At 35.2% G+C, this 144,179-nt stretch overlaps 1 protein-coding gene and 1 long non-coding RNA gene across 4 annotated transcripts; one reads left to right on the top strand and one right to left on the bottom strand.

Annotated features, from left to right (window-relative positions):
- Window positions 1–23,732: 23,732 nt before the first annotated feature.
- LOC149796175 (uncharacterized) lies at window positions 23,733–123,757 on the top strand. Of its 2 annotated transcripts, none has more exons than XM_089966121.1 (5): window positions 23,733–24,062; window positions 70,414–70,615; window positions 88,410–88,732; window positions 111,242–111,415; window positions 115,229–123,757. In XM_089966121.1, the coding sequence occupies exons 1-5, from the start codon at window positions 23,996–23,998 to the stop codon at window positions 115,540–115,542; spliced, it is 1,080 nt and encodes a 359-aa protein (XP_089822247.1). In that variant the 5' UTR covers window positions 23,733–23,995; the 3' UTR covers window positions 115,543–123,757. The 2 variants fall into 2 exon arrangements, with proteins under 2 accessions (XP_089822247.1, XP_089822246.1); XM_089966120.1 differs by lacking the exon at window positions 23,733–24,062 and adding an exon at window positions 53,330–53,731.
- Window positions 43,289–82,396, bottom strand: LOC149796176 (uncharacterized). 2 transcript variants are annotated; one of them, XR_016422498.1, is made up of 3 exons: window positions 82,284–82,396; window positions 53,197–53,336; window positions 43,289–44,021 (listed from the first exon to the last, which is right to left on the bottom strand). It is a non-coding gene; the product is annotated as an uncharacterized LOC149796176 (long non-coding RNA). The 2 variants fall into 2 exon arrangements; XR_016422497.1 differs by lacking the exon at window positions 43,289–44,021 and having other exon boundaries at window positions 53,164–53,336.
- Window positions 123,758–144,179: the final 20,422 nt, after the last annotated feature.

Here is a 144,179-nt window from a genome sequence, read left to right as displayed (position 1 = left end):
ATATATATATATATATATATATATATATATATATATATATATATATATATTACCATAAATATCACAAACCCAATAGCCACATCATCAAGACTACCCAGATGGAGATTGCATAAATCCGATAGCAAATTTACAAAATGAGGAAATCGACACATATAATAACAACATCCTGGAAGCGATAAATGCAGCAGCCGCAAAAAGCATCCCAGAAACAGGAACAGGTATCAACCCAACTGCAAAACCACCCATCCCAAGGTGGAATGATGACTGCAAAAATATAATTTAGGAGAAGAAGAAAGCCCTAAACAAATTCCGCCACACGGGGCAATCATCAGACTATCTGGAGTGTAAAAAAAAGGAAAATCATACAAAGGTTGTCATCCGAAGAGTAAAGGAAACATGATGGAAAATATATTGCTCCTCCCTTGAGATTAGGCAATGCAATTCCATACAGGTTTGCGGACAAATAAAACCATGAGAGGCAACAATAGAAACAACATATCAAATATCAAGAGAAATACTAATAATAAAGATAAAGCTGACCAACTGGCAACTTATTTTGCCGGAAAGAGCAGCAATAACAACCATTCAGCACAATTTCAGGCACATCGAGCAACAGTAGAGAATACGTATCCTCATCTTTTCACTGACCTGAACCCCAAAACATCCCCCTAAATGTTGTTTTTACTTTTGAAGAATGGAAACTAGCTATCAGAAACAAGAAATCCACCTCTCCAGGAGAAGACAGCTTAGGATGTGAAATTTATATAATAATAAAAATATTTCACCCAATATCGAAGATGTCCTGCTAGATATGATAAATCAATCTCGGAAGACAGGACAAATACCCCAGAAATGGAAACAAGCTATAGTTATCACAATAGCAAAAGCCGGTAATGACCCAACCGAACTATCATCACACAGACCGATCTCACTCACTGACAGTATATGCGAGGTGATATAGACAATGATCAACAACAGGCCAAAACATCACATTGAAAGTAATAACCATATCTCAAAGAACCAAAGTTGCTTCCGTAATAAAAGATTCACCCTGGACCAACTGTTAAGGCTCGAGCCGCACATCAAATCAGCATATAACGCTAACCGAAAATGCGATCGACATCTCATAACAATTTTTCTGGACCTTGAAAAAGCCTTTGATCTGGTTTGGACAGATGGCATTATCTCTAAGCTAAACCACTATGGGATCAATGGACACATGCATAGATAGATTAAAACGTTCCTAAAAGGAAGACAAATCAGAATAAGAATAGGAGACCAATATTCAGAAGATCACGAATTAGAAAACGAAACCCCTCAAAGAAGTGTGTTAAGCCCAACCCTTTTCAATATTATGATCAATGACCTAGAACGCGCTGTCGACCTTAGAAAAATCTATCTATCGCAATTTGCTGAGGACTGTGGCATATGCAAAGCGGGCAACCCATATAGCCAACACTTAATCGCTGATCTGAAAACTAATCTAGCAAGCATTGGCAAATGGGCTGACAAATGGGAGTTCAAACTATCAAAACGGAAAACAACTGGAATCTTATTCTCTCCTAATACCAGATGCAAAATAGAACCACCAAACCCTGTACATACAAGGCGAACCCATCTTATTCGAGAAAAGAGTCGATTCTGTATGTATTTCAATCAACATCTCACATGGAAACACCACATCACGGAATTAATGCGCAAATGTAATGGTAATCTAAATCTCCTCAAAACATTAAAGGTTTAAAGCGGGAAGCCGACCAAAACACGCTTGTAACGCTTTATAGAGCCTTAATAAGGTCAAAACTGAACTATGGATCCCATATCTACGCCTCAGACAAGCCCTCCCTCCTTAAACGGCTTGATGTAGTCCAAGCCAAAGCATTATGTAGATGTAAAGGTTCCCTCAACAACACTTTCAAAGAATAACTACATATTCTCACAGGCGAAACATCACTGACATTGAGAATAGAAGAACTGGCCCTAAGATACGAATCCAGAATCTAAGACCATGACCCAGCTACCAAACAAGAGACATCATCAGCAGATGCAACATCCCATTTAGCCGGAGACTCGTTCCCATCCCACCATCAGGAAAAAAAACATTCATTAATGAAAGAACTCAAAATTGATAGCCTACAAGCAGACCCCATCCAACAACCGGATCCCATACCATGGGTAGGCAAAAAGCCAAATATAAAATTTCTGGCAACAACCTTTGGCTCCAAATAAGACCAACCACTGGAAATAAGATCCAAAATCCTTACAATAATTCACAACTCCTATAAGGAATTTGTAAAAGTCTACACAGATGGATCAAAATCAAAGGACCCAGACATAACTGCTGCAGCCCTTACTATACCGGAATTAGACAAGGAATTAGGAAGTAAACTCACGAATAGCTGTTCTATATACACAACAAAATTCTGGGCTATATTTGAAGCGCTAAAATTGGTTAACAACCAAAAACTTTATAAAATACTAATAATCAGCAACTCAAGTAGTGTTTTAAAATCCTTAGAAAACGGGCATTCAAAAGGACGAGAAAACCCCCTTAAGGAAACAAAACTACTATTTAGAAACATGATGAAACAAGATCAAATTGTGGAATTCATATGGGTGCCATCCCATATTGACATTCTCGGTAATGACAACGCCGACTTGGCGGCAGAAACCAAAATCAACAACCCAAACACTGCCCACATTGGGTATAGCATCACAGAGTTAAACAGCATGATATCAACAAAAAATCACATCAAAATGGCAAAGTGAGTGGGACTCTTGACTCAAACGTCGCGCGCTGTATTCATTTCAAAAAACAGTGCGTCGCAAAATCAAAGCCCAATAACAACTAACAGGCACAACCAACGAGTCATAAATACGATCAAAACTGGAAAAAATAGCAGAAAGTATGGGGAAATATATACAAATCAGTAAAGAAAGAGGAGCAAACCGTCCCTATTGCTCTACCACTGAGGATCTTCGGCACGTATTCAATATCTGCCCTAGATACAAAATACCAGTGGAAAAACTTATCAGTTCTCTTAAGAACATTGGCTCCACTTATAACTATCCTGTGTTATTATTCCAGAACAACCCTAACCCCAAGCTAACCAACGACACCATGCTAATCTTCCCCAAAGAGATACATAAAACAGAAAAAATCTAAGATATCTTATCAACCAAATAAGTATGACAAGCCCAAATTTAAAACCTCACCTATAACGAATCATATAACTGATGCCGCTGCTATGCGGATAGCTACAAATTTAATATACACCTTTCAGAATTCTGCCTGAGTGGGGAAGCGGGAGCGGAAGTGAATATACGGTTCGCCACCCAAGTAAGGGTGGTACCAGCCTGCGCGCAGGCCGGCGCCACACCTGCACCCATCACCCACTTCGACAATGTAGGCGGCGTTGGAAGTGGGATTCGTTAAGCAATGCCATTCGGTTGCAAGTACTCAAAAGAAGAAAGTCTCAGTAATCAAATTAGTATGACATCACAACAAGCAATGCATTAAACAAGAATTTGAAAGTAACTAAGCAATGCATTGTAATTATTCTCATTCCATTAAATTTATTATATACATTTCACCTTTTTTTCACCCTTACCAACCCCGACGCCTCCCTCTTTGGTACAGTCAAAACTCTAAAATAAAAACAAAACCCCACCCAAAACGGGTCACGTAACTGATTCAGACTCCATACAGACGGCTACAAATTTGCTAGACGTCTTTATGAATTTTGCCTGGGTGGAGAAGTATGTGCGGAGGTAGCCTACGGTTCATCACCGAAATAGGGGTGGTACCAGCTAAACCCGCACTTATCACCTACTACGTCAATGCAGGCAGAGTTGGAAATGTGACTCACTAAGCAATGCAATACAAGGGCAGATACAAAAAAGTGGTCGGCAGCCAAACCATCCCAATCTCTCCCAAATACAATTACTAACAATGCCTTCATTCTTTCTCCTACATCTTAGGACATGGTGGATCATTAAAAATATCAGCAATAAAAACTGGACGTTAAAATAAGTTACTATAAGGTGGCTTAAACCACAGCCATCAGGACCAGCTGCACAATGCAGCAAGTATTGTACCAATTAAATCATTAAGTATAGCGTAAGACCCCAAATTATCTTTATAAGGTGGCTAAAACCCCAAAACCATCAGGCCCAGCCGCACAAAGTGGCAAAAAGTTTAGTCATTAAGATATAGAACACCAAATTTAGACATATAAAGTGGCTAAAACCCAGCCATCAGGTCCCCCGCACAATGCGAGAAACTATACATAGTAAGTATGGTTTCCTAAGTATTAACTTTTCAAATACATTCCCCATAAAATATCTTAGGTAGACCCGCTATGCCACCTCTACCACTACAAACAGCACAAATAATGTATACCAAATTATAATTACGGCAAGACGACATCATTTACCTTTCGAAACAATTGGGAACATAAACAAATGATCCCGGATGTAAGGCTCCTTCCTCCTATTCAGTCCGACAATCCCAACCTCCGCCAGACATCTTGTACACAAGTGAGTGCGTGTCGCTCGATTCCCACTCACCATATGTCCCGTGAGACAACAATGTCTCAAAAACGAACAATTCAACCAGCACACGGTGTGTGCATTAAAGCATTGGGCGACGCGGCACTATTCCGTCCCCTTCGAAATAATTAATCAGCTCCCTGTGTGGACATTAAACGGTCGCGCATGCCTTAATAGGCGAATGCGACCTTAATCCAACGGACGAACGAACCATGCGCGCCATTCATCATTGAATAATGTAACCATGGCGACAAACCATATGGACAAGATGCTTAAATTGCAGGAAGTAGTAGATGATATTGGACTGGTAGAAGAGATGCTCGTCAGATGAGAGGATGGGTGTTATAGCCCACACTGTGTAAAGATGGGCATTAACCGATTTAAGGAAAGATTGAGAGAAATGATAAATGAGGAAAAAGAAGAAAATGAGGACAATGAGAAAAAAGAACAGATAGGAACTTATAACTAAAGTTGATAAAAGAAGAAGAAAACGAAAGATGAAAAAAGAGGAGGAAAAGGAGGAGGATGAGAAGGACCAAAAATGTGATGGAGAAGATGCAGAGTTGGTGGAGAAGAAGAAGAAGAGAGAAGAGAAAATAGTATTTAAAAGGCCCGTTTCAGGGCCACTGCATTGCCTCGAAAAGATTTACTCTCTTGCCTAATTTTTTTAGTCTATTGTATAGTTGTTTTTGTGTGATAGATTTATGTTTATAAATCTATGTATGTGTAATATGTCTGTCTCTGTGTCTCTAACCCTATCTTTAACCACGTCTCTGTGTTTATGTCTTTATGTCTATATCTCTATTTGTCCCTAGAGTAAAGCGTATCCAGGTCAACCCCTGGCCGCCCGATTGAGGTCAGCCACTTGCAACATTGCTGCCAGTGTCCAGTACTGTGACGTCACCCCTGTTCAATTCCTATTGTCCCAAGACAGACAAACAGGATAGACCTGAATGAATGCTTGGATCAAATGACAACACAACACGATATAATGAGAGACGGAAGTTTATGATATGAATTAATAAAAATATGTTTATGCTCTATAAATACAGTGTGATTCTTTCAAGCTCTAAAGACACGACTGATTCAGTTGCTTGACACAAACATTAACAAAGGGAAAAGCAAAATTGTGATTCATATATTCTCATGTATGAAGGTAAGATTCATACAATCTCATGTAATGAAAGTAAGATGAAAATAATCACATAATGAAAGTGAGATTAAAATAATCTCATGTACTGAAAGTGAGATTAAAATGATCTCATGTAATGAATGTAAGATTCAAATAATCTCATGTAATGAAAATGACTCAGTTGTAGTCAGTTGAAAGAACATAATCAGTAGAAACAATCACATGACTCGTGATTCAGTCATTTGTACAGCCCGCATGACCACGTACGACTCAGAATACATTTTGACCTGGTTTACTTGTCCATTGTCAAACCACACAGTTCTCCTGAATTCTTGGGTTGGCCCACATTTGTATTGGTCACAGACATCCTTCATGGATCTACCATGCGCACAAGTTTACAAATCAGCGGTTCCGTCCTTGTATGGCCTTGATGGTCACACCTGCTTCCATCCCCATATAGACATACAGATGGCCAGACCAACAACCTAATATACCTTCACACACACGCGCATAGACAGCTACAATAAAACCAAACTGATTATAATGACAGGTACGGAATTAAAATCTGTAGATACATGCTACTAAATTAAATTCTTAATAGCAACTTGTAACAATTCAAAAGTTCATAACGTTTCAAATCCGCGTATTGGTAAAGGCAACATTTCATGCTTCGGCATTAAAAACTGAATATGCTTCACATATCAAATTTAAAAAATGTAATACTTACCCCTATGGCAATAGAACGAAAATGGAGAACGTACATTCCTTGACAAGATCCAAAAGACCAGTGTGTCACAAAAGAAAACTTGCTTTAAATCTTCAGGAGAATGATGGCCGAGTGGTCTAAAGTGCTCACCGTCAAGGATCACTGCCATCTCACCTCTCTCTGCGTGGGTTCGAGTCTCGGGTTCGGCCAATGTGGGTATGTAAGAAAGCTTGCCAGAAGCTTCTCGTGGGTCGGTGGTTCTTTCCGGGGTTTTCCCCGGTTGTTCCTCCATCATTAATACTGGCCGCCATGTATAGCCTATCTTGTGCTGAAAATGGCGTTAAACCCCACAACAACAACAACAACAGGAGAATGAGTATTAGTAAGGGTATAATACCCATGCATACCATGCTTTTTGTGTCTCTTGCCGCAAGCGATCTACGAAGAGATACATGCTAGTTCAGTCGCATACCTAGAAAAACAATTATCCACCTAAAGTAACGTTGAACGCATGTACGACGAAATAATCAAATCGTTCTAAGGCGAAACCAAGTTATTTCTTGCCTTATTCGGTGACACAGACCCAATATATTGCCCCTAGACAGGCCCAATATTTTGTTGCTATACAGTCCTTATGTTAAATTCCCCATGTTAAATTTCCATTGTCCCCCAAGGTCCGCGGCACGTTTTTAACATGAAAGTCAAATTGTCCCCCGTTCGCCCCCCTTCACTACTGACTTAAAGGCGCTCTGGCGAAACCACAGCATCTAATGGATTGGTTGTATATGCATACCCAATGGCAGATATAACTACAAATTACGATCGTGTAATACATAGTTGCTCTTTGTCACGAAGTTCGGAACAAGCTTGACGCATTCTGTAAACTTGCGTCTAGAATCATCGACGATTGTACACTGATACGGAGAAAGCCACTCGCAGGGCACCGACAACACTTCTGGAAAATCACTATGACCATTTCAAGCTTGTCTGGATTCTCCATGTCAGCTTCATAAAAGTACCAGATATCACTATTATTATACCATCGTATATATTTTCCCAGTTGTATGTGCGCAGGATTAATATAATCTATCGTGGGGTTTGCACCGAGACAAGGAAATCCCAGTCAAGGGGCTATATTATTTTTCTCTTCATGAGGATTTACCGCGTGGGGAGTCAAATAAAGTAACCCCGCGACTGGACTTTCCTTGTCTCAGTGTAAATCCCAAGGTTGATTATTTTTCTCAGCCAATATTCAAGTTAAAAGAACTTTTCATATTTGCAATATAGTTTAGCACATTCAACACATACATTATTTATCACTCACTGTTATTTCTTCACATTTATCTGTAGGTCTTTTTCATGCTTTATGAAAATCAGAATAATCATCTCAGTAGAATCCAACTATATTTACAGCTTATACACCCTCATCCACAAACAAGAACACGTACCATTTAAAATTGTTAAGTTTTGTAAGTATTGCACGAAGAGATCGAAAACCGCGTTCAAATGTTGTTTACATACGGTGCATTAATACAAATAAGTTAATGACGGCTGTGGCGTGACTTGTCTATCCGAAGTACGCACTTTTTAAGCGTGAGAAAATAATATAAAACGTTTGAAAGTACTGAGGTAGTATGACACTTAATAGATGGATGTTATATGAAATTAACAATATATAATATTTATTACAAGCGAAGAACTCCATGAGGCCAAGCAGAAGACAACATCGGTTAAGTCCCTTGATAAAGTAATTACAAACGCCCGGACACACAGACGGAGACGATTCGGCTGAGGTAAGAAAAGCAAGGTTAGCAAAAAAGCAAGTTATTTTTGTCGCATGGGGAAGAAAAATTAATTCAAACCCTCCAATAGGCCTAGGCTGCATCATCTCCCGTCCATGTTAGTTGTATATTTAAAGATACATGACGTAACTGTTATTACAGCGGGGTTGTATCCATCCACAATTGAATTGTTGACTCTAGCATAGCGATGGCTCGCCATTGAGATCCCGTCACGGATTCCTCTTTCAATAAATAAGTGCTGATCTTTGTCAGTGAGTAGTTCCAACTTAACCTAGGTTTTATACAACACTGCGTCTGGAGCTATTCCATGTCACGAGAGGTGATGTGCTAGATTAGGTTTATAAACGTGCATGGTTGTATCAAAGTAGTTTCAAAGACATCCGTGAGCAGGAGCACATCAGTTCTCAAATACAGACCATGATAGACGCCAAGGTTTTGACCACCAATCCGGAACCAGACATTGTTTTCATATGTGTAGCGATTGGTGGAAACACCTTCGCAAGACAACGATGAATGGAATTACTCCACCAGTGGCAACCTAGTTTCGACAAACTTGTTCAAAATGTTCATGTACTTGTAATGATAGATTCCTTTACGGGTAAGGTAAACGTCCCATTGTTTGCATCACCGTATCGACGAATGATTGAAAAAATCGTTATTATTTGCCGCAAGAATGCTTGCGAACTGCATCTTACTCAACCTCAGCTTCCTATATTTTTCCATGTTGTTGGGGGTTACGTTTATTGGCGCATTTGATACTGCTCAAATTCGTGCATAAGCATGTGAATGTCATACCCACGCAAATTACGAAGCACCACGGGTAATTTTGTTTCACTTGGGTAAAGTCGCAACTGTAGATTGCATATGCTATCTGCGGCTTCTCTGTATGTACCAGTAATGTGACAGTTATCACACAATTTGGTATCAGTCCCAAACAGACCATCACAGATCCAGCAAAGAGTGGTCCCATGTGTTATCACGGCTTATAAACATGTCTGCTGGCGAGGAGAGCTGTCCTCGGACCCATATCGTGTAGCTTGGGAAATTTAAGAATCACATTATCTAAGCCCTGACCACGATACAACAATGGTGGCTAAGTCACTCTATCACATCTGACTTGCGTGTAGCAAGCCAGCACGGGACTTGTTCAGCTACTTGCGTCGTATTTGACTGAACCTCGAGGGTGTCCTCGGGAACAGTCAAACAGTCAAAGTGCATGTAAGCTTTCACCCTCCGTTGCACCACGATGAATTTTATAATATTTGTGCTTGGTTTTGGCATACATGTACATTGCAATTTTTCACTGATTCCACCACAATAAATGCCATGGTTGTCAAACGGCTGTTCAGTGCTCCATATATGCATACAACGTCAGCATGGAAATTCCCTATCCTACTGAGCCCTTATACCATACGTAGAAAGTCTTTTTTTCCCACTCGTAATAATGTTGCACCTCTTGACCTTGCAGCAATGACAAATCTATGTTGTATCACTCTCTTCTTGCCGTGGATGCCTGACTTTCTTCCAGAGCAACATATAAACCGCGATCTCAGGATGGAGTTGCTTAAACATTCTGATGTCGGTAACTTCTTCAGGAAACTCGATGTTACCGAACCCAAGTTCGTCCAGGTATTATTATATTTTCTCAGATGGTCTTTAGTAGAGCTCGCTTTGTCGATTTCGTCGTTAATGGTATCAGTGTCTCTTCGGTTCAGGATCGCAGGAGCACCACAATGAATCCACGGTCTTGTTATTTTAAACGCAGCATCATTGTCACGGTTAAGCGGAATAGTCAAAATCACGTGCAAAACAATCTCAAAGTTTATCTCCGTAGTGCCCATGTGCGTTACATTGATATTATCCAGTGACGTATCTTTCACCACATCACTACCTGCTTGAATAATTCATACCAACACAACAACCAAATTTCATTTGTCTACTTCAAATTGTTTTTGTTTACTTGTGCTAACAAGGTTTGCATGAAAAGGTCCAAGTCTAAAATCTGAAGAAACAAATGTGTAAACGGTTGAAAACATTGTTGTAATACACTGACAATCTAAGATGTCACCTGCATATGCATACAAACAAGCCTACATTTGTTTACTTTATGTTTTTTTTTTTGCGCTGTATCATGCTAGCATGAAATTCAGAATGTTCAATATGTATGATATTTTTTAAAAAGAATTTTTAATGGCCTGAAAATCTAAACTAGTCGTATTCGATCAGGATAATTATCCGGTGATGTTGTAAATGGCTTCGACATTTGTGTAACTGAAACCTGAGGCTGCATTTGTTGTGTTTTTGCGGCAACCTCGGTGGCGACAACAGTTGCGATGCGGCCTAGACTCTCATGTTCATCGCCGACCTTCTGTACTATTTCCTGCAGGACCTGGCTCTTAAAAAAGTGTTACTATTCGTTCCCTTGTAAAATGAGATCCTAATGATGAAGCTAAAAGAGAAACAAAAGCCAAATCCCCAAATAAACATCAGACCAAAAATAATAGGGGTGCGGGAAGATCACAAACTCACAAAAAGGAAAAGAAAGTCCCCAAGAAGAAATGTCCCAAGAAACAAACATCTCCTGCCAGAAAGAGAGATTCTGCCATTAGGACGCGAACGTACTCCAGAAAACAACACGACTCGGTAGCCTTGTCTCCGGGCACTTCGTCTTCTCGCCGTTCAAAATAATGCCTACCAAAACTTGATTTAAGGCGAGTATTTCCTAATCTGATGAAAAAAAGTTAACCTATTCCAAAATTAGCTTCTACATCTCTGGTAACGTCGTTGTCTTCTAATACTGTTGTAACGACTAATGTTGCTGTTTAAAAGTGGCTCTCCTAAGACAAAATTACAAGAGAGAACAGGTGTGTTACAAAGTTTAGTAAAATTATAGAAGCAAAAACTGCGAAATTTTGTCTCTGATGAAGTTGGCATGATATGCCGCCTATCAGTGGGGACAAACTCCAGTATGAAAAAGAAGTATGCGATTAACATAATCTTTGTTAATGTTTGCACCGAGACAAAGAAATTGCAGTCCAAGGGGAGACAAATAATGTAACCCCCCGGCAGGTTTTTCTTTGTCCTTGTGAAAACACTGACAAAGATTACATTTCTCACCCATTTTTCCAATTAAAATATATAGTTAGCAGGTCCAACACACACAGTATTAATCACCTACTTTTACTGCCTTTCATTTTATATTAAGGTTATCAAGTGTTGTAATCTTTTATGAAAACCAGAATAATCATCTAAGTAGAATTTTTAGCAATATATTTCGCTCTTACAATAGTAGAAAGAAATATAAAAAATTTAAAATTGTTATGTGTTGGAAGTATTTCACAATCAACTTTTCGAGCCACGTACTATTGTTCCTTATAAATAACAAGCATTATTACGAATATGTTAATAAGGTCAAATGAGTGACCAATCGGCCCCAAGTATACAAGTTCTACACATGAGAATGTGGAAACATAAAAACATTTGATATTATTACTGTATTATCACATTTAATCGATGGACATCATATAACAATAATTACTTAATATCTTTTATGCGGATTCATTTTACTTTCGTCAGTTCTAATTTGGAACTTATATAGTAGGCAATGGTATGATACGTATACTACTGGTTCTCAGTTCAAACTGAGTGTGCAGTGAGTGAGGAAACTTCTAATTGATGATTTTCTTGGGATATTTTCTGTCTGGAAATATGGAAAGCACTATTAATAATGCAGTGTTAAGCTACATGAAAATCTTCTCGTAGAATAGCGTGTGAACAGATAAATTAATCGCAGAAGTTTTCATTTACAATTACATTACAATGTCGGAATCAACGTGGACTGCGTGGGGTGTTTGACAAATTTCAAAGAACGCAGGTCAGACATATCACATTTCTGGTTGTTGCCGTCTTTGCGGTAGGTCCTGAGAGAGTTTGGATTTTTGTAGCCGATGATATGTATAGCCTCTGTGTCTGGAACAGTTTTTTTGTGTTGTTGTTGAAGTTCGTTTCACAAAGCATTGAGAATTTTATCCTATCTGTAGCACAGGCAATTTTCAGATCGGTGTCATTAAATGTAGCTAAAAGTACCTAATTTGTTTTAAATACTTCGTGTGTGTGAAACGAATTAGGTACTTTTTGCTACAATTAATGACGCTGACCTGAAAATGTATTGAGTGTTACAGATGGGATGAAATTCGGCATGCTGTGTAGAACGAACTATAGTTTCTAGCATAATACCAAAATAGTTCGGTTTCGTGTGTGTGTGTGTATGTGTGTGTGTGTGTCAAAATGTTTTGTATGGTGTGTTATCTGAATTCCAACCAGCCTTATTGGCGTCACAGGTGTGTCGCTTTTGTGCACCATCAGATTTTTTCTTCAATTTTTGGGTGGGATTGCGTACGCGACCACCTTGGCTCCGTTTTACAAGAAGTATCGCCTGAAGACAAAACTCCTTCACGATCAGGATTACAGGCGATCCTCTTCTGTAAACGCTTGAACCTGGGTGAACATTCTTTACCTGTACGCGGACGGAGCCACAGGTGAGCGGACAGTTGCTACGGCTATATTACGAGGCACCCTCCAACACCGCGACAATTTCTACCCAAACTCATCGACGGCTCACTTTGTGTATTTAACCTTCTCAAGGGTTTCTTAGCCGGCTTTCGTGGCAGTCTTAACGGAGTCGATGACTGGTGAGAACTCTGTTCCAACTTCGAAAAATTTCTTTTGGTGCACGAACTGCTTAGTTGCAAGATTGTCTCGCAACGCTCTACGGGAGACAATATGCTCCTCCATGAAACGTATCTCTTTATCAGCGCTCAACAGTTTCGTCAATGGCACTGTATCAAGTTGCAAGCAGTTTTCTGTAATTTACTGGCATGTTGCTTTCAACATTGTCATCAACAGGCACATCCAACGTACATATCGAAGCGCGGTCCAGGATAGCACGGAACTTCGCAGGACCGGTGATACTCTATCGCGGAATTGTGTGTACTTAATGTATATCAATTATATCCGAACTAAAATCTGCTCGGGTTTCGTTTCCGTGTACAGTGTTGCCCGGGAGTGGATTATTTACGTCTTAAATTATTTCAAAATACTTAGTTCGGTTCTCCCCATGCTGCACAAGCGAAGTGCTGCGAAAACCGATAACCTTAAGCTCTATGATCGTATATTGCACCATAACCAGGGTAGTTATAGAATCATGATAGACAGTAACGTCACAACACAAGTGTTGGCAATAAGTTGTCCACTTTACGGGAGCAATTTTCAGCTGTTGAGGTATGTGGACTATAAAGTTGCATTGTTTTCGCTATCCGCATTGTGTAATAGAATTGCTTCATATATTGTATGTTCCAATATTTATTCTAAATAGAGTCCTTGCACATTATTAGCTCCTCTTAGAGCTCTACAATACTGAATAGTGAAAATAGTCTATAATTGCAATCGAGCGGGGCAAGCTGCTTTCTGTTATGCTGCATACGTGTTGACATATGGTAAATAGTGTATTCCATAGCTAAATTTGGATTTTCTACTTCACATATCGCAACAACTATGGGCTGATAGATGAAACATAAACAATATTCATTTTATTGCAGAAAACCAGTAACATTTTGAGTTTGTATAACTTCTGGTGATGTAATGGAGTAAGTATCCCGAGGAAGAGCACCTACTACGATGCCACTACTGGGGGCGTGAGACGCGGATAAACACTGGGCTAGATGCCGGGTGAGGCGCCAATAAGCCGTGTGGACACCTCGTGCTAACTATACGACTTAGAAGTCGCGCATCAATCCAAAGACATCTGTATAGGCTGGAGCAATGGAGGGCCGCCTAAACAATTACTATAGTACCGGGAGTTTCTGGAAGGAGGTGGAGGCGGATAAATTTCAGACAGCGGCCACCATGGTCCTGAGAGAAAATGGTCGGGTGTGGCTGAGAAAACAGGCTGCATAGCAGATCTACATGCCAGAACCGAGCAAAGTCATTCGCCCGGATTTTAACGTGTCACCCCCGAACTAAATGCACTAGGCTGACGTCTTGTTCCTGTGGAACGAAACTTTTGGGTGGCACTTATACAATCTGAATGTGGTAGATGTCGACAGCCACTAGAAGGCAGCCGATCCCTTATCCAGGAAGAAGACTGCCGAAAATCTACAAACAGGGACCACCTAAGTGGCCGAATTTTTAGACGGTAGACCCCGCACGTGACTTATGGCTATCTGATGCAACGTTTTAGGCAACCGCCCGGAATAAAGCTTGAGAAGCTGATATGGTGCGCTACTTGCACGCACATGGTTGCGTCAGGGCGGGCGCATGAGCGCTACGGAACCGGTTTGGTCTTTAGACACGTACAGACAAGCCAAGGAGAGGGACGTTCTTGGTCAGCCGTTGTTTAACTATTTGACTGGTAACGGGGCACAACCAAAGCCAATTAGAAATAGCGCTTGTCTTCATTTATCACGTTTACGACAATCCGCTTGAGAACCTCGGGTGGGGTAGTGATATTACAGATTCTTTGAAATGGTGGATACTGGGAGATCAGAAACTTCATCAACTTTGACTTCGCCATCTGGCAGCCTAAACTCTTTCACTTAAACGTTTCGAGTCTTGCTTCGATATCGACGATGGTTGTGGCAATCAAACTCCAGATGTTGTTGGCCTCTGTCACTACCACGGCTCGATTGCTATGCAGGTACACAGTGTTGGTAACGGTGTTCTGTTATAGGTTTTACAATCAGCACCTAAAGAATCACGTTAAACACTAAACCTTTTTTGTCAATCTCTCGTCTGAGGATCTCTATAACGCCAAGAATCATGGCTTGTATCAGCTGGTATGAGTAAGTTTCCAGAAGATAGCCGACTGGTATAGTGGCTACATAATCATCTACCATGGTACTGACCATGGCCTTACCAGCTGGTCGCTCGCGCTGCACGAGAACGTGCAGACTTGCGTCAACTGTGGATATACGTTTGGCTGGGGCGGGCGTATTCTTCTGGGTTAGCTCTTTGGCAGCTCTGGCCTTGGCACATCGTTTGACAGACTTCAACAGCTTGGCTGGCCCTTGAGGTGGCCACGGGCCAGCTTGGATGCTTAGCGTCTCGCTGAACTTCCCGCGTACTTTGAGAACTTGGCTACTACCGTAGGAGTTACGGGGAATATCATTGGTGATTGATTTGGCACCATGGTTGGCTACAGCCTTTGTCCCATCGGGGCTGCATTGGCGGACCAGTCTAAACTACTGGGAACTGTTCACCCCTACATGGCTGATTCTACCAACTCAAGCATTTCATCCAACTGCTTTTGTGTAAATTTGCCTTTATCGGATCATATCGTTGATTTCACTGATGCTTGACATTTTGCTACCATTCCTCATTCGTGTATGTGTTGTAGTATATTGTATGAACTAGCGTACAGTTTTGTCTAAATTAATGATTTTGCTGGACATTATCACACAATACACTGCGTGCTAGTCTGCAGGTTTTCTATGGACGCGTGCGATGTCCCACGTATGTATGTGAGGTGGTGCCACAGGGTTCAAACCTGCTCAATATCTCCCAAGAGCATGTGATTTTAAACAAAATTCTTAATTCTGTTTCCAGCATAGGAAAGATACATATTTACATAACATCGTTGAATCCACTTTAAATGAAGTATTTACCTTCAGCATATATTTTAGGATTCCCCCTACTCCATCGCCTTTATTTAAAAACTCCAAACCTGTATGTGTTAGATAGCTCACAAGTCATCTGTTTGCACCAGTGTCACGTGATGTTCATTAGGGAATTACCAACATATGCTACAAACGTAAAGGTGCTACTGATGCATTCCCAAATCGGAGATAGCCACGCTTACTAGATAATATAGCATTTTGTTTAAAATGAAATATTTTCATTCGAAAATTCGACAACTTTATTAGAGATTAATTTGGCTGTATGCAAACAAATTAGTTACACCAGTTTGATTATATATAGTATATAGTAAAGCTAGCAGAGATACCAGACCATGTACGAATCACGTAAAAAGAATTACACTTATCCTTGGAATGCCGAATAAGCAAAGAGTTAATGCTGATGGTTAATTCGGTGGAGTTTGGAATATTTGTGAATTTCCTACGATATTCATTATTTTGACTGCATCATGCACTGTCTCTTTGCACCAACAATGGGAGGAAAAACAACAGTTAGTTCAGCAGTTTTATAGAAGACGTCATTCATGTGCTAATATTGATGGACGCACGACGGACGACAGATGAAAGATCACATCATACGCTTTCATGGTCTTCAGCCAAATCAACGAAAATCTCTCTTTTAAAATAAAAGCCCAGACGATTGGGTAATATTTTCTACCAAATGTAGACATGTCCAGCAGAGCTGAATATTCTTCAGTAAGTACCGTTTACGTTATCTGTTTCTTCTTAGAATGTACAAATGTATACCAACATCACCTAGTATGAAAACCATCTATAAAAGGATATCGGCTCTGTAATATAGCTTCCATTACAATAAAACATGTTAACTATGCATGAATTGAATGCTATTTAATGAGGATTTTCCGTGAAGCTGTTCCCACTAGGCCCGCCGCGTTGGTTTTTTGTGTGTTTATTTTGTTATTCCTTATCAAAAATCCTATAAACATTCAAATACAATGCAGTTTTCCTCCATGACTCATGCGATATTTGGAGGTTTGTCTATTGAGATATTGGCTACGGGTGAATGGGCTCAGAGAATGTTACAACTGATCCAGCTACATGATTTAAACGGGTGTACTGCAGAGTGGTGTGAACATATAGAGAGTATATTCTTGTGTTAAGATGTCTATGAACAAAGTAACAAATCTTAGAGTATTTAATGAAAATACATGGAATTTCGTTAACGATTTCTTTTTTCTTTTCTTTATTTATACATTATGTGTTTTCTGCTTAATACGAAAGAAACTCCATTTCACACAGGTAATATTAATAACATATCACTAAGTGTTTTAGATTCACACCATGACCCACACACACACACACACACATATCAACCAGATGTATTTGCTTCAATGAGTTTACGTTTCTTACAACTTGTAGCAAATTCAATTTCCACTCAGTATTTGGGATGTTCACATTACCAATTATAAAGAGAGGCGATGAAAGCTATTGGGAAATCAATTTATTTATCCATGTGTGTATATATGCGTGTACGTGTACATGTATCTGGCGGGCAGGGCGGAGTGGTGACATAAAGAGGAAATTCCTCTCGTTCCTTATATGTATTATATTTCCAAATTCCATAAGCTACCTGCATTCAATTATTTGCAAAGAAATGGGGGGGGGGGGGGCTTTCTTTCGATCGTATGTTTTCGGACTCGTTATTTTATACTATATGTACCCATTGTTCACTGTTCTCCGGCGGAAAGTAAAGTCGAACAGTTCAGAAGACGAAATTATACGGTGCAATTAGGCCTTTTGAGTAAAAAAATAATGAAAAGATGTTCAGTGGTTTCATTACGAATGAAAGTGTTCCGCTCAGTTCTGTTATGGCAGAAAGCAACAATAGTGCGTGTGTGTGTGTGTGTGTGTGTGTGTGTGTTGGATTAAATCCTACTCATCCAAATGACCAGTCTTAGGATAGCATATATTGGTAATTTCAGAAATGTTTCCATTAGTAGCATACATTATGAACAATCTGGACGAGTTATTGAAAAATTCAATTAAATGTGTTAGTTACCACCAGAACAATGACTCCGGCCCATTTTTTGGGCCCCGAGTGGCCGAGTGGTCTAAAGCGATCACCGTTCCGGATCACTGCCATCTCACCTCTGTCTGCGTGGGTTCGAGTCCAAGGCTCGGCTAAGGTGGTTACGTGGGAAAGCCTACCAGTAGCTTTTCGTGGGTCGGTGGTTCTTCCCTGGGTTTTCCAGGGTTCTTCCTCCACCAGTTATACTGGCCGCCATGTATAGCCTATCTTGTGCTGAAAAATGGCGTTAAGAGGTGGGCAAACATTCCAGTGCAAGTGCCGCATACACAAATTTACACCTTGTCGCGGGCCGCATAGTTTATTAAGTAAAATAATTAATATTTGAAATAGCAAAAACAAAAGGTTTTTCTAAATAACATCATAATTAATTTTCAGTTGTTAATATGTTGTTAATATTTGAAAACTTAAACTTCAAAAGAAGCACATTTATTTGATAAACAGAGTAACATAAACACAGTGTGAATGATGACTTGTTCCTAAGCCGCATGAAAACCCTTGGCGGGCCGCATGCGGCCCGCGGGCCGTAGTTTGCCCACCCCTGCCCTAGAACAACAACAACTGGCCCATTTTGTCTACAACAACATTAGTCGAAATGTACACTGCTCTAATATTCCTTGGAAAGTCGGATTGAACGGTTGTGCATCACAAATTACAACATCAATAGACCAATCTGCCAGAGGTGACGAGCGAATCTGCTTGGCACTGGGCAAATCGCACACGGTAAAAGGGGTGAGGTGAACATGCAAGCAAATATCGTCTGCTGTAGCACAGGGTTTAAAGACGAGCTGTCGAATCTTACCGTAAATATCATAAAAATAATGAGATACATGCTGTGCCAATACTAAAACAAAAAAGGAACGACACATACAATAACGAATAGCTCTTTTGAAAAATACTTTAAACATAAGCTTACTAATTTATGCCTACATTGGTAGGAACTGAACCTATTTGATCTAGGCTAACCACGTCGAATTCCTGATTGAAAGGTCTGTGGTTCGGTTGCTGCCAGACGTTGAGATTTGTTCTGTATAAAAGTATGACAGTGTTATTTGGATTGCTTGAATCAAATGGTGTATGACACAAACTTAGCAACAAACCGACGAGTTGATATTATTTCACATTACAGGGTAAGTGAAACTGCTGTACACCTTAAATCTCTAGAGACAGTTTTCACTATGCCCACACCATGAATTACTTAAGGAGCTCCTTACATTTCGTCTCGAAGCAGGGTTAAAATGGGGGCTAAATTCAACCATGTAATTACAATTATTCAGCTCAGTCCTGAATCACTTTTAGGTAAGACAACCCTCGCAATTCAATTATAAATAAGACAAAGAGATGAATCCTGTCAACGAGGGCGGTCTGGTACACTCATAACTTGTAAGAGGCTGTAGCACAGGGTTTACAGACGAACTGTCGAATCTTACGATAAATATCATAAAAAATAATGAGATACATGCTGTGCCAATACTAAAGCAATAAGAAACAACACAGACAACAACGAAGAGCACGTTTGAAAAATACTTTAAACATAACCATAACAATATGATTTAGATTCCTTTAATCTTAATGTAAATGAGCATAGCGTTTACTGTTTAAAGTAGACATATAAGCACATTCAGTAGAGGTGCAGGGGGTCACACACACACACACACACACACACACACACACACTGCTGCTAGAGGCTAAATGGAAAATGTCACTGAACGTATTTTCAACATTTTACAAACCAAATTTTTTACACGAAAACGGCGAAAGTTCAATAGGGATGTTTTCCATGACAAAATATTAAATATTGCAAATAAACAGGTATCACTCTCTCAAAGGAAACACGCGCATATGCCTAAATGAAGTCCGTCACGCTAAGCACGGATCCAAGTGGCATCTGCCGCCATTAAGGCACTCAAGAGAATGGGTCTGTCCTGCTACATATCCTTTGTCGAGTATATTACGATTTGAATTTGAATTGTAAAAGTACCCAGAATACAAAGCATATTTTATTCTTAACTGGTCCAGATATGATATTAATCTGTTCGTCAAGAAATTCATTAAAAATTATATATCATAAAGTGAAGATCGTGTTAAAATAATTAGAAAATCTTAACGGTGAACAATTTACAAAAACGCAGAAACAGTTTGTGAATATGATCTATAAATATTTGAGGAAAACCATTAACCAATATGAATACATCGACAGTTTTAAACAATTGAGTCAAACAACTAAACGACCCAAAGGAATGTATTAAGTATAAATGATTCAACGTCTCAAATAACGATTATGATGGAATAGGTCATTTTAACCTGAGATTTATTCGACTACTATGACAAGTAAGATAGTTTAATGCCGTTTGAAATGCCGAAGAGTTTAGCAACGTGTGTGTCAAACAAACTTACAGTCTATTCCCTCCTCATTAGTATGGCACTCATTGATTAGTACAATTTGCACGATTACAGATGTCAGGTGGGGAATTTGAACCTTGAACATAATATGGCATGTTCTTGACGATTGAGGATGCAATTGGTGGAAGAGTTCCGATGACTCAACATACAGATATTGAGCACAAAATAGTACCAAAGGAAGACCTGAGTACTAATTGGATAGAAATTGATAACATAATAATCAAAGACCAAAATTATTCATTATGTACCTGGATATCAACAACCGATATGGTTGGGGGATGATTCAATGTCTGCTGGTAGATATTAAGTATTTGAGAAGCTGATAACACATTAGACGGACAGAGGAAACTATTTTCGAATATCAGAGGAATATGATACTGACTGCATGCTAGAAGTGGTTTAAAAGTATGTATTAAACTGAATACAAAACGGATGTGTGATACTATGAATGACTTTAAGAAAGCCTTTTTTTTATAATTGCTGTCAAATGCTGTTTTCAGTAAACGAATGGAAAATCCTTGGAGAAACACAAAAACAGTTAAAGAAATGCATTTTGTTTAAAAATTGTGTTAAGTATAAGAAAAGGAGAACACTATTTGACGAAGACTACGGGTTTTCTAAACGTTGAATTTGAGTAAAATAGGATCATATTATTCATGACCATTTTACCAAGGCTTTACAATGATATACTCATCAATGTGGCTAATGAACAACTATTAATACAAGCTCAAGCAGAAATAGTGCGATAGAATGAGCCTGCTCATGACTGATTTCTATAGTGCGATAGAATGAGCCTGCTCATGACTGATTTCTATAGTGCGATAGAATGAGCCTGCTCATGACTGATTTCTATGTGTTATGCATTGAGGTTAAGACACACAATTGTTTTGAGCCACGCCAAGGATACCATCAAGGTCTTGGTCACTTATGACTATCCAAAGGAAAACATTTAGAATTGCACATAAAAATGTATAACCAGAAAGAATTTCAAATTCGAAAGGTAGAAAGGCTGCCCATTAAACAACATAAAAATTACTTGGAAATGAATTTACCCATATTTCTTTCAGCATATAATTTACTTTATCAAAATTAATAAAATATCTTTGTTTATCTGTGATGTTGACAAGCGTTTTTTAGTTGACAATATAACGGATACATAATCATTGTGTCTGTGTTACACGCTGCTTACAATGATTAGAGGACGAAAGCTATAAGCGAATTAAAATTGTTTCATTTGCTCTGTTTCAAAATGTACAATGTCTTAGTTCATTTCACCGGAAAAAATCATGGGTTTCTTCAAACATATATCACATTGTTGGGGGGGGGGGGTCCTTGCTATAAACAGCAGCAACTCCCTCCTTCAAGTGAAGAAACAAACAAAACCCGACAAGAAACAAACAAATGTGTATTATCTCTGATATAGCTTATAACAGAGATGAACTTTTATGCAATCTTCCATTCAGGTGTTTAAAAATGGCTGCCACTGACAGCTACTTTGGTTAGGTTAGTTGCTTTATTAAATCATCAATGTTTCCACAGTCGTCAGTGAGAAATAAGGTATTTGTAGCTTGGTAAACATCAACAGCAAATTCTGATGACTTACTTGGTTTATCTTCAGGATCTATTGCAATCTCACTTTCTTTCTTTAATAACCACATTCTTTTTTAACTTTCTTCCTTGAATAACCCCTTTCTATTTTAAATCTTGTTGAAGAGAACCGTCGAACACATGATAACAACATAATCAAGCATGCCACAGTCGGTATCTAACATATTTAATGCACTCATAGCTTTTGCAATAATTAGGCACTCAGATGTTTTGAGGCTTTATTGGACACATCCATGATAACGATATTTCTTTCCGTACATCAATGCTAAGGCAAATTTATTACGACAAAAACACGCATGCTTAATATGATTCACTAATAAAACATTACTGAATGCACTTGATTGCTTTAAACGTTTGCCTGAGTAACGAACACAAAAAGATTTTGTGGGGACGAACATGATCTTTCTGTTGATTTGTCGATGATTCTCCCCATTGTCATATAAAAGCTATTCCGTTTATGTATTTGGCATCATTTTCCAGTTAAGCAACTGATACCAAAGCAATTGGATCTTACTGGAAACAAATGCCCTCCAGTTAGTAGTCTTGGTTTCACATTCTGTAACTTCAGAGGTTTTTGAACAATGATATTTACATGTTACGGCATTTGTATTGGAAGATATGAATGAGTTTATGTTTTCTTACATAAATATAGTAACCATTTGTATGGAAAGATATGAATGAATTTATGTTTTCCTATACAAATGTAGTAACCATTTGTATGGGAAGATATGAATGAATTTATGTTTTCCTATACAAATGTAGTAACCATTTGTATGGGAAGATATGAATGAGTTTTTGTTTTCCTATACAAATGTAGAACCATTTGGATGGGAAGATATGAATGAGTTTTTGTTTTCCTATACAAATGTAGAACCATTTGTATCATATATACTCATTTTGCTACCTAAGACTGAGTAATAGAAAAAAACACTACAAGAAACAAAGGTTTTAAAATATGAGATCAGGTTTCAAATCTGGATAAGAAGAAATCATTTCACTCTTTCAAATAAATCCTAAAATGAAATTGTAATAGTTCAGAATCACATCATTTTGTTTGACATAAATTTAAATCAATTGTAAGAATTTAATTTAGAATGGGAGTTGTAGACGATCTATATAGCTAATAGATTGGACTTGGGGCGAAAAATTTGGACCAACCCTTAGAGCCGGAATCCAACGTCATGTCCGCCATCCTTTAAAATATTCCTTTGAAGAAAAAAATGAAGAAGAAAAAAAAAGATTTAAAAAAAAGTCATTTTGATAGAATGGCTCGTCCGGCACTATATACTTCCTTCTGCAGGACAATGGTACGGATAACTACATCCTTCAACCTCGGTAACTAAAGCTGGGATTTATAGTCCGAGGGCACAGTAACCTTTATCACTTTTATTTTAGGGTGGAACAGATAACTAACAACATCATGTGCGTATCAAAAGTGGGAATTGCTGATAACTCCGAGCTGAGTGGAGTTTCAGACCCCATTCCCCAAGGTTGCAATTACATTCCACTTTCTGAATATAAAAGCCCCACTAGCTTGTATGTATTGCTATGGGAAATTATTGATACTTTATTTACTTGTGTTTTGAATTTTAATTAGTTTGTCAGTAAGCGTTAATACAAACATTATCTAGTTACTTTCTTTATGTTATAGTCTTCACTTGATAACGGGCTTCCCATCCGCAGGCATGTTCTAAATATAGTGTAACCTCGTTTGGAGGCTATCGATTAGTCACATGACCTAAAGCATGCAAGTCATGTGATTAAGAAAGAATTCCAAACATTCTTACCCATGTCGCGGTAGGTTAGGAGTACGAGTAGTAAAGTTTAACATAAAATTCAGTGAAGGAAATCTGTAATCACTATGGGCTGCGGAAAATCTAAACCAAAATATTAACCATTTTCATAAACTGTAGTGCCGGCTATATTTACATTTTCCCGCTAATGTTGACCAACCAATTCGCTTGACCAATTGATTGACATAGAGTGAAAGAAGTGGGCTGTTGTGTGTCAATCTTAGACGTCATCTGCTACGAAGCTTTATTACACTGAAAACAAATGGAGTCGCCTTTGGACGTCTTATCTCGCGCTGCTTCGCTTGTGGAGACTTCGAACACATCAGAAGGTAAGGATATACTTGACAAAGTCAATAGAGTTTACGCTATTGGCTTTCTTTTCTTTGATCACTGAGAATGGTCTTTGTGTTATTGAATTGTCGTGCAACCGAATCACGACACGTTACAGCAGCGGAAACGGGAAGCTGGTACTTGAACCACGCGGTTAATTGTCATTAATGACCGAATGTATCACATTTATTAAAACAAGCGCGTATATATTACACAATAGTAACATAGGAGTATAATCCAATCACTTAAAATTACATTTATCTTTTGTACAGACTATACAAGGTAGTAGACGACTTGTTTACAGGGTAACATTCCTCGAATTCCATTTACCAGAAAACCGTTATTCCGTTTTTAAGTTTTAAGGTTACTTGCTGTATTATTTTTCAGGAAATTGTGCATGTTTAGCGACATTTTCGATTAAGTCAACTCAAACTGTTGTGTTCCATTTATCGTTAGTATGTTAGGAATGCAAAGTATTTGGAAGCAGGTGGTTGCGTGTTTTACTTGATCCGTTAGAGGGCGCTTATTGCAGTGGCAAATTCTTTTTATTGATAACCTTCATTATCAATTTAAGAGTATTTATAGGCTGGAGACAAATAATGTTTCCTTGACTCACAGTTCTTTACGTTTGTTCACACTAGCAAGACATGAGTGTGCTATTTCCGACTTTTTTCATTATATCATATTTAAAGTGTAATATTTGGGCATAGATTATTAATTGTATTTTTTATTAGTAGTAGTAATAGTTAAATAAATTGCTGTGTTTATAAAGAAGTGGAAAAGTGATGTTGCAGTTTCTATTATTTTGATAATTTAAATTACTTGTAATCTGATTTTCTTTTTAACTATATTACTTATGTATTTACATTACAATATACTTTTAAAATGTTGAACAAATTATTCATTTTTTTAGAGTATAGGGTGGAAGTAATCCTAATACATTCCAGTAAAATTGTCAGACTTGCCCACAATTTTGTGAATTTAAAAAAAGTATTTTATAGGAAGGGCTCCAATATTTGGCCCTCAGAATAGCAGGATATATTATGCAATATAGAAAAAAAATATTCAGTTATTGAAGTTAGTGTCTGGAGAGTCATGTAACGAAAGTGGTTAGTTGTAAAAGTTTCGGTAAGGATGGCATATCAGATCTTCTCACAATTATAGAAAATATTGTCATGAAGCTTAATTAATCTGTTTATTTTTTACATTACAAATTAAATAATCATTTAAATATATGCTAAGACAGGGCTGAGCAAATATTTATTTGATTACTAAAAATCAAATGCTATATTTAATGTAAGATATCAGTGTTATACATTATCATTGTGCAGTGAAAAGTCTGTATGCAATGTTACAGTTTTTAATTCAATATAAATCTTGTTGATTAAACATTAAATAAATTTTCCCTTTTAATTTATTACTTTGGAAAGATCTTAAGTTGATCAAATTTACTAGCTGATTGTTTTCCAAAAGTTTTATATTGTCTGTCTGATGTAGCTGAGTTGGTTAGAGTGCAAGTAACATTGTGTCTATGTGTCAGAGATGAAATATACATTATTTGGTTTGTCATTTAAACTATAGTTGAATGAATTCATTCCTGGTCACTTTAGGAAATTATGTTAGGACCACTTCATGTCCCCGTGTGCTTTTAACAGATTTTCATTGCAAAGCTTTCTAAAAAAAAATTTCACCAATCCACTTTAGAAGGCATGAATTCTTAATCTGTCATATTGGGAGATGAATATTCTTATGGTTTGCTTAGGCTAGAGATTTGAGTTCTTTTCTCTTGGAGTAACTTGCTATTATCATGCACTCAATATTTTTGTGTCAGTAATGTGATACGTTGCCGATATGTCACAGATTCACAGTATTCATGTTTTATGCAGATGACCTTTTGTGACACTTTCTCAGTTACACACACAAACACACTCAGAGGTCTGATAGAATGATCTAATTCTGTATACTGGTAGGTTTTAGTACTTGGAATTGCTGGGGGATTTAAATTTTGCCCCACAGACTAGGCCTGTATCAAATGGGGCAATGGTGTCATCAGATGGAAATTACTTGAGTGAGAAGCATATGTAAGTTATTCGGGCTTGAATTTAAATCATTTGATGTCTAGTTGGTACTAAATGAAAATCATTTGATGTCTAGTTGGTACTAAATGAAAATTATTTGATGTCTAGTTGGTACTAAATGAAAATCATTTGATGTCTAGTTGGTACTAAATGAAAATCATTTGATGTCTAGTTGGTACTAAATGAAAATTATTTGATGTCTAGTTGGTACTAAATCAAATCATTTGATGTCTAATTGGTACTAAATGAAAATTATTTTGATGTCTAGTTGGTACTAAATGAAATTCATTTGATGTCTAGTTGGTACTAAATCAAATCATTTGATGTCTAGTTGGTACTAAATGAAAATTATTTTGATGTCTAGTTGGTACTAAATGAAATTCATTTGATGTCTAGTTGGTACTAAATGAAAATCATGCCAATTTTATGACCATAGTGAGAACAATCGTACAAATTTTATTGCTACTTTTCCTGAATGGATTGTCATATACACATTAGGTTTTCAGCAGAACACATCCTGTGACATCTAGTTGCTGCTAATCTCATGAGTAATATGGCCACCAAGGTGGTCATTTTGAAAATCTTGTTATTTTTACCAGAGTTCTCTGGAACACTGAAGTCCACGTAATAGTATGCATACTTTTGACTATTGGATGCATAAACATTCTGCTGGCAGGGGCCTTGGTAAAGAAGCTTAATTGTTGGCAAAATTCATTAATTATTTTCATTTCTACAAAGTGAGAATATGTCATATCTTAGCAGACAGTGAGATTTAGAACCAGTCATCGTGTTAATCCATACATGAGATTTTAAACAACTTGTGTGTTGTTGTATTCTGTATTCAAAAAATAGTGCCAAAATTAATTATCTGTTTAATATGTCTGAGGGACTGCAACTTATTGAAGAAACCGGTCCTGAGGCAGCTTTAAAAATTTTGTGGAGACCCTGGCTACTCCTCCTGAATGGATGGTCACTTCAGCATGGGGTATTCACAAGAAGTATTCTTATGACTACTAGGTGGTCATAAATGAATATGGTGCTGATCTGATGGCCAATATGATTGCAACTGAGGCCATGTTGAAATATTGCCATGGCGTTTCACCAGAAGTCTTCTTATAATGTCTAGTTGGTCCAGAATGAACATTAAGTCATTCACTACACCTTCTTTCAGTTGCCATCTTGAAAATTTTATCAGCATTTCTCATGACTGAATGTTCATATCAGCATGAGGTTTTTCACTGAAAGACATATGATATTTAGTTTGCCACTCTGACTTCTAATATAGCTGCTAAATGGCCATCTTAAAAATATGTTATAACTACTTCTCCTAGATGGCTGGTTATTGTGCTTGCACCAAAATACTTCTTAGGATGTCTGGCTGATACTAAATGGAAATTCTGATATCCAGTATGGCCACAATGGCAGCCATCTTGAAAATCTTGTTATAGTTAGTCCTCCAGAATGGAAAGGCATAGCACCATGGGATTTGTTTCAACCAGAAGACTTCTTATGATGCCTTGTTGGTCCATGAATGGTACAATTTGAAATCCAGTATGTCCACCATAGCAGCCATCTTCTTATCACTGAAGAATATCAGAGATAGTCTCAACAGTCAGAAGAATTTAGAACTGATCTTATATTGACGTCAATGTACTTATTATCAGCTTGTAAAGCATCCGTCCATTGCATGACTCGTGTTTATACAGTCCTTTATGCATGGCTGGATTCGGAGTTTTTGTTTAATATTGGCATACCAAACATGACATCGTAGGTGTCACAAGGTAATCTTTACTGTGATCTATTATTACTTTAATGGGGTCAGGTAGCTTCTCTTCGTTGCATTGAAATTTCCAATCAACAAATAAGAGATAGACAAAAGTGGGTTTGTTGTTGAAATGTTATGTTCATCCTCAAACTTTGTAATCAGAATGATACTTGGTCACTTTAAAAAAATGTTTTTATACTTTGTCATATAGTTACTGTAAACTGAGGTAATTGATTTTTCAGTCCAGTGACTGTAAATTGCATCATACTATGAATCTTCTTACGTTGTAGAGCAATATGATTACAATTATCACCCCTTTAGATAGAAGAAAAGGAATAATTTGTCAGATCATTTTATGGTCTTCTTTATGCTTGTGACTGCCTCCACTATGTATCATTCTTTGGAAGAAGTCTTGAGATGTGAAAAGAGATTATAGTTCGGTAAAGAGAAAACAAGTTGAGACAAACTTTAGCTGGAGCTAGTCATCCTCAGATTTATACAATGAACTTGGAATGTAGGTAATAAGCCACTAATCTCCTAATTAGATGACTTGAGTCAAAGCAGTTCTTAATTTTATTTAATCTGCCACAGCTGTTTATTTTATTTCTGTCTTTCTTGCAATTTAAAATTATCAAAAGAAGTCATACATGTGGATTTGATTTAATCAGAATTAGTCTATTTAAAGCATTAAACTGTTTAGAATAAACTTTGTTGACTACTACTGGTATTGCTACATGCTATTGCCAGTACAATGCTTGGATGGAACAACAGTTGGCATAGAGTTTTTCACTTTGTTGACTACTACTGGTATTGCTACATGCTATTGCCAGTACAATGCTTGGATGGAACAACAGTTGGCATAGAGTTTTTCACTTTGTTGACTACTACTGGTATTGCTACACGCTATTGCCAGTACAATGCTTGGATGGAACAACAGTTGGCATAGAGTTTTTCACTTTGTTGACTACTACTGGTATTGCTACACGCTATTGCCAGTACAATGCTTGGATGGAACAACAGTTGGCATAGAGTTTTTCACTTTGTTTACTACTGGTATTGCTACACGCTATTGCCAGTACAATGCTTGGATGGAACAACAGTTGGCATAGAGTTTTTCACTTTGTTGACTACTACTGGTATTGCTACACGCTATTGCCAGTACAATGCTTGGATGGAACAACAGTTGGCATAGAGTTTTTCATGCTAAATTAATGAAAAAACTGTATATTGATACTTTAAATTAGAAAAGATAAAGTTTTTAGAAACAGGTTCAAAATGTAGGGGTAAAATTACATGTCAGATTTAAAGTATTTCAAATTGTTGTTTTCTCATCATAATTGATGTTTGAAAAGTAAATTGACATTAAGCTATCAATTTTATATGTTTAGTAAGCTACCGTTAATGGTATTTCATACTGTAGCAAAATTAACTTCCTAAAAGATTGATTAGACTTACTGTATTTACTCTTAAATTGAATCAAACTGCAAAAACAAAGATCAGATCTCGGTCTTGGTGCTAAGGCAACCTTTTTTATATGTTGGGATATATTTTGTTTAATTTATGTAGTTCGAATTTTACTAATGATTTGCCTTACATCACTAATAAATTGATGTAAAAAGGACACAGCTGCTGTAAATCTCAACTTGCATTTTCCACAACTTGCTGGCAGTTTGAGACTATGTAAGCATTAAATCAGAGGCCTGGTTATGAAGATATTGTCTTTTGGTGTGTTCTACAGTAAACCATGAGAGGTATTGTGCATGCTTTATATTGTGATGTATAGTAGAAGTGCTGTCAGCAGGCCCACAACTCCAAATTTTTAGAATCTGTCTTCTTTTGGTTCACGTACTTGTCCATTTTGTCTTGGTGTGATAAAATGTGATTGCATTACACATAACAGATAGCAACAAGTTACACTAAATCCATATAAGCAGGGCCGGCGCTGCCATATAGGCAAACTAAGCAGCCGCCTAGGGCGCTGATTTCGGGGGGGGGGGGCGCATTTTTAATTTTTATTGTTTATAAATTTGGAAATTGATATTTTCCGGGGGGGGGGGGGTGTGCCAAAATCTAACCTTGCCTAGGGCGCCAGATAGTCTGGCCGGGTCTGGCACCAGCCCTGCATATAAGTGTAAGTAGGTTTGAAGCCAACTGAGACTGCTGGAAGGATTTAAAAGAGAAAGAAAAAGGGATGAATATTAGGGTTGCCACTAGAAAAGTTGTAGTTGATATTACATCAGTCAGTATAAAGAGTTGGGGGGTAATTGCAACACATCTGTTGTTATAAATAATGGACAAAGAAAGAAACAGCAGGAGACAGTAGATTGTATAGATTATTTCATAACATTTATTAGCCAGCTTTGAAATTCAATTGCAAATGGCTATTTTTAGCTACAAGTAATGGGAACATAAATATCTGCCATTGATCTTAAGCTTATCTGGGACATGATAAAATAGCATCTACCAAGTTCATAGGGTAAGATCAAAGCAACACCTAACCATTAAAACTACACCATCATTCCATAACTAAGTCTGTATTTGTAAGCCAGTCTCCAGGTTTACCTGTTTGAGCTCCACCTTCAATTTCAGCTAAGTCCCTGGAGATTAAGGAACCAACCATTTAATTTTCAATTATGTCTGGAATTTTCTTTCACACCTGGTTTGTTTTATTTTCTCAAGCTAATTTAATTTTTATTAACTGGATATAATGGTACTTTTTCTTAAAACTTCTGATCAAGAATATTTTTTTGGAGCCCTTTTACGGCAGGAATTTATTTCTTCAGGAACATTTCAGACTCTGTCCAGAAAATTAAATGGTCTGTCCATTAGAATATTAAAGGACATAACTGTTAACTACATTGTTCTCATGTCCAGTAGGTAAGCTAATGCTGTGATATTTTTTCAACTATTAACCCATGGGCTGAGTCCCAAGGGATAATGATAGACTAATCTGTGTTAGGTGTATTGCTGCCTTGTAAATTCTAGTGTTCTGAGATATTAGGTGGGCAATTTATATAGCTTTTTTTTAAAGTAAGTAAAAGATTATTATATAAATTGCAATTGCAGTAAGTTCTTAGACATTTTGGTGGATTTCATTCTGAGACTGGCCATATAATAATAATAATAATAATAATAATACTTAGAGGGTGATTCAGTTAGTCAATAACTATTTGCCTTTGGGACTTCTTAAGAAGCAACAATTTGGGACAGTAATTACTGTATATTTTAACATGTCTTTATAGATGCTAAATTCTTTTATTATCTAATAGTAACACATCTACACAGTATATTTCATTTGTATTATGTACTTTTGTCCATGATTGAGGGTTGCAGATAGATTTTTTTGGTCATAATTTTGAGTAGTAAACAGGATGTTTACTAGCATTTTAGTTTCAAAATTAGTGGAGCTTTCCATTAAAGTGATTATTTTTCCATTACATTCTATTGTTGATTAGGTCAGGTGAACTGTGTATAGAGGTTTGGTAAACTATAAAGATGCCAATGGGTACTTGGGTATATGCTCATTGGTAATAAAATGATCCATAGTGTACACATTTACCATATACAAATTTTCTGTCAATGATTGTAAAGACAGCACTCACTTTCTTTTCAAGTTGACAGTCCCTTTGAATTAACTGCAAATACATGTAATTTTTAGTGCCAAGCAGAGGTCAGCCTCTTAGTAAATGATTGATCTTAATTTCCATAGATTGTTTGCCCACCTGACAACTCTTTGATTGTGCCCCACGTATGGTACAGTGGCAAGTAACTGAAGGTGGCTATTTGTTCTTGCCACACAACTGACATGTTCAGTTGCAACCTTAAATATATTTCACAAATTGTATAATGGTGTTATTTACAAGTCTGAAGCTCCATCTCTAAATTATCATCCACATATGACAATGAAGCTAAGGAAAGGGAGTTGGATGATGCGACTAGACCACGATGATTATTTAGACAACAAGGGATGATTTCAAAACTTTATTAGACAATGAGGATGAATTCTTGGACTTGTACCAGAAGACACTATGTAGTGAAATTTAAATTGTGAATTATTAAAAATATGGACTTATCTTTAGATAATACAATATTCCTTTGATTAGGTACCTGATTATCAGATTGTTAGGATCACCTTTTGTCTGGTAGAAGTTTTCATTTTTTTTTACATCTTTCGTAAACTATTTCCTGCTTTAACTGCAGTCTCTGAAATCATTTACAGTTATGTTCATTCTGGATTGTATCATTGTGGCACACCAGGACATTCAAGACTATTGGAATTCATTCTGAACATTCTGTACTTTTGGATTTGTGAAAGGACATTTGTGATTATTTCGGATTTAATTCACAATATTGTGTCTATTTATTGATTTTACTAAACTTGTTTGTTTTGCTTCTTTCTGTTGCATAGTTTAATATCTAGATTCATAAGATTACTCACAATATCTCTTTTTAAATACAGCCATGTTCTCTGCAGATTTTACATGCTTGTTCAACAAATTGTACCAGAATAATGGAAGATATTCTTAAATTGCTCCGATCTGGTTTTGGTTGATGAAGTTTTGTATATGTGATCCAGATCTCAGCTGGTGATGTGTTGAATAAATCCAGAAAGATATTCTGGTGCAGCTCCATTTAGACATTTATATGCTTTAACTGCCTCATGAAAATAAGTCTTTTAATATATTGAAAGCCATTTTAATTCTGAAACAATGCTTTTGATGAATAATGTGGCATCTACATTAATGCATTCTGCCCTTTTCTGAAGTTAAGTTGAGATTTGGCAGTTTCCACAGTCCAGCTGAAATTTAATCCATTGATGGCAGAATGTACACAGTTTAGAATGCTTGTTTTTGCAGGTAAACATTTGTTGATTGTGCTGTTTCTTTTATGACTGCTTAGCAAAGCACGTCAATTTACTTATCCTATTGTGAATTATTATCAGTTACCATCCTATTTTGTTGTAAAATCTGCTGGGAAAGGGGGGGGGGACCTCAAAATGAATGTCAGTTTGTGGGCTAATGTTGCCAATGGTTACTTCTTGAGATCTTTTAGATTAGGTATGATCCATGCCAGTTTGTGGGCTAATATTGCCAATGGTTAGTTCTTGAGATCCTTTAGATTAAGTATGATCCATGCCAGTTTGTGGGCTAATATTGCCAATGGTTACTTCCTGAGATCCTTTAGATTAGGTATGATCCATGCCAGTTTATGGGCTAATATTGCCAATGGTTACTTCCTGAGATCCTTTAGATTAGGTATGATCCATGCCAGTTTATGGGCTAATATTGACCAGTGCTTCCCTTTACGCACATTTGTGCGTCAGGGACACACGCTGGAGAAAATTGACACACACATTTTGTTGCCGTGTGTTTTTTCGACGCAAAGGATTTTCATAATATGATCAGGATTTATTTAATACCCAATGCATTGGACGATGGATGGCATCGTATATATTTCGAGTATATGCATTGACTGGTTCCCTGCTTTGTTTGCTCCCTGCCTTGTGCTCTTCTATTTGTATAATAAAGTGCAACGCAGGGAACATATAAAACAATGAACAAGACTAGCATAGGCAATGTTATGACGGAGTAGCTTCCCCTAATCTTGCGAGCTTCTTGTGATTTCCATTGAGCTCAGCAAGATGTCATCTAGATGTTTAACCTCAAGGCTTGTTGCACTAGAAAGTGATCTCCAGATTAAAACGTCATGCACTAAAAAGCATTAGTGAAGAAAGTGAAAGAAGAAGAACACAAAAGAGTAACTGTGGATCTAACTTTAATGAAAAATGGAGAAAATAATTCCCTTGACTGGAATATGGCACATTCATTATGATTACTGGTGTGACTTCTGATTGCATGATTGCAAATACTGCAAAAGTTAATAATCCTTTCGTGACAGGAGTTTAGAATTTTTAAAAATCTGCCTTCGTTCGCCATAAGATATCAGGAGAACACATTATAACCTAAGACATTATTTCACAACAAAGAAATCAGTAAACTTGCAGAGACAAGTGCGTTATTTGGATTACAAAGTCAGTGGGTCAGTGCAGATTTTGTTGGTTTTTAACTTTTGCTGCAATAAAAGAAAGATCTTAAAGTTCAAGTGTAACTTATTAGAAAGAAGATGAATCATTATCCTCCTTGATATTTGGATAAATGTTTTCTAGGACGAAGTACAATGAAACCTATGCTAGTACACATTTTATGAAAGGCAGTAAATTAAATCCCATTTGGTTAAAAAGATTTTTTTGGCTTTTTGTATTGGCTTATATGTAATGTGTTGGGAAATAATACTGCTTGAGGAGACTGTTAAAAGTATGACTTTAAAAGAAAAATGAACTAATAAAATTATTCTTTGAATGGACAATGCATTTGTTTGTTAATTGTGCATGTTGGTGTATTTGTATGTTTGGAGAGAGAGAGAGAGAGAGAGAATGTTGTGCGTTGTTCAAACTGTTTGTGGGCTAATATCGACAATGGCTACTTCCTGAGATCCTTTAGATTAGGTATGATCCATGCCAGTTTGTGGGCTAATATTGACAATGGCTACTTCCTGAGATCCTTTAGATTAGGTATGATCCATGCCAGTTTGTGGGCTAATATTGACAATGGTTACTTCATGAGATCCGTTAGATTAGGCATGATCCATGCCAGTTTGTGGACTAATATTGACAATGGTTACTTCTTGAGATCCGTTAGATTAGGTATGATCCATGCCAGTTTATGGGCTAATATTGACAATGGCTACTTCCTGAGATCCTTTAGATTAGGTATGATCCATGCCAGTTTAAAGAATTGTCAAACATGTAACAGTTCAACTTTTGCAGAAGAATTTCATTATCAACTAGATCAAAGACTTTTTTGAAGTTAAGGAATACAATACCCGTCAAAACCATTCTAAATTTCATGTAGCCAAAGATCTATTAATTTGGGGAGTTCTGTTTGGCATGAGTGATATTTTCTTAATCATGAATGCGCATTATGAAATAGAAAGTAAGTTTTAAAAAATTCATTGACATGCATGACTATTTGCTTTTCAAATAATTTTGATAATATAGGTTGAATGGATATTGATCTGTAGTTCCAGTATCCTTTTTTTTCCAAATGTATAACTGGGGGGGGGGGGCAGGGCATTTATTGAAAACAATTTCTAGCCACTGTAAAGCTTTAGAAACAAATTCTTGTTTTTTTTTATTATTATTAAAACAAGAATTTTGTTAAAATATATAATTTGAAAAAATCATTTAGCTTCAGCTTTAAAAAAAAAACTAATATGCTGGTAGCCCCTTGAATTATTAATGGATAAATTGTAAAAGAAAGCTGTGAATTGTTACGTTTTTGGCTGTTTTATACATACAAAGTAGCATGACCTGCAGATCTGATACTTCAGTAATATGTAAGGGGAAGTAACTGGTCAGAGCTTGTACAGTAAAACATGCAGTGGAAATATTTCTCAAATGCTGTAATCTATGGGAGGTAACTCTTGTGAGCTTTTGAGATATGTAGAGAGGGAGATAATATATGCTTTCATGTGCCATCCACATTAAATGATTGATGGATTAGTATTTGGTTAATTTATTCTGCTTTGTAAATTCCTAAAAGCTGACCTTCATCAAAAAAAAAAAATATATATGTCAAAATGACTGTTGGATTTGGTGAAAAATGAACAAGACCATTTGAGAAGTCTTTTTTTCTATCTCATAAGCAACATTGAATCGCCAGCAAAATATACAAAGGTCAAATTAGTTAAATTAGTGATACTGATAGTCATATAGAATATTCCATCAGCCAAGTTTGATTGTAATTAAAATGCCTCACTAATGCCAGGGTGCTATCGAAAATCTAACAAATGAACACTTAGTTCCTTGTTTGATCTGAATTCATGCCATTGCTCTGAAGGAGCAGCTGGAAATAGTTATACACCTTGCTTCTACGGAAGCTACACTGTAGTTAAGGAAGTACGCAACCCAGATACAATTGTGCATGTATATGTCCTAAGGAACATTCCTACCAAATCTGATTAAAATTGTCTTAACTGTTCTTTAGAATAGGTTGTCATGGAAAATGAGTTTCATCAAATTTCATAAAACTTAAGTGTTATTGAATGTCACTGTGTATAAGAAAAGTGAGGGACATAGAATTAATGCTTTAGTCTGTTTATCACTGTGCAATGCAACTTTAAAGTCACTTGAGAGTAAGGGATACAATTTGGGATAATTGTAGATCACCATCAGAAGAAGTGAAGGTGTTTTATATACCACATTGGGGTGCTACTTTCAAGGTCAAGGTGACATGTTTTGTAAAGCTCTACTGGTCATATCAACATGGGATTTCCTTTATAAGATTTGATGTCTGGTTAGTCTTAATTGAAAATCGTGCCAATATTATATCCCATATGGCCACTGCAGTGGTCATCTTGAAAATCGTATCACTACTCCTCTTAAATGGATGGGCATATCAATATCACTTAAAGACTTCTTATGATGTTTAAATTCTTGTTATTGCTACTCCTTCTGAATGCTAAATGGATAGTCATATCAGCATTAAAAATTTTATGATGTCTAGCTGGTCCTAGATAAAAAATGGTGCAGACCTGACATTTAACATGGCTGCCATGGCAGCCATGTTACAAATATTGTGATCTACTTCTCTTTAATGGAGTCATATTGACGTGGGCTTTTCACCAGATGACTGCTTGTGATGTCCAGTTGAGCTTAAATGAAAATGGCCTCGGGTCTGATTCCTCTGTGTCTGCTGCAGAACCATGTTGAAAATATTTTTATTGCTACGCCTCCTTAATAGAAAGCCATTTTTTGAAAACAGTGTGATCTCTACTCCTTTCCATATGGATGGCTGTATCAACAGGGGTTTTCACCAATGGACTTCTTATGATACCTAGCTGGTCCTGAATGAATGTGATACCAGTCATGCATCCAATATGGTTGCCATGACAACTGTCTTTAAAATTTGTTGCTTCTACTCCACCTTGTAGGTTATCATTATGATGGTGTTTTCGCCACACCTAAATGAAAATGTTGCCAGTTGTACAACCAATATGGTTGCCATAATGACTTCGTAAAAGTATTGTAGTTACTACTCGCCCTGAATAGATGATCTTTCTGACATGGAATTTTCACCAAAAATCTTATGATGATGTCTGTTTTGTCCTAAATGAAATTAGTGCCTTGCTGACTAACAGTATGTGTACCACTGCTGTTAATTTAAAAATTGCTGAAGAATATTAGAGTTACTTTGACACTCAACAGTTAAAAGGAAGAAATGATCTTATCTTGAATTCCTGGAAAATCTTTTATCCCAGTGGGTCAGTAGAGCATCAGACCCTTTGAGGGAGTTCTGTTATGTTTGCCTTCACACTTTGACTTCCACTCAGTAACTTTAAACTTGCAGATGTAAAAATGAAACTTTATATATTTATACAGTGTTAGAAGGTGTGTAGCATACCACATTGGTTTTCATGTCTTCAGGGTCATGGCTCAGTATTTTACATTTTCCATCACTTTCCATTCCATTAATTAACTTTAAAGCGGGGCCCCGAGTTGTCTAAAGTGCTTTCCATTACAGATCGCTGCCATCTCACCTTTGTCTGCGTGGGTTCGAGTCTCGGATTCAGCCAATGTGGGTGTGTGAGAAAGCTTGTGCGGTAGCTTCTCATGAGTCGGTGGTTCTTTCTGGGGTTTTCCCGGGTTCTTCCTCCACCATTAATACTGGCCACCATGTATAGCTTATCGTGTGCTGAAAAATGGCATGAAACCCTACAACAATAACATAACTTGAAAGCCTTTTGAGCTTAAGGGAATAAACTTACTATACCTATACATCATCACTAGAAGGTGTCATATAGCACAGTTTGGGTCCTGTCATCAGGGTCATGGTCATTGCTCTACTTTTTGATGTTTTTCATCACACTTTCCCACCTAATACATTTATAGTATCTGTTTGAGAATAAGAAATGAAGAACGGTTTTGTCATTATTAGGTGTGTTGTGTATTGGGGACCTAATCTTTAAGGACAGTGTCATAGTGTTTTATATTGAATCTTCTATTTTCCTTTTCCTTTCTATATTAATTTTAGAGCCATTTGAGATGAAGTAATGAAACTTGGCATTACTATATATCATTACAAAAATGTGTTTTGTGTACCCCATTCGGAATGAGATCTTCAAGGTCAATGCAATAGGTCAGTATTTTTAAGTTTAAGGCCATTTGCCTCTCTCTAACTTGACAGCTGTTGAAAATGAATGATGTTATGTATAATCACTAGAATATATGTTGCATTGCACATTGAATGGTTTATGCTCAAGGCAATGGTCATCGGTCAGTATTTGCATCTATTTATATCATAACAGCTGTTTGACGTAGAGGGATAAGCCATGGTTAACCTTATGCTTCACATTTTGAGGACATCACATATCAGAGTCAAGGTTTCATCTTCATTGCCAGGGTCACTTGTACATTTTTTTAAACCCTTTTTCTGCAGATTTCCTCTAATGCCTTTTGAGATTGGGCTATGAAACTTGGGTAATTTCCATGTCTGCCCAGTAATTGTACAGGTCTGTCTTAAAGGCTGTTGTTGTTGAGTTTAACGCCATTTTTCAACACAAGATAGGCTATATATGGCAGCCAGTCTAAATAGTGGAGGAAGAACCATTGAAAACCCCAGAAAGAACCACTGACCCACGAGAAGCTACTGGCAAGCTTTCTCACACACCCACATTGGCCAAATCTTGGACTTGAATACACGCAGACAGAGGTGAGATGGCAATGATCCATAATGGTGAGTGCTTTAGACCATTCGGCCACTTAAAGGCAGTACATTTGCTTGTTATTGCATTCTGTACTTACTTCTGTGTAGTGTTTTCTATCTCACTTGCCCAAATTCATGTTTGGCACATCTTTTGTGTGTCATCTATTCGTTAGGGTTGATATACAGTCACTTTTTCAGTCCTTAAATCTCTGTACAGATCCTGATACAGATACACCAAATCTTGGGACTCTGTATCCTCATTTTGGAAAGTACAAATACGGTAACCCAACAATTCCAAATTTTCTGCCAACATCTGAAGTTTATTGCTTGTTCTCAAAAATCACTTGTCGTGTTAGGATGATTTTTTCAGAGTGCAGGTGATTAAAAATCTGTGTTAAAAACCTTTCAGAGACTTTTTCAGATGTTGACCAAATTTAATGAAAAGCATCATGACATTAAGGCCTTTCAAATTCGTACAAGTAATGTCAATCCACCGTCAAATATAGTTGTCATAAGTAAGCAGAGAAATCTCTGAACAACTTCTCAAAAATCACCCCACAGAACTGAAGTCCCTTGACAACATCATTGTATTAAATAAAGCTTCTCAAAATTATTTAAATAATGTTGATTAGCCATCGTGTGTGTCCTCCATTATTTACAACAAAAATAATGCATTTAAATGCTTACTCAGATACACCCAAATTGTGATTACCAGATATGATGGAATATATTCCTGCATCAGTTTTTATCAATTATTTATGTCAATCCACTATCAGGTACGAATATTGTAACTAATAAATATTAAACCTTTAAAAAAACTTTTAACAACGATGGCTTTTCACAATTGAATTCCATCTATCCAAAAGCAACAATTTTGTGTTAAGGCCTTTAAAAATTTTGTAAAGATAATCTGCCTTGTATTGTAAGGTATTTTACAGGTGTGCACATATATGTTTATTATGTATCATAATTTATCTGTTTTTAAAACAGATGGATTAGGATAAGGGGCTATAAAGAAATTTATATGACTGCCCAAATGAATCTAATTCTATAAATGGTAGTCAAAATTGTCACTCAAGAAATTTGACATTGAGAACATGACATTGTGGTCCACAGGGATATCTAGTGTCATGTGATTATCTTTTGGCACCAAGTTTTCCTGTGGCTGCTTTGTTTTGCAGCTGAGACATCACATTTCATCCAATACTTCTTATACATTGATAACTTGTATATCTGATTAATCAGGAATTTAATGAATTCTCCTGTCTTCACTCGAATATAATTCAGTTTTCTTTTATCTGATGAGCCAGCTTCTTTTGATAGTCTTTCCAGAGATAGAATTTGGGGAATTTCTTTGTTACATCTTTTGATTTCCTGATAATGGAGTTACTTACGTAGATACAGCACCAACCATGTAATAGATGCAAGTCTTGTCAGGCATCATCACCTGTTTTTGTAGCAGCTGTTCGGCACCATGGTGATCATTGATGCTCATCCTGTCAGTTAGGGTTCTTGATCTTTGTATGAGATACAGTTTTCATTCTCATTTGTTTCATTATAACTAATAATAAGATCAAATAAATTTGATTACAGACATTGGTAAGGTTAAATGATACTTTGAATTCCAGGAATTCCTTCCTGGGAAATTGGTTTTCTTGTGAGTACTTGCAGCTTTCTTCACTTAGCAATGCAGTTGGCAAATAATCACTTGCATAGAGTAGCAGTAAACACTTGTTTTAAGTACTTTCTCACAAGAGTGGCAACATTGTTGGTACTATTACATAAGTAGACTTCTAGGAGAAGGAACCAAAAGAATGCTGGGAAAGTTTATACTAACCATTCATTATAACAGATCCAGACCTTCAACTGTACAGTGGTTTGAATTAAGTGTCTTACTCTTGGGTGAGAAAGTAGATGTGTAAAGTTTGTATCTCACAAAATGTACTATGCAGTCCCAAATAGGCCCTTCTCCATGACCACCTTCCATTAAAGAAGCACTACCCATATTTTTCAGCTACTAAGGCAACAGTTGAGTTGTCTTTCCCTAGTTCATTGAAGTCATGACCTTTGGGCATTTTTAGACAAACAGTCTGCTGTTCATTTGAGTTAGAATGTAAAAATAAAATATTTTAAATTAGGTTGCACCAAAATACTTTGTTCTTATGATGCTAGCTTCTTATGGTGCTTACACTTTCTGATGCCTTGTACATACATGGAAACAAAGAAAGTGGAAAAGAGATAGAAGTTGATCTGCACTTGTACAGCTCTTGAGAAGAAAAAGAAGGAAGCAGAGAGGAAAAGCTGATTCAGGATATTTTTAGGCAACTAGTTCTTTGTGTGGGAAGCACTTGAGTTAGGTGATTGGGGCCAAATCTCACAGTGAATTGTGACACTTTAATATATATATACCTTTAAACTGTTTTACATGACTCCTCAAAATGAGGAATGCATATCTACTTGATGTGGGTTTACTACTATGTTCATTTTCATTCCTGTACTTTTTCTATAAAAGGATGTTGTGATATGCTCTGTTTCTTCATCTGTCAGTTGATCCATCCATCTGTCTGTCCAGAACCATCAGTAGGGATGAGGTACTCATTGCAAGAATTAGAATCGATCATATTTATATAACTCACTCATACATGCTAAAAGGCGAAGACCCACCAGTGTGTTTCTTGCTATGAACCATTCACTGTAAAGCTCTTTATGATAGATTGTTTCGATCTCCAACCTGCACGTGATTGTTACTACAGTGTTCATCTCATGAAGGAAGTTTTTGATACAATAAACTCCTAACTCATGGGTGGAAATTTAATAAACTTTGTTATGTTGCCCTATGATGACCATCTGCAAGAAGGATGATATTAATTGCTTCAGTGCCTGTGGTCACTTACAGATGCATAAAGAATATTAATTATAGTACTGTGACATTTGCTAACATTTTCTGATATATGCAAAAAGTGCAGACAAGGCAGCAACATGCATGGTAGGTGTGACTGATTTCTAATTATCACCCCTGGATCATGGGTGGAGGGGTATTTTAGAATATTAGTTGAAAACATTAAGGTTTCGGCTGGCTCTGCAGTTCTAGGTTGTCTTCGTTAATTTGTATGTTCCTGCTGCTAAGTTAGAAATAAAAGTACGAAGGGTACCATATGGGGTAAGATTTCATAAAATATAGTTTTTGTGTCTGAAAGTAACTTTTATATGTGTGTTATATATTACTGATAATAAACTTTGAATTTTGAGAAGAGTATTCTTTATATTTACAACAAGTGTAATTAACTTAGGTCTTTGTGTATAAATTCTGATAAATTTGATTCAGAGGGGCTGACTGTTTATATTGGGTGCTAGAGGCTGGGAGTTTTTTACCTAAAATTTTTTAAAATGCAAATAGATCTTGTTCTGGTTTGTAAAAAAACGAACTGATTCTTTTATTATATTAGTTGAAACAAATTAATTATGTTGAAATAATAATAAAACATTCCCATTTAGTCCAATGTAAATGATTTTTCACAAAATCTTGACCGAAATGAACAGTATTTTAACAGGATGGCTATTAACACTATAATTTGGCATTATTTTAAATTTGAACTTTATGCTATAAGATAACCAGAGTAATGAAGAAATTATAAATACCAGATTAGGAAAGATCTCAAAAACAAAATATTCCGATGTTCTTTGATCTTATTTTGCCTATTTAACACACATTACTGTATACAAGTGTATTCTGCCATCTGACTAAAGATCATTGAAGCATTGTGGGGGGGGGTATTTTGTATTTTTTGCTCATGTCCGGTTTGCCTATGTGGAAATACAGCTTTCAGAAATTTTAAAGTGAATCAGAATGAATATGCTTCACCAGAATCAGGATAAGATAATTTATAGTCATTCAGGTTTATAAACTCTTACATTGCAATTTTAATTTTCAGTGTATTTTGGCACTAAAAATTAACGCTAAAGTTGCTGTTTGTGCACAGATCTACAAGTTAATAGCATTGTGGTAAACATCAGTTATATGAAAAATCTGATTGGTTTTTGTATGACGTGGAGTTCTTGTGGTTTGGATTGGGATTGGCTGTCTGCCATTTGCTTTATGAGTTGGCTTACTTCATTCATGATATTGAGTAAACATTACGCACATGCAAAAAAATAATCCACATTTCATATGAATCAAGTTTTGAGTTGCCACTTTATGTTCATCCTCAAGTCTTGCTTAATTCTGTTGAACTATACTGTATATCCTCTCATTCAAGTCAGATCCAACTGTAAGCAGCACAGGCAAAGGCAGGTCTGGGTCTATAAAGTTTGTTAGAAGTAATCAGTAGAACAAACAACAGTGACCCTAATTCTAATCTGCTTGCATGGTATGCACTGGCAAATCAGGGTCTATGTTGTTTGCAGTTGGATTTTACTTGTACATCAGTATAGGTGTATGCTTGTTTGAGAAGACTTGCTGGATGACTGAAGAGCACCTGCTTTAATGTGTCATACATTTGTTTTTGAATTTTAATATGTTACAGGTGTGGGTACGCAACAAAACACACAATAAGAAATATTTCATATAAATTCATTTATTTTGTGGGGTTGGGTGGGGTTACATGGTTGGGCAGAAACATACTTTCATGCTTTGTACTTAAATTGTGGCTATACTTCTCATGGGGAAGATGGTATGGCTGTTGTCTTCACAGACGAGTTTTTTATTTCTTGGCTTATTTGAAATTTGTTGTTCGCAGCCATCATGAAATCAGTGAATATTGGAATACCACAAATAAAACCAAATTTACTGTAATTTGAATTTATTCAGGTGTCAGTGAATCACAGATAAATCATGATCACTTCCTGTGCAAGTCTAAGTGGCCATATAATGCTAGAAGTGTTGAGTTATTTCATTAGCAAAACGTAATAGGTGCTTGTCTTTTGTAAAGAAATGATTCACCTTTTTCATGGCTATCAAATATGGTACACCAGAGCTGTGAATCTAAATTACACACAATTTCTTGATATGAAATTTTAGTGATGTTGTCTTCAGTTACATGTTTTTGGCCAGAGAGATCATATGAGGTGAAATTAGCAATGTTTTTGTCACCCTTTTTCCTATTTAGAAAAAATTTCAAAGTGACAAGACACATAATACAATAAATGTTGTATCTGTATAGGTTGGGCAAATGGGTAAGAAAAGAACCCATCAATTTTTGGGTAAAAATGTCATAATTAAAAGATTTTGGATGAATAATGTAAACCATTCTTCACAAAATGTTCAGTTCTTGACCAAAGTTTGTGGATGGCTCATACTTTCGGTTAAGAAAAAAAATCTTTTGATTTTGGCGTCAGAGGTCAGGATTACTGTGGCTGAAAGAGAAAAAAAAGTGTTTTTGTATAACAACTTTAGTTTTAGATCATATATCATGACCAGTGGTTGTGAAGGGTTTTGTAATTAAGATCAGGGAAAGGTCTTTAATTTGGACTATAAAGTTTACAGGCCAGGGTCATTGTGGTTCAAAGAAAAATTGATTTTGCACAATGACTTCTGTTTTTAGAGTATATCTACATTCTATTACTTTAGCATTGTGAGTGGCTTGCATTTATGATAAGAAAGAAACCAATCTGTAGTCGAAAGATCAGTGGTTATAGTCATGGCAAGTGTTGAAGGAGAATAATGGTTTCTTCTCAGTAGTTTAGTTCAAAACCATACACATACCTTGATCAGAGGTCAAGGTTATTGAGACCTGATGGTATGTAATCTCCAGTCTTCCTTATCAGACTGTTCCTACATGGAGAACTGTAATGTACTGCTTACATTGGTCATGTTTTTCTAAAACAAGTTTGTGCAAGTTTCTGAAGGTAGCTCAGGTTTACACTTTTCAAGCCAAGTCGAAGTGTAGGTGGTAGTCATGTCTTGTTCGAAACGTTCATATGGTACACACCCACCATTTTACAGAACAGCTCAAATGTGCTTTCTGTTGATAACAAACATTTTGATATCCCATCTTAAATCACCTCATGAAGATATTACAGGTGTGAAAATTAGTATAGTCCTTATTAAATGGTGGCATTGTCAGCAATTAAGCTATTTTGAAATGCAGTATAATTTTTAATCATCCTTCTTACTCCAGTTTTATTTTAAGGATCTGAAAGTAAGATGAGTATTGCTATCTGCTACAAATGTATTATCAAAGACTGGACATAGTATAGCTGCCTTTTCTAAATTTGTAAGTTCTCTGTTGGAAGATGGCTAAAAGTTTAACATGCTGGACTTGAGACTAGAAGGGGGTGGATCAGCTGTATTGTCATGTCCCTAGACACTTTAATCCAATTGCCTTTGCAGGATTTATGTATTGATGCACAATTAAATTTCAATTGGTCACTCAGTCTGTTCTTGATAAATACAAATTTCTGTCAGATATAATTTATTTGTGATGAAATATTTGTATTCCAAATAAATATTTTGAGAGTTTCTGCTGTGTAACTTTCAGTTTTCTTTAAGTAGCTTGCAACTAATCTGGATTATGAATGATCCAAAAATAATGCATATATTGAAAATACACTGATTGTCGGCTAGAAGAGTGTGTGCATGGGATGGTCTGTCAACTGTGTGCCATTAGTACACATTTGTTGTAGTATGTATCCAAAACTACTTGGAGGATTGCTGTGAAACTTATGCATGGCAGATCTGAGTCTCTGCAGTTTGTTGTTAGACTCATCTTATAAGTGAGTATATATGGTACATGCACAAATATTGGAAGAGATACAAACCACATTTTACATTAATGTCTTCCAGGGTGAATTATGCTTCATTAGATTACCAGAACCATGTCTGCTTAATGCAGTTGTCTAAAGCAAATACAATCAAGCAAGGTACATATAGGAAACACCTGCATTGCAATAAAACCACCATTTTCCAGTCTCCTCAAAATTTCCTTATAATTTACCTGTATATAGCAACACCTGCTCAGTGCAACTAGCTGCATGTACTGCATGTAGTGACCAATGATACAGGATGCATGTCAGCTGTATTCCTCATTTGAAGAATCACCTGGACATTCAAGGGCATAATCAACATTAATCCAACTGGTAATTTCTTTTTTCTTTCTTTTCAGCTCTTTTTGTTATCTAGCTACATTGTCTTTATTTAACTGTCTGTACATCATCATTTCTTTATATCCACTTTCATGATTCTGGCCAGAATATAAAATGGGGTTAGGTATCGCCAGAATTTTCAGATTGTGATACAGAATATTGTATTGTATATTGTCAAAATCTAAATAAAAAGGGGGAAAATTTCTTTATCAGAAAGTGAACAGGAAGTCAGAATTTTATACAGTTTGTTTTCAATTTCTTTAAGTAAACAATGATTGAAAGACATCCTTACATATAATTGTGAGTGAGTCCAAGCTACATGAGACAAGTTCTTGTTGAATTTGCATCTTGTAAGCTCAGTTTGTATTGGTGGCTATAATGGGATGATGTCAGCAAATGTGGGCTGTCATTTGTTGTCACTGCTGTGAAATTTCATCTCTTTATAATACATTTCCAAGAAATGGCAAGATTATTGAATAGTTTTCCACCAAAAATGTTACCAGACAACTGATTTGGCCTCGGTTTTATTGAGCACCTGCTCATGCAAGACTCCTGGTTCCATGTCTGCCATTTTGGGTCATTGCAATGCAACAAGCAGGATATAACCTGCAGTTATATCATTTCAATAACAGGAACTTCTCTCATGCATCTTTTGAATATCTTTTGGGGTTTTAGAACAGATATTTATGGGACAAAAACTTAAATGAAACAAATCTAAAGTATACATTTTAATTGTTTTTATAAAAATATAGCATAAATTGATTCATTGGCAGTGTACTTTGGTCCACATACCAGCATCTCCACAACACCAAATCAATATACAACTGCATAAACCTTACATAATACAACCTGTCTGTAAAATATGCTTTGGTTTTATCCCAGGATCTGCTTTCTACATATGCAGATTGCATCATGTTAACATAGCAAATATCAGCTTGGATTGAATGGTTAACAGACAGGGTCATTACTTTTATATCTGGATGATCTACATAAAAGTTTGGTTCAACCATACCTTTAACCAAAATAACTTGTACAGTTAGAGAGATTAATTAAATTTGCTAATTTAGAGTTTGGAAACCACAAATCCACACTCTGGTAAGGGGCCCCGAGTGACCGAGTGGTCTAAAGCGCACACCATTATAGGTCACTGCCATTTCACCACTGTCTGTGTAGGTTCGAGTCTTGGATTTGGCCAATGTGGTTATGTGGGAAAGCTTGCCAGTAGCTTCTTGTGGGTCGGTGGTTCTTTCCGGGGTTTTCCCAGGTTCTTCCTCCACCATTTATACTGGCCACCATGTATAGCCTCTCTTGTGCTGAAAAACGGCGTTAAACCATACACCAACAACAACAACACTCTGGTAAAAGTTATTCAGATGGAACAAGAGAGTACACACACTCTGGTTAAAGTTATTCAGATGGAACAAGAGAGTACACACACTCTGGTGAAAGTAATTTAAATATAACATGAGTATACTCACTCTGGAATGAGAGTGTAAAGTGTCAAATTTGGAATAGTACTGGACCTTAAAGTTGAATGCATTGAGCATTAAAATGTTATCACATTTAAGCCAGAAAAGTCTTTGTGAAGGGTCACTGTGACCTTCCCTCCCTCCCCCCCCCCCCCCCCCCCCGTGTCATTGTTAAAACTTGAAAGGCTAGCATGTTATGACTCAGTGAGATTTGACTAGGGCATTGCTTCGCTGTCCTGAGAAAGTTAACATTTGAGCTACCAACCATAACTGCTTGATAGGAACCCATGTTGAATTATCATTTTCAAAGGGAAATTAATATGCACCGTAGTTCACAGATTCTGTACTGTCTAAATCTGATGAAAGAAATGATTATCTTGGGATAATTTAGGAACTGCTGTTTACGATTGGGCAGAGTAAATTAAGGTGTAAACTTTATAAGTAATGTGAATTTAAAGTAACGACCTTGGTTGAAATTCTTTAGTCTTAAATACCTTAGAGAGAAGAAGTCTGACACCAGGGAAGCCTAAAAAGAATAATGCTTTAATTCCTCATTAAACAAGAAAAGGAGACCAGGTGGCTGTCTTGTAAGAGAAGACAGGTTTTAGTGCTAGGAAGCATAATTTCTGAAAGAGAACAGCATTATGGTACGCAGTTTTAATTACCCACATAATTTTCTATTTTTGATTGTTTTATGTGACTAGGATCTGTATTATTTATCATTTATTTAGTTTTGTGGCAATCTGTTTTAATGCTAGAGTTGTTATGCAATTTATCTCTTTAATTTTACACTTACTAGTTTATTGATAGAATTGACGATTGTATGCTATCCAAGTTTTCATATGTGTATTATTTCATAGGATTATATGAAATAATATCCTTTGTCTATTAGGATGATGTTGATTGTTGTGAGTTAATGATAATCGCATATTTATATCTGATTTTGTAATGTTTAAATAATCTTGTAAGTTAGGGATTGCTGTGAGCTATAATTTTTTTAATTTTATGCAGTAGTAATCGAGCATGTGGTAGCATAGGTAAAGAGATACGGTAATGTTAGATATACCACTAACATGTTAATTATGGCTGAAAGCTGTGAGGCGAGGGTGATGTTCTATAGGATTAGTTCAGAATTTATGCATTGTGGATAGCTTGTATGATTCTGAGTAACGTGAGTGAGGGATTTTATGTATATGTAGAAAGTGGTACATACAGAGATTTAGGGGTAATTTTGCCCTTTAAAGAACAGCTTTCTTGGGGGGGGGGGAGACTGGACAGTCTGAAGATTGAAGTCTGAAAAAAGGAGTGACAAGTTCATTATAAAGGACTAGGAAGTCCAGGGAGGGCTGAAGCGTAGAGAATAGGAAGGCTCAAGGAAATAGGAAGACGTTGATACACAGTCAAGGGAGGACGGTGATGCAATCAGTCGTGGACATTGCGCTCTTTTCACCACTTGTTGTTATGATGAAATCCAAATTAGACACTGCTATTAAATTCTGTTGACATAACTTAGATTGAATTGGAGTTGCTGCTATTGATTATTATTTTTCTTGTCTTAGGGGGCTCGTATTGCATTATTTCTTCCCAATAGTCTTGCTCATTTCTATGTTGAAATTGTATCATTCCACTCCCACCAGGCTATTACTATCGAGTGAGGTCATCCTCTAGATAATGCCAGCCAAATCCAATTAACCACCCCTCTTTACTAAGAGAGCAACATCATCGAGAGTATACACACTCTGGTGAAAGTCATTTAAATAGAGCCAGAGAGTATACACTCAATTGAAAGTCATTCAGATGGAACAAGAGAGTATATACCCTCTGGTAAAAGTTGTTCAGGTGGAATGAGAGAGTATACACATTCTGCTGAAAGTCATTTCAGTGGAATGAGAGTATACACACTCTGGTGAAAGTCATTTAGATGGAACAAGAGAGCATACACTGTTGAAAATCATTCTGGTGAAAGTAATTTAGATGGAACAAGAGAGTATACACACTTTGGTGAAAGTCACACTCAGGTGAAAGTCATTTAGATAGAACAAGAGAGTATACACACTGGTGAAAGTCTTTTAAATGAAAGAAGAGAGTATACACACTCTGGTGAAAGTCTTTTGATGGAACAAGAGAGTATACAAACTGGTGACAGTAATTTAATGGAACAAGAGAGTATACACACTGGTGAAAGTCACTCTTGTGAAAGTAATTTAGATGGCACAAGAGAGTATACACACTATGCGAGACATTGTTATAGGTGCAGAAAACATGTATTTATTATACAGTAAATTTCTCCTTCCCAAATAAAATAAAATCTAGTTACATTCAGAAACTGTTTATTTTATTTCTTTTTTAAAATGAAGGCATGCAGGGAAAAAACATCTTCAAAGAATTAAATGCAAATACATGATCTGTTATGTCCTGAGGCACTTTTTCAAGGTATATTAGGTGTTAGATTTATGGTTCATTTTCTCATGATGTGTGTGATCTTAAGTGATCTACTGTGATATAGATTACATTGACTTTTATTTCTCTTGGTTTAATCAAATTTACAGATATACTATCTTTCTGTCATAGAAATGTCTGAAAAATGTTATCCTAAGGGATGATTACATTATTTTTACTAGACCATTGTGGCTATTACTGTATTTGACTATATCATATCAAAGTAGGTTACTAGGTTTCAGAAATATCAGGTAGTAGTAGTTGTTGTTGTTGTAGGGTTTAACACCATTTTCAGCACATGATAGGCTATACATGGCGGCCAATATTAATGGTGGATGAAGTACCCGGGAAAACCCCGGAAATAACCACCGACCCATGGGAAGCTACTGGCAAGCTTTCTCACATACCCATATTGGCCAAATCCGAGACGCGAACCCACGTAGACAGGTGAGATGGCAGTGATCCATAACGGAGAGTGCTTTAGACCATTTGGCCACTTGGGGCCCAGTAGTAGTAGTAGTGGAAATGAGTTGTCTTGATGTTAACTCATATGTTAATACTAAAGATGATGATGTCTGTGGAAAGGTTTAGTTTGAGGAATGAGTAAATAATGGTGATATTTTGGACATGTATGGTTGACAAAGTGAGGGATTAAATGTGACTGTCTGTACTGATAGTACCATGGGGGGGTACATCTTTTTTAAATGTCATAGAAATCAATAATTGTTGTTATCTACTAAAAGATTCCATAATCAATTCCATAATCACAGTACAATATGACACAACTGGCTAATTTGTATGCCATTTTAGTGAGTGTATTGTCTTTGACATGCAGACGTGCATTTTAAGTTCCATCTATTCTGGTTCAAAGTTTAATGGAGTTATTGCATATCCCCAATAGCAAATCCTTGTAACCTACAAAGTTCACGAACCCTTCAGTCTGTTTTGATGCTGGTTGGTATATATATTGCCTAACAGACTTATAAGGTCCATTTACGGTTTTTATAGCATTAACTCCATTTTGGATAGAGTTTTGGCACTTGACAATTAACTTCATATCTCCACATAGGATGTTCCTTTAACCAACATACATTCATGAACCTTTATCATTGTCTGATGCAATACCCCTTGAAGCCCCCCCCCCCACATTACTATTGTCACACAAGAAAATAATGATCAGCTGATTTATTGTATGACCTCTGTTTTATTTCCTATTTCTATCCAGTTTAAAAAAATATTATTGTCCTTTTTTCACATGACCTGTTTCCCTCAAGCACCTCATTCCTTACCATCCTGGTTTCTTTTATCTTTTTTTAAACAAATAAAATTTTGCGCCATCTATCCAGAAAAAATGTTGCCAATCATTTTCAACAGTGCATGTGATCATACTCCTATCTTTTCCAATTGTCTCATTAACATATGATGTGTACATGTACTTGATCATGGCTGATAGAGAGACATCATTTTACCACACCTTCTGGGCCATGTTTAAGACAGACCATGAAGCCAAAACATTATCTAGGCCTTTACAATATGTACTCATTTGTAAGACAAGTCAAACTGCAAACAACAAAAATCCTGATCTACCATAGCATAATGTGCCTGCATATCAGGGTCTTTGGGGTTTGTTAATAGTGATTACTCCTAACAAACTGCACAGAACCAACTCTGCTGACGCATTATGCGATGGTGGGTCTGGGTCTATGCAGTTTGCAGTTGGACTCAACTTATAAGTGAGTAAATATGGCAGGTTAGAATCTTATTAAGATGGAAATGTTACTGCTTCTTGACAAGGTTATGCAGCTGAAAGAAAACTGCCATTATTTCATCAGCTGAAGGAAAATGACTGGAAAGTGCAAAACTTTCTGAACTGTCCAACTTAAATTTATCTGAAAATATGACATTGGTTCTTTTGCCTAGAACATATCCTTATTGTTTTTAAATGAATTTGGTGATATTTATAACTGCAAAATATTGCCAGTTATGTCTATGTGAATGTACAGATGACATTATTATGGTATATTTCTGGATTTATTTCATGAGGCAATGGTTAAGAATGTTTGATGGGGGCATTTTATGTTTTTTTTCTCGTTGATTCAAAGGGGTTCATATTGTTACTTTTACTGACCTATAAATACTAGACTATTTTCTATTATTATATATGACACATATATTATTTTTAGGTAGATTGAAATTAACAATATGTGTTGATTCATGTTTGTCATTTGCAATTTGATGTTTCTTCATTGTTGGTTGACAGGATGGCACAGTAAGTTTTCAGTAGCCATTTACTAAATGCATTTAAAAAATTTAGTCACATTCCACCACTCCACCACCTTCTCATTGTAATCTTGAATTTCCTTTTTGAATCTCTGTGTTTTCTTTCATTGTTCATATATAGGATGGCATGATAAATAATGTCTGTCTTTGATGTTACCTCTTGAATTATTCAACTTTGACAATTGTCTATCTCAGATTGTGACACAGATCTATTAGACTGCGGTGTCAGGAATCAGGTTAGAACATGGTAATGCCAATCCATGGAATACTAGTTACTGGTCCCTCATTCCATCCATAGGTTACCAGAATTTAGAACACTGAAATATCTGATGAGAAAGCTCTTTTACTATAATGATTTGCAATATAGCTTCATTATACACTTGTATTTTATTTAACTAAATAAATGCCCTCGTTATCTAAGCTGGAGTAGGGTTTGATATGCAGTCCATGGTGGGCTTCTTATTTGCTTTTATTTACACAAACACACTGAAAATACTGTATGTATTGAATTACTAGTTGGTGGGAATTGCAAACTGAATGTTAACAGCTGTATTTTTATTTTTTCATAATTACATGTATTTCAAGAACAGCACTAATTGGTTATTTACTCTTATAAGTGTTAATGTCACCTGGATACATTAACTAACTTTTTATTTTGAAAGGAAATCTGCGTGTGTGTGTGTGTGTGTGTGTAAATATAGGTTTTAATAGTACATCAGCACAATCATGGATATATAGTGCCAATTTAAAGCCCTTTTTTTTAAAACAAATGTTACGCTGTGAAGAAGTTTAATCTGACCCACTTAAAGTAAAGTATTTTGTATGTTTAAGCCTTATCTGAGCTTGTATGGGGGGATCTTGCTGTAATTACCTGCAGACATAATAGCAGCAGGAACATCCTCTGACTTATCAAAAGTCGACCTTAGGTGTTCCCGCCTTGTAGAGCTAGATAACTCACCTTGTCAGGGAAATATAGGTAGAGAAATGAGAAGAAGTCAGATCATTCATGTCTAAAGGGCAAACACTTTGTGTACTGTAGTCTACCTTGCTTCTTTGATGTCATGTTACAAAGCTCTTATCCAATCAGAACGGGGACTTGACAATTTTAAAGGTGAAAGGTCAACTTCAGCCAATGGGGTTGTTTTGAACATACAAATTCTCACAGTGTCTGTCCCAGTGAGTGGTGTGATTTCCACTAGGTGAGATTCACATTGACTGTGTGCCTACTAGAGGGGTTGTACTGATACACGCATACTTACATAGGTAGATAGGTAGACAAACTTGTACTGTTGGCTGGCTGGCTGGCTGGCACACTGTGCTGTCAGTGGTAGGGCTTGTGTACAACAGGCTTTCATTAGAATTGCTCTTTCATTTCGTAACTGAAGATCTACAGTGGGATCTATTTGTGAGAAGAAAAAAAAAACAACATTCAGGGAAAGACTGGGATTATTTAAATTGCTTCACACAAGTCCAATTCTTTCCTATATGCTAAAACTTGGAAATTATTAAGCATGTCAGTGTTAGGTGAAGCAGCCCATTTGACAGCACCCAGATCTGGTCTGGGCTATGGTGGGTTTCCAGGGTATGGACTAGGGTATAGCCACCCAACAGAGACAGTTCTACCATTGTGGAGACCATATGCCACCCCACCTCCAAGTCTGTATTGCTTGTCACCATCCTGCCCCTGTTCCTTGGCAAACTCCCTCTCAAGTCGGCCATACATGATGGCTGATTGTTATGATTATTATGCAGCAAGTTTAGTTCATACCTGGCCTTCCTGGTACCTGAAAGCAAGTAAGTATTATATTTACTTTTATTGATGTTGAACACAGTACTATTTCTATCTTGATTCAGCAATCTTTCTTTAATGAAATCTGTGCATATTTTGTTTTTATGGTTAATTATTGGTGAGATTTACTTTAATAGGTAAAAAGTGGTTCTCTCTTTGTTTGCATCAATCTCCTTGTCAGTGATTACTGTAAATATTATTATTATTATTACTATTATTTGTTTTAGTATCTTGAGATGTTTACATTTTGGGTTGATTCATCATGTTTATAACACTTTCTAGAATTCTCCTTATGATTCACAAACCACTCTGGTTAGAGCATCCACCTCAGATACAGAAGGTCGTGTGTTTGAAGTCCGGTCAAATCATACCAAAGCCTTATTAAAATGGTACTAGCAACTGCCTCGCTTGGCACTCACCATTACAAGGTTAGTGTTAGGACTGGTCAGCCTGGTGTCAGGGTAATGTGACTGGGTGGGACATAATGCTAAATGTCTGCAGCATGATTTCCCAGTGCTGGACATCACATTAAACTGCTACACTTCAGACATCATGCGTAGCAATATGACTGAAAAATTATTAAAGCTTTATTACAAATCTAAACCACACAAACTCCTAATGATTCATGTGGCATCATTAACTATTTTGTTAATCAAATTATATTTTATTTTAATTTAACTTTGTGAAAGTATTATTTTTATTTATTTATTTATTTATTCATAGGAGATATGAAAGCAATTTTGTATTTGTTAGCAACTCAGAATTAGCAGTCCCTCACTTTATATGTACAAGCCTGGATTAAACTATTCTCACATTATAATATTGTGTCATTTCTTGTTGAACACAAACACTTGCCAAGAAGTAGTTGTTGTTGATGTAGGGTTTAACACCATTTTTCAGCACACGATAGGCTATACATGGCGGCCTGTATTAATGGTGGAGGAAGAACTCTGGAAAAACCGGGAAAGAACCACCGACTCACGAGCAGCTACTGGCAAGCTTTCTCACATACCCACATTGGCCAAATCCGAGACTCAAACCCATGCCAATATAGGTGAGATGGTAGTGATCCATAACGTGGAGCGCTTTATACCACTAGGCCAGTCAGGCCCCCGCCAAAAAGTAGTACCCATATTTAGTTGATACCATATTAGTTGAAAGGTCAGACATAGCAGTGACTTTTGGCATTTTGTTAAGATTTTGATTAATATTCTGTATTTGCATATCCTAACCCCTTGTTTATCACTATCATTATAAAGCCAACACAAATTATTCTGTGGCATGTATGTTTGCTTCGTTGATATTAGGGATCAATTTCACAATCTCAGAAATGGTGTGTTAAGGTATTGATTAGAGTTTTTCATCTGCATACATACATGTTTCCTTAGCCCCATAATGGATTTTGTTCATACATGTACTTGGAATGAATCATTATAATTCTGCAACATATTTGCTTGCCCGTTTGACCTTTGGGTCAAGGCCACAGTCATAGAAAATGTAAAGTTGAGGTTTATTTTAAGATTTTCATTTGCTTATATTTTGTGATGCTGATGATGAATTTTGTTCACACAATTTATTGTGACATGCTGAATGAACCTCCTAAACAACATCACATGTTTTACAAAAGTACTTCTGTCAATGGCTTGGCATGCAGGCAGTGACCTTCAATTTTTTAAGTTCTTTCCAAGTATAACTGTAAACGTCAAATGCATTAGGTTTATATATTTTTGTTTATCTTTAAATATTATAGACTTAAAGAAAGGATTTGTATGAATTGGCTAATTGGATGCTTTCCCATATGAATACTTGTGAAGTTCAGGTGTTGTTTGGCCCTCAACTAGACAAACTTAAGTTGTTGTGGTGGGGTTTTTCAAAGTGATATATCTGTGTGTGTGTGCTAGGTGTATTTTTTCAAATTTAATTAAGAAAATCAGATGCATGTGACATAGCAAAGTTCACTGCACAATTTTTCGTCTAGTTTGTACCACTGGCATCATATATTTGGTAAATGTAGTGCATTTCAAGGTTATCCATGGCTGATTCTATGCTTATGTAATTTCTGTGGTGAGTGTAGATTAAAGTGTCAATTTATAAAGCCAAATAGAAACAGTTTACATCGTGATGATTATTAGAACTTATGGTACACTGTATGTTCGTGAGTCTGTTTTAATAGTATACTATATGCAAATAATTTGTTGTTGTATGAGATATGGTGGATCAGTGCTATCATGTTGGACTTGCAACAGAAAGGGTGCAAGTTTGAATCCTGCCATTAGATCAGCCTGGGTCAGCTACAGTGGTGTGTCCCTGGGCAAGGCTCTTCAATATCCATGGCACTAGATAACCTACTTGTATTTCTGTGCCATAAAACACCAAATCAACAACATCGGTAACATCAACAACTGTATATACTTGCCTATAAGTCGAGACCATTATGCTACAGCAGATCAGGATGTATTGTTTGCAATTTGTTTGATGTCTTGTAATGCTTCACTATATGTAGGTAGATAGAGAATACTTATTTTAAGCTTTTTTGCTCTTTAGGCACATTTTAAGCAAGTAATAGAGGGTTGTAGTACCTTCTTTACTTGCTTATAAGCTGAGACAAACTGCAAAAAAAAGCAAAGATCCTGATCTGCCATAGCAAACTGTGCCTGAAGACTGGGTATGTGTTATTTATTCTACTGATTACTACTAACAAACTGCACAGACACAGATCTACTAGTGCATTATACAACGGCAGATCTGGATCTGTGAAGTATGCAGTTGGACTCGTCTTATAAGTGAGTATATACTGTACTACTTGACTGGAGAAACCTTTCTGTTAGATACTTCAGGATCTTCAAACACAGTTTCATTGATAAACTGCTGACTGGGGAACATTGGGTCATTCATAGTGTTTGGTAAACTGCCAAGTCAGAATGGGGCCAAAAAATACAAGTTCCTTTGTCAGATGTACACTTGTCTCTGACACTCTTTGATTTTAAGCACTGTATTTATTTGATAGATGGAAATTATGTTGACAAGCTTGAAGTATATATTTAAACTCCTTGCATTTCAATCAAAAAGGTGCTTCTGGAGTCCAAGGACATTTTAAAAACAATATTCTTAAACCAAAAAATACAGATCTACCAATTTTTTGATTTGCTGGTTTTCAAGAAAATTTTAAAAAGTATTGAGTAGTTTAGAGAGCAAGTACCACTCTGTTTACAATGGTTATATATATATCATAAAAGACTGAATTCTATATCCGTTTGCATCTGTTTGTTAATTTCTTCCATTTTAGGGCATTTTACAAATACAATTTAAACAAAGATAAAACCCAAATGACTCCAAAGATGACCAGTGTAGTCTTTTGTGTACTTTTATTAGGGTGAGCAAGTTCAGTACTTATTCTTACTGGGCAGTCGAGTATGGTTTTTTTTAGTGTTTTTTTTTTTAAAGAGCAACATTTTTGTAAATACATAGAAAAATTCTCATAAGAATGGCACCATCTTGGTCATTCAGACTTTAATAAGCCACACTGATTATATACTCAGTTATGAGACAAGTCCAACTGCAAACTGCATAGACCCAGATCTGTCATTGCATAATGTGCTGGAAGATCAGGGTCTGTGCAGTTTGTTTGGAGTAATCATAGAATGAAACAACACTGAGCCTAATTAGCAGATGCATTATGCTATGGCAGATCAGGATCTTTGTTCTTTGCTGTTTGATTAGACTTATAAGCAAGTACATGTGGTAGATTGATTTATAATTTGGACTTGATTGAAGTTTTAAAAGGTGTTTTTTTAATGATATAATGTTGATGATGATGATTATTTTTATTATAATTATTATTATTATTCATTTCGTGAAATTGTTTTAGTTGCAGAGCTCTTCATATACTGATAAATTAGTTTAATAATTTTAATGTCATTAGGACCGCATGTTTTCCATGGACATTTAGTTTTGTGATTTGCATTTTGTGTATGGAGGGTGATACTTGGATCACTGTCAGGAATCCCAAATAATCTTTAAAGTATTTTTAACAAAAATTAATTGATGTTTTAAATAATACTTCAAGCAAAATTGGCATTTTATTAACATCTGTTTTTCACTAAAGTCATAAAGTCTATGTGAAAAAGTTGTCATTTTGTACTCAGATAATTTGAATTGCAAATGGAAAAATAATCAGAATTCACTTAGCAGCTAAAGTTCTATATCTTTTTCAATATCTTAGATAAAAGACTAATTGAATGTAAGTATTCTTGATATTTGAAACAGAATCATCATTATGTAATTAAAAATAACAATCTTTTCATTAACATAAGGCAATCTTAAACTGCATGTGTATGTTGCAATGCAGGCTATGAAGGGATCACATTGAAAGTGCCCTTAGGATGTGTTCATTTTACACCTAAACAGGAAGACTTTAATATAGAGATAATTGTTTGTGAAGAATGAAGAGTTGTCACTCCACCCACCCCCACCCCCACCCCACCCCTGTAAGTTTCCTGCCCTTTATTTAAATGTTATTTTTAACAGTTTTGCCAAGATTGTTTTTCTGAGAAAATATGGTAAATTCCTCACTTCTACCATTGAAACTGAACTTAATGGAATAAAGAGAAGAAATTAAGTTGTCCAATTGGTAACACTGAATTTATGAGGCATCTGAGCTTAAATATTTATCAGTAACAAATTGAAACTTTGACTAAGGACATTGAAGGGATTACCAAATATTCTTTGGCTTTATGGGCAGCTGTTGTTCATACACAGGTGAATTATATAGGCCACTTTAGAAAAGTACAGCACTCATTATAAGGCCCATCATTATAACAGTTCCTGTTAGGGCAATTTATAGTAGTGCATCCCATTCCATCAGAGTTAAATGCAGAATCTACTTTTTTATAAAGCAGTCTCACAGTAAGGTGGTATACTCTCTGACTGACACATGTAGAATGTTATAATAAGGAATATTCTATCATGCACTTCATTATAAAGCAATCTCACAATAATGTTGTATATTGTATGGTTCCCATGAACATTGTTACAATGAGTGAATACTGTGTCATGTATTTCATTATAAAAAAGTTTAATTATATGGTGGTATATTCTAAAGACTCCCAGGGACAGTACTATAATGAAGGAGTTGTATATCATGTATTTCGTTTTAAAGCATCTTATGGCAAGATCATATGCTCTGATTCCCATATACAGGATTATAATGAGGTATTGTTCAATGTGCTTTATTATTAGGTAGACTCACTATAAGGTGGTAGATCTATGGCTCCCATGGACAGTGTTATAATGAGGGAGTACTTATCACAAATAAACAGCTAGCAGGAATGATTCTGGTGGTGTTGATTAAGTCAGGTTTCATTGCTTGAGCCAAGTTTGAGCAGTGTGTTGCTTTTGTAGAATCAGAGATCAAACAGTGGATCACTACAAAATGTGGATTTGCAGATGCAGGTTTGGCAAATAACAGCATGGACAAGATGGTATTCCCCATGACTAAACTGTTTTGTTGAGTTATACTTTGATGTTATTTGTTTTATCACATGACTACTATGTTATTTAGGTTAATAAACCCCTGTATCCTATTTTTATCATACTAAACATGCACAGTAACATCTGATGTCATGACATTATGTAAAGTATGCATTTTCAAGTCAGTTGCTAAAATATATTGTTTTGTGACAGGCATAATCTTAGATCCTGTCTTAGTGTAAATGAAATAACTTTTGTTTTGTTTGCCAAAGCTGTTAAAAGCTAGAAACCATTCAGTTTGTTTCATAAATTAAATTGAAAATATTGGCTATCATGTAAGATTTTTATTTTATCTAGATAATGAAATGTGTGGAAGTTTCCATTCCATGGATCTACTTTCAGTTAATTTAGATACAGACGTATAGTGTGTGGATCATTTGCATTACATATACCATATTTTTCAGATAACAAGTCCCCCCAGCTACCTTAATTTGACAAAAAATTTGGAAGCCCCTTATGCTTTATTGTGCTGGCACCCTGGTGTCGTGGGAGAAATACTATATGTTACTTGCATATGGACTAGAGTTTTTCAAAAGAGCATACATACAAAAACACCAAAGCAGTGAACTTGGTTACCTTTGTGTACATGTCATAACTGCAGTTATGACACTGATATTGTTTTATTCTGTAACTTTGATCTGTAATTGAATTGGAAATTCAGTCGAGAAGATAATCTTGATGATATTTGTGTTAAACTAGCTAGTCACTCAAGCAAGCCATTTGAATTGGATGACCTTTCTTCTTACACCTTGTTCAAAAGAATACATTCTGATATCCCCTGCCAAAGTGTTTGGAAATCTTTGTATCATTGGCTGTGACAAGGGCAGCATACAAAAGCCAGAGAATAGATAATTTTGTAACAGATTGAGTTTCTTGTGTTTTAACTGACTAGAATGACAGTGTATTTGATACTTGTAGTATAGTGCCACACCTAATGTTTTAATGTTGTACAAAGCAACCATTGTTACTTATCACCTGATTACACTTGGCTGTTACAGTGTATATATCATATATACTTGCTTATAAGTCAAGTCAGACTGCAAACAACAAAGTCCTGATTTGTCATAGCATAATGTGCTTGCAGGGTCTATGCTGCTTGTTTTACTGATTACTTCTAACAAACAGCACAGACCAAAATATGCCAATGCATTACGTGACAGCAGATTAGGGTCTGTGCAGTTTTCAGTTGGACTCTACTTAAAAGTGGCTATAAGCGGTATTTCTCGTAGGGCGGAAACAAAGCTTATGACTAGAGCAGGATTTGAATCTGGGAACTGTCCAAAGTAAATAATTGTACCTCATGGCTATACTACTGTGTATCTCATGAGAGCAAACATTATTCATGAATATGGGAAGTGCCCAATGCAAATGGATGTTGATTGATACTAGATTTTTACCACATCATTGTACCACATCTCATGAGACAAAACCTTGTTCATGAATCTGGAAACTGTCTAAAGCAAATAAATCCTAGCTGACACTAGATTTTTACATCACCACCATGTAATTCACCTCCTAAGACAAAACCTTACTGAGAACTGCCCAGTGCAAATAAATTCTAATTGGAACTAGATTTTACCATTATTTTTTTAATCACACTTTATCGCCAGAATCAAGGTCTTACTCATGAATCACATCTTACAGCTATTGCCATAGTCCACACCAAAGAATGGTGTTCAGTGTTTTACAGCATAGCCACATAGGTTACCTAGTGCCTTGAGAGTTCTACTAAAGTGCCCTGCCCCTGAATGTACTACTGTAGTTTGCCTGGGCTGATCCAATGGAAGGATTCAAATCCACATCCATTTGGAAAAAACTTGGGCAATTTTAATAAAGAGCCACATTGGCTCCTGCCTCCAATAGTTGCCTTTTTGCAAAATGCAGGAGGGTACATTGGGCCAATTTTACATCCCACAGGGTGTTGAGAGAAATGAATGGATATTTGCTTCAGCCTCTCCCTCTCGGTTCTGTAGTTGATTACTTGTGTTGGCATGTGATTTTATAGTTATACATACTTATTCTACTTCCATAATACATGTGTAATCACTCTTTGCCACACCCAAAATTGAATCAGCACTATTTCTACTTTTCTAGTGTGTAGATAAACCTGATCCAAACTAAAATGAAACCAAGTTTTATTCAATGTGAGTAATAATTTTCACCTAATTTTGTTAAATTTTAAGCAGATATATGCTGACACAAATTTGATTCATAGTAGACTGAGATATCAAAGTAATGGAATCAGCAGAGTTTAGGCAGGTAGGCATTACTTTCTTGATACAACATGCATTGAGTGACATGGCTATTGTGGGAGCACACTCGACTGATCAGAGTAAACACATTACATAAGGTGTACTTTAGGTTTTTAAGTAAGGATTAGTCATCCTGTTGTATTTAGTAACTTAACCGCTAAGGACATTACCTAAGCATTTGAGTTTATGTAAATTCCGAATACAGATATACAGATAATATACGAGTTTTTTTAAGATTGATTTATTTTGGGGTGAGATATATGTAGGTATACTTTTGTCATTATTCCATTTAAAACCCAAGTTAAAAACAAACCATTTGGACTGTAGGTGTGAGGTAATTTGTGAGCTTTGATTGGTTAAGTGGGTGCATCACAGTTATCTGTCTTGGCTTAATATTAAAAAATGTTGTTAAAAACCTAATGTCTGTTGGTTGATTCAAAGTGAATGGATTTGTAAAGCAAATGATCATCCCATTATGTGTCTATCAAAATTAACTTGATGAATATATTAACACAAAATTATTTTCTTTATTTTACCATGTATACCCACACATCAGCTTGATAGAGGATCCTTCTGATTTCAAGATTTATGTGTCTTTCACTGTGCCAGATAACTGCTGAAGTCCAATAAGGTGCAGTTAACGTCAGATTGACTATTATTCGGTTCTCACTTTTATTGTGCAGTTTCAGTTTTTGAGTTAGCATTGAACAGCCTTGATTGCACTTGGACTCCTAGGGGACAGTGGAAGGATGGGAGAGATGTGCTTGGACCACAAAGTACAAAAGCATAAAATGACATTTTTCAGGGTGGAAGCCAGAAGCCCAAGTACTACCAGAATGCTAGGTCTGAGCTACTTTGTAGTGAAATCATGTAGTCCAGTGGGCTAACAAAATAATTACATATAGGTTACCATACATTGAAGTAAGGTAGCCCAGTGGGCTACCAGAATATGGGCTGCCTTACATTGAAGTCTTGTAGCCCACTGGGCTACCGAAACGCTGGACCTAGGCTACTAAACAAGGAAGTTTGAAAACCTAATGGGCTGCTGTATGATAAATTGTTATTGAGCTCTGTCAGACCCATAATTTGCAGTTTTAGAGACAAAAATTGTAATGTTATTGTCATTAGTGTTCTAATGCTTTTGTGAAAACTAAGAAATTATATTACAAATAATAGAAATGTTACTTTCCATTATATTTATAAAAAAATTATAAATCTACATATTTTGCTTTCTGAACTAACTTAACAGTCCATTAAACCTGACAAACGCTGTCCCAACCTTCCATACTCTAAAAGAAACAGCATATATGTGTACAATATACAAGATACCACAACAGTTGTAACAAGATATAGATTACATAAGATTTATATGATCAGAATAATTTTACATCTACTTTTCTTACTCATTTTATCACACACACACACATGCACACACACACACACACACACACACACACACACCTTTTATATACACAGACATAGTTTATAGTTGATAGATACTTTTGCACCTGTTCACTTATCAGGCACATTGACACAGCATGATAGGAACAAGTATCTAGCAAGCCATATAATATCCTCAAATATTGAACTTGTTTATCATAATTCTACTGAACAGTTTATCATCTTTCCCTTGAAATGTGAGACATTAGTGCTGACTTAAATTATGCATTGCTCTTCCTGCATACACACATACATGTTTTCCTTTTCCCACACATTGCAATCATTTTCTGTGGTATTGTATCTGCATGTGTCCTGTACAAAGAAAGCCTTGTATTTTCTCACCCCTTATCTGGAGACATATTAGATTGCTTCCATTCAAATTCAAATGCGTCATTCATGCCAAAACTCTACTGACATATTTACATCTTGCTGTAAGCTTTCAAAGTGTACCTTTACACCTGATCAGGTTGTAACTGAATTAAGGCCATTGAATTGTGCTTCTATGTAATTAAGTCTGTGTTTAGCTTTAATCACTGTGTCCGAATGGTGTCATCATGGGCATTTCTTAACGCTGTTATTTTCTACAGACTTGAATAAGGTACTAAAAGATGAGAAACTTGAAATATCACATTACATTTTAAACATTGTTCCAAGCTCTGACATTAAGGCCATTTTCTGAAGTACTTTTGGTTTTATCTTTGCTGTTAATATTTAAATATCAGACAATTTGAGTTACATTATAGACTTTACAATGGAAATAATGGATGTAGTTGATTCTTCTTTATATCAGCAAACCTCATTTAGAATTCTTGTGAAGGATTTACAGCATTCCCTCAGTACAAGACCCTTCATTATAACACAGCTGTAAGGCAGGTATAGCCATGCATCCCATTTTATTATGGGTAGTAAACTTAGATGTGTCATGTTTACTTAATTATAAGAAAGTCAAAGTAGTATACTTACTTGTTCCCATGGATATCATTATAATGAGGGAGTACTACATTTTATGCCAACTTTATTGACAGCATTTCAACAAGGGAGTACTTTTTTTAATTCCAGCTTTATATGCAACATTTTAACAAGGGAGTACTAAGTACTCTATTTGATTACAACTTTATGGACAGCATTATAGCAAGAGTATTGTGATTCCAGTTTTGTTGAAACTATTTGAAAACATAAGGTCTGACTGCAGCTTGTCTAATAAACCATGGGGGAGGGGCAAAAAATCTTAGTGTTATTGCTGATGACATGTTAGCATTAAATCAAACTAGTCTCCCTGTGTAATCATATGCTTTGTTACTTAATATTGACAAGTTCTACATGATTGTAAGAATATACATATATAATGGATTTATAATGAAATACATGAATAGATCTTCTCTATTTGACTATGATAACAACGTTTCTTTTCTGTTGTGATATGGGAGACCTTCATGGTCATACCTGGCATAATTACAGAATTTTTACTTGCCTCTTTCATATCATGTATTTGACAGAATGAATGGCTTTAGGTATGAAATATGATCATTAGTTTATGCTGGTTTATATGAGTTCACCTTAGTACAGAGACTTTTAACTGGTTCCCTCAAGGACAATGATTGACTTGGAGTGAAGCAGCTCTAATCTTGTGTTATAAATACCAAGATTATGTTTTAATTTGTTCACCTCAGTTCTGAACTGAAAATTCTCATGTCATAACTTGAAATATGCCATACAGTAAGAAATAGTGCACAGTACTGTTTTCTTGTATCTTAAAATGTTAATTGGATTCATTTTTATGCACCTTTATTTATTTAGGTCTTCTTAAAGTAATATGCAAAGGATTCAGTATGCTTGTCGGCATGCATTCTTTTAATGTTTCAGATAAGATCTGCAAATATGGAATTGGCTTACAACTACTGTAGATACTCACTTATAAGACGAGTCCAACAGCAAACTGCACAAACCCAGATCTGTAGTCACATAATCAGTAGAACAAGCAACATTGACCCTGATCTGCTGGCGAATTATGCAGTGGCAGATCTGGGTCTGTGCAGTTTACTGTTGGACTCATAAGAGACTATATACAGTATGATACATGCATGAAGTGACCTTTTACTAGGTGAGACATTAGTCCTGAAAGTCAGACAAGCTTCCATTGTGCCCATAAATCATTTGATTCCTCACACCTCTGCCATTGATGGTTGGGAGTCTTTAGTTATAGCATGTTAGGATTTGACTGCCTTTACCTTAACTGGTGACAAGCTATTGACTTTACAGGGAAAATTAATGTGCTTATTGGACTGGTTTACTTCTTTAAGATTGGACATGCACTGCATTCTTCAACTCACTAATATTGCTCACTCAGAAGGAAAAAAAAGCCATTCTGTCTTTACTTACTGTATAGCTTGCTTGTAAGTCAAATCCAGCTGCAAGCAACATAGACCCTATTCTACATCGGATAATGTGCCAGCAGCTCAGGACGTGTTTGTTCTGCTGACTATTCTAAAACAAACTGTATAGACCCAGATATGTTGGTATGTTATGTGATGGTAAATCATGTTCTGTGCAGTATGCAGCTGGACTCAACTTAAAAGTGAGTTTGTATGGTAGCTCCTTCATGACATGGGACTATGTGCTATCAGAAATCAAGGGAAGCTTGAATTTTCTTCCCTTTTGAAAAACGCCATAATATACTCACTTATAAGTTGAGTCAAATTGTAAACAACAAATATACTGATTTGCCATAGCATCTTACAGTTGCAGATCAGGGTCTATGCTGTTTGTTATACTGGATACTCCTAACAAACTACAAGACCCAGATCTACTGGAGCATTATGCGAAGGCAGATCTGGGTCTGTGCAGTTTGCAGTTGGACTCGACTTACATGTTGCTTCTTGGATCAACACTACCATAGTCGTGATGCAAAAGAACACATTCCTCTTTATTAATGGGGCCCCGAGTGGCCGAGTGGTCTAAAGCGCTCACCGTTCCAGATCACTGCCATCTCACCTCTGTCTGTGTTGGTTCGAGTCCAAGGCTCGGCTAGCGTGGGTACGTGGGAAAGCCTGCCAGTAGCTTCTTGTGGGTCGGTGGTTCTTCCCTGGGTTTTCCAGGGTTCTTCCTCCACCAGTTATAATGGCCGCCATGTATAGCCTATCTTGTGCTAAAAAATGGCGTTAAACCCTAGAACAACAACAATCCTCTTATTAGAGTGTCCACTTCACATGCAGGAGATTGCAAATTCAAACCCCAACTGAGTCATATCAAATACATAAAAATGGTGCTTGCAGCTGCTTCAGTTGGCACCCAGCATTAAGATGTTAGTGTTAGGACTGGTCGGCCTGGTGTCAGGATAATGTGACTGAGTGGGACATGATGCTACATGTCTGTGGCATGATGCCCCTATGCTAGACATCACTATAAAATACCACACTACAGATATCGTAGTGATATGACTGGAAGATAATTAAAGCTACATTAAAAATCCACATCACACACATACTCATTCCTCTTGATATGTTTGTTCAAGTTCAAATAGTCTCAATATTATGTTTTAAAGTCATAATTTATTGCTATATTTAATATTATGTTTTAAAGTAATAATTTATTGCTATATTTAATATTATGTTTTAAAGTCATAATTTATTGTTATTTTTAAATAATATGTTTTAAAGTCATAATTTATTGTTATATTTAATATTATGTCTTAAAGTAGTAATTTATTGTTATATTTAATATTATGTTTTAAAGTAATAATTTATTGTTATATTTATTAATATTTTTAAGTAATAATTTATTGTTTTTTTAATATTATTTTTTAAAGTAATAATTTATTGTTATATTTAATATTATGTTTTAAAGTAATAATTTATTGTTATATTTAATATTATGTTTTAAAGTAATAATTTATTGTTATATTTTCACACAAAATAAGTACAGAATTTTCTGCCTTTGGAAATTTACACCAATTAGAACTTGATCAGTCTTTTCATTTGTGAACAGACTGATAAGAATTTGTGTAATCCCAACCTAAAGAAATTTGTGACAGATCTATTGAAATAGTAATGTGTTGTTATATATCATTAGGTTGGGGGGGGGTCTAAGTTTACATATATTTCACTGTAGACTTCGAATGGGAACAGACTGAGACAGGGCAATAAATTTGATAAGTGTAATAAAACAAAAGGCAAACACAAATCAAATAATGCCACTTTTTTACTCCAATTATTCTTATTATAAGTATTATTATTATTTATTTATTTATTTATGTTCATTTCCATTGTCTATCTTGATATTATAATTTGATTTAAAAGAACATGAACAGGTTTACATGGTTATTAGTTGCAAATGAAATCGGTAGAAAGCTTTTAATCTTAAATGTCAACTGGTTTTCTGTGGTCTACAACCTTCATGAGAGTGGTTTTTTGCCAAACGAACAAATAATTCATTTTTCAGTACCTAAATATCTTCAGTGTTGGAGTCTTAAATTTGTAGTCAATGATTGTGGTCAAATTACATTTTTAAAAAAAAAGAAATATAGTAGAGATCCTACTATGTTCTTGTGATTTGTTGAAAAGTTGGCCACCAAAACATTAGTCTTAAAATCATAGCACAAAAGGCTATGTAGAATTTACTCAGTGTTGCGAAAAGAGATGTTTGGACAGGGTACAATGACATTTCTATCCTCAGGTGAATCTTCACAGGCTAGGACTTGGAGTGTGCTAAACTGGAAGAATCAACAGATATTTACTGTATATACTCTCATATTGGTTGGACCCAGCTGCAAAGACCAACAGATATTTACTGTATATACTCTCATATTGGTTGGACCCAGCTGCAAAGACCATAGACCCTAATATGCTGTTGCATAATGTGTTAGCAGATCAGAGACTGTGATGTGAGATTATTCTTAGCAAACTGCATAGACTCAGATCTGCCAGCATTATGTGATAGCAAATCAGTGCCTAAGTTGTTTGCAGTTGTATTTGACATGTGGGTGTATATGGTAACATAAAAAGAAAATAATAATTGTGTTAATATATTCATCAAATACATTTGATCCTATTCACTTGTCTGCTGAAAAGTCTAACTATCCTTGTAAATTGTTTATTCAGACTTGTACAGTGTGATTTGACAACACTGAAAGGTCTTGTGATTGCAGTCAAGTTTGATCCAGGGGCTGAATATACTGTTTGACCAAAAATAAAAATAAGTACATGTATTTGTTTCATTAAATAAGGCAGTAATGGGTGATGATAAAGATAATTGACAGAGGGGTGAATAAAGAAGAATGTTAGCTATTTTTATAAAAGAAAGAGAAATTTTCTCCTTTCTGCTCCTACTCACAATATTCTAATTGAATAAAAGTTGTATAAACAATGCCATTTGTTGGAATTATATCCCTCATATTACATCATACATGTATAAAACTCACCCACACACTTAGCTTGTAGTTGCTATGTGAGTATTCTGAATCTTCTGATTTCCAGTCAGAGCTTTTTCTCATGGGCAAATCCTTCAGAAACTGAGAACCAGTTTGGCAATCCCATGGTACATTCTAGGCATTGTCAAGTGTAGGGGTTTGCTACTGGAGGTGTGGTATTATGAGGTTGTCGTTATCTAGGAGATGATCACCCTCTGTGTTTTTGCCCGAAACGAGTAAATATTAATGTAAAGGTGGAACTTATAGGTGGAATAAATAGAGATCTGAGCAGATATATAGAACAGAATGACACAAGCCCCCGTATGTGAAAACAACAATTTAATCAATTACATAAACAATTGTGATAACACATTACATTAGGAAGATGCACTTCTTTTTGGAATAAATCTTTCACCAAATTTCAAACACAAATATATTTATATAAATAGCCAATCTGTTTTAAATGATAGAATTAGTTCATCATATAATCAAGTGAACAATTGAAGTCATTGCCTTGTACAACTTCATAACCTGTGCATTCTGGTTCCCTCTAACGTCACGGTTTTTGTTCCTCTTGGTCCTTCTGCTCTTTGGTTTTTATTCTCCAACCTCCCTCTTGCCTCTTTCTGGCGCTCAAACTTTGTGTGGGTAGGTGGATATGTAAGCATGTAGATGCATAGATACTTGTATCAGTAGGTACATGGATACGTCACTGTATGTGTCAGTGTACATGTCAGTGGAGCTATTTACCCTTTTAAAATATAGAGAGAAGCAACCTAAATTTTCTGTCGCTTATTCTACTGGAAATCGATCATTACTCCCCTCTCGTTATGGTCAGATATTGTTCTATCAGAATTCAGACAGATGCCGAGATTATTTGGTCAGCTAAACATGGCCAATCATAAACAAACCTAGTTTCATAAGATTAATGTACTTCCTAATGGCTATTTGATCCTGACACACATTAACAGCACACAAGACATAACAGTTCCATTCTCGTCTCATTTACACAAATGGATGAATGCAATTCATTACATAGCTTAACTACACTATTTTCAGCAAATACACAGATTCAGGTCTTTAGCATACATAAAATCATCTAAGATCAGTGAATACAAACAGATTCTTGTAACTCATATCAAACTAAAGTAATGCATGAAATCTTAGAATACCCAATTCCTATACAAACAAGATGACAACTTCAACCAATTCGTCAGACTTATATGAAGAAGATTATTGTATGAATTCAGATAGATTATAACTCAGACAGTTACACTCATTTCAAGAGAATTGATCTCCGAATTTAAACAAATAAATTAATGCAAGTCATAATATTGGTATCAACAAATTATATTGAAATTGATGCAGATACCTCATGCTTCAAGCTTTGTTCGCATATACTGCCAGATTGGTGTCCGTTGACTTTCCAAACATCCAGTCCCTTTGATAAATGTTTTACGAGAGAATTTCTTCCAAATTTACTCTCAGAGTCTCTTATAGTTTCATTCTTGTGGAAAAAATGCAGACTGATTAGATTTTTCAATGGGAGAAATATTTAAAGCCCAAGGAATTTCATATGGGAAACATGCCCCTTATTAGCGTAACCAATCAGGGTTAAATACATTTACTGCCTTTTATAAATAGGCACCAAAAGTGGGGTCAGCCTGACCTCTACTTTCCCAAATAACTGTTGGAGAATTTAAAATTCTGACATTTCCAATATGCAATCGAAGTTAAACGTCCCCTTTCTAGTTGTCTAGTGGCTAAGTAAACAAAGGCTTAATTAAGAAACACATCCTCTCCCGACACAGACATTAGAAATCATTGCACTATAGTGATTTAACAAGTGACTGTCCACACAAATCTAATTAATTGTTCTCTGGCGCCAAGTTAATGTGTTCTTCATAGGTTGATAGAAATTTGCACCCTTACAAAAAGGAACAGGCAGGAGTGATGGATGAGTTCCATTGCAGATAGCTACAACAGAACATTTTATTTGTGATGCAACATTTAAAACCTTTTTTAGATAATAAAGTTTCTAAACTAAACTTTTTCCTTACAGTGCAAGACCCTCAATATAAGGGCCCAGCCCCTCCACCTCCTCCACCTGCACCACGTGACTGTCGAGAGTCGCCATGCAAGGAGTTGCCAACCAAAATTCACAAACAGGAAAGGATCAAAGAGAGATTGGAATTGTCACAGCCACTCAACTTTGATAAGGACCATGCTTTAAAACACAGCAGAAAGTGTGCAGGCACACAGACGTGAGTATGCAACACAGATTTAGCTAAAATTAAATGATTTGATATGCTACCAGTCTGGTTGATATTGAGATCTCTAACATCAAGATCTGACAGACACTGATACGAAGTCACAGTCACGTTCATGTGACCTTTCAATTCACCAATTAAATTACATTTAGTTGGATGAAAGTGAAAAATGTCATTTAGAACATAAGCTTCTAACTCTCCCAAACATGGAATGCATCATTGGCTGATAGGTGACTAAGAATACTGTATATACTCACTTTTAAAATGAGGCAAATTTAAAAGTCCCATATCTGCTGCCAAATAATGTGCTGACAGATCTGGGTCTATGCAGTTTGTTAGGAGTAATCATCAGAAAGAAAATGTAGGCCCAGATCTGCAGGTGCATTATGCTGCGGCTGATCAGAATCTTTGTTGTCTGCAGTTTGACTCAACTTATAAGTGAGTATTTATGGTAAGTGGACTTTGTGCCTGATAGAGCTACTTATTCAGAGTATATATTGATTTTAATCAGATTGCTGTTGGACAATTTTTGGTGAAATATTTGCGACATATCATTGAATTTACTTGACTAGATGCAGTTGCACTTCCAAGCTTGGCTACTAGGAATATGACTGACCCAAGGGGCAAATTGTGCAACATTCCATAGACCTATGGACATGAAAGTGTTTAATAGAATAAATTATTCTCAAAATATTCCATAGACCCATGGACATGAACGTGTTTAATAGAATACATTATTCTCAAAACATTCTTTGCAATATTTGATTTTTTAAAAAAATTTTTGTGAGGCAGGTAATTTTGGAAAGAAAAGCATTTTACTTTTATGATACGTATATCATGATCTTCATGATTACTAATTCAGAATATGAATTAGGTCACAAAATGTGAGAAAAGGTCTTGTACATGTTGGAGTCTCAAGTATTTTTAATATCTGCAGTTCATTATTTTGGACATTCTCAAGTTTTGCTGTGTAGCTAATGGCACAGTTTTTATTGAAGATTTGAAAGCATGATAACATTAAGTTGTTGTTGTTGTTGTAGGGTTTAACGCCATTTTTCAGTACAATATATGCTATATATGGCGGCCAGTATTAATGGTGGAGGAAGAACCCAGGAAAACCCTGGAAAGAACCAACGACCCACAAGAAGCTATTGGCAAGCTTTCTCACATACCCACAATGGCTGAATCCGAGACTCGAACCCACGTAGACAGAGGTGAGATGGTAGTGATCCGTAACGGAGAGCGCTTTAGACCACTCTGCCACTCAGGGCCCCGATGACATTAAGTCATGATTATTTAATTTCCTTAGTTTCAAGTTCATTAAAACAAATTTTGTGACATTGATTCATTAATGTAACTGTTTATTTCATTGGTTGTTTTACAAAGTCATTTCTATGTTTATTTATATATTCACTTACAAACCTAGCTACATGATATTTCACAGAAGCTTGAATTTGTGAAGAATCAAAATATGACCAAAAATATAAAAAAGTACAACCATGGTTAACTATTCTAGCTGACATGTTTGATAAAGCAAGATCTTTTTTTGTAGACATTTGATGAATTTAATTTGATAGAATTCAGTACTCTGATATAAAAATGGAGGAAAAAAAATAATCCATGAATTACTGTCACATGTTAAGAAATAAACAGAACAAAGAGAATTGTATGGGAAATGGGTCAAATTGCGCCAATAACTAAAGTTATGGGTCATTCATTTCACCAATATTGTTTCACGGTGAGGCACTGGTAAATGAAATATTTGTGCCAAAAAATGACATTTACTATAAATATATAATACAAATGCAGTTTTACTGATACTGACCGATACAAGTACCGTAATGACATGGTACTCACATGATACAAATATGGCTCCACTTTTTAAAACCATAACATGAAGGTCTATACACAAAGTAAGCACAATAGCTTTAAAACTGACCTGAAACTTTATTAATGCCAAGCCATTTTCTCTTATTAGCCAACAAATCCTTATGATTTTTTGAGACTGTGTATCCCTCACTGACCTAATCATGACTAAGACTGCATAACCGTCACTGACCTAATCATTACTAAGACTGCATAACCCTCACTGACCTAATCATTACTAAGACTGCATAACTCTCACTGACCTAATCATGACTAAGACTGCATAACTCTCACTGACCTAATCATTACTAAGACTGCATAACCCTCACTGACCTAATCATTACTAAGACTGCATAACCCTCACTGACCTAATCATTACTAAGACTGCATAACTCTCACTGACCTAATCATGACTAAGACTGCATAACTCTCACTGACCTAATCATGACTAAGACTGCATAACTCTCACTGACCTAATCATGACTAAGACTGCATAACCCTCACTGACCTAATCATTACTAAGACTGCATAACCCTCACTGACCTAATCATGACTAAGACTGCATAACTCTTACTGACCTAATCATGACTAAGACTGCATAACTCTCACTGACCTAATCATTACTAAGACTGCATAACTCTCACTGACCTAATCATGACTAAGACTGCATAACTCTCACTGACCTAATCATGACTAAGACTGCATAACTCTCACTGACCTAATCATTACTAAGACTGCATAACCCTCACTGACCTAATCATTACTAAGACTGCATAACTCTCACTGACCTAATCATTACTAAGACTGCATAACCATCACTGACCTAATCATTACTAAGACTGCATAACTCTCACTGACCTAATCATTACTAAGACTGCATAACCCTGGCTGACCTAAGCAATCACTATGACAGCAACTTACAAACTTAACATGAAGTTCCATAGTACAGAATGGTTGTAACATAAACTGGGTTAGCAGACTTGATTAGGGTTACAATGGGGCATGGAAGTCAGCAAGCTTAAAATGACCTTTAGTTGTTTGGGCAGTGGGATTGTCCTGAAATTAAGGCCAGTTTATATTTTTACCATATATGTCAAATTGAAGATTTATCATTTTTAGTCAGCAGTATCTACCCAGCAACACAGTGTCTGTGCCATATATTCTTCCTTACAAGTCTCTCTCGCTCTCATATATATATATATATATATATATATATATATATATATATATATATATATATATATATATATATATATATATTAAACCTATTTTTCTCCATAGTTTTCCACATAAGGTACCTTGTTGTTATTTGATATTAAGAAAATAAGAAATTAACAGCACTCACTATTTCTTCATTGTAAAGAGACATGTTTATCAGAGGCAATGTTTTCATATTTTTTTCATTTTTTCTCAAATTATATCAATTTTTGTGTATTGCGGTATAAAATATTTATGTAATTTTTAGCATTACTGGGGTTAGATCAGAAGAACTCCGTCTTTCATCTGTCATCCATCTATTACCACAAGTTTATTATCGCTACTCCTCCTGAACTACTTCGATTGCCTTTGTAACTTTACACAGACATTCATCCCATTGTCTAGTTGGTCCTGGTACTGCTCAGACATCAAATATGGCCTCCTTGAAATCCTTGTTATTACTATTTCTCCTAGTAGTATGGTCATATGAATTTTAGTCCTTTTACTTAAAGACTTCATATGATGCCTGGTTAGTCCTAAATGAAAGTAGTCCTTAATTGACATCCAGTATGGCCGCCAAGGCAGCCATCTAGAAGATCGTGTTATTGCTGCTACTCCTTAATAGATGGCCATATCCACACGGGGTTTTCACTGAAAGACTTCTTATGATGTCTAGATACTAAATGAAAATGGTGACAGCCTTTTGTCCAATATGGCCTCCATAGCAACCATCTTGAAACTCTTGTTGTTACTCATCCTCATGGATGGTCACATCAACCTGAGGTTTTCACTGAAGGATTCTTATGGTGCCTAGTTTGGTTTAAATAAAAATGGTCCCAATTGGATTTACAATGTACAGCTCTGATGAAATCATTATAGCTTCTCCTCCTGAACTGAGAGTGACATTAACATGGGTTTTTTCTAAAAGACTTCTTATAATGTCTGGCAGGTCAAAGACTTCTTATAATGTCTGGCAGGTCCTGACAACAAATTTTGCTGATCTGACATCCAATATAGCCACCATGGCAACCATCTTTAAAATCATATCACAACTCAGATTGAACACGAAGTCAAATTAATGTGGGATTTTCACCAATAGACTTCTTACAATGTCCAATTGGTCTTGGATTAAAATGGTGCCAGTCATATATCCAATATGGCTGCAACAACTGTCTTAAAAATCTTACTGTCACGGCTCCCTTGAATGGATGATCATTATTACATGAGATTTTCACAAGTATTAATGAAAAATGGTGCCTGTTGTACATTGATTATGGCTACCACCAAAACTACTCACTCTAAACTGATGGTCAATATCACATGGGAATTTTACTAGAGACTTTGAATAATGCCTACTTTGTCCCAAAGAAAATGGTGCCAAGCTGACATCCAATATGTGTACTTCATAGTATCAGAGACAGTTTCAACACTCAATTGTTAGAAGGAACAAATGGTCTTATTTAAAATTCCTGGAAATTCTTTTTGCTCAGTAGAGCATCAGTCATGTTGAGAGACATGGTTTTTTATTCATATTTCATCTGATTATTGATTCTGATATTGTTGTCAATCCGAGTTACGTTGCCTTTGTTATAAAAAAAATTAAATTTGATCATACTTGTCTGATACATTATTTTTACCTCAAATGTTGGCATATTGCAATCAAAATGAAATGAAGATTTTGCCATTGTCATTAAGTTTGTGCATTTTTGTCTCTGTATAATTGTCTTAGCAAATAATTGTTTAGATAATGGAGAAGTTCCTACATAATTGTTGTCACATTAGTTAAGGGGTTCCTCTTTGCGGCTGATTTGAATAGGTCAGTGGCTCTACACACTCAGGGGTTCATTAATTGAGGGAAGATCCTACCATTATTTTGAATGGACTCCATTGATTCCATAATACTGTTTTCGTTTTCAAATGCGCTGTATAAGGTAGTCATATCAGATTAGTTTGATTACCATAATGGAGCATTTGCTGTCATAAATTTCTTAAAAAAGTCCAACATTTTAATTGGACCTGTGACACTGACATAAAAGGAACTAAAGCAAATTTTTCTTATTATGTTTGTAATTTAAGTTTGAAAAATTAAGCAAGATTTTGTTTAATAAAATGGAATACTAGAAATACAAACATTAGGCAATCAGCACAACACTGACCTTGTATGGTGTCACTGTAAATCATATTTTTTTCATTCAGGTATTATGTTGCATTGTGGAATAAATGTAATTTATGGTCAGTTATGCTATTGAATCGACCACTCCAGTGGCCTAGTGGTTGAGCATCCATCTCGGATGTGGGAGCTCGTGGGTTCATTCCCTGGCCGAGTCATACCAAAGACTTACAAAAATGGTGCTAACAGCTGCCTCGCTTGGCATTCAGCATTAAGAGGTTAGTGTTAGGGTTGGTCAACCTGGTGTCAGGATAATGTGACTGGGTGGGACATCATGCTACATGTCTGTAGCATGATACCCCAGTGCTAGACATCACTAAAAACTGCCACATTGCAGACATCTTAGCGATATGACTGAAAAATTGTTAAAGCTACGTTAAAAATCCAAATCACATCATGTCACATCACATCCCATGCTATTAAATCACTGTCATCTTTTACCTATATGTAACACTTACCAACCTAACAGTCGCATGTACCAGTTGAAACAGATCCAGGCCCCTATAACATGAAACTTGACTCAACATTGCCCCTACAAATTTTTTAGTCAAAGCTTGGAAATATTACTTGAAATTGACAATTGCAGCTTTTGTATTGGTTGGAATATGTATTAATGATCTGGAGTTAAATATAGTTTGATGGCAGATTTCTCTCTGTTACATAATACAGTTTGACTAGAAGGGTCTGGGAGATGTTTTGTTGACCATTAGGGGCCACTGTACTCACATGCAGCAGTAGATCAGGCTCTGTAAGATTGTACTACATCAACTGCCTAAAACTACAAGTCACACGTGGTTTTGGATTTTAGCCCCAAGCTCTGATAATCCTACTGTAACTTAGTTGAATGTCTTTAAGCATATTGTTCTTTTTTTATGATCCAAACTAATGCTGTCTTTTTATCAGAAACTTGGAAGAAGTCTATCTGCTAGAAATATAAATTTATGCAGATTTTTAGTTAATCAGTTAGTAATGTAAAGGTTTCCAGCATTCTCTCAGAATGCAATGGTAAATGATCATACTGGTAAATTAAATCTTTGGGTTGTAAAACTATGTTATGGTGTAATTTGATTGCACAATGTTCAACAAAGTTGGCTTAACATTAATTTGTAAATAAGACATGTATTGTTATATATATATATATATAGATATATATATATATATATATATATATATATATATATATATATATATAGACACACACACACACACATATACCTGTGGAATTAAGTGTTCATTGGCACCCGCTAGTTTTGATTTAGATTGTAAATTTTTAAATATTGTTGGTCCTTGATTTAGTAGGATTGTAGAGAATGCTAATCTCATACTAATTATCCAGGCTTCCTCCCTAATATTTATCTACCCTCCCAGGCTTAAAATAGATTTGTAAATATTTTCATATCTAAATAAAATCACTATTTGCACAATGGAGACAAAACCTTGGTCCAAAATTCAGTCTCTTTATCTATGTTTTATACCAGTCCCACACAAGGCTCTGAGCTTTCAGAATTTCTTTTGTCTATCAAAAAAAAGCACATAACCAATGTGTACAACATAAAATTGGTATTAAAAGAAAGTTAACTGTCAACTTATGCAATATTCCAGAAGATAAATTCAAAGATAAAAGAATGCTTTGAATTCTGTTGAAATATGTTGAAATTATCAGGTGACATTTAACCTCCTGCTCGTTCCCCTTATGGGTTGGGATTCACTTTGATAATAATAAGTGATTCCCACTCCAATAAACATTACAGTATATACTCACTTATAAGTCGAGTCCATTTGCAGACTGTGTAAGTCTATAATGTGCCAGCATATTTGAGTCTATGCATTTGGTGGGGACCAGTCAGTAGAACAAGCAATGTGGATCCTTATCTGTCACTTCATTATGCTACAGCACAGTAGCTTCTTTGTGATTAGTAGTTGGACCAAACTTATAAGCAATGATATATGGTAAGTTTAACAAACTTAATGAAATTCCTACTGGTGGTTTTAGAGCTCAGTGTGTTTGCATAAAAAACAACTTAAAACGTTCACATTAACAACACTATGTGTCATTTTTCTTTGAAAAAAGGGCATGACAACGAAGAGTGGAAAGAGTTTAACTGTCATTTATGCAAAGACAAATGGGAGGATACAAACATTAACCACTGTACCTTTCATAATGTACCTAATTAACAAGTGAAATAAAGCAGGATATAAAACACCTGTTGGATAATTTCCCTTTGAAATACATACATATGTACTGGTATATATTTTGAAGTGACAAAATTTAGATCCATAGGTATTTGTGATCATCCTACATCATACTAGTAATATTGAGGGTCTGCACCAGGTGCCACACAGGACCAATTACCTTCTGATCATTACTTATTCTTAATTCCTAGCAGTATTTTAATTAGTTGCTGAGATAAAATGTGCCTTACCTTGAGCATTAATTTTTTAAGGGAAATTCAGTGAGTACAGGATCAGTTCAATGCTAGATAATATTCCTGTGCTAATGGGTTCGATGTGGCAGCTGGTGCACACCCTCTGTATATTGACACATAGAAATTGGGTCCTTTACTTGTGGTTGGCTACTTTTGTTTTATTTTGTTGGTTTTAACAGCACTTTTTTAAGCAGAATATTGGCTTTATCATGCCAGTGATACCTTTCCCAGGGACACACGGTGGCTGATTAGGTTCTGTATAGTCAACTGTATGTACATGCTGAATTATGCAGATTGAATTGATATACCAATGCTTCCCACCTGTCAGTTGGTTACTGTATCTTGGTAATCAAGATCTTAATGAAATGCTGTTACATGATGACACATGGATGTCCTTCCTGTAGGTTTGTTGGACCTCCAGCCAGCAAGTGTCAGGCACCTTCAGGTTCAGAATATATATACATATTTTTTTTTTTGAGGTGCATATTGGTACCAGTCTTGAAATCGTAGTGTACAGTCATTATTTACTATGAGCTCTTAGAGCTCTGAATGTTTGCACTGTCTGGGATCATGGGGAATTTGAAATACAACTACACATACACTGTGTGCATCCATCACTGTATTCTGTAAGCTGCCCTTTCCTGTTAGGGCAGAATCATTCCTTGGGCAGAATGATTCCCATTTTTAATCTCAAATTGTACCATTATGATTACTTCTTTCAGATATAGATATTTCGGCCTTTCACATTGTGTAGATCCTGGCTATGTAGACAGTCCTTTTAAAATATGCATTTTAACTAATATGCAGAATTAGTGATATTCTTGCCCATGTGATCTGTAACCTTTAGCATTTGATCAGTATTGGCTCCCAGTCAAAAGAGGTTGGATGCCCCAGATGTACAAGTTCTGACAGTTAAATGACAGTTACAAATAGGTCACACTTTGCCAAAACAACAAGCTTACCACTATTTGAAATTCTAAAACATAATCTGCTGTTAACTGACAGTAATGAGTGGGGAACCATGGTCCATTACACACATATGTACAATTTATACTATGTTTAGACTCAAATGGTCTTTTAATGTGGCCATGATGGCTTTGTGGCACCTACTGACACCAGATTGCTTCATGTTGACATAAAAGATTAAAGATTTGACCCAGAATTTGAGTCATTATAAAGATATCACATTAGATTAATACCAGATATACCAACCATTCTGATTTTGGCAGAACCATTCCTTTGTTTTGCCTCAGATAATGCCAGTACAATCACTTGTATCAAATTCTGGTTTTAGGGTCAGGTAAACTGCAATTTGAACCAGTATGTCAGGATCACTGAAATATTTGTCTAACTGTAATTGTTTTATGAAAGCCTTACTAAGAACTTGTATCACAAAAGTAATTGAATAATTGGATGGATGGTTAGGGACATTTTGTCAGGGACTGGGTTGAGGTGCCCAGCTGGGTCAGTTTTTAACATTTTGGGTTTATTCACTCCCATCTTGTTTTGTCAACTTTCCCCACCCACTCTCTCACCCCCACTTTGGTCAACCACAAAAGAAGTGTTTTGTTTGTTTGTTTTTTATTTTATTATGTGGGAGGGGGGGTCACAACCTGACAATATCAAATTTTTATTTTAAAACCCAGCTGGGCCTGGCATTCCCAGGTAGTACCCCCCCCCCACTGGGTCCAGTTGGCCATCGTCCATCCCTAATATTGACCAATCATATATTATCCAGCTAAACATTCTGATTAACCTGAGAGAGTTCAAGAAGTTGAAATGACTGGCCAGTGAAGATTAGAAATGTGTGCTATTGAAATTACAAAAATGGTACACAAGGCCCCAAGATGAATGAATATTGGTTGCAGTCACTTCTCTGCAGACTTCAGCATGTCACAAGTAAAGTAAAAATGATTGTAGGAAGCACCTTTGAACTAAACAGCACTTTGAGTGTGGTTTAATTCTTAAAAATAAATAATTGAATTTCAAATATTTCTGTTCTTAGCTGTATTGGTCATAGACCAGAGGAGCCTAATTATGGGATGGCTTGTTGTTCATATGCCCATTAGTACAAGTTTGCTATCACTATCCTCCAAAACTGTTTGCTGAATTGCCATACACTTACTTTCATCCCAAGGGCTAGTTGATCCAAGATGAAAATTGTGCTTCTTAACACTATTTCTTCTGGTTGGATGATCATGTCAGAATGGAGCTATAAACAAAAGACTTCTTATAATGTGTGGTTGGTTGCAAATGAAAATGGTGCGAATCAAAGATTCATTATTGGTACCATGACAGCCATCTTGAAAATCTTTTCACTGTTCCTTCTTGCATGAAAGTGATATTGACAGTAGACTTCAGGTCCCCCCCACCAATGCCCTCAGGATGTTAAGTGCAGATTTCACCATATATTTTATAACACTAAGAAAACTTTGCACTTGGTGGCATTCTGTTTCAGGTGTTTGCTTAATATTATTTACTTGTGTTAAGGGCCCCAGATTTCCATTGACAATGATCTAATTAACACATATTGATTATAAGTGAAATCATTGTATCAGTTGAGTGCACAAAGTTTGCTCTGCACCTTTGAAAAGAGGATTATAATCACCAGTGAAAGCAGAGGGACTGAAAATAAGTTTGTGAAATGTTAAAATATTTAAAGTCTTTAAAAATTGTGATCTTTACTTAGCTAAGGGTTAAGTTAGATCACTTAAAAATGTTTAGGATGGTGTGAATTTTCTAATGCTTCTCTTTGCTGAATATCTGTCCCCAAGTAAGGGTCATTATACAGAAATGTTTTGGAAATAAGTACCATGTCACCAATTGTACATTAAATATAGTACCAATAATAGATGTATACCATATATGCTTACTTATAAGACGAGTCCAACTGCAGACTGCACAGACCCAGATCTGCCATCACATAATGTGCTGGCAGATCTGGTTCTGTGCAGTTTGTTAAGAGTAATCAGTAGAATAAACCTCATAGACCCTAATCTACAGGCACATTATGATGTGCAGATCAGGATCTTTGTTGTTTGCAATTATAAGCAAGTATATAAGGTAAATATTTAAAAACTTTCCAAATTGCACATGTTGAAGTTCACAGATTCCTGTTATTAAATACAAAGCAAAAAATGTATGCTGGTTTTTAGTGTGACACTCACTGAGATTACAATGCACAGAAAGCCTACATGGTTGAATTATGGTAAAGTGTATGTCACTTAAGATTTCCAAATTCTTGTATACTCTTTGCTGACTTTTCATTCACTGAACTGTTATTTATTTTCCTTATTGAATAAGAGACAAAAGTCACAACAACTGCATCATTTTGCATCCAGTTTATCCCAGAATTCAAAGTGCTACCTGGGTAAAAATTGATGACATCATAATTTAATTACTTCATTTCAAGCTACACAGTAAGTGTTGATTTAACAAACATGGACTAACTTATACACACAGAATTATGTGATTAGCTGAGAAAGATGGTTTCTTGCACTTGGACTGCTTTAACTTGGAATTTTCACAGATGAATTCCTACAATATATAACGAATAGTGCATTATTCTGACACATGATTGTTTAAATAAGTTTGTAATGGATGTGGATTTTAATAAAATATGAACAACCAAAAAAAAGAATCATTGACAGTATGGTAGAAAAGTCTTTTAATATTATTTGTTTTAGAATTTGGTAAATACAAATTGCTCTTCTTATGTGGAACTCACTGTTGTCTTCATTGAAAGTCACTGCTTGTTGTCGTCAGTTTAAGTCACTGACAACTGTCTTCAGTGGACCTTGGTGTCATTATTTTTGGGAGTAAAGGGGAATGAATATTGGAAAGAGAGAATAATGACTTGTTAAAATATGAACTTGGTTTTCATGTAGCAATATTATTTTATTCCATTAGGCAAGTAAAGAAAGCAAAAAATGGTTGAAAATGGAGAGTGTTCCTAAATCATAAATGCAAGATTCATTTACTACTGTAGGACTTCTTTACTTACTTCTTGAGGAGTTCTTGACATCTATATTACATGGTCTCAAGTTGACATCTGTCATGTTTCATTGAAGGAAATAGTGTGGGGATCAGTACATAACCACACTTGTCACTTCTGCTTAACTAGATTTAGCCCCAGAACTATGTGTGGGTGTAGAGTAGATATGCCTACTCCAGACTAGTTTCTGACTAGAACATAAATTTAGAACACAAATGATGAGTCAGAACTCAGCAAGTGGGATTGTTTCCAAAATCTCAAATTCAACAAGTTGTTCATTTCTCAAAAGTTGCTGATGCCAGATCTAATAATCGCCTGATTGTCTCTAGGAAGTCTTTGGTTTGATGCCAGGGCTATTAATGGCCAGGTTGTCTCCTGGAAGGTTTTGGTCTGGTTTGGTTGGAAGCTTTAAAGTACAGTAATACATGGAGGTTGTTTAGTGCTGAGACAATCGGAGTAAGGTGCCTTGGCCAAGAACACACCACATTAGCTGGTCCATACTGTTTTAATGGTATGATTTGAACCTGCATCCTTTTGGTCGCATGTCCCACTGCCACTGTGCTAAAGAATGCATAAAAAATAACAATAATTTTATAAGATATCAGTAAAAATGAGCATTGAATTAATGAATAGATCATAAGAGGAATGACTGGAAATAATAAAAATAGGATATTTCGAGTGTAGAGAGTTGATAGAAGGGGTCACTTTTCAGTGTCAAATAAGGAGTTCAGAGCAAGGGGTTTCAGTTAAACCCCTATTTTCCAGGTAAAATACTGAGGATCACAATATTTTAGCATCATTTGGATTTAATGAATCTGTAATTTTATCATATTGGTGACATCAAATTTTGTGATTAATGTTGGGAAAATTAAACATTTTATGTTTGAAGGTAGCCCATGAAAAGCAATATTTTACTATTGCATGCTATGCTAAGTCAACACAGACAAAATGAAGTTTGGCCATTTTATTCTCACACAAGTTATCTTCAAAATGTGTTAAATAAAATTGACAAATTGACAATATGATCATTTCTTCAGATCAGTATCCAGTAGTCCATTCACTCGCTAGTATTAATCTGCTAGCGTACTTAACATGGCGCTTATAAAATGGTGGCTTGTTAAATCTAACCCCAGTTATAAACTTCCAGAACTGTCCATCCAAGCAATGCTGAAATCATAATTGCATATTTTAGCAAGTATCATAGTTTAGTAAAAAAATTAAGTTACTCATTACATTAAGATCAATTTCAGTGATTTACAATGGTACACTTTTCAGTGGAACTGAGAAAGTTGTCTTTTTTCTAATTTATACAGCAGACTGTTCAGTGGGCAGAACTGAAAAAGACTCTTTTTGTAATTTACAGTACACTGTTCAATTGGCAGAACTGAAAAAGGTTCTTTTTGTAATTTACAGTACACTGTTCAGTGGACAAAACAGAAAGTTGGCCTTTTGATGCTAAATAATCCTGGCTATTCATAATCATACACCACTGGTAAAAATCCTGCATGTGCCTCTAAATTTTGATGGCTAAACAGAAATTAAAGAATAGATTTCTCTGTCCCCTATAATGTTCATTACAAATAGTTTTTAGTGAGGGTTAGTGTATTGGTTGTGTCACATCAGTTAGAGTATGGCAAAGTTTACATTTTCATAATGCTTGTGTTTTGAACAGCTTGGCCATCATAAGAGACAGGCGTGTTTGATGATCTGTAGAAATCATCTTCCACCCATCTTGCATGCTTGCCATTCTGATATTTACCATAGTAACCATCATACTAGTGGTATGATGTTTAGATAAAACTGTACTTTAGTTAAACCATACATCCTTGTTAATAGTGTGTAACCTGTTGGTATGTATATGTCCATTATGGTATCACAACTGTTGAGCTGAAATTCACTAAAACATGTTTGTTCACTTTTTCTATATTGTTACCATAATTGTAAATGGGGTATTATTTTTTTACTCACTTTTTGATTGAGTTCATGGGAGGGGGTCAGAAGGTTAATCAGTGTACTAAAATGTCAAGTAACAGTTTTAATTTTATACCATATTTGTTTTTCTTTTTTAAGAAAAGACCAGGGAATATGTCATTGTATTGTTCCATCTGTCCATCTTTAATGCAGTGCATTTCCTTCAACAGACTTTAAACTTTGGGATATGATCAGGGTTTTCTTAAGATGTGTGCATTTGTTTTAAAATGTTTTTATGATTCATAGGGGGTTGGTTTAAAGCATTGAGCTTTTTTATTTTATTTTTAAATCTTTTGAAAAATATATGCATGGAAGGAGCAAGAATGGTGATCTGAAAGTTGGTGTGATCGTCAGTGCTAGAGATGTATTATATATAATAGGTTATATGATTACACACTGGGGTCTTGCTCTAGAGGCAGGGGAATTCTGCTCATAGAAACTTTAGATATCTTCACCATATAATTTTTAAAAGACATGAAATCAGTCATACATCTAATACAGACCCAAAGTAATTTCTCCAGGGTAGGGCATTTGACACTGGGTCATATTTGGAAACTGCTCAGATTTCTACTGCATACATTTATGGACATAAGGAGATATATTCACCTTGGCATCCAACAGTCATGGGAAATATTCCTGTGAGATAGGGGACTTGTCTCTGCATCACGAATTGGACAATGTTAAAATTATTCTCTCTGTTACTGTGTATATATTTAATGTGCATGACGAAATAGATTCAGGTATGCATCCAACACAGGCCTAGAGTCATATCCAATGGACAGGGGACATACCCAAAATTATAATTTGGAAACTGCTGAGCTCCAGTGAAATAACCATGTTTACATTTAATGGACACAGATAAATTTACCTGCACATGGAATACACACCCATGGTCATGCTTCTAAGGGTAGGGCTCTTGCTCAATCCTAAAATTGTGAAAACCTTTGACATGACAGTTTTTAGTTAGAATAAACCTATAATAATCAACTTTAAAATAGTTCGTAACTTTAGTTCCTACTACTTGTAGATTGCCAAATTTCTTTTACATAAGCATGCTTTAAGAATCTTCTCTAATTTTGGGGTTTAACTTTTGAGCTTGAATTCCTTACTTGGAGAGTTAAAAATACCAGACCAGATTTATTTTTGGGGCATTATCACAACTATGGTTGAAAGATTTATAATTTGTATGCCCTTACTAGAGCTGTTCTGTATATACTTGCTTATAAGTTGGTCTACAAACTGTATAATCCCAGTTGCATAATGCACCAGCAGATCAAGGTCTATGCAGGTTGTTAGGAGTAATCAGTAGAGTAAGCAACATAGACTGATCTGCTGGCACATCAGGGTCTTTGTTGTTTGCAGTTGGACTCATGTGCAAGTATAAATGGTAAGTTGAAGCCTTCGACTTCAATGTATAAATCATATGGGAATATCGTAGTTAAGGCATTGTTGTAAAACTTGATTCATAGAAATAAAAATCTTTGTACAGGGCTTTTCTCAAGTGATGTGCTGCTGTAATTGACTGCCAGATGTAAGCAGATTGGTGTAGTTTGTTGTATTTTGTTTAATGAGGAATACGTTATTTATAGTCTATTAAAGTCTGCAGACTGCATTGCTAGGAAACAGGAACCTACCATATCTCCACGCATTTGCCAGAAATATTATGATACCCTCCATCTGTCTGTCTGTCCATTTATCTATATCTCCTGCCTGATGAAAACACACCAGATTTAGTTGCCCATGTGGTGGCTAAATATGACACATCAATTTTGGGACTTGTCCCTGGAAACTGTTGGTGGATGTCGAAGGTCTAATATTAAACATTGCATTTACAACGATTTGTTTGAATGTTTTTTGTTGTTGTTTTGTATAGACTTTAAACATGTTGTCATATTTGGAGGAGACTTGGTACATGTATATTTAATGGAATTTTGAGTAATGACAGCTGGGTCAATGTCCAGATGTTGTGGTGTGGGTGGTTGGGAATAGCACCTAGATTTGTAGTGGCAAGCCATGAAGGTAGCTTTAGTTACCCAATATTGGGCAATGTTTAGTGTAATTTTTCTACCAAGGAGCTGTAGACCATTTGGAAGATTTTATGTTCAAAAAGAAACATTTGTAAGTAAATTCTTATTCAAGTCTACATATATACAGACTTAATGGGCATGGGTTACTTTGCCAGATAACTAGGAGCAAGGAAGAGGAATCTGTTACAAGACGACAATGTCCCATATTTTTCAGTACTGACCAGAAGTACATTTCATAACATTTTTAACAGAAATTGCTTGAATGTTTCCATTTGATTTTTTAAAATTATCATACATGGATCCCACTTGGATAGAAATGGTATAATATTAGTTACTTTTTGAAGCATTAGTTTTGACTTTAGTTTTTTTCATAGGGGTAAAAAGTTTTTCTTTGTATTAGTGATATGGAATCAGTCCAATAACTTTTCAGTGAAATTTCATGCTCTTTAGAAGGTTACATAAATGGGTAGGTACAGTATGTTTGTAACTGGCAAGAAATTCATATCATACATGAAATAGTGTAGATAGATAGTAGCTGCTCTGGCATTTTAGTTCCATCATCAAAATACATGATTGAAGTACAACAAAACACTCCAAGAAGTGCAATATTTTCAGGGCTCCAGATGAGTAGGCTGTGCATACCATATTTAATTATGTGTAATGTAGTAACATAGATCTGGATATAGCATTGCATGATAAATTGCAGGCAAATCAAGGTCTACTGTCTTGCTGTAATTAAGACTGAGTGGGTGTAGGTTTTTTTTCCCCCCCAGTTGGGTGTGCATTCTATACACAGGAAAATATGATAAACACTTGAAAAGAGCTGAAGACCTACATCATGAGCCAGGCGGGAAATGAGGAATGATGCCAAATTGCATGAGAAGAGATTAGCTTCTGGCAGAAATCTTGATATGCATTGAGTCATAGGCCACTGTGCAGGAACTATAGTTCCTTTGATGCCCCTTCTCACCTCTTCCACTGTGCTTTCATCTGTCACAGACTGACCATTGATTTGATGTTTACATAATTTCATGAAGCACAAGACCTAATTATCTTGGTATTTGCTGAAGCAAAACTGTTAACATGGTCACTATTGCCAAAACTGTTAACATGGTCACTATTGCCAAAACTGTTAACATGGTCACTATTGCCAGAATTGTTGACAGTTCTACTGAGGCACAGTAGCTCAGTTGTTATCTTGTTGAACTTTCATGTGGGAGTTCCTGGTTCAGGTGCTAGATCATGCTGGATTTCTGCAGTTTTTACATTTGGAAAGGCACTCTATCCCTCTGATCCAACAAAACCTAGCCAAACCCACCAGACAGGGAGCTTTAAAGCAGGATTATCCCAACCAAATGAGAAATGGTTTTCTTGTGTCACTCTTACACACCAATCAAATTTGTCAATATTAATAACTTGTCACACTAATCAGCATCCTTTTGTTTTATTGCAGCTGCTCTGGGTTCATCTTGAAGATGCTACAAGTGTGCCAATATGTTAAAAACACTTTACTGCTCCTCTATGTAATGAAAATAATAGAGTTAATAAATCAACATTCATATATATGTATATAGATAGTTTTGGATATAGATGTACTGTTGGAAGTAGATATTTTTTTCTTCTTCAGGATTTGTGTGTTCTTGCATAAATTTGGTGTGCCCATTAAACACTGTATGAAAATAGGTCTATATAACCTTGTAAGTTTGAACACTGTTTCTTCTTTCTTGTGTAGATTTTATGTAGCTATTTAAGATTTTGCTAGATTGTATTTTTTATGCACGTATGTATGTGTGTGTGTTTATACTACAGGTACAGTGCATGTATAATTGACCTTGATTAAATGCATAGCATGGTTTCTAGGTATCAGCCCATTTTTTAATATGTTATGAATTCAAAGTGTTTAGAGGCATACATGATAATTTATACTAGTGAGGTGCTTGTTTATTCATGTTCCAGTATATGTGACACTTGTTTCGGTATCAGGGATAGTGTGATATCTTGAATCATGGTTGCCCCTCTGTCCATGCTCCTATTTTATTTACCATACACTTTAATCTGGTAGAAAGTCATGCAGGGACATGATAAACTTGTATATGTTACGCGATTATTCTGTGATCATCTTTTTTTTTCTTTACAGACAATTATCAAATGTCAGCCATGACATGTACATAAATGGTGATGGGAAATCAACATCAATAGAATCCTACAATGTTCGACACAGCTTGCTCACACGGACAGTATCTAGCCCGAGCTCAAGTCACACCAACTCACCACCACGATACCACCATGATGTGCATGATGCGCCCCTGAATCTTTCATTATCCAGTTCAGCTTCTCATTCATCTGCAGACAGTCCCACACAAAGTCGACCATCAGTCATAACATGTGCTTCCACCAAATCAAACGGTTCAAGATTTGAAAATGGTCCACACAGTCCTAGCAGAAGGGAAGTTTCTTCAGGTAATGGTGGTCTGAAAATGGTGCTTTATCTTGGCTTTGTCTTTGCCCCTGCTGCGAGATAGGTCTCTCTTCTCACAGTGGGTGTATCTTGATTTGATCCTGTCCAGCTATCTGTCCTTTACTTCACCTGTCCATCCTTACAAGTTTTTTAAAATGATTATATAAAATTCAGCAAAGGTAGACAAATAAAATTTGACAGGCATTTTTGACAAGTTGTATTGATTTTCAGACCATTATAAGTTTTTTTATTGAATGTTTTGACTTATGGATGGTGGTATGATAAAGCGAAAAAAACACTTAAGATAAATGAAATTTTGTTGGCTTGTTTGTCAGGGACATGGTTATATTTTAATTTTATTACAGCAGTATTTTCAACCTTTTACAAATTTTTTTACTTGTTGGATGTTTCATGCAAACCGTGTTTGCACAAGTAAACAAAATCCACTGGATGTAGGCAAATGAAATGTAGTAGTTTGTTGGTATGAATATGTAAATGACTTGATTAGATTTTACTGGATGAAGGCAAATGAAATGTAGTAGTTTGTTGGTATGAATATGTAAATGACTTGATTAGATTTTACTGGATGTAGGCAAATGAAATGTAGTAGTTTGTTGGTATGAATATGTAAATGACTTGATTAGATTTTACTGGATGAAGGCAAATGAAATGTAGTAGTTTGTTGGTATGAATATGTAAATGACTTGATTAGATTTTACTGGATGAAGGCAAATGAAATGTAGTAGTTTGTTGGTATGAATATGTAAATGACTTGATTAGATTTTACTGGATGAAGGCAAATGAAATGTAGTAGTTTGTTGGTATGAATATGTAAATGACTTGATTAGATTTTACTGGATGAAGGCAAATGAAATGTAGTAGTTTGTTGGTATGAATATGTAAATGACTTGATTCGATTTTCATGCTGATGCAGCAGTTTGTCACATTTTGAAATGTTTATGAACTGTTCTGGCCTTATATTTGTTTGCCTGAAGTGGAAGCAAAAATGTTTTCAAACATGAATCAAATGTTTCTTCTGTTTTAAATCTTTTACATTCATAGCTAAGGTGAAAGAAAAATTGATAAGTGAAATACTTAAAAATGCAAATCATTGGTTTTTGTGTAGCATTTGGAAAAGTTTCAGATGAAAAATCAATGGCTGCAGCTTGTGTGAGCCACTTGAAGGCCTAGCTTTTTCTGTTACCTAGTATTTTAAACTTAATTTTGATCTACATCAGTGTAGGTCTGCCAGGTAAGTTTCTATTTTCTCATATGCTACTTTCTGTTAGATTTATTAATAGGTACCTGTGATTGAATGGTAATTTTCATAGCCAGGTTCTAAGTGGATTTGTATACCTTTCATTTCTCTGTCTGTCTATCCATCAATTCTCATAATTTGGGTTAAAGTTGACTGTTCCAGAAGGTAGCCATGTGCAAGAGGGGTAGTTGGGGTTGAAATCAAAAGGAAAAGTTAAAATATTAAATTTCATTAATGCTTTTCGAATTTTCTTTGAAATGTTCAAATGGAATTATAGCATAGACCCACATAAGATGTTACAGAATTTAGATTATAACCTACGAGGTCACTATCCAGGAATTTCAGTTGATATCGTTGTTGTGGAAAACCACTCCGGTGACCTAGTGGTTAGAGTGTCCACCTCATAAGTGGGAGGTCGTGGGTTTGAACCCCAGCCGAGTCATACCAAAGACTTACAAAAATGGTACTAACAGCTGCCTCGCTAGGCACTCAGCATTAAGAGGTTAGTGTTAGGACTGGTCGGCCTGGTGTCGGGATAATGTGACTGGGTGGGACATCATGCTACATGTCTGTGTCATGATGCCCCAGTGCTAGACATCACTATAAACTGCCACACCGCAGACATCATTGCAATATGACTGAAATTTTTTTAAAGCTAAGTTAAAAATCCTAATCACACACATACACACATACTGTTTCAAATTAGACAATATTTAATACATGTATAAAGATTGGGCATTTACAATAAATATTGGCAAGCCATTGAAATTGCTTTAGTTTGCACCAACATTTATGACATAATTAAATATACTGGTGATGAGATTATAATTCAGCATATTGGTGATGATATTGTAATTGAATATACTGGTGATGAGATTATAATTCAGTATATTGTAATTGAGTATACTGGTGATGAGATTTTAATTCAGTATATTGGTGATGATATTGTAATTAAATATACTGGTGATGAGATTTTGATTCAGTATATTGGTGATGATATTGTAATTGAGTATACTGGTGATGAGATTATAATTCAGTATATTGGTGATGATATTGTAATTAAATATACTGGTGATGAGATTACATGTATAATTCAGTATATTGTAATTGAGTATACTGGTGATGAGATTTTAATTCAGTATATTGGTGATGATATTGTAATTGAATATACTGGTGATGAGATTATAATTCAGTATATTGTAATTGAGTATACTGGTGATGAGATTTTAATTCAGTATATTGGTGATGATATTGTAATTAAATATACTGGTGATGAGATTATAATTCAGTATATTGGTGATGATATTGTAATTAATATACTGGTGATGAGATTTTAATTCAGTATATTGGTGATGATATTGTAATTAAATATACTGGTGATGAGATTATAATTCAGTATATTGGTGATGATATTGTAATTAAATATACTGGTGATGAGATTTTAATTCAGTATATTGGTGATGATATTGTAATTAAATATACTGGTGATGAGATTATAATTCAGTATATTGGTGATGATATTGTAATTAATATACTGGTGATGAGATTTTGATTCAGTATATTGGTGATGATATTGTAATTAAATATACTGGTGATGAGATTATAATTCAGTATATTGGTGATGATATTGTAATTAAATATACTGGTGATGAGATTTTAATTCAGTATATTGGTGATGATATTGTAATTGAATATACTGGTGATGAGATTATAACTAAATACAATGGTGATGATGCTGTAGTTAAATGCACAAGTGATATAATTAAATACACTGGTAACGATATTATAATTTAAATACACTGGTAATAATATTAAATTGTTGAATAATCACTGAACAGTCTGATGTGTACATGTTGTTGACAGTAGTAGATAACTGATGAAAAAATGGAACACTTAGTTAGACCTATCTTTTCAGCTTTTATAAATATATATATATGAGCTGAAAAAGAATATGCTGTAAGCATTCATTAACATTCTTGAATAAGGCATCCAATGCACTAGGATGAAAGACCTGGCCATATCATTCCCATCAACTCATCAAGGGATTATTCTGTACAAAGAAATCACAATTGGATACTGCTATGAATATCTGAATTTGGTCACAGGTAATTTGGTCCGGTATGACAGGATAGGTAATGTAACAACATTGTGTCTCTTCTCAGGTTTAGTGCTTGTTGTTTATGTAGATCAGTGTTTTTAGATGTTTAGACAGGTCTGTAAATATAGTTTTTTTCATATCATCTTTGATGATTATTATCTTTGATGTGGCCATGCGATCAAAGGTGTTGCCGGCAGCAGTGTGTGTGTACCAGTGTATTGGATATGATTTTATCAGTAGTTCACATGGTTTGATGTTCGTAAATAGTAGTTACAAGTTTGTTTGAAGCTTTTAAACATTTTGAATTTGATACCATCACTTGTTGATGGCATGAAAATAAATACATTACAATTTATTATATCTTGATTGTATCTACAGCTTAAGTTTTTTGACAAATTGGTATTGTAACTTATGTTTTGGCACGATTTATTTTCAGGATAATTTTCCATTTGATGTGCATCATTATAACATTTTCTGGTTGGATTATACTATATTTTGATGAATTTACTTATCTTTTTAAATGTGTGAACAAGTTGCAGCCACTCTAATTACCATATACACTTGCTTATGACTTGTAAGCAAGTATGGATGGTATATTGCAAGTACAATCAATTAGCTTAGTTTTTCAAACACTGTTATATGCCAAATTCACTTGGTTGAAGAGCAGTGTTAGCTTAGGAATACCGAAGTTTGTTATCATGCGGTTACTTTTCCTTAACAAAACGAATATGGCTAATCTCATTTGGCCACATGATCTTGGAAATCATTATTTTGTCAATAAAATATGCTGTAAGTTAAAAGACTTCTGCATTCTTTGGCTACCATCACTCGTCAACCGAACGGAAATGTTTATGCATTGAAAAATGTGAGCTTCCAAATCTGTTGTTGAGTTGCCATAGTTTGCTTTTCGTGGCCCATCGGACTATGACACATATTAGTAATTTGTCCACCCCTCTGACATATTAATGATGAAATATTTGCTTACATGTTATGATTGCCCTTCAAAGAACAAAAGTTGAAAGGCTGTCACTGGAGAAAACACTGCAAATGGCTCTTAGTATGATACATTTTTCCATCACATTTTCAAACTGTTTATTTAGTACCCATTATCAGTATGATATATGTACCATCACATTTTCAAACTGTTTATTTAGTACCCATTATCAGTATGATACATGTACCATCACATTTTCAAACTGTTTATTTAGTACCTATTATCAGTATAGTTTCATTCACAGAGAGTGGAATGTATTGACTTTTGTTGCCAACACAGAAATTGTCATTTATAAGACAATATTTCCAGCTGTATTTTTATGTGTCAACTTAAGTATGTACACAACAGAGGTACTTATTTACACCTGTTAGACAATTTGAATGAAATATATCCTACATGGTAAATTTTCTTTCTCTGTTAACTGTGAATCAAGTTTAAAGTTCAATGTTGAACCTAGATTTAGGGAATCATGATGTTTCTGGTTTGATCAGTCCAAAATTTGGGTAGATAGTACTGTGTGCTAGACTCTTATGGAACTATGCAGAATGATGTAAAAGGACACCTGTACAGTACAACAGGTGTGTTTACTGGTTTCCATTTTCTTTTCTCAATTGGTGTTCTGCCAGCTTGACCAACAGGAATTAGGGCACACATTGTCACATTTAACTGAGAATATGAGTATTACGGTTATCCACCAAAAAATGTTAAAACCCCATCTTCCAAAAAAAAACATCTACTGGAGGGAAACAAATCCTCACCCTTAGGTTTTATATACCATAGACTTCCCCCCTGGGCTATAATATGACAAATTCCTGATGCTTATGTATCATCAGATAGAATTTTTTATTGTTTAACCCTGTGTTTGTTTGGCACTGGTCTCTGCCAGTCATGGTTGGTGCTGATATTCAATATATGCATTTACCATCATTACTAGCATTAGTTTGTTTGAGTATATATTTTACTTACAGAGTTGTACATCAGCATATTACTTCAGACATGGTCACATAGTTAATTATCCACTCATTCATAGGAAGGTTTCAGGTGGTCAATACATGTAAATTGAGCCTTTTCTAAACACTTAAGTACTATAGGGGCATGGTACCAAATTGGTTGGCAAGCTGAACTCAAGGGTGTGGGTTTGAATTCTGCCATTGGATTAGCCCAGGTTGGCTATGGTGGTGTGACCTTGGACAAGGCATTTTGCTCCATTTGCCTCAGTACGCGAAACCTTCTGTTTGCTGTATTATAAAATGTAAAACTAAACTAAACCTAACATGGATTCAGAAAAATGTAATGTATGGTGCACAGCTCTTCTGTCATGTATGAACATATCTATCTGGACCAAGGGTTTTGATAGCCTCCAAATTTTGTGTTTGATCAGTTAGAATATATTTATTTTTGCATTCACTTTTCTGTTACTCATTCATGTTTTACTTAATTATTTAGTTGATTGTGACATCATGTAATTAGCCTTTTTTTAAAATCCGTAATACAAGGTTCTGGTAAATTGCTTCCTTGATCATTGCTAAGATCAAGGTGCTTCAAACAAAATTTGTAAATCAAAAGTAGATAGATATTTCTTGCTGTCTCAGAATTTATCTAGACATGCATTCTACAATTATTCAAGACATAATTTTATTGTAAACTAACAAAGTTGTCACTAAACTTAACATTGCAAACAGAGTTTGATCCAGGAGGCATATCCATATCAATCATTGAAACTGCCAGTGTTTTTGTAAAAAAAAAAAACAACAGCTTTCCATCACAGTAATTTACTACATGACCTCATTTCCTCAGCCTATCAAAAAACTTTTCCACATTTTTTTTAAAAACCTGCCTCATTCTGATGTTAAAAGGAGAATTTACTTTTTACCCAACCCTCATTTAATGGAGATCCCATGGAGCTATGTGAGAGGTTCGTTTGAAGGAGACAATAGTAATTGCACACTTTTCCATTTGATTGTACCCCCTTACCAATCTAAAATACAAATAGCATCAAGGATGCAAAAAATGTACAAACATAATCATTTCATTCATCACTTTATAATTCCTACCTGATTGTCACCAGACAGTCCCAGATGTACTGTCAAATCAGCATTTTCTTCAGTAAATTGTTCTATTTTTGCATGGGTAGGTCTTTGTTTTCAGGCAACACCATCTTTGCGTAAATTTTGGAGTTATATATCTTTATTAGAGTTCCTTTTTATTTGTTCAATTCATTTTAGAAATATTAAAACTTGACATTGCAAACATTGGATGCAGAAGACACAGCTTATGCTGAAATGTTCTGTTCTATAAACCAGAAAAGGACAGTGCACATTCTGTCTGTTTGTTTAAATTGTTTGAAACACAAATAAATTGGTATTCCAAATAAATTACAATATTGAATGTGCTGATGTGTCTCTAGTTTTGAATGTGCTTATGTGCCAGTGGCATGGAATGTGGTAATGTGTTAAGAATATTTGGATGTATCACAGTAATAAAATTCAAAACGCCCTTGACTGAATTCACTATACTTCCCAATTAATGAATTAGTCTAAGAAGTATTAATGAGCACTTTGTAATTCCAGTGAAAAAATAAATCCACCCAGATTAAAAACTGAACTCATCAATAAGACTGATTCCACTTCAGATGTTAATGTAGGAATGAGTAATTATTCAACATTGCTATTAAAATCTAAGAGACAATAACAGAGCAAGGATGTAGGTCAGCTTCCTTTCAAACATTCAGAATTGTTAACAAGTTGAGGAATTTCCAAATGGAAAACTAATGCTATAAACTCAGATTTAAATAAACATATTTACCTCCAAAAATAATGATTTAAATATTTAATCTATAATCACAGATACATATCAGTATGTATTTTGTTATTACAAAATAAATGTCACTAGTCAGGTGCACCATTAAATTGATTTTGGACTAAGATCAATTACAAAATACAGATATACATAAAATATAATCTGAGAAGAGCAACAAACAGTAATAATTAAATATTCTTAAGATATATCCTTGATGTTTTTCATGTTTAAAAGGGTAGAAGGGTACAAATGAGAGTGTGTGAATACTATAGGCTTTATATGTTTATAATGAAATCTGTCAAGACTGAAACCTCAGTAATCCAAAATCTATAGTTTTCTGGTCTCTGATTTTGCCTTCGTTTAAGAGAAAAATCTCAGAAGGCCCCCAAACTCATTTAAACTGAAATATTTATTTGGTCTTTCACAGGACATACAGTCTGGAGAGGTTTTATTGTATGATATTTCACACTGGGACATAACATTGTGACATTTCTCACTGGAACATGACATTTGTCAATTAATCCACATAATGTTTGTCCTTGTTTAATCCAGAATTTGACTCGAAAATTTAGACATACTTTCATTGGACAAAATATTTTCATTATCACAACTTGCCATCCACCCCACCCCAGAGAAAGATTCATAAACAGCAGAGTTTTTAAATGTCAGATTGTTTAGTAAATATGCATTTAATAAAGACTCGCATATTCCAGATCTTACATGGAATATTTATGTATAGTTATGAATGAAATCAGTTTGTTATCACAGGAGTTTGCTCTGACGTACTAGTGCATAGTAACAATAGAAAATACAAACATATATTCTTACATTCACAAAATTGCATGGATCACTTTACGTCAAATATGTGGGTATTTAATAACACTAAATTTGTCTTTAAAAACATTGCAAGTATTTTGTGCACCTGTGTGAAATTGTCACGAGAAGGCTACAAGCCGGAGATATGGGTCAGAAACCATGAGTCTTTCATCCATCATGTATCACCTTACTGTGACTTACCTGTCCAATTTGTACCAAAAATAGCAGCTTGCTCTTGATGTGAAAATTTAGTACACCCATCTGAAGTTGTTTATATTATGGAATTGTGCATCCATCTGTTCTTGAAAATTGTACTAATTATGTCACCCTCATAAAATAAAGACTTTATTATTATTATTATTATTATTATTATTATTATTACTACTGTTATTGTTGTTGTTTGTTTGTTTGCCAGATTCATAGCATTTTAATGATTGGAGAGATTTTCTTGAAACTTTGCACAAGTATATTTTGTCATGATTTAATGGTGTGACACATACAATGTACCATAGTCTTTTCCCACCTCATCGTCAAGGTCATAGCAAAGGAAAGTATAATTCAGTAGCTTGTATCGTTGCTCAGTTTGTAACTTTTGAACCACTAATTTAAAGTAACTTGCTTAATCATGACTAGATGGTTTGTCATATACCATAGCCATGCCCCAGGGTCATCAATCAACAAGGTCACTGTTAAGAGAAAATGTAATTATAGGTTTTATCCTTGTCCAGTGTATTTCATTTGAACCAGTGTGGATTTTGTCACATATCACTGCCACACCCTAATTTCATGGTCAAGGTAACAGTATGGGATAAATCAGTGACCTCTATCCATGTACAGATAGTAAAAATATTTTAATAAAACTAGCATTTTATGCATGTTGACTTTACAGTATCACCTTTTACTCATTCCCCAGCATTGAGTTCAAGGTCACAAAAAGGGATAATGTAAGTCTGTGACCTATTTACTTGTCCATTATGACACTTTTTAACCCCTACATATGTTTCGAGGACACTTTGCAGAGTTCGAAGATAGTGTTACAGAAGGTCAAGATTATTTGTAGGCAAAAGGTCATGAAATAGGCCTATCATGTTTTGATAATCTTCTTATTCTTGTGTTATCCTCCTGGTACATAATATTGGGCAGGGTGGGTGTATTGCTGTTACTGGTTTCTGAAGCATAACCATTCAAGTCTTTTAAAACCAAACTTGATACACATGTCAAGGTGTAGAGGTGATGTGTGATGATTGCATACTTTGAACAAATTAACACTGATTGTAAAATTATTGGTAAAATGTACCGCTTGTAATGCATTCTTATAAAATTGTGTTAATTTAAATTTCTGTCAGAATCTTAGACTGAAACATTAAATTTAATTTGTTGATTGCAAACTGCTTTTTAAATATAAGTCATCTGGAATTTGGATATTTAAATGTGCACATGATTAGAGTAAATTTTATAAAAATTGAGCTGATATTTTTTCAAGGAAATGTCAGTACAGTTGTGTAGTATTTTTCTCATGATTATTTACATTTACAAGAAGAATTACCCATATGTGCCCCTCGGTCATTTAAGTGCTGATTGAATGTTAGTTGCATGTGAACTCAGTGCCCTTCCAATCTTTATACTGATCTACAAACCTCAGACAGCCTAATGAATACCCTGACTCCAAAATTGAATTCAGACTGAAATGAAAAATTAGAAAATGTCAACCCTAATTTTGAAGCATTATTGATTTTCTTAAGTTATATTAATTTTTGTAAAGGGTTTGAAGCCAGAGTGCTGCTTTCTCTGTAATGCTAAAACTCTAAAAAGACTGCCCAGTCAGGACATGTGGGTTACATTCTACACTGATGTTAGGTACATGCATCAGGGACCCAGACTGGTTGTACTAAACACATTGTCTGCAAGTAGGGTTGAGAGAGAGATGGTGCATTTATTTGGGTACATAGATATTGTGGCAGATCTTTATACAGGGGGATAATTGCAGGGATATATAATTTGTACCAGAAACCTGATGTTTACCTTTTTAAGTACTTAATGGAAATCATCCTGTCAAAATTAATTTGAGAGAAATTAAGGATCTTGACATTGATGTCAAATTTATGGACAAATTTCCAAGGATATTCATGGTTTTGCATGGGTCCAAATGGGTGTAGAATGAAATAAAGATTTGTTCACACTTATTTTCATTTTGCTCCGTTGAATTGATTTGAATAATGAAAGATAGTCTGTATGCTTGACACTCAGATGGACTGTCCTGTATTATTTAAAAATTAAGGTACATTTAATATTGGATTGGTCTAGAACTGCATAATGTTTTTTAAATGTGTATATGTTTAGGGCAGGTTAAACATAAAAGCAAGGTTTCTGTGGAACCCATTGTTGCAGTATGGAACAATGCTATGATGTCAACCAACCCTCAATATGTAACTCAGAAAACTCAAGATACAAAATCCTAACACTGAGCTTAATGATGCCACTTAAGAAAAAGTAGTTCTAGCATCTTGACTGCGCTAGAGTAGAGGGTGAACAAAAGAAAGATCAGATTTTATAAAAGTTTTAGAAATGAGCAAACTTCTCCATATTGTGTTGATTTTTCTTTTTAGTCTTTGCCTGTAACAAGTTTTGCAAAATGTGAAACATAGCAGTCATCACAATGTCCATCCAGTATTAACTTTTTGGTTAATGTTTATCTCCTGTTTTCATCAGTGAATAATCACCATATTTTGCAGATAACTGCATAATGTGCATGCTTGCAGAACATATATAAGGATTGAACACCAAGGTCACAGGAGCACTGGTTTAAATTCATGTTCATGATCAATGGTTAAAATTTTTGGCACTGGTCATATTGTCTAAATGCCAGGAATGAATTGTCCTCAGATACAGTTTGGAAGCTTACCATAAGATATAAGATATTGCTGTTGTTGTTTTTAAAGGTCAAGGTTATAGTGGTCACTTAGTTGTTTTTTTTTGTTGAAAAATAAAAGACATACATTTTGTTATCCATAAATAGACTTTAGATGTTGAAGCTATCATCAGTGTACATGAAGTATCATTGAAGATGATGGCCCCAGTGGTCAAAGTTCAAAGTCAGAAGGTGATTTGTTTTGGGATTTTTTGTTGTTGCTTGTTTGGCTGAATTGTTGAGTGCTTTATGAAGGGGGATATATTGTTATCATAAGTGGATTGTTTTCAGATTTGGCAAATGTTAGCAATGGAGAGGAAAGATCCCTTTGCAAGCAGTGGAGTGATTAAAGGGTCAGAGATCAAGGACAGGGTTTGTTTGGTAGTGTATAACAAAGGTCATAGTAATTGTATTGGGACAAGATTTTTGGAAGTTTTTCATTTAATCGTTACTGCTTAAGGGGGTTTCTTAGCTGTTTTTCTCTTATGGACTTCAACATCGATGTATACTGCAGCACTGATCAATGGGGTAGGTGTAAACCAAAAGAGAGACATTTAGTAATTGTTTATTGAAATAAACTGGCTATTCGCTCAGTTAGTAAACAGACACTTCATTCTAATTGTAGGCTTCAGAGACACTGGTGTGCATAAATTCCATCTGCCAATCGAAGTTGATTACAGTGTGGACTGACTTCATTAAATATGTGTTTCAGCAGTTCTCCAATTAGTAGGTCAATCACATTACTCTTCAGTTGATTTTAATTGAATTCAAAATAAAATAAGGCTGGCTTGGATAATAATGATGATCATGATATTGACTTCTTGTATTTATTTATTTATTTATTTATTTATTTATTTATTTATTCTTAGGGCCACAGCTGAAACACTGACTCACCCTTTTTATAGTTTAAATAGTTCAGTTTTAAGTGAAAAGCAGAAAAGGTTGGTCACATTAAACCTTCTGTTTTGCTAAATCAAACACTTACCCATAGGAAAATTCTGAATTTATCCCTACATCAGCATGTAATTGAACTTGACATCTTTAAAGAGAATTTATTTGGCTCAGTTTTTGGTTTTGCAATAGATGTCTTTTAATTTCCCCATTGGGATGGGAACCCTGTCTTTAAAGTCATATTTCTCAGCTTGCTTTAAAAAAAATTAATTACAATTCTTTCACATTCAGCTAAAATCCATCAAGGTAGCTTATGACTTTTATGCCTTCTTTTAATCTGTACATAAAAACAATCATTCACTTATATTGCAGGCATCAATCACCCCCAACCAGTATTGATTATCATATCAAATGTGTGTACATTATTATTGTCTCAAGCAACATATAATGAAATAATGTGTATAAATGGCTAGAATTGAACAGAACAGTTAATTGCTATACAGGTAATTGTTATACTGGTAACTATTGTACCAACTGTCTCCCTTGGTTCATTCTAGACTACATGTATATACACTAGTGGTCTTTTTTTTCTTTATCTTTGGCACATGGAGTTCTTTGTGTGCATTTGTTCATAGGGTGCATTAAAGAAACCCAAGAAAGTTCAAGATAAAAGATATTGCCATTCACTTTAAACTAAATTGAGTGCATCCCCGATTTTACTTAGTGCTTATTAACAGGGAATCATAAGACAATCAATTTTATTGGACATCAATTGAGAATACATGGTGGATCCTTAGATAAAATCTTTAGTGAAAACAGTGTTGTGTTAAGACAATCAATTTTATTGGACATCAGTTGAGAATACATGGTGGATCCTTAGATAAAATCTTTAGTGAAAACAGTGTTGTGTTAAGACAATCAATTTTATTGGACATCAATTGAGAAGACATGGTGGATCCTTAGATAAAATCTTTAGTGAAAACATTGTTGTGTTAAGACAATCAGTTTTATTGGACATCAATTGAGAAGACATGGTGGATCCTTAGATAAAATCTTCAGTGAAAACGTTGTTGTGTTAAGACAATCAATTTTATTGGACATCAGTTGAGAAGACATGGTGGATCCTTAGATAAAACTTTAGTGAAAACAGTGTTGTGTTAAGACAATCAATTTTATTGGACATCAGTTGAGAATACATGGTGGATCCTTAGATAAAATCTTAGTGAAAACAGTGTTGTGTTGATGTCTAAGGTAGTATTACATCTGTTGAAGGAGAATTGATTTGAAAGTGCAAAAGTTTACAACAGTCTAATTCTAATCTGAATTTACTAGGAAATATTACATTGCTCTATTTTCTGGAACATATTCATATTGTCTAAGAAAAGTTTAGTACAGTTGATCGTCTGTATATCTATTAGTCCAATCATAATCTGACAGCCTGTACATATTTAGTCCAATCATAATCCAATGGTCTTTATATATTAGTCCAGTCATAATCTGATGGTCTGTATATATTTAGTCCAATTTTAATCCGATGCTCTGTATTCATTTAGTCCAATTGTAATCCAATGGTATGTATATACTTAGTCCAATCATAATCCGATGGCCTATATATATATATATATATATATATATATATATATATATATATATATATATATATATATATTTAGTCCAATCATAATCCAATGGTCTGTATTATATTAATCCAACCATAATCTGATCAGATATATATATATATATATATATATATATATATATATATATATATATATATATATATATATATATATATATATATATATCCATTTATAATCTGAAGGTCTTTATATATTTAGTCCATTCATAATCTGATGGTATATATCTAGTCAAGTCATAATCTGATGGTCTATATATATATATTAATACATTATAATACATTACATTATAATACAATATATATTAATACAATCATAATCAAATATCTGTATACATTAGTCCAATCATAATCTGATGGTCTGTATATATTTAATATTTAGTACAATCGTAATCCAATGGTCTGTATATATTTAGTCCAAACATAATCTGATGGTCTGTATATATTTAGTCCAATTTTAATACAATGTTATGTATATATTTAGTCCAATCATAATCCAATGGTCTGTATATATTTAGTCCAATCATAATCCGATGGTCTGTATATATTTAGTCCAGTCATAATCCAATGGTCTATATATGTTTAGTCCAATCGTAATCCGATGGTCTGTATATATTTAGTCCAGTCATAATCCAATGGTCTATATATGTTTAGTCCAATCATAATCTGATGGTCTAGGTATATTTAGTCCAATCATAATCTGATGGTCTGTATATATTTAGTCCAAAATCTGATGGTATGTATATATTAGTCCAATCATAATCTGATGGTCTGTATATATTTAGTCCAAGCATAATCCAATGGTCTGTATATATTTAGTCCAATCGTAATCCGATGGTCTGTGTATATTTAGTCCAATCATAATCTGATGGTCTGTATATATTTAGTGCAGTTGTAATCCGATGGTCTGTATATATTTAGTCCAATTGTAATCCGATAGTCTGTACATGTATATATTTAGCCCAAGCCTAATCCAATGGTCTTCTGTATATATTTAGTCCAATCATAATCTGATGGTCTGTATATATTTAGTCCAATTTTAATCTGATGGTCTGTGTATATTTAGTCCAATCGTAATCTGTTGGTCTGTATATATTTAGTCCAATTGTAATCTGATGGTCTGTGTATATTTAGTCCTATCATAATCCAATGGTCCGTATATATTAGATTAATCATAATCAAATAGTCTTTATATATTTAGTCCAATTGTAATCCGTTGGTCTGTATATATTTAGTCCAATTGTAATCTGATGGTCTGTATATATTTAGTCCAATTGTGATCTGTTGGTCTGTATATATTTAGTCCAATCATAATCCAATGTTCTGTATATATTTAGTCCAGTCGTAATCCGTTGGTCTGTATATATTTAGTCCAATCGTAATCTGATGGTCTGTATATATTTAGTCCAGTTGTGATCCGATGGTCTGTATATATATAGTCCAGTCATAATCCAATGTTCTGTACATATTTAGTCCAATCGTAATCCATTGGTCTGTATATATTTAGTCCAGTCGTAATCTGATGGTCTGTATATATTTAGTCCATTTGTGATCCGATGGTCTGTATATATTTGTCCAATTGTGATCCGATGGTCTGTATATATTTAGTCCAATCATAATCCAGTGTTCTGTATATATTTAGTCCAATCATAATCCGTTGGTCTGTATATATTTAGCCCAATTGTAATCTAATGGTCTGTATATATTTAGTCCAATTGTGATCCGATGGTCTGTATATATTTATTCCAATCTTAATCCGATGGTCTGTATAAATTAAAGGAATCATAATCTGATGGTCTGTATATATTTAGTCCAATTGTAATCCTATGGTCGGTACATATTTAGTCCAATCGTAATCCAATGGTCTGTATAATTTTAATCCAATCATAATCTGATGGTCTGTAAATATTTATTTCAATCATAATCTGATGGTCTGTATATATTTATTCCAATCATAATCTGATGGTCTGTACATGTTTAGTCCAATTGTAATCCAATATTCTGTATATATTAGACTAATCATAATCCGATGGTCTGCATATATTTAGTCCACTTGTAATCCAATGGTCTTAAGATATGATACAACATGGAAGTTATTTTCTGTGACCTTTATGATGAGGTCATAGCTTCTATTGACTTTGAACCGCTCCAGTGACCTAGTGGTTAGAGTGTCCGCCTCATAAGTGGGAGGTTGTGGGTTCAATCCACCCAAAAAAAAAAAAAAAATTGTTAAAGCTACGTTAAAAATCAAAATCACATCACGTCACATCACTATTGACTTTGAATAGTATTGTACAACTATTTAGTATGCAAATTATTATGGTTCTCCTTGACTGTATATGCTCCTAATATGTCATTTATTGATGAACATCATCCAGAATTTTGTATGAAATGGGAGATTATTTTTTGACTTCATCCAGAGTAACCATTCAGTTTGTATAAAGTGTGAGATCATCCAGTGTCTCATCATGTTGTATGAAGTGAGATTATTTCTGAACATCCAGTGTCTCATCATGTTGTATGAAGTGAGATTATTTCTGAACATCATCCACAGTTTATATTCATAGTGTATGTAGTGAAATGTTTTTCTTGGAAATCAAGTGTCAGTTCATATATGAAGTGTGAGATTATTTTTAACGTCAGCAGTGTATGTTCATATTTTATGAAGTGTGAGATGATTTCTCTTTTGCACCAGAGAAATTCCAGTCTACTTTTTTCATAAAAATATTAACTAAAATGACTGTTGATCTCTTGGCAATGTACTAATCAAAAATTTAATATTTATAGCTCATAGTTTACTGATTGGATTTTGTACCCATGAGTGTTTTGTACAAAACCTTACAGTTTAAAAAAAAATATATGTAATGTGTCTGACAAACTTTAGGTAGCCAGGAAACATCTGACAACCAAATTATCATTTCTCAGGCCTTGGTCTGAAGACTTTATTTTGAGCCTGTGGATTGTCACATAGGCTAGATATGTACATATCAGCTGTATATATGTGTCATAATTAGCCCAAGTTCTCGGCTCCTGGGCCAAGTTGTGTAGGAGGAAATTTGATGAATAAACACTGCCTGGGATTATGAATGACTTACCTTGAGGGAGAAATATCACTTTGAAATATTACCGTAAATGTATGACTTCTTGACACAACTGGAACACCATATATAGCTATTAAACCTAATATATCATGCTGGGAAATTTCATTCATCATTTGGAGGAAATGAACCACATTATTTATTCCTTTGCTTCTGTTGTCAAGGCAGCAGTAGTTAAGAAACTGAAACAATGTCAAGTTTTTTATATGTACTGAGTATAGTAGAAACTAGTTTTTTTTTAATATCTACTTTGTATTGGAGTATTGTAGAAACTACAGCCATGAAAACAATTGAAATTCATAACATTGTTTAGAATGCATATCAAAATGAAACCAGATTTTCTAGTTTGAAATTTGCCTAGAAAGTTTCCCTTCACTCACTTTTTCTGAAAATGTTAAGTTTTGATCCTATAAATAAGTAGTTTAGAGGCATGTTATACGTAGATATCTTACAGCAAAGGACCAGGTTACATTGAGGTGCATTACAGTGAGTGATATTGAGATGCATTATAGTGAGTTACCATGTTATACTGAGATACCTTATAGTGAAGGGCCATATCAATTTCATTATAATGAGGGATCAGGTTATACTGAGATGAAATATAGTAATGAACTATGGTATACTTAGATGCATTATAGTGAGGGACCTTGGTACAATGAAATGCCTTATAATGAGGGAGAGGGACCATATTTTTTACTGTGATTCCTTATAATGAAGAACATGGTATATTAGGGCGCCATGTCGTGAGTGCCAAGTTATACTGAGATGCATTATAGTGAGGTAATTTGATTCTAATATGCATTATAATGAGGGATATTATTTTACTGAGATACCAGATATAAATTTCATAGATACTGAATTATCTACTCATGAATTTTGTTTAAAAATAAGCTAGTATAAAGTTACCTCAGATTATTTGCTAGGTATCTATGTATTACCTGACACTAATTCATGTTATCTAGGGGTAATTATATACTACCAAACATTTTGTGAATTTTTGCAACAGTTATCTGTTGATTACCTCAGATAATCAGGTATCCCTATACAATATGACCAGACTGTGAATTCCTCATTAGTTAACACCAAATCACACTAAAATAGTAAATCATTTGAAAGCTGCAATTTCAGTGGGTAATTACTTTAGTTGTAGAAATTTAATTCTTCACAACAATTGATTTGCATTTTCATTCAATGTGTCATTGTTAAAGAAAAGTAGATTGACATTTCTAGCTCTGTGGGTCATAGACAAGAAGAGCTTATGGGGATGGTCTGTCGTCTGTCATCCAGCACAAGCTACTCCTCCTAAACTACTTGGAGGATCGTCTTGTAGCTTTACATGTGCAAATTCGTCCCATGTTGTAGTTGGTTCACAAGGAAAATGGTGCTGCTCGGACATCCAATATTGACACCACACTGGCCATTGAGTAAATCTTGTTTATAACTATACCTCCTGAATGGATATTATTATCAGCATGGGGTTTTCACTTAAAGACTTTTTATGTTTATTGGTCCTAAATGAACATGGTGCCAATCTAGTTACCAGTATAGCTGTTATGATACCCATCTTGAAAATCTTATTGCTACTCTTCATAAGTCATATCAACATAATGTTTTCACTTTGATCCTGTCTAGTTGATCTTAAATGAAAATATTGTCAATCTGATGTCCGGTATGGCTGCTATGTCTGCCATCTTGAAAGTCCTGTTATTGCTATAACTCCTGATTAGATTTTCATATCAGTATAGATTTTCACAAAAAGATTTTTTTATGAGGTCTAGCTGGTTCTGAATAAAAAAAATGATGCTGATCTGACATCATATGGAACCAACATGACCGCCATTGTTATCACAATTCTACATGAACAGAAAGTTATATTGACATGGAGTTGTACCAGAAGACTCTTTATGATGTCTAGTTGATCTTAAATGAAAACAGTGCTGGTCTGATTTCTGATATGGTTGACACGCCAGACATCTTAAAAATCTTTATATTGCTACTTCTGAAAGGAAAGTCTTACCTTGAAAATATTGTTATCTCTACTCCTTAAAATGGCTGGCATATCAACATGCAGTTTTCACCAATAGAAGTATGATACCAAGTTAGCTTTAAATGGAAATGGTCCTAGTCATACATTCAGTATGGCTGCTATAACTGTCTTAAAAATATTGTTGTCACTACACTCCCCCACCCCTAACTGGATGATCTTTATTACATGGAGTTTTCACCAAGTCCTCAACGAAATGGTGCCAGTTGTATATCTATGATGGCTGTCATAAAATGTTGTCACTACTCCCTGTCAATGGATAATCATTACAACATTATTTTTTTAACCAAAAGATTCCTAATGATGTCAGCTTTGTCCTGTATGAAAATGGTACTAATGATGTCAGCTTTGTCCTATATGAAAATGGTACAAATGAGTCAGCTTTGTCCTATATGAAAATGGTACCAAGCTAATTTCCAAGCAGCAGCTGATTTGTAAATCTTGTGATCAATGAAGAATATCAGAATCAGAGATGGTTTCAGCACTCAACAGTTGAAGGTCTTATCTTGAATTCCTGGAAATTCTTTTCACCTAGTAAAATGCATGTCCCTTTGAGGATTCTTGTTCCTCTACATTAATGTATATTTGAGTATAATAATATACATCCAGAACTTAATGGAAGGGTTATGTGTAAGATTATTTACTTAAGAAAAGAAACAATGTTGTGCAGGTGTAACATAAGACTTGAAGATTCATGGAATATCTGTTATAGAATAGATTACATGTAATATAATTAGGAAGCACCCCCACCTCCCCTTCCCAATATTACAGTTTGTGAATATTTACCAAAGTGATAATGGCATAAATGAACTTTTAGTGTTACCAGTGTGCATGTCAGGTTGCATTATACATTTTTTATTGGTTTATGTAGGTAGCAATGTGAAACGATATCAAGGTCACATGAAGATATTTTACCTGAGTTGTTGGAAACTATATAACAAATGTCATAATAAGAGGTAATGTATGCACAGCAAACAAAATAATCACAAACTGAGCCAGGAACAATATGCCCACAAACTGAGCCATGGACAGTATGCCCACAAACTGAGTCTGGATGGACAGTATGCCCACGAACTGAGCCATGGACAGTATGCCAAATGTCAATGGCATCCATATGAATATCTTGAAGCCTAACATGCAGATCAGAAGAACGGTTGAATCTTCAACCAGTCTGAATAGCGTCATTTTGATTATTTTGTACTTCATAAATATTTAGACATTTAATTGCATATATTATATATATTTGGTTCTTATAAGGTGTATGATGTGTAGTTGATAAATATATTTCTGCCAACCTGTCAGTCCATAGTCACAGTCAAGATAATACATGAGATATGATTAACCAAGCTGCTTGAAAGCCTGGGACTATAAACTTCAAAGCAGCTTTGATACTTTTATTCACTTAGCTTTGGTTGTTTTGGTGATGTAATATCATCCTGTTTATTATGGAATCCAAATAAATTTACAGTATTATTTGGTTTTAGCTCACCAGACTGGTATTCCAAGTAAGCTTTAAGTATGACCCTGCATTCATCAGGTGTCATCCATCCATCAGCAATTGCTTGTTACCATCAAGGAGTCCATATTCCTAATCTGGTTTCAATCCAGCTTGAAATATGGGTTTTATCATCACAATCTCCAAAGAGTTTGGTTATAAGCAAGAGCCATGCATATTAATGAAGTTGTCTTGCTTCAGATTAGGTTAACTACATTTCATAATGGGTTTTGATTTTAGTGGGAATATGAGCTTATATATTAAGGTTTTGAAAGAGTTTTATAAGGAGCTAGAACTAAGCAAACTAATGAGACAGTCTTGCGTTTGATTGGTTGAGATTGTAACCACTTTGGAAGCCATATTTTTTGTTTCAATTTCAATCCGATTTCAAATATAGATTTTGAATGTGTTCAAGAAAGAGACTATCCATGCTAATGTAAGAGGTAATCTTTGATCTTGCAACTGATAGGATGACTTTGTTACCACTATTTTGCACATTTATAACCCAGATTTAAGCAAACTTGAAATTATATTAAGCATGTCTTCGACAATTTTATCTAAAATGGATCAGAAATATATTTATATCGTTAAGATCTTGGAGGCCATATTGATGTTAACATTTGATCAAACTTAAAGTTTGGGTATTTGTTTATATCATCAAGATCTTGAAGAGTTTCACTGATCAGTATGTGGAACTGGTAAATGTTTGTGAGACACTGGCAGTTTGGGTGGGGAAGTGACCCCCTGCCTTGTTCATGGTGCAATACTAACTTTAAAAAGGTGACTACTCTCCAGGGGTTTTTTGGTTGTTGTTTCCATTGGGCTCACTAGTTTGAGTGCAGTATTACAAGACAGATTTCACTTTACGTGCGTTGAGCAAATTGTATATTATAGTTGTTTTTGCATCATGAGTTGTAGCTGAGGTCTGTCATTGTGGTGTGGCACCTTCAGAGAGTACATGCATTTTTGTTAACTCTGAGGTCTGTCCAAATGTGGATGTGGCACCTTCAGAGAGTACCAGCAGTTTTGTTAACTCATTGAGGTCTGTCAGAGTAGGGTGTGTGTGTGTGACAACTTAAGAAAGTACATGCATATTTGTCAACTCTGAGGTCTGTCCAAATGTGAATGTGGCACTTTCAGAAAGTACATGCATTTTTGTCAACTCTGAGGTCTGTCCAAATGTGGATGTGGCACCTTCAGAGAGTACCAGCATTTTTGTTAACTCATTAAGGTCTGTCAGAGTGGGGGTGTGGCAACTTCAGAAAGTACATGCATATTTGTCAACTCTGAGGTCTGTCCAAATGTGGATGTGGCTCCTTCAGAGAGTACCAGCATTTTTGTCAACTCTGAGATCTGTCAGAATGTGGATTTTGCACCTTAAGAAATTACATGCATTTTTGTCAGCTCTGAGGTCTGTCCAAATGTGGATGTGGCACCTTAAGAGACTACCAGCATTTTTGTCAACTCTGAGGTCTGTCTGAACGTGGATGTGGCACCTTTAGAAAGTGCATGCATTTTTGTCAACTCTGAGGTCTGTCCAAATATGGATGTGGCACCTTAAGAGACTACCAGCATTTTTGTCAACTCTGAGGACTGTCTGAATGTGGATGTGGCACCTTTAGAAAGTACATGCATTTTTGTCAACTCTGAGGTCTGTCCAAATGTGGATGTTGCACCTTCAGAGAGTACCAGCAGTTTTGTTAACACATTGAGGTCTGTCAGAGTGGGGGAGTGGCAACTTCAGAAAGTACATGCATATTTTGTCAACTCTGAGGTCTGTCCAAATGTGGATGTTGCACCTTCAGAGAGTACCAGCAGTTTTGTTAACACACTGAGGTCTGTCAGAGTGGGGGAGTGGCAACTTGAGAAAGTACATGCATATTTTGTCAACTCTGAGGTCTGTCCGAATGTGGATGTGGCACCTTCAGAAAGTACCAGCATCTGTGAAGAAAAATTAGCATGATACAGAGACTTTAAAATGTACAGGTGTAAATCAGGCAACTGACAAATTAAGCAACATTGTGATTTTTTGGTCCAAGACATATTTGCAAAAAAATGTAAGAAGTATTGTGAAGAAGAAAAAAATCTGGAAATGTAGGATTAAGCTATATGTAGTGGAGCTGATTTCTTAAGGTAATTGGGGGCTGTAGGATTAAGCTGTATGTAGTGGGGCTGATTTCTTAAGGTAATTGGGACCTGTAGGATTTTTAAGTTCTTTTTTTACCTAAAAGGAAGTGAATTACAGTGACTTTTACGAAAGTGAACTTACCTTCCCACCCTCTGTCCCTGAAAAGTTGTCACATAATATAGAATATGGTTTAAGCAATGTACTCCATGTCAGCATATCATGGGGATTAGTGAAGAGAAGAGGGTTTGCAAAATGATTTTGTACTTGAATTGTTTACAGGAAATATATTCTACAGTATTGAATTTTCTATGATATACCTGACAATATGCTTTTTTGTATTTTACAGTGGATGTTTGTGATCCTGCCATTGAAGAACATTTCAGGCGGTCCCTGGGGAGAAATTACCCAGAATATCTTGCCTGCAAATCTTCACACCAGTCTCCACCCCCAACATCATCAGTGTTGGCTTCTATGGCAACCTCAAACAGCAAAATCAGCACTACAAATGTGACAATAACAGGTATTCTTTTTAATCTACTTGCAAATGCATAAATTAAATTACTAACATAATCAAACTTTTAATTCTTAACCTTGCAGGATTTTCATCATTTAAATTTTTTATAAATATTTTGCCTGGTACTTTTAATTTGATATTGTGAATTCATTAATATACATGGATAGTTGTGTTAAAATGACATTTAATTTCTTGAATTGAGGAAAGGGGTCTTTGTGAATTGAGGAACTGGGTCTTTGTGGATTGAGGAAAGGGATCCTTTTATAGATTAAAATTGGTACCCACCAAAATTTCAAATCACAGTAATCTTCAGTGATTAACTCAATATTTTGTGAAAGTTTTTCACAAGACTCACATATACTTTTGATATGATTGGCAGTAAAACTGCAGTAGAAAGTTGTAGGGTATTTCTCCCTTGATAGGATCAATAGGCTAGCCTAAAAAAATTCAAAGTGTTTGTATGTGTGTGTGATGAGGGTGTATTGGGTTGGGGGTTTGTTATCAGACAAAGATATCCATAATAAATTTTTGCATGTTTTTTTGTTTAACATATTAACCCCTGGAGGTTTTTATTGTTTTCGCCTGAAATTTGAGTAGGAAACACATTTTGAAAGCTATTTCTGAATGCATCCTGATACATCAACTTCCAGGTGCTTTTCCAATAACCTAATGCCTATTGTGTTAGAAACATCATTTTTCAATAGCTATTTGGCTCACGCATAAGCAGAAGGGTAAAAGTTATAGTTATGTATTTTGTTTCTTGTTTTTTTATTTTATTTTTTATTTTTTGGATTGATGGACCCATTATTTTTGTATAAAGCACACTCTTTATTCCAAATGCCCATGTTATCCTACATTTTGCAAAGGTTAATCTGTATGTTTGCAGCTCGTACTGGTCAGCCTTAGATCTGAGACCAAAATGTCTAAAATCTGGACACAAAATCTGATTCCGACCACAGGCAGATTTTGGGTGGAAAAAAATCGGGTCCAAAAAATGAGGTTTATCCCTCTGTATTTTGTAATGCAACTAGAAATTCCAGATTATTTGGTATCATTATAGAGCTACATCTGTCTGCCTTTCTATAATACCACCCACTTTAGTGTATCTTACATGACCTTGACACTACAGAGCTTGGCAGTAGGCTGCTACCTCCTGCCACATAAACTCGTCGCCAGGGGTTAATTTGTTAAAAACATGGACTGGGCTCAAACTTCACATTTCATTCCTTAACAGTTCAGCTTGTTATTAAGCTCAGAACATGAATGTGTGAAAAAATACAGTAAGAAAAAAACCAGTTCATAGTACATGTACATAACACTGCTGATTCCCTTTTATTGGCGGGGTAATAGTTATCATGGATTTCATTCTTGCTATAAATAACAATTTTAATGCTGCATTTAAAATCCCTGTTGGAAGAAAACATGACTCAGTTTTTTAGCTCTTCTGGTCATAGATCAGTAAATCTTATAGAATGGCCAGCTGTCCATCATCCATCTTTCTCTTGGCACAGTTTTGTTGTAACTGCATATCTAAATGTTTCTTAGGATTGCCATGAAACTTTACACAGATTCATCTCAAGGTCTAGCTGGTCCTAAATGAAAATGGTGCCATTTGCTAGGGGTGAAACGATTGATACTTTTTCCATATCAATACAAGACATGAAGAATTGATGCAAAATTATGCTTACCCTATACAAGTTACTTCAGTCTTCAGCAGTCATTAATAATTATTGGTTGTTTACATTGTCATTATTTAAATTGAGAATTCATTTGAGACAAAAATTGCAGGAAACAGTCACTCATTTCTGTCAGCAAACATTTGACAACACCTACTTGTCCTTTAAAAGTGACTAACTCCATGTTGATTGTTTTATCTAATATTCACGATTTGCTTCCCATGCATGTCTTAAGTATTTGACTGATTATGGAATAACCACATTATGTGAAGTTTCTCAGCTGTGTCACATCTTGTTTACTTGCATCAGAATTTGAGACACACTGAAAGTATTGACATTCAACTAGACAAAGCTACAGAGAAACTTCACACAAAAGTGGCTATGAAAATAATGGTCTGTATAGTACTTAAATTGTACATGTGGAACATGTTTGTAATGTCTCTTTTTATGCTGATATGTGTAATCAGCACCTGAACGTAACAATGGGATTTTTTAAAAACGAGCAGAATCAGCAAGGGGCCAGATAACAAACCACACAAGTTATGGTCATCTTGTTACTTTGTTAAAGGGGATTGTAAACAGTTTCTTTTTTCAATGGTGGAAACGAGTGTCTGTGGACACAGCAGTTGTTTTGCATCTGCAGGAAGTACAATGTGAAGGATTGAGTTGTTAGTCAACTCCACATCTACACTTCCAGATAAGATTTCCTTTGCATGAAGAAACAGCACTGTTTCTTCTGTTTTGAAGATAACACAGTATTGAATTGCAAATTTAAATGAAGATGTGAAATTGGTAATAAAATGTCTTAAAAACATGCAGTGCAAAACAATGTGCCTGGTGACCAAGATGAGTCCTTCACTTTATCAAAAAGATCATCCTGAAATGGCTAAAAGGTTTAATAAAAATCACTAACACAAAACAGGTATTCTGTTTAGAAGTACTTTTTGACTCTTGTCAAGGATGAGAATAGCATATAAGTCTATGTACTATGTACTTAGCTTACTAGCAATTAACCAATACGTCAGCTCATAAAAAATGGCACCACCCCTTCACTGAGAGACCTTCTATGAATGAAAAGTCTGTGATATTTGATATGTGTATTGATAGTGTATCATATTTTAGGCTTTGTATCATGAATCATTTGATACATTACAGTGACATATTGTTTCACCTCCAACACTTGGACATCTTGCATGACCATCACACCAATCTATTTGTCACTACTTCTGAATGGATGACCATATTAACATGGCATTTTCATTAAAAGACATCATATAATGTCTAGTAGGTCCTAAATTCAAATGGTACTAATCTGTCTTCTGGTATGGCCACCATAGTCGTCATTTTGAAAATCATATTGACATGGGGTTTTCACCAGAAGACTCCTTATGATGTCTATTTGGTCCTAAGAGAATATGGTGCTTATTTGACTTCAAATCATTAAAAACATTTTATTGTTATTCCAGAAACGATCATCATATTGATGATGGGTTTTCTGCTGAGACTTATAAGTAAGGTCTACTTGGTCCAAAAATGAAAGTTGTGCCAATCAGCATCTAATGTGGTCACCACAGCTGCCAATTTGAAAGTCAATTTATCACTCAAGAAAATCAGATATGGTTGCAAGACTTGGCTATTAAAATGAAGAAACATTTTCATAATGGATCACAGGAAATTCTAATGAGACAGTAGAGCATAATTCTCTTGAAGAGACTGTCAGTCAAATATTCATGAATATTGTACTGGAAGAGACTGTCAGTCGAAAATCCATGAATATTGTACTGGAAGAGACTGTGAGTCAAAAACCCATGAATATTGTACTGGAAGAGACTGTCAGTCAAAAATCCATGAATATTGTACTGGCAGACTGTCAGTCAAAAATCCATGAATATTGTACTGGAAGAGACTGTCAGTGGAAAATCCATGAATATTGTACTGGAAGAGACTGTCAGTGCAAAATTTATGAATATTTTACTGGGTGACATTTTTTGTTTGTTTGCAAAAAACATGAAATATAATAACAAAGACTAAAGGATTCATGATTATGTACTTTTCCTACTTTGCTATCAGTTAGTTTTTTGCATATCTGTTTTAATGATAATAATATGTGACAATCCTGGCATGATTATATGTGTCTTTGCAGAGTCAGTGGATGACCATTTTGCAAAGTCCTTGGGTTCCAGCACTTGGTCAGCCATTAAGGCCAGAACTGACCCAGCTCAAGATCTTCTTCCAGGCTCAGTTGATGACCACTTTGCCAAGGCATTGGGAGACACCTGGCTTAGGATAAAGGCAGAAAAAGAAGGGAGGGGAGTGGGTGGTTTACCTCTCCCTCCCCCTTACCCGCACTCTCATCCCTTGTCTCATCCACATCAGCATGCCAGCTCACACCCGCACCCACCCAGACCTAATTCCCCACAGTCACAGAAAGTTGGTTCTTCTATGGTCTCCACTTGATATTTTCCAGTGCTATGGAGGAAGAGTTCTGGCAAAGTCTGTTCGCTTGCTGGCAGCATGAAGCTGACATTTCTCAGCTAGGGCAGTTATATTCTTCTCCACAATTAATTACAAGTTATCACAGAGTGAATGGGTTCAGAAGACAAGATTTTATTCTGGGGAAATGTTTGTCACGAGAGGTCATATGACAGAGCATCATAGGAGAATATCTCTGACTTTCTGAGATGATTGTGTGATGGTCCACTGGTCTTCTCATTGAATGATAAGATGGTCCACTGGTCTTCTTACTGAATGATAAAATGGTCCACTGGTCTTCTTACTGAATGATAAAATGATGTTTTAAAACAACTTCATTTAATTGCATCAGATATTCTCATCTATGACTAGTGTGCTGCTCATGTTCAAGAGAGAAAGGCTTATATCAATGCAAGGGCTTGTATTGAGTTGTTTATAATAAAAGAAAGGGTTTGTCAGTAGATAACAGGTACTGCATTGTCACTTTGTGTTGCACTTTATTCAGTATCTGTATAGTTTAAATGATTTTAGTATACTAAATAAACTGGCTGTATGTATAATGTTCCAGGTGGCAAAGTTGGATCAACACAATTAGTAATTAATTAATTCATTAATTGGCTCAATTTCATGTACTTATGCCACCTTACATATCAGCTCATTAATACTGGCAGTGGTACTGATGGCGCATACCTTAGTTTTAATCCATAATTATTAATGTCGGTGTTATTTGATACTGTTTAACGTTGTGTATTGATTGAATTTTCATTTTGGTTGTTACAAGAATTCACAGGGACTGCAAACCATTTTGGTTATCGTCTGGGTTTTTACGAGGATTCAGAGACAGCAAGTCATGATGAAAATCGTTTTTATGGGGTTGATAAATTCTTTTGTCTAATGAAATCAAAAAGTCAATCATTTTTTTATTATGTGACTTTTGATGTTTTTGTATTCTTTGCGTAATGGTAGTTAGACAGAACTTGATGCATGTTTGAGAATAGAAAAACAAAAGCCAACAACAGAATAAGTCCAACAAAAGATGTGTTTTTTAGTTTACTGTCAGAGTGCAGCAAAACTTGAAAGTCGTACAAGTATTAATGTTGGCATAGAGTAAAGGAATACCACCACCTCAATTGTATTTTAGACTGTGTTTTTTATTCTTATTTCTATTGTCTTTATCTTTTGGCATGAAATCAGACCCGAGTTTGGATCAATAAACCTGCCAAACCCTGGTTAACTTGCAAAATGAACAAAAGACCATTTATTTATTCAAATGGAAATTGACAGAATTAAAGTAAGATTTTGATAACTCATGTTATTGGTAGTTTGGTCAAGTGGCTCCATCAATCATGTGGCTGAAATTATGATTTTGTAGGTTGATCAGCTTTTTTAAAAAGAATTTTTAAATATGAACTCTAGTTTTAATTTAAGAAGTATTTTGTTTTGGGAGTAGAAGTCCACGTTTTATTGTACAGTCTCATGTTCTGACACAGATGTCTTGACATGGTTACTGAATACTTTAAATATATAATCATTTAATTTATCTGATGTTAATTATACTTGGTCCAGTTGTTCTCACAATCTCATGTCATGTGAGTTACATTAATACAGTTTGAAGTCACAAAAGTAAATAGTTGTTACATGCACCTGATAAAATGTTTAAGTGTTAGAGCTGCCTCACACCCAGTCAAGTCTGATTGCCTCATACCCAGTAAAGTATGATAGCCTTGCACCCAGTCAAGTTTTATTAGCAGTGTATGAAACTGTTGCAAGCCCACTAGTCAGATGCTAGCAAATTTCATTGTACTGTGGCAAAAAAATAAGTAGCCAGTCCATCTGTTGGATTTTTAGGTTTATTTAGTAAATTTTTATCTACAAGAATAATGTTTTATGAATTATTGAAAGAAATAATATAAATAATAGTGAATTGTTTTTGATGACCACTTGTAAGTCGGGGTGAGTTGAGAGACAAATAAATCGTGTGTAGTCTGCATTCAGTAGATGCTTGTAACTCCATTTAAAAACTTGTGTCTTCATAATGTCTGATGATACACGCTACTTTTAATTCCCAAAGACGTATTTGGATACCTCAAAGCCACAGGAAACAAAGAGACCAGACACAGCTAAGGAAGATAGAACTTTTAACTTGAATATCAGACAAATATGATGTTTTAAAAATAGGTGGGTGACAGAATTTGCTTGGAATATAAAATTAGGATGCATGTTAAGACCGTGACAAAGCTGTTAACTGTTCAGCTGCATTATGCAGATGTTGATGCATTTGATCCAGTTCCAGCAATCTACTTCTGGAACTCATCTTTCCATATTTCATGGACAGCTGTACTTTGGATGCCAGAGCCTCATTTTTGCAGGCTAGATCTAATTTTGCTACCATTATTGATGACAAATGAGTTAATGAAAATCCTGATTCTTATTCTGACAGTGTCAGCAATATATTATTATGCCTGGCCTCTAGATGAGTTATTTATGGTCCTGGACACAAAGCATCTTTGTCCTGTCTGTAAACGGTAGCCATGTTAAGCCAAAGTTAATAACATTTAATATCTTTGACATTCGATATAAATAGCATATTTTGTGTTTTTCTTTATTTCCCATGCTTCATTATATAAATAACCATAGAGCTGTTCAGTAAAACATACTTGGGACCCATGGAAGGCACTTTTAACATGGAAATCTTTGAATAATCAGGATACCCATGAAAATATTTTTGTTTTAAAAAACTGCCTTCCCTGGGTACCATGCATGTTTAAATGGAACAGCCCTTATTAAGAGGCTAATATTGATGTTTACCTGCATTTACCATTGAGTCACCAGCTACGTTTTATCTTTTTGTATGGTGAAATGTAGGATCATTCGATTTCTGGTCCTGTGGGCTAAAGGTATATTTTGGCAAGTTTTACATATTGCTGATTAGCAGTAGGTAATCCAAGCACAAGTGTCAAACACTGCACTGTCTTTTGGTATAATTTGATTATTCTATAGTTGTGTTTATCAGATGAATTTTAGTGTATTGAACCATGTCAGATAAGTGGGAGGAAAATGTAATTTAAGTTTCCTGGCAAATTATTATTTTTGCTTGTCTGTACAAGCAATAACTGCTGTCAAAGTACAGCTTAATATCTGTGTGCTCTTAACTGCAGACTGTTCTGTCAGGAATATTTGGGCCAAATAGACTCTTTCAATATCCCAGTTTTGTTTACTTCATGTACATTTTGTCATCTGTACTAAGACAGCTTATCACAAGATTTTCAGAGTCTACAATGCCATCTCCAGATTCGAGTCTCGGATTTGGCCATTGTCGGTATGTGAGAAAGCTTGCCAGTACCTTCGGTGGTTCTTTCCCGGGTTTTTCCCTGGTTCTTCCTCCACCATTAATACTGGCTGCCATATATAGCCTATCTTATGCTGAAAAATGGCGTTAAACCCTGCAACAACAACAACAACAAAGCCATCCCCAGATGTGTGTGTGTGTGTGTTTAATAGTGCGGTCTTACTACATGCAGATATTGGGTGGTTTTCTACCCAACAAGTTACAGAGACATGACAGATTCAGTACTGCTGAAGTTTTTGTTACATGTATATGTGTTAGATGAATGTCAAGTTGCATACTTTAGAATTCCATTTGTTAAGTTCATTCAAATTTTATCATGTTTATCCATATAAATGTATGCATTAGTACATATGTATTTGTGTTTTATTGATAAATTATTTTCATTTTTCATCATCTTATCCAAGCAGTATAATTTTACAGTGTGAAAATATCATTCATTGTAATGGTGTTGAGGGAGTACAGCTTTATACTTACATGACTCCTAGTATTGCTTTCTTTAAAATAGACTGTAGCAACAACTTTATTGATGCAGTTTTTAAGCACTTTTGAGGTAGCCATTCCGATTTTTAACTGATTATTTATGATTCAGAAAAATGTTTGGTCTCATTGACTCAGATGTGTTTCAGTTATTACTGTAAAATGTTGTTTACTTATATCCATCTTGCCTTATATTAGGTAACTAAATATTAATCTACAAGTCAAAGAAATCACAAATCGTAACTATTTTTATCTTTTGGAGCATGATGTGAAAAACATACCTTAAACCAATGAATGTTCTTGATACACTTTTCGCTTTATATAAATCTGACTTGCTTATGATTTTTATTTTATAAATTTATAGCACAACTAAAGCAAAACTTGTTATGTAATGTTTTACAATTTCTCTGAATTTTCATTCAAAGAATGCATGTTTTACGCATTAGGAAATTTCCAACTTGTGTTTTTTTTTTGTTGCCATTTATTTAAATAAATTAAACTCTTTAAGATAAAAACATTTATAGAACATTACCATTTATCCACATAACTGAGCATTTAAAAGCACTGTGCTTTGTGTGTCCATAAAAAGTTAAAAATCTCAAATTGTTTCCAGTATTGAAGAATGTTTAAAAGAACTTGCCGACTTCGCCAGTTTGCCTTCTTTAAGCACTGCCACTGAACTGTCTTGCAATCTGGGTTTTTTTGTGGAGTATGTAAAAAGAATATTCTGTTATTCGTTCTTTCCTTAACTGCTTATGAAAAGTTTCTTTTGCTGTATTGTGTAATATGAAAATTACAAGGAGCTGTCAAGTTGTACATGTATTTTAGAAGTGATCCAGGTTGTGTTGTTTTTTAAGTGGCTAATGCAGGTATCAAACACTTAGTGTTTTTTTCTTCATATTGGCTGGGTAATTCAAATACCATCAATCTTAGTGGTTGTTGTGTGCAGTTGGACCTTAACAAAGGGAGAGAACTTAAAATAGACTTAACAAGTTTGCTGCCACAAGTCAAGTTCAGGATACAGTTGCATGTTATATAAAAAAAATTTATACCTATTTCCCAAATAGTATTTTCAGTGATGGAATGATAGGCATTTAAACCTTGTCACAGAGTGTGAATATAAAATAGATTATGAAATGCATATGCTCTTAGACACTTTGTTATCTTGTAAGCATAATTGAAAATATTACTGCCATTATACCAACTTGATGTAATTTTTCCTTCACTTGTTATTTCTTATTGTATTGATCTCTCTCAGCATGATAAAAAAATTTAAGACCTTGTCACTTTCGTCAGGTCAAAGTTTCCTTCTTGTAAATGAACTGTGTCTTTAACACATTAACCCCGGAGGTTTTTGTTGTTTTCGCCTGAAATTCGAGTAGGAAACACATTTTGAAAGCAATTTCTGAATACATCCAAAAAACACCAACTTCCAGGTGATCTTCCAATAACATACTGCCTAGTTGTGTTAGAAACATCGTTTTTCATTGGCTGTTTGGCTCGTACATGGACAGAAGGGTAAAAGTTGGATTTTTTTTAAAATTTTGCTAAACAGACCCATTATTTTTGTATCGAGACCACTCTTTATTCCAAATGCCCATCTCATCCTACCTTTTGCAAAGGTTCATCTGTCCATTTGCAGTTCATACCAGTTTGCCTTAGATTTGAGACAAAAAGTCTAAAATCCAGACACAAAATCGGATTCTGACCATAGGCGAATTTTGGGTAGAAAAAATCGGGTCCAGAAAATGAGGTTTTTCCCTCTATATTTTTTAGTGTAACTAGAAATTCCAGATTATTTGGTATCATTGTAGAGCTGCATCTGTCTACCTGTTTATAATACCACCCACTTTAGTGTATCATGCATGACCATGACTTTACAGAGCTCGGTAGTAGGCTACTACCTCCTGCCATGTTAACTCATCGCCAGGGGTTAATGTGTTAATTAATTAAAAATTCATGTTGTTAATACAGATTAATAAGCATGCAGATTTTGTATGCATTTAATATTATGCTGTAACAATGTGGCTGCAAAGATTTGAAGAAACCCTTGTGGTATTCATATTCTAGGAAGTACAAAATGTTTTGTTGATAGTGACATGTAATGTAGAATACCTCTGTATTATGTAAATACCTGTCTTTAGGCAGCAATGAATTTGTTACACAATGAGTAATTTGACATGCCTTTATTTGTATATATATGGTTAAATGGTTTTGTTAGCTCAACTGGCTGTAAGGCCAAGAGTTTATGATGCGACCCTGCATATGATCTGTGTATATTAATATGGTGATCTTGCATTTGATTGACTGGGTTTCTTACCATCTGAGATGGTATTTCATACCTAATTTTAATCAAATTTGGTAGATAGGCAAATACCAGCAGATTTGGTAGATAGGCAAATACCAGCAGATTTAAGAGGACTTTTATTATGAGCAAGGTTGTTACCACATTGGAGACCAAATTAGTTGGATTTTGCTCCAGGTAAATAAGCTTATGTTATCTTAGGTTCTGTAGTAACTATGATTGCATTGATTGAGATATCTCAATGTCAGATTGATTGAGCATGTTGTCTTTTTATTTAGAAACTGTATTTATTATCAGTGTTTAATAAAACTTGGTAAATAGGTTTGTATCATCAAGACATTTTATGACTTTGATTATGAGAAAAAAAGTTATGCATTGCCTTTATCTTTTGAAAGAGTTTTTAGCAAAATCGGTAAAAAGTGAGTTTAAAAACAATTTGCAAAAGTTGTATTCTTACAATACTACACAGTCCTGCTTAGGTGGCGCTCTACAGTTTCGTATTTTGCACAGGGTTAGGATTTTAAAGAAAAAGAATTTCCCGGTTTTCCTCACTGGTTATACTGGCTATTTAAAAAAGACCTTGTATATCTTAGGTATAATGCAAAGAACCTTTAATTCCCTTTATTTTGGTGTATGATTGATGGGTGTACTATGGGTTATAGAGTATACAGCTTGGCCTTACTTCAAATGTGCACCTTTCAAAAAAGTGCTAGCTCTACTTGGTCATTTTCACTTCCTGAACTTCAGAGGTCAATTGTATAAAAAAGACCTGATAACTTTTTTTACATTTTATATATTTGGTAATTCATTCACTGCACTTTCAGAAGCTGGTATTGTTTAGTCTGGCAAAATACATTTTCCCTATTTTAATAGCTGCTATGTATAGTGTATTTTAGACTAATTCAGACTGATTTTTTAAAACAAGGGAGCAGTCATTTTAGTTAGCAGTGTGCTTAAATCATGTAAAATTTCCAAAAGTACAACATCCAAAAGAAATATCATCCACATTACATTAATGTAGCATAGAGGTATGCAAACATTCTCTCCACTGTGCATGTTTTAAATGCGAACTACTTCACCTTACATACGTCACTCTCTCAAAAGTACATATTATCTGGTGAGCGCCACCTTAGTGAAATGGTCAACTGTTACGGAATCCAGGTGAGCAATATCAGGCTCACTTGGGCTTCTTGTTTGTTAAGCCTTCTGTCTCATTGGGGTAGTGACATTTATTTTTGTTGGTATTAAAACAAGGAAGGTTCTATAATTGTTTTTGCATATAAGTTTCTTAATGTTGCCTTTTTTGTAATGGTTCAGAATAGAATTGAGCATGGTCAGAATGTTTTTTTAACTTTTTCAGTTTTAATTTTACAAATATATTGGTCAGTTTAATGAAGAAAATGTATTAAAATAATACACATTAGGCTGTAAATGTACATTGTTGAAGATTAAGTATCTCAGCAATGTAAATAAAAAAGTTTGGATTTATTTTTAGCTGCAACATATATGCCATACTTAAACTAGTTAATATTTACCATATTTTTCTTCTGTATTATGAGTACTTTGGATACCTTGCTTGGGCTTTCTATCATGTGAGAGTACTTTGGATACCATGCTTGGGCTTTCTATCATGTGAGAGTACTTTGGATACCGTGCTTGGGCTTTCTATCATGTGAGAGTACTTTGGATACCATGCTTGGGCTTTCTATCATGTGAGAGTACTTTGGATTAAATGAAAGTAACCATAATAGATCTTGTTATATAACATTACAACAAAAAATACTAGCTATGTTCCTACCATTTTTCAGTCTAATTATCAATACAATACAGAATGTTTGACTGTTCTTGCTATTACTGCAGGACAGTTGAACAGTCTGAATAGGTGCTGATATAAGTGAAAGGTTGAAAAGTATTAGTGAGAAATTTACTTCTGCACAGCAATATTTTGAAAGTGTTCTAGTGGTATACTTTATGGAATGTATAAAGCATGTTATATTTTCAAGAAGGAATTGTAAAAATTCCATAATTGTCTACTCTTCTTGTTTTACAATAAAGAAATGTGTGCTCTACCCTTTTGTATTAAATTCATTTTGTTGATATGGCTTTTGTTGACATCAAACCAGTCCAACCAGCTCTTCTGTGTTGAGATGGGAGTTTTGTGCTTCTTTTAAACAATGACGGTTGAAAACTATAATACACAATATAATGATCCTGTATTTGACAGCTGGTAGCAGATGTTTGTTATTATAACTCCTCATCTGAAAATGCATGTGGGAAAGTCATGAAAGATTACTCATGGTTTCATCCCAAGGTCTATTTGTTCAGAAATAAAAATGTTCCCTCTAGACATCCAATATTGCCTCCTTAGTGACCATCTTGAAAATTCTACCAATATTTTTCCTAAACAGATAATTGTATTGATATAGACTTTCAATACAACATTTACAAAAAGTAGTTGGTTCTAAATGAAAATGGTGATATTCTGACATTTAGCAAAGTAGCCATCTTGAAGATCTTATTATGGTTAATTCTCCTGAACAACAAGTACATGTATCAACATGGGATTTTCCAAAAAAACACTTCTTGCAACATGCAGTTGGTTGTAAAATGAAAAATAGTCTCAACCTGACTTCTAACACACTTGCTTTGGCAGCATCTTGAAAATCTTGTCTCAACTCCCCTTGAATGGATCATGGTATCAGTATAGGGTTTTAACCAAGACCGTGCTATCATGAAAATGATAAATTATATACATGAAAAATAAATACAAAAATATATGACAATTATATAGATCTTACTGCTAACATGATCACCACAGCAACCGTCCTGAAAAATCTTGATTTTGCTACTTCTGAATAAATGGTTGTATTGGTATGGGGGGGGGGTTCAGTTAAACATTTCTGATGCAGTTGGTTCTAATTTAAAGTTTTCTTGATCTGATCAGGGAAAAGGTAACTATGTGACTTGTAAAAATATGAATGGAAGGTAATTACATCACTTTACTAGATATGAATGGAAGATAACTATGTGACTTGTCTAGATGTGAATGGACTTTTATCACACCTGGTTTATGGACTTATTTGAAGATTACTGAATGAGAGCCACTTCAGTGGTCCCAACTTTGGTTTGTGAAAAAGAATTAAAACAAGATGTAATATATGTAATGGATTAAATCAAATTTACCATGTGGGTAGATTTTGACAGCATCAAAGACAAATTCATTGATTCTCTGTCTGTGCTGTTATATTAAGATTCAAAGGTCATTACTATGTCCTGCACTTGTGAACATATTTTTAGCTCAAACATGAGAAAATATTTTTAAAATGGATTTAACAAATTGGAGTTAATAATATGGTTTTGATCCTCAGCAGTTCAAAAGGAATAGATGAAATGGGTTTCTTATGGATTCACACCAATTAGTGTTAAATTAATTTTGGCCAGCAAGTTCCTTTGAGGAATCATCATTTGAACACATTTAACACAGCTTGAAGCATTCTACTTCACTGGCATGTTTACTTCAGAGTTTAATTTGTCAGTCCAAAGCAAATGGGAAAATGAGACATAGCAGTCACTTTTACAACTTCAGCATCACTTGCATTAACATGGTTGTTACAGTTATGGGGTCATAGATCAGAGGAACTTATGGGATGATCATTTCTCATTTTTCGGTCTGGCACAGGTTTGTTATAGATACTCTTCCTAAACTACTTGGACAATTGCCACGAAAACTTACAGACTCATCCCAATGTCTAGATGGTCTAACGTGGAAAAGGTGCAGTTTGGACATCCAATTAGGCAACTACACTGCCCTAAATGGATGGTCTTTCACTAAAACACTCCGTATGACATACTTAGTTTTAAATGAAAATTAGACTGATCCGATATCCAATATGGACACCACTGGGCAATTTGAATGCTAATTGTTATCTTAAAAATCTTATCACTTCTTATCCTGATTGGAAGGTCATTTCAACATGGTGTTTTCACTAATGGACTCTTTTCACAATATCTAGTTGGTCCTAAATGAAAATGGGACCATCTGATGTCTGCAGCATTTGACACAATAGACCATGATATATTACTTCACCGTCTCCAGCATGTATTTGGCATTCATGATACAGCCTTACTGTGGTTCAAGTCCTACTTGGTCAATAGGACACAAATTGTATCTGCAAATGGAATACACTCCAGCCCAGTTGATGTATGTTGTGGTGTTCCACAGGGGTCTGTTCTTGGACCTGTTCTCTTCATTCTGTACACTCAGTCGCTCTCAAGTGTCATAGATCATCATCCATTGTCTCACTAATTGTACGCTGATGACACCCAAATATACAAATCTAGCCACCCAACTGAAGTTGATGCTACCATCCAAGGTGTAGAGGTGCATTTCTGATGTGAAATCATGGATGACTTGTAACAAGCTGCAGATGAATGATGATAAAACTGAGGCCATTCTGACCACAACACAAAGACTTTCTCATTCACATCCTTTACCTCAAACAATAAATATCAGCAATGCCAACATTAAATTCACACAATCAGTATGAAACCTAGGTGTTACTCTGGACAGTACTCTCACATTGCACCAACATGTCATGAACATATGCAAGGCTGCATATCTTGAGCTGAGACGCATAAGCTCAATTCACAAATATCTTTCAGTTGATGCCACTAAAACACTTGTGTGTTCATTAGCACTTTCAAGACTGGACTATTTTAACTCAATTCTGTCTGGTTCATCTCAATATCTACTCCAGAAACTTCAAAAAGTTCAAAACAGCTGCTCGGATCATACTTAGAGTACCACGATCAGAGCACACCTCCCCGCTGCTCTGTACCCTACACTGGCTATCCATTCGATCCAGAATCAAACACAAAATTTGTTCTCTGTGCTACATTTCACTGTCGGACTCTAGTCCAACATACCTATCTGACCTCACCCATGTGTATACACCAGCAAAATACTTACGCTCCTCTTCTGACACTCATATACTCATTATTCCCACTATGAAAACAAAGTCATATGGACAGTGTTCTTTTGCATACCAGGGCCCAGCAACGTGGAATGAATTGCCCACTGAACTTAGACACAAAGACACAGTGATCACATTCAAGAGGGCTCTCAAAACTCACTTATTTCGACAGCAATAACAAACTTAAAGACCTAATAATGTTTCCTACCTGAAATATTCTCAGCATGTTTTTTATTTTTTAATGTTTTTCTAATTTCATGTTAGTTTTTGAACTAATATTATTATGTTTCTTATCTTATAGGTGTTGTCTAATGTTGTAAAGCGCTTAGAGCTTCTAAAGATTAGGCGCTATACAAAGTCCTCATTATTATTATTATTATATGGCCACCACAGCAGCCATCTTGAAAATCTTGTTGCTACTGCTGAATGGAAGGTCATATTACCATAGGGCTTTCACCAGTTGACTTCTTTTGATGTCTAGTTGGTCTATTACCATGGGGCTTTCACCAGATGACTTCTTTTGATGTCTAGATGGTCCTAAATGAAAATATTGCTGATCTGTTATCACTCCACAGTTAAAAGGAAGAAAGTCTCGTCTTTAATTCCTGGAAATTCTTTTCAGCTGGTTGTGCATCAGTCCCTTTCATGAATTCTTATTTATTTAAGAGTAGGCGCAATGTTCCAGAACTCTAGAACTAAAGAATGAAGATACATATCAAGCACAAATACATTGTCATTACAATAAACCTGTCAACTTGGGCGTATTATGTTATGGTATTATTCATCCATCGGTGTGTCTGATCATAACATTTGATAGACCAGCTCATTCCTTTGTAATGTTGAGAGTTTCATTAAACTTTGCCCAAATGTAAATATCGCAAGACAGGAGCCACGTACTATTGTCAGGCCCCATCTGAAGGTAAAGGGCATACCAAGGGAAAAGGGTATAACCTTTTGAACCAGTTATCTTAATGAAATGATACTCAAGTATATATCAGGACTAAACAGCGTGTCACATACCATAGCCACTGCCCCTGCCTCAAGGTCAAGATCTTAGCAAGGAATTCTGCAACTTGTTTCTAGCATAACTTTTGAACCACTAAGATATTTTAATGAAACTTTGCCCAAATATATGTGAAAGTAGATCATGTGTTGTGTAGCATAGCCATGCCCTGTCAAAGTCATAACAAGGGAAAATTTATTCTGATTGTATTCTGGTACTGAGAATGAATTATGAACCACTCAAGATACTGAAACGAAACTTTGCCCATACCATTTACCGTAAGGTGAGGTTTACATCAATGGAAAGTGTAACGTTGAGTTGTATCCTTGTCCAGAATATAACCTTTGAACCATCCAAGATAATTACTTAAAACCTTAACCAGTTATAAATGACAAGAAAATGTGCCACATACCACAAAGTCCTTGGAATGGAAAATATAAATTAGTGATATACATTCATGTAGGGATACAGTGCTTGAACCAATGAAGATAATTTAATAAAACTTTAGCATGTTACATATCAGGATTGGACAGGCTCTCACATTTTCAGTCACATCCTCTGTCCTCAATGTCAATGTCACAACAAGCGATAATGCAAGTCAATGGTAAGTTTCCTTATACTGAGTATCACTGTTTAATCCCTACAGATGATGAAATTTTACTCAAATAGTAGTCAAGTCCATAGCTCAGAGGTCAAGGTCATTAGCAGGGAATAGGTCACAAGATAGCTATCAGTTTTGCAATACCCTTGTTGAGTTTATCAGGAGTTACAAGAAACAAAAATGTCCGGTTTATTTATCAGGAGATACTTCCACAAGCATACAAAAAGAACTTGGTCACCTTTAAGTGAATAATCAAAATTAATGCTGCATTCTTTCAGCTAAAAGAACATTTTTTACAATTGTAATATATATATATATATATATATATATATATATATATATATATATATATATATATATATATATATATATATATACACACACACACACACACACACACACCCCCATACACAACACACACTGGGTATTTAAAAGTTATGAGTTCTTTATTGGTGACCAGTGCATCCCCTCAAAGTACTCCACTTGCAGCTTTACACAATTTGTCACACATGATTATTCAATTACTAAATGCCATTTGGTAATGTTATGTATATTTAATTTAAGTGTATGTCTGTTAGTTTTTTTATTTTTAAATTTTATTACATGTTATTGTAATATAACATTGTTTGCTGGATTTGACCTTATCCAAAATTGAGTTCATTTCTGCTTGACCGGATTGACTTTTTTTATTTTATTTATGTAAACAACTAATAATAGCTTCATTATTCTCTCTATATATGAGCTTATTATCAGGATTATTATTCAGGTAAACAATGAAGGAGTAAATATGTTGATCAGGGTCAGGGTTTTGGAGATTCCAGTTTTGTAGGCTATTGTGTTGTATATGAATAAGGCTCATTAGATCATTCTAGAAGGTTATTTTCCATTAGGTAATGGTTGTTAGAAAATGCTAATTGTGACCCAAGGTCAAGCAGAGAACTATATTATCTTGTGACTATGAGGATTCTACCAGTCATGCTTTAACATCTAGCACTTTAAGTTGTATTATGTTGTAACCAGTTTAGGCTGAATTTTATTTTCTTCAAATTATTTAACTCAAGTGATTATTTTCTCTGGAAATACAAAAGTGCTTTGACAAAATTCTTGGATAAAGACATTAATTGGAATTTATACTGAATTCAAACCTGGAATATTTCTGTGATTCAACAACAGACTGTTGACACAAGAGCACTTCGCTGGCCATAACAGACAGGTCATTGCCTTCAATTTTGGATTTCTTCAGGACTTGAACTGAGTTTTATTCAGGACTTTGTATTACTAGTTCTTGTGTCTTTAATTCTTGGATTATTTTTGGATTTAGCAGGTACACATGGAAGGGTGTAACCCAAATGCATACGCTTGCGTATGGGGGTCTACGCATTGGAAACGGGGGTGGGTGGGGTGTTGAAACCTCGATAATAATTCATCTAATACATAACCTGTTCGACTGGGTTCAGTTGGTGTTTGAATTTTAGCGGACACTAGACAAACTGTTTAAAGTTATGCAGCTTATTTCTTTGATGCAGCCAGACATTCAATGTTGGTGGACTATGTTTTATTAAACACATTAATATTATTAATCCTTTATGGTTTCTGCGTGGATTAAATATAGGCCGTTCTATAGAATTGGGGCGGGGGGATCAAGTGTACATACGCAAGTGGTGGGGTGTAAAAAAGTTCAGGGGGGAGGGGTCAAGCTTTGCGTATGTACTATATGAATGACCCCTAAGCTCTTTTTTCTCATATTTTCACTTTGCATTCTAGGGAAATAAATTATTTGTTAAATTTTACAAAGCTTGTTGTCTTCACTCTTTTCTGTTACTTATTTTAAGAGCATAGAATCGTAACAGTAACCACCTATGTTGTTCATACACTGGAATAATCATGGCAGTCTTCAGATCACCTATAGAGCATTCTCAAAATGTAGTCATGTGACCCTGGGTCAACGAAAACAAAACGAGGCTAAGCTAGGCACCAGCTTCACTTTACCTTGCAACCATAGCTGCTACAATTGAAAGGGAAAAATTCTTGACGAATACTGTTGAGTTCCATTGTGCAATGGCAACGCTAGAATTCACATCGATTTAAGCTTCCACCATATTCCATCAGTAAAGATGGAGCTTCATAAAAAATGGATTGTTGCAATATATCGTGATGAGGGGACAAATTTTAAGGTAAGAAACTGGATGATTGTTGGTGTGTTTGTATTTTCTTGCAACTGAATAAAGAGAAATCCAAACGCAAAATAGATTCTATTGATAAAGTAAATGAGTGTATATTTGTGCATCTTATAATGGTAGGTTTCTAAAAAGGTTACCCCTAGTCCCATTCCAGAAAATGGGGTCATCACAGCGCATTTATAACAGATTATGAATTGATGTACAAGTAGTATTTACAGAAAAAGTGAACTTTATTACCTCGTTGAAAAAATAAATAGAAACAGAATGAAAATGACCATGATACAGAAAAGAGATAGCACGAGTACAATGAAAATGATTAGAGGACAAGGTGAATGAAATTATGAGAGAGAGAACTTGACTGGAAAAGAATTAATGAAACTGTTGATAAAACACACTGTGTAAATGTAAGGGAAAATGCACACTTTAACAGGCCAGTGAAATTTTATCATTGTAGTAAATTAATGTCAGAGAATCCCCCAAAAAGAGAGCCAAATATATATATATATATATATATATATATATATATATATATATATATATATATATATATATATATATATACTATTATTTAAGGTGGGTCGTGGGCAGTTTTGTCGTCCTCAGACGGTTTCGTGGGCAGATAAAAGTTCGTGGGCAGATTTCCATCTGCCCACGAAGCACGTCGTCCTTTTCTGCACTCTTGCCACAAATATCAATAAAATAAATGCATATTTATGCTGCTGAATGTTAAATATTCGATAAATATTCATCTGCAAAATAAATAATTGCCTTTTTACCTATTTATTTCCATTTTTTCATTAATGAATTGAATTGAATAGCACAACTTGAGTTACCTCCCATTATGTACTAGTATATATTGCACCTTAAAAATAGATTGACCCGGAAGTAGTATGTTTCAAATTTACTGCCCATGATGACAGGGGGTCGTTACAAAGAAAATCAAGGGATGGGGTTCTAACCTGTAACAATATAATATGTTAATAGTGTTACAGGTTAGAACCCAAATCTGTTGATTTTCTTTGTAACGAGCCACTATGCCCGTGATTATTATTGTGAGAGATCAAAACTGCCCGGGAACCAGGATGTGGAGTGAATAATCTGCCAATGTCGCCAACAAGCACCATACATATATACTATTTATTTTGATCTCTAAGAAGTTTTCAATAATGCTAATTAGTAACATTATAATGAGTGAGCTGTTATATGTCTTTCGAAATACCTCTATTCACTATTGCTGGTCTTGAGCCCAAACTAAGAGGATTGTGGCTGTCATTAGAAATACAAGTGATACCATTTATTTAAATCCAGGCTTAGTAAGTTCATAACTTCACTTAAGTTCATATTATATGCTGCTGCATTTTCTTCTCTCAGTCTACCATTAACAACGACAACAAAAGAAAAATGGTGTTTACTCAGAATTTGTTCCTATATTTATCAAAAAATTTGTTTTGGAACAGATATTTTGTTGGAAAAGCTGAAAGAATAAAATTGGGGGAAAATCATGATGGTATAATAATACAATTGTTTACTTATAATAAAAGAATACTGGATTTAGTGTACAACATCCTTGCAATAATTAAATGGCATTGTGAATATGCAGAACCCCAATTCTTTAATGTACATGTACTGTTTAAGGTACAAAACTGTTTTGCATACTTCATAACTTATTTCTCTAATAGTGCAAATAATAGGAGACAGAAGACATTTAGAAAGAATTAATTTGTCAAAATAAGTTAAATATCAAGATTAGTTTAATGGACGTTTGAAAATTTACTATTAAAGTAAAATTGCCTATTTTTGAGAGAAACATCCTAATAGTAATACACGTAATTTTATTTAAATTAGCAGTAATGTAGAGGATGCTGATTTATTTATGAAATATACCATAAACGTGTGTTTCATGTTCATTACTCCAAAGTAAAATACCCAAGAACCACCTCAGAAAATCAGTAATGACATATTCACGTAAAACACAAAACACAATTCTAAAAAGGTGATGGAGATGCAGTTATCAGCTGTGAGTCACATAGCTAACACATGTTGAGTAGCAGACTGGATGATTGGTATGGAACGAATTGTATTTGCCTTGTCAGAATAGTTGGTAAAGATTTTAAGAGGACTTCCTGGTTGGAAAAAAGTGAATTGGAGAAATGTATTATTTTTTTCATCGTATGTGTCCTTGTTTCACTTCATTAATAATAATGATATGACTTTTGACAAATCTTTTTGTCCGAGTGACTCAATGCTGATAAGTGTAAAAAAAATGTCGAGGCTGCGACAGATGTGTCCTCTGTAGAAATGGGTGTTTATTAAACTAGGTCAAAATTAGGTAGTGTAAAAATAGGAAGTGGAACAATACACAATATGGAAAACGCTCGCTGTGGAAGACATTGGGCGGACATACAGACACATCAAGATGTATTTAATAAGATTCATACACATATTATATACTGTTGTATAGCTCTCCTTGTATGCTTCAGATTTATACTATAAACATTGAAGTGTGTGATACCGAGACAAACGGCAATGGAAGATGCACGTATCAAGGTTATGAAGATTGTTAAATTCACAAGCGATACAGAGTCAAATATACCAAAACTTTCATATTGCATTTTCTTACATTTCTACTATCACAGATCGATTTAGACTGATGCGAAACCTATCAATTTATATCAAATTTGTCAAAATCGGGGTTTATTTACTATTGTTATGAGTTATTCACCTGTATGGAAAACGATCGTATAGGAAGACATTAGGCGAAATGACAGACAAAGGAAGATATACTTAATAAGATACATACACATACTATTTACAGTTGTACGGCTTTAATTATATGCTTTAGGTATATAGCAATAGCATCGAAATATGTAGTACGATCGCAAAACGGCAATGGTAGATTCACGTAGTAAGGATATGCAGATCGGTAAAGTCGCACCCGATATTCAGTAAAAAGAACAAAACCTTCTATTTTGCATTTTCACTCATGTCTATTGGCACAGATCGATTTAGTATGATTAGAAACATATCAATTAAAATCAAATTTGTCATCAGATATCAAATGTGTCAAAACCGTTGTTTTTGCGATTGTTATGACTTATTCGCCCATATGAAAAACTTTCGTATAGGTCGGATCTAGGCGCACGGACAGACAAATAAAGACGTGCTTATTAAGATATATACACACATTTTATAATATTGTATAGTTTTAATTCTATACTTCAGATCTCTAATATTAGCATCGAAGTATGTGCTACAATCACAAAACGGGAAGGGTGTATTAAAGTAGCAAGCATATGAAGATCGGTAAAGTCGCACCCGATATTCCGTAAAAAGTGGAACTTTTTTATTTTGTATTTTCACACACGTCTATTGGCACAAATCGATTTAGGCAGATGAGAACCTATATATTAATATGAAATTTGTCAAAAGCTGTGTTTGTTTACTATTGGTATAAATTATTCACCTATATGGAAACCGTTCGGATAGGAAGGCATCGGGTGCACAAACAGACATATGAAACCGTACTTAATAAGATACATACACATATTATTTAATGTTGTACATCTTAAATTATATGCTTCAAATCTATAGTATTAGCATCCAAGTATGTGCTACTATCGCAAAACGGGAAGGGTAGATGCACATATCAAGGATATGAAGATCGGTAAAGTCGCAAGCAATAATGAGTCATAAATACCAACTTTTTTATTATTAATTTTCTCGACTTTTTTTGGCACAGATCGATTTAAACTGATGAGGAACCTATACATTGATATTATATATGTCGAAATATATGGTTGTTTAAGATTGGTACAACTAATTTACCTATATGGAAAATCTTTGTGTTGGAAGGTATTTGGCGCACGGAAAGACAAATGAAGACGTACTTAATAATATATGTAAACATGTTATATGCTGTTGTTTAGCTTTAATTTTATGCTTGAAATCAGTAGTATTAGCATCGAAGTATGTTGTAACCCCCCTCCCCTTAGTACGCTACTGCAAGCAGACTTTGTTAAATGCTAAGAGACACTAATTGCTCGAAAATTATAATTTAAAAATATTTATGTATTTATGGACTCGTATATTATAACCTTATAATGCGCCTTCATTTTCCATCAGGTAGGTCTCCAGGTCGAGTTGTCATGAAAAACAGGAACCAGTATCGTACATTCTTTACTAAGCGACTTCTCCGATGGTGCAATGTGTCTATAGAGCGTCCGCCTCGGATGCGAGGGGTCGCGTATTCAAACCCCGGCCGAATCATACTAAAGACATAAAAATGGTACTAGCAGCTGCCTCTTTTGGTGCCGATCATTAAGAGGTTAGTGTTCGGATTAGTCGGCCTGGTGTCAGGATAGTGTGACTGGGTGGGACAAGTTTGTCTTATGTCCGCTAAAATGCAAAAGCCTACTGAACCAAGTCGAACAGGTTACGTATTATACAACTTATTTTCGAGGTTTCAGCGCCCCCCCCCCCTTAAATGCGTACATATATTATCAGTATACCTCCATGCTCAAGCCTATGCATTTGGGTTACCCACCCCCCACCCCTCTATGCGTACATACTAAATGGACGGCCCCTAACCATTCATGAGATGGTATTGATTCAAATTTACGAGTGCGATTGTGATGTACGCATTTCCCTACACAAACACGGGATGGTATTATTCAACCGTACATGTCCACAAAACTATATATATTTATAGATATATGTATACAACCATGGTACATCAATTAGGTATCTAATTACATAATGACAGTGTAGTGGTTAGCAAATTTGAGAAATATACTTTTTTATTCAGACACCATGCCAAAAGGAAAGAACTAACTTACAGTTTACGCTGAACTAAATTAAATTTACTATTTTTGTTTCCAGCATGGTCGGAATATGTTTACATGTTTCATATTAGGAAACAATTTGCATTATGGCTAAGTATATCTAAGAAGGAAATAAGATGTTCTTACAAACTCTTATTTTGTTGGTGTATTGGTTACCTCTCAACATATGAACCATTCTTTGCCATCTCACGATTATAATCCGTATGTACTTAAGCGTTGTCTCATTTGTAGTGTTAATTTTTAAATGTATACTTTGCTTGTAAAATGATCCCACTTTATATAAATGTACAAACACCGCAATCGTGATGTGCTTACAGGAATACATTCTTCTGAGTTCTACTGAAGTCAGTTATTCAGTATAATTTGTAAAACGATATGGACTGATTGATAAAAGTGACTGTTTTCTTTACTTTGGTTTGTCGCAATATTTTTCTAACACAGTACTAATATACACTGGTCACACATGACGCCCCAAAGAAGCAGTTGTAGTTAATTCTTTTTTACCTGTAGTAATGGGATTTTTACAATATATGGCTGTGGCAGATGTACGTCGATTATCAGACAATGGTCGGCTTTTGCACTATTCGCTTATTTCCCTACTTCGAGTGCGGACTGATTGACCGTTAAGCAAAATCTCAATTAATCTCTGCGATTTATGTGCAACGTACGATATTGTCCCCAGTGTTTATTTAATTCCATCATCGTTTAACAAAACTTCTTTTCTTATCCTCTCTAAATCAACTTTTGTTGACCAAAGACAATACATTTTATAAGCAAGGCAGAACGCAAAATCACATTACCCATCCACGAGTACAATGAAAATATGTAAACAAAAATAGTTAATAAAATTCCAAGGTATGTATAATATTGTAATATATTTTGGAGTATGCGCATTTGTTTACCGCTCTCCATTTTAAGGATTCCTTATATACTTGCTTGAATATGGGAAGTCGGTGCTGGGATTATAGTCTTTAGACCAAAATAATTAGCCAATTACTAGGGGCAAACGTTACGGAGTGAAGTGTAAGTGAGTTTCAAGATGACATGGTTTACTTTTGGTGAATTCAGGTAAGAGCCGCATGAGTATCCCTGTCACTCAGTAGTCCCTATTCAAATCTAATTGCGTGAATTGATCGTGTGACTCCAGGTGCAGTATTTATGACTGGAGATTGGTAAATTATACAATGGAATCAACAGAAAAGGACTGTTCCGCCGTCGGCGGGCGCCATTTATTGTTGCTGTGGTGGTAAATATGTTACAAAGTTACAGGCGAAATGAAGCTAAAAATCATGATTTAAAAGGCCTAAGGTGGCGTAGTAAAAACGGTTCCCTGTATTAGGTTGTTGAGTTGTATAGTTTCACGGCGTGAAATACTGGCGGTAAGTTACGGAAAGTTAACGAAGAGAAGCTTTGCAGTTGTGACATTGACATACAATTGGGAAGTTGGGATTTGTGGTCATGTATTAATTAGAGTAACATTACTGATAGATTGGACGCGTTGGACTTTCCAGTTTGCAGAAGTAGTTGTACAGGATTCCTTTGAATCGGGGAAACCTATGACTCGTAGCGGGATTCGCGCAAGGGCTTGACATCGCTCGGTCAAGAAACCCATTTGGTTGATACAATATTTCTTGCGTGAGCATAATGCAAATGTGTATATTGGCTTGCACTGTTTGCAGCTATGATGTACGATGTTAAGATCTCAGTCGGTCAGGATATTCTTTAACAACGGTATCTTTTATCCTAACACGTCTTTCAATACGGTACCATTTACCCCTTGCAATAAAGTATATCAGTTGGAGGTTGAGGATGAACTAATCGATATTGAATTTCTCTAAGTACTGTTTGGTCAATGTTCGGATCTCATTATCTTGTTATTGCAAAAAATATATATTGGTTATAATCAATTACACCTTTAGTTTTATGATTATTTAGACATTCTATATAAATCCAGCATGGTATCAGTTAATATTTCGACGATATTGTTATATGTGACCAGTACATTTGAACATGTATGATTATAAACAGTAAAATTAGGCATTTAAACTGTAGGAAAAAAAATTCTACTGAAAAATGTTTCATCAGCATAAAAAACTAAGGCTTGTCAAATCCGAGACTAGCAATATTTTATAGTACCTATATTTGCTCTTTTCAGGCCAAGTTCTCACGTAATGGCTTGTTTTAGTAAATTGCTTGTTTTTGTGTGGGTTTTTTTTTGGTGCTCCCACACAAAATGCGCATGCGCGGAATTTATTTTCCGTTGCCATGACGTATAAAAGTTACCGGCCATGCACCAACATTTTTCTTTATACATCAGATTTGCATAACATGATTAAAAGTAGTTATACTTGAACAAAAAGAACCAAAAAAAACCTATAAAGTGTACAGAAAAAATAATTTAATTTCTCGAAATAAAAGTATACATCACTGTTACTTAGATACGATTTTCCACCTATAGAGGACGCCAGCAGGAAATGACGTACATTTATCCCCACAAGACGAAGTACTGGGGGGGGGGGGGGGGGCCGGCACCAGACAGACCCCCCACCCCACTTTTCCAAAAAATTATAGTGTTTTATGTGTATTTATCCCCCCCATGTGTTGTATGTTTTATATTATGCAAAAGAATTTAGGTCAAAAAAATTTAATTCTCCTTTTTAACGGGGTATTTCTTTTAAAACCTAGTTTTATCTATAGGGTTGTTTTTCCGAATAGGTTTCCATCTTTCCATCACCTGACTTGAAATCCCTTCCCTATACTCTTGGTTGACCTTGGCTAGAGGTCGCCTATATCCCGTGTGTGCTATATATATATATATGCTATAGTTTGTGTATGCTATATTTTGCTTCCATGTTGGGATAGCCTTTATTTTTTCCCAAATCTCCCCAGTAATCTTAGGACCTTATAATCGGATCAAGAAAAGGTTTATTTTTATTTATTTAATATATTTTTGAATTTTGGCTAAGTAACGGTGTATTATAATTTAATTAAGAAAAAAAAAACTTAATGTGTTCTGTGTGCAAATATATTGTGTCATTATTCACATATTGGATTTGTAAATTGAAATCCGCTGTACTCGAGTTGGAGTCCATACACTTTTTTATTTGCTTGTATTTCTCCCACCTAGAGTTAGGCCGTCTCAAATTATTTATTGGATTTCTGCCAAAATCTCTAAAAATGGTTGTTCTTCCCACACACACACACACACACACACACACACATACACACACACAGTGGGGATTTACCGTGCAGTGCGAGAGCTGCACATTTTGAGCAAATAGAATTAGAAGAGAGACTTATTAGATCCTTTGTTTTCGTGTATGTATGTAAAGTTTCCTATATGAGGTGTTTTTCCCGACTCTTTCATAGCCCCATGACGTCATTATCTCGTTCTTTTCCCATATAGTTTCTCTGTCCCGATAATTAGGATTTGTGATAGTTTACGTAATATAATTAAAGTCTATTTAATTATTTAATTTTAATTGTAATGGATAATAAAAAGAAACTGAAGCTGTTTAGGAAAATTTATAAGAATCTAAAAGGGTGGCGGCTACAGCAGATTCCAATCCGGGGTGGGGGTATGAGGGCAAGGGTTCACTTTGTGATGGTCCCCTTTAAGGGGAGATTATCCATTGCCCCATCTCCCTCCCCTTCTTTTCACCCTTTGCAGCCCCGTCCCTCCCATTCACAAATCTTCCTAGAAGTTCTTTTTTCTAATTAATTTGAAAGGATTACAAAAAAATTTGCCTATTCATTTTTTTTATGTTTATGACTTGGTCACACGCCATCATGGTTTTAGTTATGTTATCTGTTATTTTTCCTATTAAAGTTTTGTTAAAGTTGCCGTCTTGATATAAAACTTGGTTTCTTCTGTATTTTTATTTCTTGGATATCTCCATAATTAATTGTATCCTGTCTTGTTTCCTAAACTCGCACTGTGCCATCGCATGATATTTTGTGAAGTTCGCACATTTGCACATGAGATAATTTACATGTATGCATATGTCGTGTAGATATTTGAATATCAAGCTTTGTATTTTTGGAGAGCCGATGTTGGTCCAGTACCTCTAAGGTCTGTCCCAATTAACCGAGATATTTCCTCCTCTACTTTATTTTTAATTTTAGAGGTTAAATTTTCCCTTATCCAATTATATGTTTCCTTAGTTTCAATTCCCCAAAGTTCCTCATTTTCCCTATATTTACATAAAAGTTCCTTTATACTTCTAAAGGTCCTTGTTGTTTCTAGTCTTTTTACCAGTTTATTATTTTTGTAGATGTCACTTATGTTTTTCATGCTAAAACCAAACCAGTAAATGTATAAAGCTTCCTAAGGGGTTTTGGGTTGGATATTTACTTCTTTTACATTATAAATTAAATACTAGAGAGGAGGCCTAACTCGAATCGGGAGAAACACAAATAAATAAAGAAAGAAAGTGCGGACCCTGACTCGAATACAGCCTACCTCATTTTGAAAATAGACTTTAATGTGAGAAACACCACACCATAGTCAATCACATAAAACAAAAGGTTTTATTTTAATTTCAAATGGTAGTATACCGTTCATCTCGCCGGAATTCTAAATTGCAAATTAATTCAAAAGCAACTAAATTTATACCAGGACAAACAAATAAATTTGAAAAGTCCATAGAAAAATATATATTAAGACAACAGAGACAAATTTGACATAGTATTGCTGTCCCTACACACAGACTATATAGCATACACACACCATAGCATTGATACACATAGCATACACGGAACATAGAAAATTCTTGACAAAGATCACTAAAAATCAAGGATATGAAATCTGAAAATGGGAATAAGACCCATGTTTCAGACTACTACCCTTTAGAAAACACTAGGACTAATTATAAACTAAAAGTTTGATCAAAATTCCTTTTTTAAACTTTAAACAAGCACACACATCTTGGGGTATACAAGAGTACATGAAAACACTTTATTTTTTATGTGGTGGGGGTCATCTGTCTGGTGCCCCCCCCCCCCATGATACTTTCGTAACTCATACCTGCGAAAGATTATCATTTGCACTCACATTGTATGTTCTTTAAAATAATGATTTTTTTTTTATTTGCGAGATATCGTCGTATAGTTAACCTGGATACAATATAATCTTGGTCCGTTTGCACCTTGAAACTTATCATGCGTGAATGGCAGGCGCCTTCAAGCAATCTGGTGATATTTTCGTCTCTTTTGCGATATTTTTTTTATCTGACATTAGCGATACACACACAGTAAGGATGCATACGCATGCCGGCATCCGCTACATTTACGGAGTTCGTTGATATATTTTGTTCTGTAAATTTCGCATGATGAAAAAAGAAGGAATACATTATAACAATGCAAGGTTAGTTTCTTTTATTTTATTTTCAATCAAGTGTTTGTTTATTGTACCGTGCCGGGGCGGGGTGGTATGGGGGGGGGGGGGCACACATTCAACACAAAATTAGTTCCTTTCTTATCTGCATGGAATAATGGAGCAAATATGATTGACGATATTGACTGGTAATAACAAGCTTTCAATTTACGCGCGCACACACGAAGACAACTTGAAAAATAGAAACAAACAATAAAATTAACTGGTAACTTCGCACTTGCTCAAGGCTTTGTAGTTACAATGGGGGGGGGTCTGTGCTATTATCTGGTTAGGCATGACTATTTCGCAGAAATACAAACAAATCTTTTGAGATGAGCATAAAATACAATTATTTCTTTTCCTCCATACATTTACGATGCTCTCAAAGGACCCACATATTTAGGTAAAAGTATGACCGTTACCAGGCGTTACCGAGTTGAAAATATGCCGAGTAAACTTACGAATTACGCCACGTACAATGTATAAACAACACTTGGCAACTTTTAATGATAAAAGATGGTGTTTTTATTTATTTACTTATTTATTTAGTTATCAGAACTCTTTCAGAATAACAATGTAACTGCCGATTATACAGCTCGCCTCTAAGAAGATTTTCGTAGTTTCCAACTGCCATGCATAAAATAAGTTTATGCCAAAGTGATCGTGACCTACAAAATGTTGGCCATTGTCACAGGGCATAAAATTCATAAAACAATAAAGAACATTCCTTTTTGTTCTACCAAAGCAGCGGAACCATAATGAGTTGATAAAACACAAGGATATTTGTTGTTATTTTGCAAACCATTGCTAATAAAATCAGCTTCAGAAACTATTATTATTGTCCGCCCTAGAGGAAAGATTTTACAAGGTGGAAATCACTGACTGTCAGTATCCCTGGAATGACAACCAGTATGACAACTATAACTAGTTTGTGCATCAGTAAATAATCTTGAGTAGCCACTGCACCTGAAATGCGTGCAGTCCATTCATCGAATACCTCCTATTCATTCATTGTATAATACACATTTTACTTACTAAGAATACCCTATCACAGTATAAATGTTTAGTCATAAATCGGGAAAGTTTACAACTGTATATGCATATTTATTTCTATTTTAACCGTACTGTCATAAAGGTACTTCTGTGGAGGCTAGTGTGTATATGTCATGATGAAAGCTTATGTCATTAATAGTTTTCTTTCTTTGCTCTTTACAAAAAATCAAAATAATAAGACTTTCGTTATCTTTTGTCAGATTTCATATTTTCTTGAGAATTTTTTTAAAAATGTATCTGGAAAGTAAACATAAAAAATACGATAATTTAAAAAATGAAATTTGGGTCTCCATCTAAAGAATTTATATATTCTTAGTTACTACTCAGTAATTTTTAATTATTCATAAATGATTGTAAGATAAATTAGTTTTACAGTGTAAAAGTGCGAGTTTGCTCCATTTACAGAAGGGTTTACTTGCTATTCTCTTTGTATAATTCTCCCAGCTTTAAACTACAGATACAGAACATTACATAAGACAGCGAATTTCAGTCTTAACCTAAAGCTCGAGGCTGGAGAAGAGGTCACTAAATTACCGTTTCCATAGTTACACACTGGTCAGATAGAGCAGTCTCCCGCAGGTATCATTCCCTATAGATGAATTAGAGGCCAAGTAAACTGCCTTCATTTCATGAGCTATACTAGTGTAGTATAGATGAAATAAGTTTTAAATTGCAAAAGTTGTCTCTTTTGTAACCAAAGTGCAAATCAATAAAGAAATATAATGACATGTAAAATTACATGAACAGCAATGAAGGATCTTTTCACGAGAGTCGCAAAAGATTGAAACTATTTAACGAATTTCATAAATTTCATTTTAAATAAACTTAAATGTAAGATTATGTTATGTGTATCACATGACAGAAATGATATTCAATAAAAAGCATAAAAATAGGTTACATAATTGACTTTAAATTGCATTCGTCATTACACCTTCAATTCATATGTCGTCATGCCGGCATTTGCTGAGTTACTGGGTGTTATTAAACGTATCATATAGTTACGTATGATACTGGAAAATATCATATGGGTATATTAATCTTAAGAGGAGCAACATTGGCTCAGTGGTTAGCGTCTCAGACCTGCGACCGAAAGGATGCAGGTTCAACCCCTGCAATCGGATCAAATCCTCGACCTTATTGGAAAATAATGAGATAACAAGTACATTCTACAAAGACATGGAACCTATTACGTCCACTGAAACGTACGAAATGATCATCTAAATTTGCAACAAGTGATCAGGAGAAGTGCGACCTGTTGAACTCGGAAGTTTGATATGTTACACGTTTAAAAAATTATGATAAACAGTTACCGCATTTTGAAGTTAGAAATGAAACTTTTATTTCTGCCATCATTATATATAAACAAGAAATTATAGATGTAGTAACTAGTCTTGACCTAAACAAAACCGCTGGAACCAATCCAATAAGTAATAAACTTGTACAAGTATAGTTGAAGAAATGTATGTTCCATTGCAAATACATTTAAATAAATCACTCCCAGCCAGCGTGTTCCTAACACAGTGCAAGCTAGCGTATGACATACCGATGTATAAGAAAGGAGATAAAACACTACCGTCTAAATGCAGACTAATTGTTGACTTCAGCTAAATTATATACACTATTCATAAGTCCAACCTTAGAATATACTTCTGGAGTCTGGGATAATTGTTCTATTGAAGATTCGGAAAGATCAGAATAAAGGGGGGAAAATCAGATGGAAGATGCACGGATCGTTCCAGATCTATACCCATTAATTCTTCTAGATAGTCTCTTTATGCGGAAACTGCTTGGTTTGCACAACGAAGGAAAAGGAAGAGATTATGCATTATGTATTCGATTATAAATACTCAAGTACCTAACTATTTAAACGAACTTCTTCCACAAAGGAGATATGAGGCATCTAATTATCGTCTACGTTACTCTCAAAGTATCACACCAATCTCAACCAAACTTTATATTTTCACACGACCTTTTACCATATACGATTCGTCTTTAGAACTCTCTGCCTGATGATATCCGAAATCCTCCAAATCTTTCTATTTTTAAGAAACGTTTCTCTAATTTAACTAACGGGTCATCACACAAGCAGAAAGACATCTTATTGTAGGTGAGTAGTCACGTCACTTTTCAATGATAAATCTAGACTTAACCAAGAAGTGTATTGAAAGGTAGAGCGAAAGAGCTGGGATCTTTGGCATTAGGTAAGGGGCAATAGACAAAGTGTTCAACTTCTTCATTATCATAAGCACATGCACACGTGAAAGAGTTAACTAAATTCACCATGTAAAGGTCGGATTTCAGGAGACTACCTGCTTGTCTAAGTTTAGTATGTAGGATATTAAGGTGACATTTGTCAGTAGCGTAATTTTAGCGTGATGACCCGTTAGTTGAATTAGAAAAACGTTTCTTAAAAACAGAAAGATTTGGAGGATGAGAAACCTATAAACTAATATCAAATGTGTTAAC

The sequence above is a fragment of the Sinohyriopsis cumingii genome, chromosome 7, assembly GCF_028554795.1.
Source record: "Sinohyriopsis cumingii isolate HCF-2022 chromosome 7, ASM2855479v2, whole genome shotgun sequence".
Taxonomy (NCBI): Eukaryota; Metazoa; Mollusca; class Bivalvia; order Unionida; family Unionidae; genus Sinohyriopsis; species Sinohyriopsis cumingii.
The sequence above is the reverse complement of the archived record's forward strand: the minus strand, read 5'-3'. Positions and strand labels throughout refer to the sequence as shown.

What these genes read in the sequence shown, in the direction of transcription:
- LOC149796175 (XM_089966120.1), top strand. Translation starts at nt 53,449, where the DNA reads ATGTCAGTGTTAGGTGAAGCAGCCCATTTGACAGCACCCAGATCTGGT. An exon ending in TTCCTGGTACCTGAAAGCAA is followed by an intron (nt 53,732 to 70,413) that starts GTAAGTATTATA and finishes TTTTCCTTACAG; the next exon opens with TGCAAGACCCTCAATATAAG. An exon ending in TACAAATGTGACAATAACAG is followed by an intron (nt 111,416 to 115,228) that starts GTATTCTTTTTA and finishes GTGTCTTTGCAG; the next exon opens with AGTCAGTGGATGACCATTTT.